This window comes from Strongylocentrotus purpuratus, unplaced genomic scaffold (assembly GCF_000002235.5).
Source record: "Strongylocentrotus purpuratus isolate Spur 01 unplaced genomic scaffold, Spur_5.0 spur5_scaffold_9, whole genome shotgun sequence".
NCBI lineage: Eukaryota > Metazoa > Echinodermata > Echinoidea > Camarodonta > Strongylocentrotidae > Strongylocentrotus > Strongylocentrotus purpuratus.
In genome coordinates, this window is record NW_022145615.1 from 29835961 (window position 1) to 29980139 (window position 144179).

The 144179-nt window shown below is 37.1% G+C and overlaps 2 protein-coding genes and 1 long non-coding RNA gene across 6 annotated transcripts; 2 read left to right on the forward strand and 1 right to left on the reverse strand.

Annotated features, from left to right (window-relative positions):
* Window positions 1–27473: 27473 nt before the first annotated feature.
* LOC578929 (SHC-transforming protein 1) lies at window positions 27474–90863 on the reverse strand. Of its 3 annotated transcripts, none has more exons than XM_030977410.1 (14): window positions 90769–90863; window positions 88083–88380; window positions 82198–82268; window positions 70114–70171; window positions 64476–64595; window positions 60938–60991; window positions 55901–55952; window positions 47107–47233; window positions 46440–46587; window positions 45560–45854; window positions 43775–44068; window positions 35381–35584; window positions 28750–29027; window positions 27474–27855 (listed from the first exon to the last, which is right to left on the reverse strand). In XM_030977410.1, exons 2-14 carry the CDS (start codon window positions 88254–88256, stop codon window positions 27676–27678), a joined length of 2055 nt encoding a protein of 684 aa, XP_030833270.1. In that variant the 5' UTR covers window positions 88257–88380; window positions 90769–90863; the 3' UTR covers window positions 27474–27675. The 3 variants fall into 3 exon arrangements, with proteins under 3 accessions (XP_030833270.1, XP_030833269.1, XP_030833271.1); XM_030977409.1 differs by having other exon boundaries at window positions 43643–44068; XM_030977411.1 differs by lacking the exon at window positions 43775–44068.
* On the forward strand, window positions 71772–76201 carry LOC115920776. Of its 2 annotated transcripts, none has more exons than XR_004062542.1 (5): window positions 71772–71786; window positions 72608–72740; window positions 73227–73536; window positions 74421–74579; window positions 75008–76201. It is a non-coding gene; the product is annotated as an uncharacterized LOC115920776 (long non-coding RNA). The 2 variants fall into 2 exon arrangements; XR_004062543.1 differs by having other exon boundaries at window positions 72613–72740.
* Window positions 90864–95112: 4249 nt separating the features above from the next.
* LOC581580 (peroxisomal multifunctional enzyme type 2) lies at window positions 95113–111752 on the forward strand. The gene is made up of 22 exons (XM_781569.5): window positions 95113–95368; window positions 96215–96268; window positions 96894–97001; window positions 97480–97539; window positions 98177–98245; window positions 98953–99102; window positions 99798–99920; window positions 100442–100558; window positions 100969–101034; window positions 101603–101668; window positions 102037–102149; window positions 102781–102859; window positions 103193–103347; window positions 104453–104576; window positions 104867–104973; window positions 105600–105735; window positions 106561–106667; window positions 107387–107473; window positions 108465–108551; window positions 108902–109043; window positions 109825–109952; window positions 111103–111752. Exons 1-22 carry the CDS (start codon window positions 95311–95313, stop codon window positions 111196–111198), a joined length of 2232 nt encoding a protein of 743 aa, XP_786662.3. The 5' UTR covers window positions 95113–95310; the 3' UTR covers window positions 111199–111752.
* Window positions 111753–144179: the final 32427 nt, after the last annotated feature.

Consider the following 144179-nt stretch of genomic DNA (forward strand, 5'->3'; position numbering starts at 1 on the left):
GAGCAGGAGTGTATTGACTTTCGGTGTTTTTTCCTCCGCTCAATTTGGGAGCGATTGAAATTCAAGTCTTCTTCACCGTACTCTATAATTCAGCCTCATGCAAAATTCAGAGCTTCCCTTCGTGTTGGCCATCCCCGGTACTACTAAGCCAGTCTTCGATCTCGACTTTTTACTATCTCATGAAGATGAGCTCGTTGGAGGAGATGGTTTGGATAGTTTTCAAAAGGTCAAGGACATACAATGTACTAAAGTTATCGACAGAGGGGCTCATGCAAAAAACGGTTCCATGACACATGCTCCGCCGACGATTGCTCCGCCGACATTTACTCCGCAAAACGCGACAATTGCTCCGCGACATTTGCTCCGCGACATTTGCTCCGACGTCAAATGCTTCGCCGACAGGTGCTCCGCCGACAGTTGCTCCGCCGACAGTTGCTCCGCCGACAATTGCTCCGCCGACAGATGCTCCGCCGACAATTGCTCCTCCGACAATTGCTCCGCCGACAATTGCTCCGCCGTCAATTGCTCCGCAAAACGCGACAATTGCTCCGCCGACATTTGCTCCGCCGACATTTGCTCCGCCTGAAGCGACACTTGCTCCGCCGACAATTGCTCCGCCTGAAGCGACAATTGCTCCGGTGACATATGCTCCGCCGACAATTGCTCCGACGACATTTGCTCCGCCGACAATTGCTCCGCCGACAATTGCTCCGTCGACAATTGCTCCGCCGACAATTGCTCCGCCTGAAGCGACAATTGCTCCGGTGACATTTGCTCCGCCGACAATTGCTCCGACGACATTTGCTCCGCCGACAATTGCTCCGCCGACAATTGCTCCGTCGACAATTGCTCCGCCGACAATTGCTCCGCCTGAAGCGACAATTGCTCCGGTGACATTTGCTCCGCCGACAATTGCTCCGACGACATTTGCTCCGCATGAAGCGACACTTGCTCCGGTGACATTTGCTCCGACGACATTTGCTCCGCCCAAAAAGTGTCCCATTAAATACAAATGCTACTAGTACTACGACAAATGCTTCGCCGACAATATTTTTTTTTCACGGGTTGTTTTTGTTTCTTTCTTTTTTTCTTCATTTTTTGAATGCATTTCATGACATTATGTAAATGAAATGAAATGAATGAATGTTGATAATGTGGGAGGAAAAAGCAGTTGCCTAAAAGTCATTTCGAATATACTGAAATAACTTTCCATCTATCACTGTACGTCCCACATAATGTACACTAAACACTCATTACATGTCATGGGAAGTTTTTTTTTTTTAAAGTAGAGCAGCAAGCCACATTCCCCAATACGCGCATACCTCCTAGTTAATTTCAAACAGCTCATCAATATGTAAGACCTGAAATTACCTCAATGAAAGAAGACTAATAACATGAGAGGAAAGAAAAGAGCAAAAAAGACAACCGTTTTTTGCTATTCCCCATAATGTTTGATTTAAAAAAATAAAAAATAAAATTATAGCTCCTTACGCAAGTTCTCCGGCGAAAGATAATTACTCCGCTCAAAATCTGTTTCATGTATTACTCATTAGCTGATCCAAAGCTCAAGGCTATCTCTCTCTCTCTCTCTCTTTCTCTCTCTCCCATGCTCCTCCTTTTCCTGTTTACACCGTTTTCTTGTCTTCTTTGCTCTTTTCTTTCCTCTCATGCTATTAGTCTTCTTTCATTTCCATCACTTCTTCTCTGCTCCCCCTCTCGAGTTCTATTTCTCTCGTGAAATTGAAACGTAAAGTAATACAATCATGTAGTACATTCTTGTTTAGAATAATATTTTCAATAATATCCAGTCAATTTTCTAAAGGTTTCTTTCCTTTAGTTAAGTGTATGTAGCTTTAATATATATATGTTAGTGTGCAAAACACTCCGTTTCATTCGAGTACTTTGTTTTCACTAAATAATTTAAGGGACTCACGAAGCCACCGGAAGAAGAGCAATTGGCTTATCATGAAGAACTAACATCAAACTGCAACAAAATGATTTGTATAAATGTGAATAAGCAGAAAGGCTGCCATCTCATTTTCCCGTCTGAATGGGTTCTCTTCCTTACGTATATAAGTGCCCTTATTTTCTAAACTTTTTTTTTTTTTATATTTGTGTGTTTATTAAATTTTCAATCATATAAAAATTACATATTTACAAGTCATTGGTAATAATTAGACAAACAAAAAAACCAATATGTATAAGAACAACTAACAATAATGAAAGGACGAGAAAGTTATAAAAAAAAAAACATTATAGTAAAAAAAAAATACACTGTACACATATAAATCATAGTTTGAACTCCAGTGCATAAAGGGGAGTGAGGGGGCACAGGAATAAAAGTTAAATCAACATGAGTATCATAAGTCAAATCGCCATTTCTTAAAATGCGAAACAAGCTTGTTCCTTTTTTTCGCTGAGAAATATTCAATATCTTTTTGTTTCTTTATAAAACTCTTAAAAAGATCAACACTTGGTAAATCCCCCTTACTTATTTTCTAAACTTCCATGATGACCTATTACATTGTATAATGCTTTACCTAGTAAGATGCATTGATCGAGGTAATTTCAGGTATTACATATTGATGAGCTACTTGAAATTAACTAGGAGGTATGCGCGTATTGGGGAATGTGGCTTGCTGCTCTACTTTTTTTTAAAACTTCCCACGACATGTAATGAGTGTTTAGTATACATTATATGGGACGTACAGTGATAGATGGAAAGTTATTTCAGTATATTCGAAATGACTTTTAGGTAACTCCTTTTTCCTCCCACTTCATCAACATTCATTCATTTCATTTCATCTACATTATTTCAAGAAATGCATTCAGAAAATGAAGAAGAAAAAAAGAAACGAAAAAATAGGTGTAAAGAAAATATTGTCGGCGAAGCATTTGTCGTAGTACTAGTAGCATTTGTAGTTTATGGGACACTTTTTGGGCGGAGCAAATGTCGGTGGAGCAAATGTCGGCGGAGCAAATGTCGGCGGAGCAATTGTCGCTTCAGGCGGAGCAATTGTCGGCGGAGCAAATGTCGGCGGAGCAATTGTCGCTTCAGGCGGAGCAAATGTCGGCGGAGCAATTGTCGCTTCATGCGGAGCAATTGTCGGCGGAGCAATTGTCGGCGGAGCAAATGTCGGCGGAGCAAGTGTCGCTTCAGGCGGAGCAAATGTCGGCGGAGCAAATGTCGGCGGAGCAATTGTCGCGTTTTGCGGAGCAATTGACGGCGGAGCAATTGTCGGCGGAGCAATTGTCGGCGGAGCAATTGTCGGCGGAGCATCTGTCGGCGGAGCAATTGTCGGCGGAGCAACTGTCGGCGGAGCAACTGTCGGCGGAGCATTTGACGTCGGAGCAAATGTCGCGGAGCAAATGTCGCGGAGCAATTGTCGCGTTTTGCGGAGTAAATGTCGGCGGAGCAATCGTCGGCGGAGCATGTGTCGGGTTACCGCAAAAAACATCTGATTTAAAAACAATGAGTAGGTATTTCCCCCTGCATCCACCTCCTCATAAATCATCACGCTAAGGAGGGGGACGTGTGGGTATGGTGTGTGCGTGTGTGTGTGTGTGTGTGCGTCATTGGGTTTTTACAGAGTGACGTGTATCAATCAATCAATCAGATATGATTATTTACGTCTGGGGACCGACATTTAACGCCACCATCCGTGAGACGTGACTCGGTCTCGAACCGGGGTCGCCTGAGTCAGTTTGTAGGCGAAGACAGAGAGCTGACCAAGTGAACGTGCCGCTAGACCAACTCAAATCTCCCTAAATGTATGGTGTAATATCGTGGATCATCGTGGAAGACACCCCAGGGCCCCGCCTTACAAAGAGTTGCGATTGATCCAAATCAATCGCAAGTCCTCCAATCAATCGCAAGTTTGCAGTCTCCTATCTCTTATGTACATAGTTGCGATTGATATCAACTCTTTGTAAGACGGGGCCAGGCATGGTAGTCGGTTATACCTGTCAGTTATCATGGTTTACTTTAAGAATCTACGGGCCTACATCATCCCCTAGAAATTCATGCTGTTAACCCAATGAATTGGTGATACCATAATCTGCTCCATTTTGGGGGTTTATTTTATTTCTAAATTTATCTCTGAGGTCAACAGGAAAGATCGTTTTTCTGAAGTGTTAACTGTAAAGTGTAAAGAATTGAGGAAAAATTCATTACTGATGAAGGAATAAACCACTTCATATTTGTGTTTAATGGATGATGTTAATTATTATTGATAATGCTGGATGGCCATCCTTAATACTAACATTTCAGACGATAAAACCGGGAATAATGCAAAGATAATCACTATACGCACATTGATATTCAATGTGATCACTCGGTTAGAAAAAGGTGACTTGTAAGTAAGACATCCCGTCCCGTCGCCATGAGCAACGTCTTCTGTTTCCCACACTTAGCAAAATACTCAATTATCTTGCATCCACATGCCTATAGGGAAATGACGTCTTGATTGAGGACGGTTGCAAATTTTTCACTCGTTTTATCCACAAAGTAAGCCTACCTTTACACCCACTTAATCAATTCCAATTTAACTATTCTAAGAAAAAACAGAATAACATAATGCAGAATAGCAAGATGGCCATACACAAAGTATCGACATCACGGCTATATATAGGTAGCCTTTCCTTACAAATTACCTTTTTGAACGTTTATTAAGCCTCCACTTGGGAAAAAAAGTTCCTGGCTAATGTAAGTCTATTTAGAAGGGCTTCCCTTCACAATAATATTCAAGTGTGTACTTCTTTGTTTGTTTGTTTGTTTTGTAAGATTGATAAGAAAGCATGTGTATGCTTGTAAGCAAGCAACCAGGAGCATCGACTGGTTTTGAACCCAGGAACCTCCGGTTACGAGACTACTGCTCTACCACTGAGTCACTGAGCCATCGCGCCTACTTCAATCATCTATACTCAAAATATAGCTATATCATATTTATATAAAATTGTGACCTGTCTGATTTCCACTTGTTCTTGTCTTGCTGACTAGTTTGTTTTTGTTCCTAAACTTAGACTTTTATGATCCCTTTTGGATCGATTCTGTCCCATCTAAGGTATCCCCAACCTCGTACTTAGACCCAGATGAACGATCGTCCTTGATGTCTGATCATCTCCAGCGTTACGTCAAGCATTGTGTATTTCAACATAACATGGATTTACTATGTTATTCATAAAAAGCCGATTCCGATGGTGATGGGATGTGGTTGCATTTCAACAGAAAAGAATTACTTTTGTTATTTATAAAAAGCCGATTCCGATGGTGATGGGATGTGGTTGCATTTCAACAGAAAAGAATTACTTTTGTTATTTATAAAAAGCCGATTCCGATGTTGATGGAGTGTGGTTTATCCTGAATATTTAAAGACATTATTATCTCCAAACGTCGTGACCGGAATTCAAGAGGTCATATTGTTAAATTCGAGGCCTCTGTTTATTACCTTCTTCAATAAAACATAATATCACCAAATCAAAATATATATCCGATAGCACTGGAATTGCTCGAAAAAGCCGAATGAACTGAATTGTACCATACAACTGTTCCTATATTGATAGAATGTCAGTTGTTTGTATTTATTTTAAGGGACTGTTATGTACACCAACATTTTTTTTTCTCTCTCTCTCTCTCTCTCCCCCCCCCCCCCCGCACCCTCACCCATCACGAATCCAGCATCCCTCAACCTGCACCGTATATGGGAATGAATGAAATATCAACAAGAAATATTTACAAGTACCATGCATAATGGTTATTCAATGCATTTCATTAAAAAAAATACTTCGTTTGTTTTTGTTGTTTAATTTAGGCAAGTCAGTCAGTTTATGACCATTATTGCAATGGGGTCTGCTTTTATTTTTAAAAATGGTTATAAAACAGGTTAAACAAAGTAATGATGGTTTACACAGTGAATGGCTCAACCTATCCATCATGAATATTCATACAAAATTGTGAATACGTAACACAGCCCTGAAAAGCATACATAACAAGGCACATCAGTGTTATATTCTCTAACTAAAAATCGACCTGTTTTATTACACAGATATAGAAGCTTCTGAATATGGGTAGTTTCAAGATCCTCTTGAAACTTCTAGGTGGACACTGTACTAACCCCATGTTGGATACGCCGGTAGCTGCGTGGAGCGTGTTTAATTTGTCAAATTATGCGCCAAGTGCATACATACGATGTTGGCACTTTGGTTAGCATTGGTCGGCGCCGAACAGTCCTTATCCATATTTAGCACCACTATACCCAACATACTTAAAGTGGAATCGGGGAGAGTTATTTTCATATTATTAATAAGCATGACAGAAAATTAAATCTTTATGCAGCTTGGGCTTTTTCATCTTGCTGTATTAACCAAAATATTTTGAGGGAGACTTGGCTGTACTCAAACCTACAAAATAATATGTTTTTTTGAAGTGGCCGAGTATTAAAGGAACAGGTGGACTGGATTAACTTTGAATTTAATTTTCATCATTGGTATTACTGATCTAATATACACTGTTGGTCATAATGGTGGAATATTTTTGTTTACCCCAATTTATGGAATGATTTTGACAATGATTTATTCCTAATAGATATAGATAATAGTATACATTCTCAGATTCTATTGAATAATAGTTTGTGAGTGTTTGTTTTGCGTGGCTGCTAAAGCATGTATGTGCTACTATGCTAATCGACTAGGGGACCTACATCCTTAAGTCATAACTGACAGTAATAAGGATTAATGCCTCATAAAAGGGCACTAATATAGCACATCGACACGGTTTTGCTCTTGGGGCTCACAGTGAAGAGGCCGTTGCTTAGCCACTGAATTATGACTGTACGCAGCGGGGGCTAGGGTAAGTCACCGCCCCCACAAATACAAAAAAAACCAAAGAAAATGCAATAAATTATCAATAATTCATTGCATTTTGCCCCCATCCCCAACAGAAAAAAAATCCTCTATGTGGGCATATACCTTAAACCATAGTGCATGGCCCTAAAGAGGAAATTTTCCTGTTGGGGACCAGGGGAAAATGCAATGAATTTTTGATAATGTATTGCTTTTTCTTTGTTTTTTGTATTTGTGGGGGCGGCGATGTACCGTAGCCCCCGCTGCGTAAAGTCATGATACAGGGGCTAAGAAATGAACTCGTTACTGTGAGGCCCCAGAATAAAAACCGTGTCGATCAGCTATATAAGTGGCCTTTTGTGAGGCATTAATCCTCATTACTGTCAGTTATGACTTAAGGGCGGAGTTCCCTAGTTGATTAGTATAGTAGCACATACATGCTTTAGCAGTCGCGCAAAACAAACACTCGCAAATTATTATTCAATAAAATCTGTGAATGTAATCTACTTTTTAGATCTATTAGGAATAAATCATTGTTAAAATCATTCCATAAATTGGGTTAAACAAAAATTATTCCACCTTTATGACCAACAGTGTATATCATATAAATAAAAACACGTTGTCATTATATTACTAGAATAATTGTTCATTTGCTTATTGTTTTGTTTTTTTCGAAAAATTGATTTCCGGGATTTTGTTTCTTAAACTTGAAATAAATCGTCACATTCGAGTATATCTTTGAATTCGTTAAATAAAACTATGATTTTTCCAATGCCATGGATATTGCCAACAGCTCGCCTACGGCAAGATATAAAGTAGAGCTCACGTGAGAATGACAAGAATGATGACTGATATTAAGTATCATTTTCTCGAGAATCGGATTACATGAGGCAGAGCATAATGAATCAGCTTTGGTGGCACGATGAAAGGTGCTTTATTACAACTTGCAAAGTAGATATGAACATCATTTTCTTTATTAATCTTGAATCTGCTCACCAAACGGCATGTTTCTGTGATTTTTTCTTGAAGCAATATTTGTTTTCCCGGGTATGTATCTGATGTTTCTGTGCCTGCCCATAATTTACCCAGTTCCTTCAGGCTCGCTCTATCTAGGGTAGTATTTGCCTTGTGGATGTGGCTGGAATCATGACTGTTTTCGTCATTTCTTTGCTTCTCCCCTTATCATGTTGATTTATTTTGTTCAATTTGTTTCGAGTCGTCTTCTCGTCGTCTACTTCTCCTTCCCCGAATATTCTTCCCTGTTCCATATTTCAAGAGTTGCGCTACGTCTTTTACATCTCTTGTAGAAGGTAGGGAACTGCAACAAAATGGCTTAAGAACAGAGCAAAATCGATATATCAAAGTTCAGGTAGTCCTACACATTATGTGCAGTAAACACTTCGTTACCCAGTTAACCGTTCACCAACTCTCGTTGCAGATGTATGCTTATTTTTTCGCTTGTACGACACATGCTTAGATGGCTATTGATGCTTCGCTGTTATGTTTCTTGGAAATGGCTCTTCGAATTGAGGTCGAAGGGAAATAACAACCCCAAAGTTGACAAGAGTGGAAGAAAATAAATCAGGGTAAAAAATATTGGATACAAAATCATATAAATCACACATAAAGTAGAGAAGCTATGAACCCTTTGAACATTTTTACTTTGATATTGAGAACAACATCCCATTTGCAAATCGGTCATGATGTGTGACGTCACAGTTGAAGTACTTCTCTGCTGATTATGTACGGATAGAACAAAATATCGCATACTTAAAATGTCCTTCGTCGGCGGATCGTTCTCTTGTACGGTATAGACATATCTGCAATCTATGTTATCAATGATACTTCATGACAAAAATTGCATGCTCTATTCTTGATGCGAAATTTGAGAAAAGGAAATTGGAAGTAATGTTGATGGATGTTACTATGATAACAAGGAGAAGTTACGTTTAGATAAAATTAGTCATTCATCAAGTTCCATGCGATATGTCAGGTAATCAATATGACCGTCTTGTTTAAAAACTGTGCTTGAGGACATCGCGAACCAACGTCAGGAAACACCAAGAGTTACGTATGAAATGAGTTCATGGAAAACGAGGAAATGTGGAAATATGGAAGCAGGGGCGGATCTGTCTTTTTGCCCAGGGGGTGGTTTGACCCAGTGGCGAATCCAGGATTTTCCGAAAATCGCGCCGTTTTATTGTTTTGCTTTTCCCCCCATTTTTTCTTCTTCTCTCCCCCCCCCCTTTTTTTTCTTCACTTGGCTGCCAAAGGGGGGAGGGGTTCAATCGCCGAACCCCCCCCCCCCTAGATCCGCCCCTGGGAAGCGAATAACCGTTTCATGACTTCCATCACACAAGTATCAATGTTGGACGCCACGAAATGAATGATTGTCGAGAGTACGGGGTTAGATGGTCGACATAAAAACGATGCTCGCTCCATCTTTATGTTCCAAATGGTTAGTTGTCAAAGACATTTGAAGACATCTTCGGATAGGAAACAAAAATGCCGGAAGGAGTAGTCTAGCAATATATTATACTCGGTTCAACAACCAGCAATATAATATTTTCACATTTTTTTTCTATTTTTCTATTTGAAGATAACCTCGGTCATAAAAAAGTCTAGACCAAAAGAAGATTGTTGATGTGTGCATCGAACATACAAGCGTTAATGAGCGAACCTCAGGATTGTCTATTTGCAATGTGTCTCTTTCTGCTCACACCAAATACGATTTGAATGCATATCCCCCCTGAAAATAAAAAAATAAAAATAAAAATCTCGCACGCTGAAAAAAAAAAATCCTGGGAGATTAATATTCGTGATTACTCGGAGCATGGCCTATAAGAAATCGGAATACATCCAGTTTGGTTCGAAAGGAGAATATATCTTGACAAAGTTGTGTCCGGTGGTAAAACGTATTAAATAAGATGTGTCAGTAATAAATCCCGAACTAAAGTTTTATAAATTTTATGCGATAGACATATTTTTCAAAAGGAAGGTTTTTCATTCTTAAGGTGTGATATTATCTTGAATGCAGTCAGAAAGCCAGTGAAATACCCAACACACATTTCTAAACCTCACACACTGGTCAGTACAGTGAGTAGGTCATCGTTCTGTCCTGGCTCTAATGAATCCCTTCTGGAACGATGGCCCCGTTTCCTCTTTCAGTTTAATGAAGGATAAGACCATCTGCGGGTAAAAGGATGAGGACAAGGAATAAAAGGAGCGGAGACGCTAGTGTGATATCTTCCACCTTACTACCCTTTCCCAATGGCTCAGAATCCAGCGGGGGTCTGTAAACTAGTTGGAATCAAGGAGGAGAGGAGGGGGGGGGTAAATTCACCCCTCTGCTGGTATTAGGAACAAGAGATTCCACATGGTATTAAATACATGTACCATTCAACCCTGCACCTTACACTAACACGAGTTTATCCAAAAATAAACTGTTAAAATCACAGGGTAAAAAAAAGCTGAATGTTAATTACTATTCTTGCTGTTATATCATCGCTCCCATGCACCAACTGCGTGCGGGCATCAATTTCCACAATGAATATTCATAAAATATGTTAATACGTGACAATGCTCTGAAAACAACATTTGGTAGCCAAGGTAAAGGCGCTTTATTGCGATAATCCAGGGCACAATCCAACGGCGTATAGGTATACATATTTTTAATTGAAAGTTAAGCCCTAAAAGCGTGAAAGGCATGGAGTGATTTTTATCAATCAAACACCAATATCAAATGTCTTCAATCGAAAGATGTTGATTAATATATTAGATTAGGAAAAAGGGGTGTCAAAGTTTCCTGTATATAAAATTGTCGAAAATATGGGTAAAAAGTAAACTCAATTCTACATTTTGATTTTTGGAAGACATCAACGTCACATCACTTACGCACAACCCCTCCCATCCTATTGTAACACCCCTGGCCCATAGACGGTGTTTATCCCTGTCTCCTCTTTTTCACACATCACACGCGAACAAGTCGGAAGCTTCATCATCACCTATCTATTCATAGACCATTGATAAACTTGCTGAAGTTGGCGGGTATTGATTCGCAAGAGGTCAGATAAACTTAACGTACAGCTGAAATAGGAATTACACATAGGCCGAGTCACACATGGCCATGCAGAATTCTCTCTCTCTCGCAAAGCGTGACATAAAGCTATATTGAAGGTTTCGTATCGATAATGCGTTTGATTTTGCAATTCCAGAGTTGATGATCAGGTCTGTTCACAAATTGGTCATAGATGAAACACATTGCTGTGTGATGTTTTTTTAAAATCACAAGTTATCAAAGTTAGTTTTGAATGTATTTATGAAACACATTAGAATCAATACACCCTTACGTTTACAACCAAATCTTTGTTAAAAGTGGTAATATTTGGCAACAATAAATCTTATCTTTAACGACTTCCATTTTAATGAAAATCTGGGCAGATCTGACCTTTGTATTTTTTTAGCCTTAAGAATTATTCTCACACTAAACTGCAGCTGAATCTAATCGAGAATGAAAAGAAAATATATGAGAAGAATCGATACTTCCGTTTATTACCAGCATAGGCCAAAAGAATAGCTTAAAGAGAAAGTTGCGTTCTATTCAAAGTGACAAATAATGTGTGAACCTTTTCTTTAATTATATATTTTCATTCCTATGTGAATGAATATTATACATGATCAGACGGTACAGATGTCCCATGAAAATAATTGCTCTTGATGTATAATTAAGTACCTGCATATTTAGAGCTTCTTATGATATTAAACAGTGTATTGATAATGCCAAGACTACACAATCTGGAATTGAGTCAGTCAAATTAGGCCTACTACTCAGAAAAGGCCATAGCTTTTAAAATGCAATTGCATCTCAACTTGGTATTGAATCTAACCGTATAAAAGCACTAAATGTCTTTCAGGAAATGATATTTGCTGGAATGGTTCAACTTCAAGTCTAGTTCATGTATTTGAAGAATCATGTTGAGGGGATTGAAAAATGTGGTTTTACAAAGGACGATACAAGTTAAGAGACATCAAACGAAAGTCGATCAGGACCCCGTCTTATAAAGAGTTGATATCAATCGCAACTATATACATAAGAGATAGGAACTGCAGACTTGCGATTGATTTGGATCAGTCGAAACTCTTTAAAAGACGGGGCCCATATCTCTATAATGATCTATTATCTATTTGTATAGGTTTTGGGGTCTAGTTTCTTGTCTGTCCAGTAGATAGATCGCCAGACTGTAGATCACAGGGTTCGCGATTCGAGTCCCACCGCGGCACTAATGTCGTTCGGCAAGACATTAATCTACGTTTGCCACTCTCCACCCAGGTGTTAAAAGGGTACCGATAGGAAGGAATTCATTGAATGCTGTGAGCCACCAAAACGGTAGCCGAGCAGAGACGGGGTAAGATTTGGAGCGCCTTGGGTACATTGCGTGGTGGATACTAACCAATTTCTTCTGCGTTCAAAATCAAATCAATAGTTTTTGTTCTATGAAAGTATTCAATTTTCCTTTGCCTTACAAATATAGTTACTATATTGGAGTGACAAAAGTTTGCTTCTGGAAAGTTTTCCGTTGTCCTATCTTAATGCTTCCCTATTGTAATCTCATAAGATATGTTTAGATATTCTTAGCCTTATTATTATCTATATTTAATTTAATTCGAGTTCTGATTCTTAACTAATCAGACCTACGGCAGGTATACTCAATACAAAAATATTCACTGGCTTAACTTTTTGCAAATTTTCTTTCATTTGCCTGTGCAAGCGGTGGTATAAGCATTTTAAATGAAGATTTGTTATCACCATACATTACCCCCAGGGCAACGTGAGATGTTCTATAAACGGTTTAAGAGTGAAATGAACAAATTTCACATGCAAGAATAATCATTAAACGACAAAAAAATTGTTAACAGAATGGGTAGTACTCTGCATGGTCAAAATCAAATTTTTATTTAATAGATTTGAAGCAAAGTCGATTATAAAATATATTTTAAAAATACCTTCTAAAAAAATTACCGAGGATCCTCCTGGTTAATAACATACAGTCAGTCACATTACTCCACCATCATACACAGATCAAACATAGTGCAAAGAAATTCTCCCTCTCTCTCTCTCTCTCTCTCTCTCTCTCTCTCTCTCTCTCTCTCTTGTGGGTGTGAGCAGTTGAAACGTGGATACAGCCGATGATTGAGTTCAAGATTTTCTTTACAACCTTTGAGCCTTATGTTACACTTCCTTAACCTATTTCTAAAAAATATAGAACATGTATACAGAGAGATTTGTGTGAAGGAAGAGACCACATTGAACTTATCATTTTTGTGACGGATTTCTTTTTTAGATTCATAGTCCTTAAAATCCAGTAGCCAACAAAGAAATGTAATAATAATGATAATAACGGTGATTAAACGTTTCGGTATAGCACATAACAGACAGGCATTATTGCATGTCTCGATGCGCTTTACAGAACAGAATATAGAAGGAGTGGAAATAATTCACTGGGTTGGGATTTTACAAAGTGCTAAATAAGTATGTTTACAAATTTTTGCTGAACTTTTTCTAATGCCCTATAATTAAAACCTTGTCTCTTTATTGTCCCTTCATCAACGTCTAAATAACATAAAACTATTCATATAAATTTCATCTCGTGGCTAAAATTTTAGTCCACATTTGGTCAACACAAGTGACCAATAGATACTTGTTAAAATTTGAAATTTTGGTAATTTCAATACTGAGACATTATAATTAGAATGTTTGCAGGATTTATTTTATATATTTATTTAGACTTTTTTAGTAGGGTGGCTCCATCAGTAGTTAAATACTATTTTTCTTGCCGATAATTAAACGAAAAACTTGAGCATAATAATACTATTAGCACATACGTCTGGTAATATCCGGAGATACTTTCGTCTAACTTAATCGCTTTCCCCCGTCTCACGCAGCTCATTGCTTCCCAGACGATTTAATCAACTTTTGCATCCCGAAAAGATTCAAACGTTCCTTCCAAAGTATACCACTTCCACAATATTATGTTTCAAAATCAATGACGAGTATCAACTTCTGTCGCTAGGGACAAACTTGCTGGTTTCACCATATTAAATCGATGAATATATAATAACAGGCGTTAATGGGCCGATTATACAAATCGAGTTATACTTTTGAACTTGTGCGGTAATACTGTCGCATTAGAGAGGTAATACCGTCGCATTAGAGAGAGAGAGAGAGAGAGAGAGAGAGTGAAAACAAACTAAATCCGAGTGAGATTTGATAACGATGCCGTGTGGGGTAATACTGTATAAACGGTAGGGAGAAATCCTACCACAAATCGTCTATGGAAAAAAAGAAAGTTTTATAAAGTAAGATTCTTATATAAAAAGCTTTCGGCAATATCAGAGTCAATTCCATGATTCTAGATGTGCCTCATCACCATAAACCCATCATTCTCGTCGTCATCAACACAATTTTCTTCATCGTCATCATCATCATCATCATCATCATCATCATCATCACAATTGCCCTCATTATATCATCATCACCACCACCACCATCATCACCATCATCGTCACCATCAACATCATCATCATCGTCATCATTATCATCGTCATGATCACAATTACCATCACCTCCCAATCATCATCATAATCATCATCGGCATCATCATCATCACCATCATCATCATCATCATCATCATCATCATCATCATCATCACCACCATCGTCATTTTTTATCATCATCCTTATCATCCTCATCATCATCATTGGGCCTGTATAGCATCGTCTTGAGAGAGAAAAAGCGAAGTTAATCACTTTTCATGTCTCTCCTCTCTGTTTAACTGACTGGCAAAGTCAGATGTACCGATACATAGGGCCTCCCCCAGTTCTTTATCGAAGAGTAAAGTGAGTTCTAAAAATGAAAATATATTGACTATCCTTCTACATGTGACCTCCGTTTAACGTCATATCCAAGGGACAGAGTGTTTTTCAAGGTTACCTAGCCTGCGTCTATATGAAACAGTGGAGGGACACGTTAACGGATGGAACAACGCAGGGTTCAGTTATTCGCCTGGGTGGGATTTGAGTATCTTATGGTTCAACAGGCTGACGATCTACAACTTGGGCAGGCGTTTTTCCTTTCCTTCTCTTCCTCCTTCTTCTCTCTTTTGTTTGTATTGTTATTTTCATGTTTGTTATTTGTTTATTTTACACGAAGGTTTGTTAAAGTGGGCTTAATTCTTCTTTTTTTTTTACCACGTCATCGTTTCTCATTTACATTCATCTCTTTTTTGTTCCTACTCACTTTTGTTCCACCATTAAGTTGCAATGTAGCATGTTTTCCTCCTATAACTGCCTCAGCCTGTATATATCTTTGATTCGTTTTCAAATGGATTAGTTGTTCTAGTTACAAATATGAAAGGTAGGCCTATACATAAGACTCTCTTGTAAAGATCTAGCCAACGGCCTTGTTACACCATTGACGTATTACAAGTATATTACGTCTTGAGATCACATGGTACATCAAATCGTTTGATACATTAAGTAAAGAAATAAAAAACAAAACTCAAAGTAAACAATTTTGCCGTTAAAAAACTGCAAAATAAAGACGAACAAACAAGGGAACTGCAACGACGATACGCTGGAAGGGGTGGGAGAGCATGAATAGTACACAAAAGTACAACAGGGCAACCATGACCATAACAGAGAGGGGAAGACATTTTTAGAATATGAAAAAGGTCAAACCTGTTGTGTGACAATCAATCTTCATAACCAATAATCAATCTACACATACATGCCAAGAATGTTTAGTAGTTCACATTAAGAAATAAGAGTGCGATTGGAGGGCAGATTTGCATCCACCTACACGTATTTGGCAGAGAGTGCTGCTATTGTAGCAAAATTACACCAGTATTTCTTAGTGTGTTGGGTGTTTTGTTTTAAATAATTATTCCAGTTGTGTATAGTGGTTCATGCCATGTAACTTTATGTCGGGCAGAGAGAGTGAAAGTAGGCCTACTGTGAATTCTTGAGACCTATTTCCCGTTTGCAAAACGGATGTTCTATTTCAGCGCTTGTTTCACATCTTATGAAGATTTTGGTGTTTAACATAACTCTTTCATCATGCCATAAGATCTATTAAAGGAAACGCTCAAATCGGTCAGGAAGTATCATGATCGAGATTTATAATACAAGGCAAAGTGTTGACTTTACCTCGCCTTAAACCGGTTGTATGCCCTTTGATAAATATTTTCTTGTTCAAGATTCTAGGCTTTGGTGTTCCAGTTACTTTGAAAGGACCGTTGCAAATCTCCCCTTTCCCTGTATTCTCGCTCTCATTCTCTCTCTCTCTCTCTCTCTCTCTCTCTCTCTCTCTCTCTCTCTCTCTCTCTTTCTAACTCTTTTTTTTTTCTCTCTCTCTCTCTCTTCATGATGCTAAATTATTGTGTAATTGTACTAATTCAGAACTGCTTTTTTTCTAAGAGAACGAGTTTTTTTGCCGCTAACACTCGAACGGGCCTTTCTGGGAGAGAAAAAAATAATAACATTAAACCTCTAGCGATTTCAATAGCCCTGTCCATTATCTATCGAGGATTGTAATGACGTATAACAAGTAAACCGAACATGATTGATACCGGACATAGGGTATTAACATAACCTTTGAGTTAAATTATTGGAGATCTATACGGTCATGATTTATAATGCATTCTCGTGAAATATTCAATGATGAGAAAATGATGGATTTAAGATTCTGTGTTCAGGACATGTAAAGTAGACATGGTTAAGGAAGAAGGAAAAAAAGGGGGAGGGGTTATGACATTCTGCATTCATATTGATATTTGTGTATAATCAACCTTTCATACAAGATTATAAAAAAGTTTAGATGGGTATCAAAGGGGGAAAATAGTGTACACTAAATAAATTACTTTTCTTTCTGAAAGCGTTACCGGTAATGATATTGAAATTGTAGCTCCCAGTTTAAATTTGTTGAGGTAGCAAGGCGTCTCAATTTTGATTGGCCATTCCACTTTATCCGCTTTCTGCGTAGACCAGATTCTGGTCGTTTTACTCGTTCCTACTCTGTTCACAGGCTGGAGGGTGTTAACTCTGTGTTATAGTACATGATTAAACACCCTTCTGGCTCCGCACAGACGCATGTTGTTCAGCTGGGCGATTAGATGTCGGAGATCATCGGTTTTCTTGGTGCACCATATCTCATGAGGTTTCTAATTGATCTGTGTTCAAATAAAAAAAAGGACAAATTTGAGACGATTCCAAAATGAGATGTAGGTAGCGATCGGATTCCGATCCACCTTAAGTTTTTGTAGACTAGATGTTTTACAGCACAACTTCAATTTTTTTTCTCTTTATATCTTATACATTTACCCCGCTTATTTTTATACCAGGGGGATGTTTCACAAAGATCCCAAGTCGAACTTTACTCTAAGTTGGACTTAAATATTATGGAGAGCCATTTGTAGCCTTAAAATAAAATATATTCAAAAATGAAAATTCAAGTATTTTAGACTTTTTATAAATTTCACATCAAGAACATGAAATCTCTTTGATAGTAGAAAATATGAATGATTTGAATCAACATTTTATGCCTTTTAAAATAACTTTAACAAAATATTTTCATAGATGCTAACAGCTTTCCATAAATTTTAAGTCCAACTTAGAGATAAGTTCAACTTAGGATCTTTGTGAAACACCCCCAGGATTATTTTCTTTATGACCTTAACTCTAACGTATTTGGAAGGGGTAAGGGGCAATTCCCCCCCCCCCCCCCCAACAAAAAACATTCCAACCAAGGAAACTAAGGAAATCAGTGGTATTGCTGTTAAAACATCATAACTCATTGACATTTACTAAAAATTAAAAAAATCCCACGCACATAATTATACACACTTTTTCAAACTTTATTCTTTCTACGTTCACAATTCAAATCGCATCCAAAATGATATAAATTGGAGGAATGAATAAAAGTTGAAAAAATTACTTGCCAAAACAGGTAATCTTATATGTCTGCTATGTAGGCTAGATTAAATAAGTTTTCTGATTAAAATAGTTTCACGACAGTAATTTTAATCAAAGCCAGGGGTTTACTTGCCAGAAGTATTTCACATCCTCAGAACCATACACGGTAGCACCAAAGTGTTATACTTTTCATTTGTATTTCTTCATGGTCAATTCCATTACAATTTGTTGTTATTATTTTTTTCCCACTACCACGGTCTAATCATCAGGAGTGCGCCTAATTTGATTTTGCCAGTGGCAAACCGGAAACCTAGGAGCAATAAAACATAAGAAATGCTGGTATGATTTAACAGATTCGAGGAATAATATCTCATCATTCGTTTAGGAAACGTGATGAAATTACTTTTCTCGACAAACATGTGTCCTTTAAACGTTAACGCAAATTTCCATCAAAAAATTACGCTTGGTGCGTGGTGACCGGTCGATTCCCAAAGCTTGGCAAAAGTGGCATTCATCCATCAATATTCTAACTACAATCTGTCGCAACAATATATTTAGTAATTTCTTCGAAGAGAATCCAAATTTTAAATTTCCTCTATAGCTCTCTCTCTCTCTCTCTCTCTCTCTCTCTCTCTCTCTCTCTCTCTCTCTCTCTGTCTCCCCGTCTCTCGTGCAATGCCTTTCTCGTATTTTCATTCATATCGGCATTTACCCTTATTTTTTTTGTTTATATCTTCCTGTTCCCTTCATAATTTGCATTTTTCATTTGGGGTTTCTCTCTCTCTCTCTCTCTCTCTCTCTCTCTCTCTCTCTCTCTTTCTCTCTCTCTCTCTCTCCCCCCTCTCTCTCTCTCTCTCTCTCTCTCTCTCTCTCTCTCTCTCTCTCTCTATATATATATATATATATCTTTCTAATCTCTAATGCCTTCCATTTTCATCAAGATAACTCGTCATATAACGAATTCCCTTAGCTTATCCAAAAATAATCCCAAAACTATATACTTCCTTTCGTAATAAGCTGAATGTGTAATACGTCTGAAAGCTTTCCGCCCCAACAGGTGCATGGATTTCTACTTTCAATATTACAAACAAACCTGGAAAAGGTAAACGTAATATTTTTGTTGAAACATTTTCGATCGGTTGCCGAAGGCTCTATTTCCCCCTTCTCTTTTTATTTAATTTCTTTCTTCGATGCACCCCCTCCTTTTCCGAACACGTTTCATGTGCATTATTGTAAACGTAATATTTTTGTTGAAACATTTTCGATCGGTTGCCGAAGGCTCTATTTCCCCCTTCTCTTTTTATTTAATTTCTTTCTTCGATGCACCCCTTCCTTTTCCGAACACGTTTCATGTGCATTATTGATGAATTTCCTATATTTAAGTTCTATTCATGGTCTCTCATGACGCATACTCTTTGTATTTTCTATTGGTTGTTTTTCTTGTTCTTTAGTTTTCGTTTGTTTGTTTCTTTTGTTGTCGTTTACTTACGATCACTGTAAAGTTGTAATATTGTAAATGGAAGTAGGGCGGTGTTTTAGGCAGTTGCGGGGGTGCAGGGGGTATATGGAATGGCAAACAAAATGAAAAGAGAAGGGGGTGTTTAGAGAAAGAGAGAAAACGGAGATAGGAGAAAGGCAAGGTGAATAAAAAAAACTATACGACCCCCTTATAAGCCTGCCCATATACACGATGGCCTCATACCTCAGTCACACCGCCAAACCGACCACAGACCTACTCCAAACCGACTGGTCTTTTGCCATGTATAGGGGTATTGTAAGTGTTTTTTCGGTCAGTTGTTGGTTTGGTGTCGATCCTGTCGGTTTGATTCAGGTATTAATTTGTCCAAATTCATTTACCAATATTTTCGACACCACCCCACCCCTGCACAAAAGCCTCCTCGGTGGCTGGATCCATGCTACGCCACTGGTTTCAGGCAATGTAATACGTCCGTTTGAGGGACAAATTAATATAATTGCCAGTTTTGTGATCATACTTGCACGATGTACTTGTCTATTGTCCATGAGGTTACTCTGCATGACTTATGAAATTATAAAAACGCAATTTGTTAATCGATATCATGTTATACAATGGGCAGCATTTTATCATGACTGTATTCGAGAAAATATCTTCAGGTACGATGAATCAGTAAAGGTTAATGATAATGGCAATGAATAATTGGAACATACTGGTGATTCATCGGTGTTTCGTTTGATGTTTATGTTTTTCCTTTTTGTTTAAGTTGCATTTTGGGGGGTAGGGCGGCTCGGCTTTGAAAATACCTCGGATAGCATCAGGTAATCATCATTAATTTGAGAGAATGGCCAAACTTGGATCAGTTGTTTTTAACGGTTCGGAGTCCTGGAGGTCGGATTAGCATGCTGTCCATGACGTGAAGATTGACGCCTCTAAATAGAACAAACTCAGGAAAAATAGCCTAAAATAGGTGGCGGCTTGAGAATAAAACAAGAGAAACGGATATACCGATGTGTAACTCCGTGGCGCCCGTTCTAGTACTCACGAGAGAAAAATGAGTGCTTAGAAAGTTGGGCGTGCATGTCGATGAGACAAGAATCTGCGGCAGTTGAGTTTCTGCAGGGGAAGGGGAGCATGTGCCCCTCCTTCCTGAATGGCGGGGGGGGGGGGCAAAGAAAGAAAAACAATGATATATAGAAATAAAGAAAAGAAGGGGAAAGGGGGACAAGAATTCATGCTACCGGAGTATTGGCTCAGTCAGTAGAGCGTCCGCCTCACAACCTGGAGGTTGTGGGTTCGAACCCCGGCCGCGTCATACCAAAAGACGTTAAAAGATGGGAGTTGTTGCTACCTTGTTTGGCGTTCATCAATAAGGGATAGAGCAACGTCGATCTGGCGCTGCTCAGTGGCTGCCGGGCTCACGTTCAATTGGGCGAAAAGAATTTCCGTTTCGGTTTAATAAAATTTGGAGTGGACTATTAGGCTATTATTATTAATAGAATATGACGAGAACTCCCCTTCCACATGCACCCTCGCCCTTATCAGAGGCTTTTTAAATTCGCATTTAATTCTCCAAATAATTACTGCGCCTCCCCCCCCTCCCCCCCCTCCCCCCCCCCCTTCTTGATGATTCGAGTCCCCCCCCCCTCATTGGATGGACTTATGCTACGTCACTGGTGTGCAGTAACCAATCCCTGTGTTATTCTCTCTTCGGAGAAGATTGTACTATTGAGAGATATCTGTGTTAGAAATTCTACCCTGTGAACGAGTCTCTGTACTTTAAGGGTAAAATTACTTTAAATGTAATAATTCCAAGAATCTTCGTGCAAACTTTACTCAGTAAACTTTATTCATCAAACTTTATGTCTACAAATAGTTAGCGAGAATACAGAAAATGAAGAGACTCATTTCACCATAATGTATCAAAATGGGCAGAACAATCATGTAGCCTCCGTTTGATAATGTTTCATGTGAACTTATTTCGTAATAATTGGATGCTCCGTTATATCCTAGACGTCTCGTCTCCCGTCATGATTTTGCTATCTCTCCGAACTGTATATTTTTCATTTCTTTATCAGCTATGCATGTGCCTCTCTGCCGCAATGAAACCTGAATGAGCATCTACTAAAGCGATAAGAGTTTGAACTTGAGCGATAATTTAAAGGCCTACTGGCGGGTTATGAAAAATGTATGCATGCGGGTTCCCAAGAGAACCTAAATTAAAATAGCTTGCTGCTCTTTAATTAGGCTTTTGCAGACGTTTATCAATGAGAATTATGTTCATAAGCGTCTGGGGACAGACGTTTAAAGTCACTATCCGAAAGACACGATTCACTTTTGAACCGGAATCGGTCAGATTTACACGTAAAGAAAGACAGCTAACCGGGCTAACCGTACCCCCAAGACCAACTAGCCTACTTTACTTATTCATTTATTTTCCACTTGTATAGGATGAAACATCCTAATCAGCACGAATTTTATGGTTCACTGGGGGGATAATCCTAGATCTGCTTCCTTAATAATGTAGCTCGATTTTAGGTTAATGCCTCATAGAGGGTCAATTTTTACTGTGTAAGTCAGTAACCTTCCGCTACCTTGCGAAATGCTCCAACAATCTGTGAAGTCCTACCATATCCAAATCTACAAAATACTAATGTTTCCTGCTATATAAATCCAAGTATATTACATGCATTTTCAATAATGGAATAAAGGAATAAAGAGGAAATTGATTTAGATTGATCATAATAATAATAATATTCCGCTTATATAGCGCTTAATACAAATATCTCTATGCGCTTTACGGATATACAGTCATGTACTATTACCCCGGTCATTGGATTCAGTGCTTGTCCGCACACACTGTGTGCACAATCTCCACTCCCTGGGGAGCATTCCAGCCGGGCTTTACTTGACACTCAAAAACTGTTTGATCAACAATGACGGTCGCATCCTACCGGGAACCCATTTAACACCTGGATGGAGAGTAGCAAGTGTAGGTTAATATCTTGCCAAAGGATATTTAGTGCCGTGTCGGGATTCGAACCCTCGGCCTCTGCAACTCCAGTCAAGCGCCTTAAATCACTCGGCCACGACACTCCCACTTACCCCGGCTATACACTGATTAATCGAACTTTTTCTTCAAGAATCACAAGTACTTTCGTGAGGAGGTCAACAAGTGCACCGGCAGTGAGAAGCTTTACAAAGCGGGTGTGGTACTTATTAGAGCGTAACCCCTCTCCCGTGATAAAGTCACGTTTAAACGTTACCCATGGGGTCCGTCTCATGCATGACGGGGCAAGGGGAGGGAGGGGGGGGGGGCTGCCGACCAGTGTTACAGGATTACCTTGCACTTTCGCGTCATTCCTTCTCTCTTTTTGACCCGGTTTCTTTTGATTCTTTTCGTTTTTTATTTTGTTTTTTTCATTCAAAATGAAATTATGTTCATTTATTGCAAAAATCGGGAGGGAAAATAATTGTGTGCGTTATACCAAATCTTGTGCTGAATGATGAGGATTTCAGGTGATTTTTTTTATAAGATTTTAAAAAGTAGTAAACTTAAGGAGAACGTTAAGACAATTGAGAAAGCAAAATCCTTCTGTACTCAAATTGAAGGTCGGTTTCCAGGTCACAGTTGATTTAAATATTAGGGAATAGCTCCTACATAAATGTATTTTTAATTTATTTTGGATGTATAAGGATGTCAAGAAATTGTGTATAACCCGAGCTGATAATGTAGCATTTCTTTATTAAAATATGTGTATTATTTATTTGTTGTTTTTAAATGTTACTCTCTTTCGTCCTTTCTTTCTTTCTAGATTTCTATCTCGCTTTCTCATCTCTCTCTCTCTCCCTCTCTCTCTCCCTCTCCCTCTCTCTCTCTCTCTCTCTTTCATTCTTTCTTTCTTTCTCCTCTCCCCCTTTTCATTCTTTCTTTCCCCCTCCCTCCCTCCCTCTCTCCCCTCTCTCTCCATTACATTTTTAAAAATCCCTTTTATCACACAAATTTTAACCAACCTTATAGACACTAACAATTATGACATTAAACATGAAACACCCAAACAAGAAACAGACACCCCTGAGTGGCGGTCATAGAATGATTTATTCATCAGACTCGAGTATCAGAGTCATTTGGAGTAAACCTGACAACAACAATCAGTAGTGATAAAAATACACAGTGTTTTATGCAACAATATATTCTGTAAAATGCTGGTTGTGTGAGTTAGAAAAAAATGGACATTCCTTACGAGTTCCACCCTAACACCGCAATAATACATGAGAATACACAACCACTGTACATGTTTGCTAAAATAGACAGCATTATCATATATATATTCAATATATTTTTCGTCAGTCGCACCAAAGAACAAGTTCATTGCATAATGCATGGTAAGGCCTAAATGTTACACATTCAGTAGTATATATACAAGCTGGAAAACAAACAATTAGAGTACTATTATATTAGATTAGTATTTTATTATCATGATAAAAAGTTTGAATATATACAAACAAGCACATAACCGTGATACCTACAAATGCAAGGGGGTTTTAAAAAATGTAAAATTCTGTCAAATGCTCATAACTACATATGTCGTAAACATTCAGGATGTGGTGAATTGATTTATCTAAAAGGCTGATTTTCCTAGCATCTAGATCAACTTTGTATTGCCCTATAGGACTGATCAAATGCAGGCTTAATGTGTAGAAATGATTTCATAAAGTATGCAGATCCTATTACCAACTGAATATAATGGCCAGCCTCGATAATGTAGCTTTGAAAAAAGTAATATAGCCATCATCACAACCACAAATTGAATTCTTTGCTTATTTAACATTCCCAAGAATGGATTGTTCTTACAATCGACCACTAAATTGGTAGATTGTTTGAGGGAAGGGGAAGGAGATTAAAGCCAAAATTCAGCCTATATGCAAATGGCAAACATCTGCCAAACTAAACTCACAACATCAGAAGAAAAAAAAAGATATTCCACTGGGTATTTTATTACTGAGAAAGGAGAAGAAGAGACAAGATATGAAATGTGATCCACATCTGACGCTCTCAAAAAAAGAATCCTTAAAAGATAAAGCGTTGATTTAGGCTACTAAACATGTAAATAAATGATCGGTAATAGTGGAGTGAGTATCTTCATATGCACACACCATCATGAAGACACACCTCAACTATTCACAAAAGTAGATATTCCCAAACGAAAATGAACAGAGTTCCTGTTGGTACAGACAGTGAGCGATTGTCTGACTTTGATATAATACAGCGATGGGATATATGGAGTCATGGGGAACATAAGCAAATCATTTAAAAACATTGATAATACTCGTAGCTAATATTATAATTAAATTTGATAACAAATCAACACCTTTTCACCATATAGTGCCATTCACTCATCAAATAGACAAGGTTTCACTCATTGTTTTTCATCAGGAATGATCGCAAACATTGGAAGCAGCATCCGAGTAGTACAGGGTATATAAGTTCTGTATATGGTTGTCGTTATTAAAGGGTAAACACAAACAAGTCATATACTGCATATTAAAAGTTACTTCACTTTAATATCAATGCACTCATAGACATGTGACTCCTAGTTAGCACAATGTACCAACTTTACTGACTTTATAAAAAAATATTTTTAAAAAATCGTGAATTTGAGAGGAATTATATAAAAAAATGTATCATTAATAAAGCACAGTACAAACTACATACTTAAAACAAAAATAACATGTCAAAGCAGGAAACTGACATTTATTGACTTCAATCTGAATTAAAATAACACAACTGGACAACAGTACAGGCTGAAGTTTAGTCTCTTATCGTAAAGACATGAATATGTGTTACCATTACAATTATTATTATTTCACCATGTAGCCTGAAGATCACACCGAGAAAATGTAAATGATGTTATTTAAATGTTTTAGATGCACTGTATGTAAATAAAAGAAATTTGGTATCAGAAGAATCAGTCTACAATTTCTTTGGCCAGCATTCGTTACATTTGGAAGATGACCTAATAATACTGCTAAATTGATTACGGTACACACTGCTGGGTAGATAAACAAATCTTCAAAGATTTGAAAAGTTTTATACGGATTACAGAAAATTGTGAAGATTAAGATTTGTGAATCAATGGTCACTACAGTTGGGCCTGTAATTAATTTTAAAAAAATGAAAATATGTATAGTTGTATACATTTATGGAGATGATCTGCAATATAATGCATCATAATTATAATAATGATAATATTATGATTATTATAATTATAATAATAAAAATAATGATCATAATAATGGTAATACTACAAACAATTACAACTATTTTTTATGAAGTGTTTACCAGTTGAAATGGACCCGACCAAATCGCTTGCAGTATTTATTACAAAAAGAAAAAAAGCCTGCAATCAACTACAATGCTATTTCAAATCAAATGGGTCATGAAAATAGAAAAAACTTGATAATATAATGACCATATACTTCTATGTACATGTAACAAAAATATATATACATTATACATTATTCATATAGCCTTGATCATCAAGCTGCTTTAATACCACATCACGGAGCTGGAGTGAATATTTTCCCAAAGTTCATGATTTTGGGGCTGGACTAAATTACAATATAACCAAAACACCTGTAAAAAATGCTAAACAAATCAATGATAATCAAAATCAAATGATGTCAAATGTTTAAACACATGTAATTTGCATTGCAGCCATAAAGAACACACTCTTTATGTATGAATAGGAAAGTGATTCACTTATCTTCTGTTGTAGGGCATTAACTCTTTGTTAAAGATAAGAATTAATACCATTATTAATACCATTATGTCTCTCAGCATATCATAGTCATAACTGTACAATGGTTTTTTACTCCATGGGAATCAAAATAATCTGATTCAATTTATTACATCTGAACATCCCTTTAGTAAACTTTCCCCGCTATTGTCTCCTTATCCCATGCTTAATACTGCATCCTCCACTCATGAAAACCTCAGAGATACGTAGCAAGTCACTGCAAGTGATTTACGATTCAAGGCTTACACAGCTACTTTAATGTGCCACTTCCCTCTTATGGCGACGACAGCATATTGTGAGCTTTACAACCCAGTAACTAGTAGAACCCTAATATTTTGTTATGAAACATTAATGTTAAGCATAAGACTCAGTCTGTAGAGTATACACTTTCATTTAGCAATGATTAGTGAATGATGTCATTGTATGATAACTGGAAGAGTTACGTGTACATTGCAATATCCTGCTTCACTTAAAATTACTGTCCAACCCCTGAATGAATCGGCATGAGCTTCGTTGGTAAACAAATACAGAATATATCATCATGAAAATGAATAAATGCTGCGACAAAAACGGAAGTTGAATATTCAATCTACATGTATATGTAGCCAAGAGTAATACAATTATTAGCCTGATGTGAGTAAAGGCCAATATCAGAGCAGGATGTCAATTACATTTCTTCATGATGTGGCAATTGAAAGGACACTAGTGCTGTAGTCAAACGTTTAACCGTCCGGTATCCGACCGCCCATGGCGGATTCCGTTTTCAATTGGACGGTTTTGTTTTCCCGTTTTTTTTTTTTTTTTTTTTTTTAATAATTTTTTTTTTTTTTTTTAATATTTTTTTTTTTTTTTTTTTTTTTTTTTTTTAAGTTTAGATTTATGCCCCTCCACCTGGCACTATGCCTGGCAATGTCTCCCAGCTCAGTAATCGGTGTGATGACTTACCACTTGAAAACTAGAACAACACTCCAATTTGTCTGTCATCTTGGTTTGAAAGTAATCTTTGTAATAGATCTCAATATATATTCATCCAAGTTTAACACATGGTGTACCACAAGGTTCTATCCTAGATCCTCTACTGTTTTTAATTTAATTTAATGATCTTACACATTATTCTAAAACGACATTTTACTATTATTTGTGACTAGTTCACAAGCACAAATCGGCGCCTTCAGTTAAATCACCTTCCTGCTTTTTCACACGGCCAAAAAAAAAAAAAAAAAAAAAAAAAAAAAACGATTTTTTTTTTTTTTTTTTTTTTTTTTTTTTTTTTTTTTTTTTTTTTTTTTTTTTTTTTTTTTAAATAAATCGTTTAACCGAAAACCGTCCGGTTTTGACAGGCGGTTAAACGGAATTGGAGATATCCGTGATGTTACAGCACTAAAGGACACCAACAAATCCTGGCATACAGCTGGTCACAATCATGTCATCACTGACTCAAGCTCTCAAGAAAAGCTCTTCCAAAGTGTTTGAGAATGTTTTAGAGATATCACCTGTGACAGCAAACATGTTCTTCTCGCGAGGTATACTTCTGGCTGATTGTGCTTTCCCAATTTACAGCGTTCACATTTCAATCCAAATATAATTAGTGTTTTAAAAAAACTCGGGATTTAACAGAAAAGGGGCCAGGAGGGGGCACCTATGTTTTGAATTTCCTGACGACGGGGTCTTCAGATGGACAGCGCTTCCAGCTGAAATGATGGGAAGTCGGTTGTTACGGTGGTAGTTGATGAGATGACTAACGCTGTCAAACTCCTTGTCCTTCGTTCTTACCTACAGCAACAGGAAAGTGAAGTAAAACAAAATTCAATATTACGGTATGTCAAGCTGAAGACAATGGATGAAAAATGTTGAAGGGAGAGGGAGCAGCAGAGGAGAGTAACATTTTGAGAACAATGAACTTGACATCAATCACATGAAAGATAAAGGCACAAACGAATGATATATGAACCTAAACTGGATGACTGTATGTTATTGAATGAATCCTAAGACCTCCTTGACCTGCATCCTACAGGAAACCTCTCATTTTCTCTTGAAACGATCCTTTATACTCCCTTTTATAAATATAAACACAAGCGATCACAGTCCCTCTCGAAATGAAGCCACTACAGAATTCACTCCTAACAACAGCGATCACTAGAAGCTCATTGAGTCTACAGCCATGGTAGAGATTGAGTGACCCCCTAGTATGACTTACTTTCCCTGTGCATCTAAATGTACAAGTAACAGGTGTGTCTGTAATCAATGCTGCATCTTTAATATTAAACGTGTACTGGTCCTTGGCTGTGACACTCTCATTTTAGTACAGATCCTTGATAAAATGATAAAGTATTAATATAGGCTGAGTAACCCTTGGATTTCAGATGAAAACTTCGGGATTATATTAGAGGTCGACAGCTGAGCTTCTTGGGTCATGTTATACGAAAGAATGGTTTAGAAAATCTTGCCCTTACTGGAAGAATGGAGGGGAGGAGGAGAAGGGGTAGAAGGAGGATTCTGTGGATGACTACCCGTAGCTTAAGGAATGGGATTTCTGAAAGGGGAATTGATCTTGAGGAGAATGAATTACTTCATAAACTATGGGACAGAGAGTTGTGGCACTACATGGTCACCAACGTCTCAGGACATGTCACGTAGAGGGAGAACCCTGCCTGAGGTATGACTTACCTTGCCCTGTGGATCCACCAGGAGCAGATGTTTAGGTGTTCCGTTCTGCATCCCGCTCAGGACATACTGGTCCTTGGCCGTCGTGCTCTCCCTCACAAGGAAATCACCGTCGTTACTAAGCAATGGCTCCCCTTCCTTCCGGCTCATGGGCCCATGGAACCATTCTTCGTTGTAGAGCGGATTTGTGGGTGGGGCAATGTCATGAGGATGGAGGCCAGAGGCACCACCTCCTGCAGAAGGGTTGGAGGGCTGTTTAGCTGCTTCAGGATTGAATGGTTCTACAAGGAAAGACAAGGAAAGAACTAGATGGAATTTTGACTGCGCGCAGTCGAAAATGATGCCTCCGCCATAGAGCAATTTAAACAAGTTTGGAGTTTAAATCTCCAGTGGTTCTTGAGATATCATGATAACAATCTCAATGTATGGAATTTCATAAGTTGACCTCTGTGACCCTTGACCTTTGACATACGTGCTCCAAAATCTAATCAGATCGTCTTCCTATGGTGATACATACTATCCTTAAGTTCGAAGTTTAAATCTCAAATGGTTCTTGAGATATCGCGCTAACAAACTCAATACAAGGAATTTCATAAGTTGACCTCTGTGACCTGTGACCTTTGACCTACGTACTCCAAAATCTAATCAGATCGTCTTCCTATGGTGATAAATACTATTCCCGAGTCTTAAGTTTAAATCTTAAATGGTTCTTGAGATATTGTGATAACGGTCAAACGGGACGGAAGTACGGACGGACGTACGGACGGACAACCCGAAAACATGATGCCTCCGGCACCACCTTCGGTGGCGGAGGCATAAAAAGGAGATGTTTAAGAAATACTACAGATACATGTCTCTCCACTTCAGTATGGGTACATTTCATTGATGAGAATGCAGTTACTGCTACTAGTATTACAATATATTTCATCTAGACTGATCTTAATAAAATATATGAAATTTACATCTTCCTCTGTCTTGCTGTCTGTCAGTCTCTTTCTCCCTCTCTATCTCTCTCTCTCTTTTTCCCTTCCTCCCTTCCTCCATCTCTCTGCCTGTCTCTGTCTCTTTGTCTACGTCTCTCTCTCTCTCAACTTATAGTGTACATGACAGAACTTGACTTGAACCATAGAAAACAATGTCCCCTACAACAATGTGCATATTCTGTGAGTGAGCCAATTTTTATTTCTACACTCTGGCACCACTTTATCACCACTTTGTCAAGGTCTTTTGAATTTAGGAGGACACTGAATGCACTAGGTAAACACATCTTGAATCATTTTAATAAAACCCAGCACCTCTTTCAACATAACTTCCCACCTTCTAACTTTTGCCCTTCTCTTCTTTCTATTTATCACCAGCCATCAAAACAAGTCGATGGGTACTTTAAAGAGCCTAACTGGACTACTTTTGGTTCAAGCAATTAACCTTTTTGGAGAGGGCTCAATCGAAATCCAATGATTCCTTCTGACAGTTGCCATCCTAAATTGGCATTCTATCTTCACATCTAATTTAGATCTAGATCCTTGAAGTACCGGTACTTCTTTCCTCAAGAACCCCTTCCTCAAGAAGTTCTATTTTCAATAACACGTAGAGCATCAAAAAGACTTCATACCACCACCATTATTGAATAGACAGTTAAGACAGTGGTCAATTGACATAATTGATTCAATTTACATGCACGTTGTTACAATTGTTATAGATAAGTGCTGCAAATTTCTAATCAAATGCAATTCCTAACCGTTTATAGAATGATTGCCATTTACATGAAGTAGCTATCTGCCACAAATTCTACTATCCAGAAAGGCAATTAATTTTCAAATTAAGCTCACCATTTCTCTTTAGATTGCGACATTTTTGAGAGAAAAATAGGTGATAGCATCTTGGTTATTCAAAGTTTAAAATACACACTTGTACTGTATTGTATTGTACAGAGTAAAATCAAAGCTACACCCAGTCCCATGCAAAAAGAATAAGGATTTACACTTTTATTGACTTTTGCTTTGCAATTTATGTCAATCATTCCCTCATTTCCTTCACTTTCATGTGAGAAATGTCAATTTGGCACATCAAAGAGAGTAATAAGTATCCACTTGAACACCATTTCTTCTTGATATTTAAAGTTTGCAACAAGACTACTTTTTAGGGCTTCAATATTACACCATATCACAGACACTGATAACACGTAGGGCCATACATCTCAGATTTAACATTGCTAAATGATGCCTTTAAGGGGTTATTTTTAATAAGCCAATTAGTGCTTTTCATGATCCCGCCATTATTATTCATATGTATTTGTTAGTGATTTGTAAATTATTTTTAAATTGGAAATAAAATTGAATTGAATTGAATTGAATCCTAATCCTATACATGTACCTATCGAATCTCTCTCTCTCTCTCTCTCTCTCTCTCTCTCTCTTTCTCTCTTTCACCCCATCTACCCCCCCCCCCCCCCCTCTCTCTCTCTCTCTCTCTGTCTCTGTCTCTCATCTCTTCATATCTCCTATATTTTCTTGAGTTCAAATAATTCTTATACAGCCCTCAAGGTAGCCATTTAAACTAATCATATCCCAGCTGGAATATCCAGTACAGAACAAAGAGCCATTGAAACCTTTGAGGAATCTGCCCAGGGGAAGCTGCATCACTCATTAGCATTCAAATCAAGTCTTTGCCAGCTTCAAAGGCAGAGGGGACTACAGTTTGGAATACATTTTGAACGATACTACCCGATGAGCGATGCTTTAACCAAATTGATTGCCTTTCCCCGATGCAAGCGAGGAAACAGCCCCAGAAAATTTTCTGAAGAGCTGTGGGCTCTTAGGAGAATTCAGCATACATTTCAATAATTGTGGTCTGAAAGTAATCATTTTATCTCGAGAAATGAAGAAAAAGTTGGCGAAAGCCTTTGATGTAACAGTCCACAAGGGGCAGTGCATCAACACACATTTCAGTGACCATAGGCTGCCTTTCTTCATTCCAATGCAACTTAACTCATCGATGACTGAATTCTCTCGTTCTCATAGGCTTATTACACAAACCATTTAGTTCTTGTAATCAATGGGTTAACTTTAAATACTAACACCAAGTCTTCTGCTGTAAATGCACGGGCAACGACTCTTGTTTTTACATCATTCTATCCGGTACTCTCGACACTGTCTTGAAAATGACAATAACAAACATAATTAAATTCATCGTTTACATGTAAAAACAACTTTTTCTAAAATCCCTCCTCCTGAATGGTAATGGGTAAAAGACTTAACAGGTATGTTTTTTATTTTTAAAGACCAAGAAATTACAAATATTGCCAACCTGTATGTACAGATATCATACATGTCTATACACATATGTACATTCGCCTTGGGAATTTGTAGTTGCCAATGATTTCCCGTTTGTCCCCCATTTGATATTTAAAATATCTCATCAGGGAAGTATCTTCTCATCTGTAATTTAAAAGGAATGTCTATACACATATGTACATCCGCTTTGGGAATTTGTAGTTGCCAATGATTTCCCATTTGTCTACCATTTGATATTTAAAATATCTGATCAGGGGAATATCTTCTCATCTGTAGTTTAAAGGGAAAGTCCACCCTGATATTAAATTGGCATTAATAGAAGCAGTAAAAGATGAGAGAAACAGGTCAGTGAGAGTTTTAGAAAAAACCTATTAAAAAATAAGAAAGTTATGAATTTTTGAAGGTTTAATCAATCAAACACAAATGTGTAATTCTGTGACATATCTTGCAAGGTCCCATTCCATTTGCCCTGTACTGAAAAACTTTTAAAATCTGCATTTTCCCATCAGAAAATTTTGACCATACATTCACTCTAAATATAATTATTGCAAATATGTTTCATACAACCCCTAAATGAAACAAATCTTTCATTAATAACTATGAAAATGAAAGTTAATGAAATTTTCTGTACAGAGCAAATTGGAGAGGCCCTCCCAAGATATGTCACAGTGTTGCTAATTTGTGTTTCACTGATGACAACTTCAAAAATTCACAAATTTCCTATACCGGTACTTAACTGGATATTGCTAAAACTTTCACTAATTCGTTTCTCTCATTTTTCTGCTTTAATTAAACCAACTTAATATCAGGGTGGCTTCCCCCTTCAAGTAAGTGTCTATGCTGCTTATAAACCATGTACAGTGCAATATACACTATGAACATGACAGACAATGAGAGCAGACAAAATATACAGTTCCTCAGGTAGACAAAGGAACATCCCTTCACTGCTATTATGTAAAAAGGTGAATATGCATGTGACACCTGTTCTATACATTTTTACATAATAGCAGTGACGGGATGTTCCTTTGTCTACCTGAGGAACTGTATATTTTGTCCGCTTTCTTTTTCAGTTATGTTCATAGTGATACTGTATGCTTGAATCGCTTGAGGTGCAGGCTACACCGAGAGTATTGGCCATCTGTAAATCTGTGTGTCATTTATAATTCAAATGATTCTTCTGGTGGCACAAGAGACAACAATATATTAAGGCTATTGGTTGAATTCTTAGATATTACCTAGCTTAGGGGGGAAATCTGTTGCTTTGCTCGTGTCCATGCATATTAATGAGACCGGTGTCCCATTCTAGGTCTAGTATATCCGGAGGGGATATTACCTAATTCATAGGCAAAACTCATCCCTCGTGTATTCAAGTGATCTAACAAATGGTCACCTTACAGAGTGATAGAAAGTCATGAACTCTTGGGTTAAAGAAAAGGCAGAATTCTGGAAAAGGTGAAATATCTTTTGTTTTAAGCTTTCCCCTTCTTTTTTTATTCAGTTTAGTTCAGTTCAGGGACCTTTTTCACAAAGCCTTTTTCAATGACAAATGACAAAAATCAGTGACAAATCTGCTGATAACCAATCAGAAGCAAGGATTTCCATAGCTTATAACAAAAAAAATCATTTGTAACTGATGACAAGTTTTGTGAAAACCCCCCCCCCCCCCCCTGATCAGTTTGTTTTATTATCATCTCGCAGCCTCAGCTGAATAACATGACAATTTACAGAATCATACATGTACATGTAGTAGCAGTATCAAATAAAAAGGATTGCTTTTGAAATGCTCTCCTATTCCAAATACAGCTAATAATAATGAAAACCTTCAAAAACGTTTTCATCTGTGCATGTAACTCCATATTCCTGTATTTGTGTGCAGTGCTTTAATCACTGTGTGTGATTTTCAGCAAGATTGAATTCATCTATCAACACTTTGATGAATCCAAAACCTCACTCTACACAAATACTCACAGGTACTAAATATTCAACAATTCCTAATAATATCTAGAAAGTTCCCTGCACAATACAATAACATGACCAGTACCCAACTTAATATCCAATGAAAAAAATACACGGGGGCTCAGGGCGAAGTACCCCCCCCCCCAAAATGCCAAAAAGAGCCCCGGAAATCAGAAAAGAGCCCCCTTAAATTTGCATAGAGTTCAATGCAAAACAAATTTTAGAATGTTATTTTCATGCAGGCAAAGTTAAAAAGTACCCCCCGAAAAATAAATACTAAATTTTTCCCTGTTAATATCTTTAAGGCAGATGTGCCAATATTAAAGATGAATTATAAATATACAAGGCACTATTTGAGATTTGGCCCTCAATTTCTTTTCGGAACGGCAATGCAGCATGCAGCAATGAATTCTTAAAAGGAAAGTCCACCCCCAAAATAAGTTTGTTTCGATAGAGGCAGAATAATAAGAAAATCAGGTGAGTGAAAGTTTGAGCAAATTCTGAATGAAAATAAGAAAGTTATGAATTATTGAAGTTGTGATCAATCAAATACAAATTGGCAACTCTGTGACTTATTATACGAGCTCTCCTTCATTTGCTTTGTGCATAATATTCCATAAAATCATGTTTTCTTCGTTATTGATGACGGAATATATATTTGTTCCTTGCAGGGGAGTATTGAAACATATTTGCAATTATTATATTTAGGGTGCATGTATGGTTGAAATTTTTCTTTTTCTCTTTTTTTAGTACTGAGCAAATGGAAGTTGAGCTCGCATGATACGTCATAGAGTTGCCAATTTTTGTTTGATTGATCACAACTTCAAAATTCCTAACTTCCTTATTTTTAATCGGAATTTGCTCAAACTTTCACTGACTTGTTTCTCTCATTTTTCTACTCCTATTAAAACTAACTTAATTTCAGGGTGGACTTCCCCTTTAATACACTGATTGCATTTTTAATAAAGGGACTTAGGTTTGCAACTTACCTATATCAAATGTATTGATTGCATGTTAATTACCAATTAATCAATTAAAGGTTTGCTTTATATTATCAAACATTTCAGCCATCAAGCAATCAGGACTTTCTTAGTATTTTGCTCCATTTTTTTTTCAAAACGATAACCATGAACAACCTCCTTTTCTTGTATTTCTACTTTTATTTTAAATTCTTTCAAAAATTCTGTTTACCCTGTTTTCCACTCCTTTATAATGATTCAAGTTGCTATAAGGGTTTGATTGCCTTTTACATGTTCTTTACAATGAGTAACACTGACTAAAACATCCTCAGTCTCCTCACAAACCTTTTAGGAACTGTTATGCAGCTCGCAACAATGATGTTTGAATACCATGAATAAATGAGAAAGAGACTATTCACCACTTACCCATATCAAATGGATCGATTGAATGTTGATCTCCGTTGCTTGTCGCCCTCTGTAGTTGCTGACCCACCTCCAAGTTGAGAGGGTGGTTCGGCAATGATGCGTTGTAGGCAGCCTCGGTCATCTTACGGTCACTAAACTTTGGACTCTGAGGATTGTCGTAATTGGCCGAGACCGGTCTTTGGTCATCGTACATCATGGATCCAACTGTCATTTATGCAAAGGAAGAGAATGGTAACGTTACTCAGATACCTATTTCAACAGGGTATATTTTTTCTATCCAAACAAAGGAAATGAATGTTTGAAATCTGAAAGTATAATCGTTTTAATACAAGGCATTGACAAAGACATCGAATAAAGAATGCAAATATTTCAATGTTGAGTTATTTTTGTTGGATCACAAAGAATCAATCACATTGCATTGAGATTTCTTTTCAAGTCTCACCTTGTAAAACGCTATGATATCGTGCAATGCAAATAGCTACACAAAGGTAAAATTATCAGTTTCATCATTGTTAAAATTAAACATGCAAATAAACTTTAGTTGTTCAGTGTCTGTTCTACTATAACTTTACCAGCTGATTAAGAAATACAAAGAAAAAATAACAACCTTACTTCTTTTTCCTGGACATAAAAAATTCTACCACCACCCCCCCCCCCCCCACCTCTTCCAAAAAAGTAATAATTGGGTATTACATGTATGACAATATCCCCCACAACAAAATGCCATAAAGTTCATTAAAGTTATTTTGGTCTATGAGAGAGCTTTGGAGGGCTTAGCGTCAATGAGCATGTCATTTTATGAGAGGATTCATCCATATATATATGTGTGCCTATGGGTTCTAGGCCAACTTAAAACTTAAAGAATAAAATAAAAATTAGTTGACTGCTCAAAGTATAAATAAATAAAGTTAGACTGCTTATGAGCCACTCAAGTTGCATTCAAAATACATTATTAAAGCAATGTATGATCTTTCAAGTCATGGAAAGTCATGCGACATGAATGAATTATGCAGCGGATTTTGATCAATACCGAGAAACATTATAGAGGTATTGGCCTAATGGGTGCTTATAATGGGCCATGGCTGAGCCCCCCCCCCCCCCCCGTAACATTGTAACCTTGGGGGATTTTCATCAATAAATCATGCTTTAATGACCATAATAACAATGAAATTGAACTTGAGACAGTTCAGGTCTAAACCCATTGGAAAGTATGCATGTTAGATGAAAATGACACTGGGCCTAGCAGGTTACACAATTTTAAAAACATTGTAACAAAATAATTGAGAAGTTATTGCAGTTCTTCTTGGTCTTGCATCACCAAACATCCTATATGAACAACATATGTAGTTCCATTATCTACAGATCTAGCTTGTCCAACAAGATGCACATTTAAAGAACTAAAGAAACATGCAGAAGCAGCAACAACAACAAATATTTGAGCAAAACAAACAAAAGAACAAAAATGAACTAAAAAAATTAAAATAAAATAGCCCATTTACGGTGATGAGTAAATAATAGTATACATGTTTGTGATATGAATGATAAGTGCAACATTATCATGTACACAAATAAGGGAACATTTGCATTTTTTACCACATTCACAAATTTAAATCATATACATTACCCTTATGTTTACAGTTGAAAAATAAATGTAGGAAGTAACAGGAAAAAAAAAGGATTTCTCCCTTACAATTTTTTTTCATGATTGTGATTGTGAAAACTTACTCAACTCATCTCCCTTTCCTTTTTTTCCACTCATCCATCAGCTTTTTATTTTTTGTTATATATTTACTTACAGTCACAGGGGTGTTTTAGGTGTTCAAACACCCCCCCCCCCCTTGGCAAAAGGGGGTGTTTTAGAATGTTAAAGACACCCTTTATCTGTATTGTATCTATGCCCCCCCCCCCCCCCCCCCCCCCCCCCCCCCCCCCCGGGGCTCCTCCCTGGATCTGCCACTGCGTGTGAGGGGAATATTGATAGTATGAGACGTAAACAGTTGTTTAGGTTAAAATAGTTAGGAGCATGAAAGACAGTTAAACTTCTCTGGTATCACCATTTTTTTTTAAAGGTGAAATTAATGTTACAATCTTTTAAAAAAACCGGGCTACCCACTGCCCACTGCCACCCCCTCCCAATGCTGCCCCTGATTCTACGTACTGTGTACATGAAGGTAATAGCATATGGTGATTAATGTCACTTGAAGCCACTTGAGTTCCAGCTTCAAACTCTCCCTCACTCTTCTAATGGATGCCATCTATAATTCATGAACCAACATCAAACTGAATGGAGGAGATGAGTTAAAGTAACCTTTCAAAAACATAAGAGAATGTCATTGGTCTTTTCGAAGAGGGTCTTGCTGCTTTTACAGAGCTACAAAGGTAAATGATGTATCATTGTCTCCATACTACATTAATTGCCTATCATTAAATGTACATACACGTAGGTACTGCCCAGATCTTAGAAATTACTTAGCACTGTTTGACCATACTAAAAAGCTGCCCAGATCTAAGAACTAGCTTGAAACGATCACTCGGGTAATCACGTTATCAAGTTTTGAATTCTATATAGAACTCGCCATCTGATCTACGAAGCATTTGGTTACGTTCAACAAGTTAGGGGGGTTACACCAAGGGCAGCACCTGAAATATGCATACATTGACTGAGTTTACCCAAGGTTGTGGTAACAGATTCTAAAGTTGCCTTGGTCTTCAGAAAGCATCTTGCATGGGCTTCTTTCGGTTAGAAATATTTAAATGCGATGATTAATACCATTCCAAGTCCTCATCCGCCTATACAAGTATCCAACATGTTGCCGTCATATCATCACAATCATGTTTGTTCTTCCCAAGTAAGGGTTCCTTAGGCACTAATATACGAGGTTCCTTATTAGACTAATTATTTTATCTGGACCAGCGTTTTTCAACCTATCTGTTAGTCACGGCACCATTTCAAAAAATACAAATTTCACATCACCCAAATTTCCCAAATTTAGAGATTCATTTTGCATCAGTCCGACACTCGTTTCTAATATTTGGTTTTCCTGGAATCGACTTTATTTCAAAATAGTTACAAATTTTAGTATATTATATGCGGCATCCCTCGAGGCATCTTGTGGCACCCCGGTTGAAAATTCGCAAATCTTGACTATAAAAAGAACCCCTAATCAAATCAGGCTTAGTTTATTTCCAAAGCTACTTCAAGTCCAACTACGTCTCATCCATTGCCTGAAGCAGTATGCTGTATTGTGCGGCCGACGTAAACCCTCACACTCGATAAAAGCCAATGTATAACATTAAAATGTATTTTTAGTTTCATTCAAAGAGACAAACACTCTTTCCTATCATTCCAGGAACAAGAACAAAACTAGAATTCTAGAACAGGTTAGAACCTAATTTTAAAGTTCTAATTTATAATGATAAAAATACTTTTATACAGCAAGGACAAAAATGCGGGTTTAGAAAAAAAGGAAAGAAAACCAATGATGACTCCTGACATTAAAATATAATATCCATGCTTTTTGACATTACAACATGTCATAGCTCAGACTTGTAGCATCCTGTAAAGATATGAGTAATTCAACTATTCCCCCAAATTCATTTTATTTCAAGAGAATTAGGAGTTGTAACCTCAATTTTTAATCTTAGATATTAGACTAAACTTGCTTCTTCAATATGGAAAAGTAATATAAAACATCAAATATTTCAGTTGTTCTCACCACAGATTTTTTCGTCAGCATTCAATTTGTTAATACTATTGATCTTTCTAAACCGATGTTTTCGACAGTTCTGCCCGTTGAAAGGTTGAAAACAATTCCCTCTTTCCCTACCATCTTGGGAGTGATTAATCAACTGGTTTAGTGATGGATGAATAAAAGGAAAATGGTTAAGTGTAAAGTAGACCAATCCCCCTTTAAGGCGTTAAAAATCAGCTCCAGGGATGCATGTAAATTAATTCCAAGTGAAAAATCCATCATTTTGCCCTCTTTGTATTCTCTTTGTTGATTTGGAGACCCTTTTCCTAGATCTTCTCGGGAGCAGCAGCACAGGGACACCTACTCAATTATGATCCTACTCAAACACTAAAAGGCACAAGAAGAATTACACTCCTTCAAATTTCTTCTGGGAAGAAAGTGAAAGCGAATATAAAGTACTTTAGTGCTTCTTTCTAAATAATGTTTCACATCACATGCCCCCCCCCCTCACTTCCAAGAAAAAGTTGGATACATTCCTTCACATTTCTTTTGGGGAAAAAGTGGAAGCGGTTAAATAATGCTTCACATGGCTCCCCCCATCCCCCCCCCACACCTCCTTGTTGATTTGGAGACCCTTTTCCTAGATCTTTTCAGGAGTAGCAGCACAGGGACACCTACTTCATTATGATCCTATTCAAACACTAAAAGCACAAGAAGAATTACATTCCTTCACATTTCTTCTGGGGAAAAAGTGGAAGCAGAAATAAAGAAGTTTAGCGCTTCTTTCTATAATACTTCACATACTGTACCCCCACCTCCAAGAAAAAGTTAGTGCATGTATCTCTGAGAGGTATGCACTTGAGATTCAACATTCAAGTTGCTCAATGATGCTGGAATTATGAGGTATCATAAGGATTCGAAAACAATTCTTGAAACTGGAAATTAATGCCTTTGCCTCTCTTATCTTGTCCTTATGTTTTCATTACTTGTTATTCTCTTCTCTCTCTTTGACTGATTGCACAGTATTCCCTGTTCACTCTAAACTGACCTAAAAATCTTCAACATTCATTTTTGAAAATCATTATTGCTTCAAAATCACTCTCTCACACAAGCATTGTCTACTTTTCACTTCAAACCACAATGGATGTACTTGGAAAATTGCACCGCAGAGGGAGTTTGACAAAGTTAAGGCAATTGTCTTCATCATTTGTCACCTGAAGATAATGTGGTAACAGAACTTGGTTTTGAAGCATAAAACTTCTTTACATCATCACTTGTTGCACCATTTTATGCCAACACATGGACTTAATATTGTCTACTTCTCTGTCTACTTTTCACTTCAAACCACAATGGATGTACTTGGAAAATTGCATCGCAGAGGGAGTTTGACAAAGTTAAGGCAATTTTCTTCATTCTTTGTCACCTGAAGATAATGTGTGTGGTATTAACAGAACTTGGATATGAAGCATAAAACTTCTTTACATCATCATTTGTTGCACCATTTCATGCCAACACATGGACTTAATATTGGATATACGTATATAGTTTTAGAAAATATTGTTATTCTCACCATCTTTTCTCAGAAAATTCTATATATTCACGTTAATTTTTGACACTTTTACCTCAATCATAATCAAAATTCGCTTTGGAATCTTACCTTTTAAAGAAACCACATGTTTAGTGTTGAATTTTAAGATTTATTTGTCACTAGTAATGTAACGGTATACTTGGGTGTTATGATGGATTCTCTGAACTGTGAAGATCTCATCGATCTTTTTCTACTGTCATAAATGACATAAAAATGTATATTCATAATCTAACACCTCCGACGTGAGTAACCAATAGGGACATGCTTTCCCCATACCAGTGCTCTGTTGAGACAATGCCGTTTAAACATTTACTCCATCGTTCACAGGGTGTGTTTTCATTAGACTAATCCTTAATATTTCCTGCTATATTACTGTTTACACTAGCCAAAGATAACCTCCAAGAATGGTTGTAGCTACATGCACCTGTGACATCTGCTCCACAGCAATTGCTCCACACTATCATACTCCCTAACTTCATCCATGGATGCAAAACTATACCTAACTCTAATCCTAACCCTAATCTTAACTTAAACCAGATTGCAATCCTAACCATTGCCCTATATCTTTGATGAAATAAAGCCTGGAACCCATGTTGCCTAAACAAATTTCCGATCGCCAGATAAAACCCTTCCAGAAGCTGCTTTGCTGAAAGATTATTAACAGTCGTATAATGACCTAGACGTAATGAGATTGGATATCCCAACAAATGTGCTATCTTTAATTACAGATAGTGGCTTAGAGTTCACAACTTCACATCCTTGAAATGAACAGTGAAATTGCTTACTTCATATTCATGGCCAATGTCCAAATCTCCTGCAATTTTTTTTCAAACAATTTCACAACTACCTCAAATCATTTTCAGTCTGAAGTATTAATGCACAAAAGTAATTAAAATGTATTCAGGAAAATCTATACAAAAAAATGAATTAAAATCTAAAATTATCACACTACGACTACACACATGGGAAGACCACACACACTTACACATTTTTTAAAAACTGAAGATTTCTCCATTAAAAACATGCTTTGAGAAGATATTTTATCATTTTGCTTTTGCCATAATAGTCGCCCTTTTCACTTGATTCCTTGAATTTTTGAGTCACATTTTGTCTGGCAATCAAAAATCAAAAATGAAGATCAGAATAGAAAAAGATAACTTTGCTTGATAAGCCAACTGTGAACAGCCATTCTGATCAGCAGACTGTTAAGTGACACCAATGATATGGTAATCAGAGCTGTCTAGTGTCTATACTGAAAGTCCAAACTTTGTTGAACCAAAATATTTTTTATTTTAACCCCAGTAAGTGGTAACACCTCCACAGTCAGACAGGTGTTGATTGTATTGAGAGCCCTGCCAGAAAAATGATGTTTGTAGCATGCTAATGATGGAGCTACAGAGGCAATCTGGATACATGAGCCATTCTAAGAAAAATGAATATTATTTCTTTTTAAAAATGTTTAATGATACGGTACTGATTATTCAGTTTCATCTAAAAAAAAAGATGATGGATGTAGCAAACTATAACCCAAAGCAACAATGCATTAAATAACAATAAAGCTATGGTGTTGATAAGATTTACATATAAATTGCTAACAGTTTACGGTTACTTACACTGAATTGAGTTAATACTGATTGATTGAAAAATGAGGTTTTCACATGTTTAATGTCTGGAAACTTAATAATTTTATTGGATATGTGACATTTTTGTAAAGTTGTTTTATATTCAATGAAAAAAAAACCTGAAACTTACAAATAAGAGTAAAAAGTTGAATATCTATTGATTTTCAATGGGGTCCAGGTGAGACTACCTATAAAGTGAAAACATTCACAGAGCAAATTTGATTTTGAATTATATTCATTTGTATCATGCAAGCATTTCATTTGTCAGTCTTTTCTACAGAGTTGTGTTACTTATTTCATTACAAACTATCAGACGCTTTGTTGTTGGGAAAAAAAAGAAGATTTTATTGTACACTAGATAATACCCCCCCCCCCTGCGAGAAATGTATGAATTGTAACTACATGTGGAACATATACATGTAGGACATGTAACTCGGTCCTTGTGAAACTAACCCCAAGGGTGACAAAAAAACACTACTTCCCAGAAATAGAGGCCTTGTAGCAAAAATTATATGCAGGCAGTTTATACATTGTATGCTATGGAACAGAATGTGTGGAGAACTAGAGAGACAGCATTTCTTTTTCTAGCATCATCAACAATGAGTTAGTATCCTCCAGAGTCCTCAGCTATGTATGTGTATTAAGACGTAAAAACTGTTACGCACTTTCACTAGAATTAGAGATTTACATGTTGATATTAAACGTGCGGAGTGATCAAGGCATGATGCAAGAATACTCCTAGATAGTTTCATGCCATGCTTCAGATTAAAATCAAATCAAACAAATAGGAAAACTCAAGATAAAAGTAAATCATAATGCTGAAAAGTGCAGTTTTTATGTGTATAGTACATTCTCTTTAGAACTGATAGTTTTTTTTAAATTTTAAATGGAAACTCAAAATCGCATATTCTAAAAAGAACTCATAGCACATTTGATAATGAGGTAGAAAAATCATAAACGAACTGAAAAGAATGTCATTGTATGTTCTGTATTCTTATTAATGCTTCTTTATCAATTGAAATGTTTACCGATAGTCAAAAATAGTTTCCTGTTCCTCTTGCTGGTTTATGTTTGAAACCGATAATGGCAATGAGTAAAGATGCAAGTGCTATTAAAATTTCATTCAAATATTTAAAATATCCTTAAATATTTGATTAATACAAAACATACAACATGAATAATATTCAGAGCATGATCAAGTACATCGGAATAGTTGCCTGCTATCCCTAAAATGAAAGAAATAAAATATGAAAGGATCAAATATGATGAAGAAATAATAAATAGTTAATAATGAAGAATCTGCAAATGAAGATGAAAAAATGAAAAGGAATTGTGAAAGCTAAAAGAGACGCGTGCATACGTGCATCATCAACCTCCTCCTCTTCTTCCTCCTCCCCATCATTCCGGTTGCCATGCTCATCATCGTCATCATCATCATCATGATCGTCATGGAAACAAGCAACATTGGCATATTCCCCTTCTTGGTCACCACCTTTATGGAGCATCACCGACTTGCTCTGCTTCCAGACGTTAAGCATCCTCAGGTTGTCATAACCGGAATCAACCAGTTTCTTCCAGTCAGGATTGGCTATAATGTTCTGGTACTGGTTCCTCTCGGCCGGTGTAAGCTGCTTGACCTTGGCCTCGACGTCCTCCTTGGTGGGCGGGTTGTCGTAGAGGGACGGGGTTCTTCGCTTGGCCTTGCGAGATGGTTTCTTGATGTTGTTGTTGTGGGTGGGACTATGTTGGGGACTTAGATGGGATGAGGAGGAACTAGTATGTCTTGCTAATGGAGATAGTGGTGGTGGTTGTAGGAGTGAGCAAAGGAGAGAAGGACAAGACGACATAGAAGAATAAGACATACAGCGACAGACATTGAAATATTCACAAGACGAACGAACAATGAGCTGATGTTCCCCTTTGAACATAAACATAATAAACCCTCATTGTTATCACCACAGAGTACATGCATAGGTAATCAAAAGCTAGTTTACGAATGCCACAAAATACAAGAGGGGGGGGGGGGTGGGGATTGATTTGGAATGCTCAAGGGTTCAACTCAGACATTTTGATCAGTGAAGCCACCAGAAAAATACAATAACACAATTATAATGGGGCTTTATACTGGCAATACAATAAATAAAGTTATGGACAAAACTTGGTATAAAAGTACAGAAGGCAAACTATAATTCAACTTGATGGAAGAGCGCATCTTTCTAACACAAATAAGTTTCTCACAATAATATACAGACTGGCTTTAAGGGGGTTACAAGACTATTATTACCCTAGCTTATTGATGTTTCTGTGATTGATAGGGCTAAAGGGAACTATGAACCTAATTGCTTGGGTAAGCCAAAGTGTGTCAATGAATTGGCAAGATTAATAGCTATGGCATCCATCTTGGTAAGTACACAAACAATTCTAAATCTGGTGTTATTTCTCTTTGCAATTGGTGGTGATGAATTGCTACAGTTGCCATGTAAGATAAATATAACATTGCATCAAATGAATCTCAAGGGCCTAGATCCTGATCGGTTAGACGACTAAATTTTGCACCCTATGGATGCTCTTGGTCACAATAAATTATGAGCCACATATCTACACAAGAAAATCGTAAACTTACTTAATTCTCATGGTTATTTTAATATTTGTGACTGGTCATGAGTATTCTCAATCGATACGGAAAAACGACTTTATCAGGATTGTTTAAAGTGTGTTGACAGGGGAGAACCCGGTTATTTTCATTCTTCCTTCAGCACGAACATTCATGATTACAAACCCAAAACAATTTTAAAGGTGGTGGATTGGTTGTTGGACACTGAAATCGAGGAATTGATGCTGGTTCAACTACCCTTCAAGGACAATTATCACCATATATTTTGTTCAAAGAAGTAGTTGTTGGGGGAGGTTGGTTGGGGAGCGAGAGGGGGGGGGGGTAGAGTTGTAAGGGGGAGAGTAGTTGTCCAGTGGCCAGGGAGTAGTTGTCCAGGGAGATTTTTTAAAAAAAAATTTTTTGGGGGGGGGGGGGGTTGGAGATAAAGTTGTAAGAATTTTTAATAAAACCCTGAAATATAGAAATCACAAAATGGTTTGAAATAGGGGAAGGATACGAGAAAGTTTATCACAAAGACACATACTTGTATCACACACTGATAACTTTGAATAGAAGAGGACATATGGAGACTCATAAAGAAAGCAATTATCTGTTTAATACAGGTGTATATATGAGACATCAAAGGAACAAACAAAGTTGGAAAACCAAACTACTGTTGCTTACATGATCTTTGGAGAGGGTTATCCAACGCAGTGGGTCCATTGTTCCTAGAGGGAGAGGCCGTGGCCCCGTAGATAGGGGGCTCACTATCTATATCAATTAACCTCCCCGTCATGGGTTGATGACCTGGCGTGGCGCCCTGCGGACCTCTGGGGTTACTCGATGCCTGGCTGCTGTTTGAAGGATGGTTGCTGTCAAAGTACGGTGGAGGGTTAGCCGTGTAGCCGGGAGGGGGACCAACGGGGGAGGAACCGCCGGATCCCTGCTGCCCAAGCAGTTCTGTGTAAGGCTGATGTCGCTGTATCGAAGAAATATTTCAGAGAAAAGGTAATATGAAAGAATTAGATCACAATACCATTTATCTACAAATACAAAGTATTACAGGAATTTACAGACAACAAAAACAAAAGTTAGGTAGGAAGAGAGAGATCAGAAAGTAAGTAACCAAAGACATATAAAAAGAAAGACTATCTAATGAAATTAACTAGGATATTCTCAATTTAGGTGGCATAACAACATTAAAATGACACAGTACAGTGTGTGCGATTCTATTCTGTTAGACAATATGATGATGAAATTCAACCACAAGATGGCGCTGTTCAGATTGAGGAAAGAGGCAATTATTGAGTTCTATCCACACAATCCAGCTGAAAATTTTAATGAATATAAATGAATTCTTATCCATAGAACTCAGTAGTTGATTGTTGTCTTTTAAAGGGCACTTAAGAACCTGCTTGTTTTCAAACCCAAGACCAGCTATTTATAAAAGACCACTTATCCCACTGCAGTGATACTAAGGGTGGCAGAGGGACCTGTCTCTCTGAAAGATTCACCCCCAGTTTACTGATGTCATACATTAATAACTGGTTGTAATGATACTAACTGTTGGACTGGTAGGCATATACTGGCCGGAGGGTGGTGGCGGGACCCCTCTATCTGGCAGGTTCACATTGAGTTTACTGATGTCATTGTAGTAATCTGGATCATCTCCCCAAGCGGACTCCCCCTCATGAAATAAGGGCTCCTCCATTCTACAAGAGAAAGAAATAATCCAAATTTACCCATTGACTCCTGGGACCGGGAGGCTTTCTGTATTAAGCCAATGGGAATTAAACAATTTAGTAGTCATAGGGTTAAATCAAATCAAATCATCCGTTCATATAGTCAAAATGTACATACTTGCCCGTACACTTTAATTGTAGTTAAATACATGTACATGTCTAGTTTTATTAAATATTGGATATGACCAGATTCATGAATAAGGTTAATTAAATGATACTCTATACACATTTTGAAGTGTTTGGGTATTGGGAATGGGAACAAATTAAGAGTTCATGACATATGAAAACGAATATGGAGTAAAAGTAGTACAGCAGTACAAATTAAACTGAGAAGCAATCTTTACAAGAGGAAACTTGCTGCTGCTGCTGTTTTTTTTTCTTCATACCTCACAATTCTTGAATATTCAAACATGAACCTTTTCCATGAGGGAGGGGGAGGGGGCAGCATTATGTTGTAGTTGGTGCACATTTAATAGGTTAAAATTGTACCTGTCAGGTGTACTGAAGACTTGGGGTGGATTGCGGAGGTAATCCTTGAACCTGATCTCAAACGCTTGACCCACTGTCGTAATGACATCTTGAGCTAAGCCTGCTAGACACTCCAGTACATGACATGCTGAAAGAAACAAAGAGATAGAAGAGAGAAAACATTATGAATGATCTGTAACTCTATCCAACAACAATAACAACAAAAAATTATTTCCTTGAATGACCTTGGATGAATATTTTCCATACTGCAAATGATATTAAAAAGCTGCTGTGAGATGTGTGCAGTGTGATTTAAAATGAGTGTAACACTGCCTTTCTATATCAATAGTCAATACTTAATTTTTTTTTTAAAGCAAAATGTTTTGTTAAACTGAATGATACTCGACTGAAGTTGCAAAGCATATTCATCTGAATAAAAAATGGTGGACATCCTCAATCAAAAACATTTGAAGCTTAAACTGTAGATGTTGGTTGAAGTGGGATGTAAACAGAGGATCAATGTAAATGTACATGTGTATTTACATTGCTTTACATGTAGCTTCTTTGTCCATGTTCACTTTTAATCTCCTCTTCCCAATACACGAAGATGCATGACAATAAACATGGCATCATCTGTTGAGAGACAGAAGGGCATTGATCCCTGAACCTTCACACAGAGTTAACAGCCTTCTGGCTCTCAACAAATAGTATCATCTTCCAATGTGGTCCTCCCATGTGACACATGTCTACCATAGGCCAAGGGCTTACAGGTATATTAAATCTATGCGTGAGGTCATGAGGAGGATGATAGAATCCTTTATGGATGATCTATTAATAGAGAAATGATTCATTATGTTCCAGACAGACACTCATCTAATGAGTACATCATGTCCACCAATGCCCTCCAGCTGTCAAGAGTCCCCCAAAGCAGAACGTCATCACGATAAGTTCACATGACAGGCCATATAATCACGTAAGTTCACATGACAGCTAGACCATATTTTTTAATGTCAGCTCATGGTTATCTTGTAATCTGATCAGGACCAGTGTGAAACACTCTTGGTTTCAAAAGCGTTCCGGTACTCAAAGTTTCCAACCAGAAGCAATCTCACGGGAAGCATGATAGCTACAAGCAGCCGAGGTCCTCACGTAAAGTAACATGCTGTGCAGACACAGTTAACATCAGCTCGAGATTGCCAAATAGCCTGCTATTTCTGATCCTGGATATTAGCCCGACCATAAAATAGCGGGCTATTTGGCAGGTGAAGGCGCAAATAGCAGGGTATTTGCTTGGGAAATCATCCCAAGATATCTTGGACTAGTTTGCAAAATATCCCGCTATTTTTCCGGTGCGCCTTCACCAACCCGAAGACTCGCTCTAAGCTCGAGCTAATTTCTTGAGATGGAGTCTCCAGCTGGAGTTTCGAGCTGATAAAGGGTATGTTTATGCTCAATTTTTTCTGGCCGGAATCAGGCATCTGTTACGCGTTTAGTTCAAAACACAACACGGTTGCGTCCTTTCTCACTTTTGTAGAATCACCGAAAAACTGCGATCACGATCGCCGATCTTAAACTCACAAAAAGGTGCGTTTATGATCGGCGATCATTTGTAAACGCGTTTAAATGGGGTCAACGTAGCATATGCGCATTGCAGGTTTGCGAATCCAGCTGAAGGCCACCCAGCGAGAATTGCCTGGAGGAGCCAGAGAAGTGAGCATAAACAGTACACCGTGGAACTGCGATTACGATGAGCGTTTACGATGAGCGTTTCACATCGCTCATTCTGCCTTCAAATTTGAGCTTAAACGCATCCCTAGATATACCTTTTGAGGTTTCACCAGGTTAATTGGTGTTGCATGGTCTGTTTGCTCAGCTTATGGTTTAGAACCTCGAGCACCCACTGCTTTACTGCTGTACGAACCCCTATCATTGTTTAGTGGAACATTGTTTAAACTTTCTGGTTTGATCAAAGTTCAAAACTTCGGCATCGCCATGCAAACATAGCTAACATGACGCTGCCTAACTCCCATGTCCCAACAGGATCAGCTAGGCTCTCTTTCACTTTCAAACTCTTTCATTGCGTCCCACACAGTTTGACCCACTTCATGATGCCCCTGTTATTGTATGTCATCCAAGGGTACATTTAAAGTAAGGAAACTTGACAATGAATGTACAATGTAGGGAATCACGATCTTGATGTCCGATCATAATCATGTAATTGTTATTTTTAAAGATAATCCATTACATAAGAAGATTTTTTTTTAAATGCGTCTTTCCGATGTCACCATAGAGGCAGTGGCATATCATTGTCTAAATATGTTTCAGTTAATAGGGAAAGTGAATTGTGAGAAATGGCTGTTATGATACATTAATTTTGTAATACATCTCATGATACAAAAGCATTAATAATTCTTATTCCCAATCATCATCATCATCATCTCCTCCTCCTCCTCCTCCTCCTCCTCCTCCTCCTCCTCCTCCTCCTCCTCCTCCTCCCCCTCCCCCTCCCCCTCCCCCTCCCCCTCCCCCTCCCCCTCCCCCTCCCCCTCCCCCTCCCCCTCCCCCTCCCCCTCCCCCTCCCCCTCCCCCTCCTCCCTCCTCCTCCTCCTCCCTCCCTCCTCCCTCCTCCCTCCTCCCTCCTCCCTCCTCCCTCCTCCCTCCTCCCTCAACATAAATGTTTCATAGACATGAACTACTTTCGAGCCTCATCAGAACATCTGCTTCTTCACATTGGGAGGTACTGCCAATTAGTCCCACTCTCACTCAGTCCACTCACATTACATGTACTACGATGCTGATTTTAATTTCATTGGTATCATGACAAGACAGTGGCCATGAAGTTGTAGGAGTTCCTATCTAAATCAATATCCAATTAAGGGGCAGACTTATGCTAATTAGTCACTTTATCCATGAATCCTGTTTTATTACCATTGCAGTGATCTACATTTCATCCTTAGAAAGACCATGGGATTGTAGGGATTCGTAACGATAGCAAAGAATCATTAGTAATTATGCCTAGGTCACATTTGATCTACGGCTAGGATACATGTTACTTTTCTTTGAATCTGTGAAATTGTTATTTTCAATTGGTACCAGAACTCAAGATTACCTTTTGAAAGGAAGAAAGAGAATTTAAAGAGCCTAGGTTCAGAGAGAAAGAACATTAATGATTGGTCTACTTCATTTATACCTTGTAAAAGTTTGACATAAAACTGTCACATTTTGTTTAAACTTTACTGGAAGTGAAGTGAAGGACAGGCCACTAACACTTCTCATTTTCCTCAACCATAACAAAACCAACTCATATGGATCCAGTCCATTCTCATTTTCCCAGGGAGACTGGGACTATAGCCATGAAACCACAATGATCACTCATATAGCAACTGATACACATCATGTGTTCTATTTCTATATGTATTAGACCATATAGAGGTCATTGCCTACCGGTAGTCCCATTCATAAGCAACCAAGTATGCAAAAACGACTTACCACAGAAACCACATCATTTCATGACTTTGATCATTTTACCAGGAAAAAGTGATTTAGGAAGGAGTGGGGCATACATATATGTACACTTTTTCCTCACTATATCCTTTCTTTCAAATAGTGACAGAATAACAAGAATTAAAAAAAGTGGTACAGAAAACGTGGGCAGGAAACAATTTAACTCCAGTACATAATATATATATGTCAATTCAGTGAAAAAATACACAGAGGCTCAGGGCGAAATAGCCCCCAAAATGCCCAAAGGAGCCCCTGTGTCAATGTGGATTTTACATTCATATTGTAATTGGATCAAACTTGTATCCATACATGTATATCCAACATGGCACAAATTAAACAAAATTATCTCCATATCAAACATGAATCCTACTGTTTTTTGTTTTTATCAAATATATAGATATGTGATCTTACCATTCCCTAAGAAAGAGATATGAATTTGAATTTGTAATTGCATACCCTTTACTACTTATGATATCTGGTAAACAATACTCTGTGTTCAATAGGGTATCTGACAAGACATTTGTACTACTGTACACAGTATTTATTATGTAATTGAAAACTCAAACGATAACCTCCTGGTTTAGTAAAGCCAGTAAGTGTAATGGAGGTTGAAACTCTCAAAACAAAATGTGATACTGCTTCAACCAAACTAGACATCATGTTTTGTGGCAGCATTCGCATTTATGAAAGTGAATTAAAGCTAAAAATGAAATATAAGAATTATCAAAACTACAAAGATATAAGTATTGAATGATGTTATCTGACATATATATATATGTGGGACCAGGGTACACGTTTAATCCATCACAATGAAGTGAAACTCAAGGAAGGGACAGTCAGGTATCCCAGGAATTTCTACCACTTATATTACCAGATATATGATACAGCTCTGGGGAATGATATTAATATTTAATAAGCTGGATGCATGTTTCGAAATGAGATATGACATTAATTACTGCAGAGTGATTTTGCAAAGGGGTATAAGATAGTAACCAGATTCTAAGGATTAATTGTTCATACAAGCAGAAACATGTGTGTCTTTCTTTTAAATTTCATACAATTATTAATACCAGATACTTAAAGTTAAATTGTTTTAAAACTTTAACAGAATTGAATTATTCTTGCTTACAAGGGTAACAAAATTATTGCTCTAAGATAATGTCTGTTCTTTCATATTCCCTCTATCCCATCCCCCCCCCCCCCAAACCCCCTCTCTCTCTCTCTCTCCTTCTCTCTCTCTCTCTCTCTCTCTCCCTTGCTTATTCCTTCTAGCATATGCATTCTCTCCAATTATAAAGATGGTATCCTTTACTACAAGATGTAAATGTATCTGAGGAAGTTGAAACCATTTTTTTCTCCTCCATGCCATTATCTTATCATCATCCAAACTCTCGCCCACACTGCATGCACTGGACATGACTGCTCACCTAGGCAAGGACACCTCAGGACATCAATGTATCACATATCGTGGGATGAAGCCACTCATCTTGTTTGAATTCATACTAGTCTATCCTTGTTCTCACCCACTCTTCACCTTCTATGATCTTCTTTATCAACACAATCATCTCCCTCCTTCTTATCTCTCCTCTATATATCTCTCCTCCATCTCTCTCTTCTTTCTCTCTCCTCCATCTCTATCTCCTCCATCTCTCTCTCCTCCAAATTGTTAAGATTTTTCTGTCAATTTGTTTAAAACTTTAACAGAATTGAATTATTCTTGCTTACAAGGGTAACAAAATTATTGCTCTAAGATAATGTTTGTTCTTACATATTCCCTCTATCCCACCTCTTTCCCCCTCTTTGTCTCTCCCTCCCTCCCTCCCCCTTGCTTATTCCTTCTAGCCTATAATATTTTCTCCAATTATGTACATGTAGATGGTATCCTTTACTACAAGATGTACATGTATCCAACATCCTCAGAGGAAGTTGATACCATTCTTTGGTATAGGATATCATTATCCCACTAATCATCCAAACTATCGCCCACACTGCACTAAACATGACTGCTCACCAAGGTAAGGACACCTTAGGACATCAATGTATCATATTTCATGAGATGAAGCCACTCATCTTGTTTATCCATACTAGTCTATCCTTGTTCTCACCTTCTTTGATCTTCTTGATCGACATGATCATCTTTATCCTTCTCTTCTCTCCGTTTTCCCCAAAATCTACATCCATCTCATCCTTTGACTTTACTATTCCTGTATTCCTACAAATAGCCTAGCTCCTGTGCGTCAAATCCATTCTCCATCTTCATCTCCATTTACACTATAGTATAATTGGATGAAGAAGGAGTAAACAGATCACCCTAAACAGTTTCTACATTTGTCCACATCATGTTTTATAAAGAATAATTTTTCTTTTGAATGGTCCATGTCCACACTTACAATCTACACAATCTGTATTCTCATACAATTTTTCCTAGAGGGAACTGTTCTCTTTACTGTTACTGTAAGAAAGACATGATGGACTAAAATCTACAAAGATCAAGAAAGCTCTCATTGGAAACTCTCTTCTCATCAAGAAAGATTAAATTTCAAGTGCCAATGTTATTTTGGCATCTCTGTTTAACACGTCCAAGTATGTGACTATATATATATACACATGGCATGTTTCCAATTTTTATCTTTGCCTGTCATTTTGTGTACATCTTGACTTTAAATTTCCTCTGGCACTGATTTCTACTGGTTCACCCAATACTTACACCTTGTCTTTGCTTCATAATCTCTATCCTCAACCAATTCATTCTAGAATGACTTGCTTAACACTTTCTATTCCATAATTATCACCAATAGAAACCTACATGTATTACTAGTACTCAGCCTAATAGTAATATCATACAGAAAAAACAAAACTACCATATATCATAAATTCTAAGGGTTTGTATACAATGAATGCATTGCCTCCCCCCTTCCCTTTACCACAATCAGGACATGTCGTATGAACGCCACTGGCCTTTTCCAAATATTCATTGGATTGCCCTTCCTTCCATTTCTTGATATTCTGATCCATGGGTGCGTTTATCGTGCCTTGCCACTCAGAATCTGCGTTTCGTACATATCGAACCCCACTACACAAACGTGATTTGCGGTATGTCACGTTTATCATCTCTTCACGATTCAAAATAAAGGCCTTGTCTCTGCGCAGCTGCTTTGCGCTGTTTGACCTGGGAAGCAGACAGTTTCTCGGAGGTCAACACGACACAGCACATGGCTTGCGCTAATTTCTACAAACTGGAAATTAGCCTGGGAAGATCCAATTTGTATGTGGGGTTCAAAACAGCTTTGCGTTTATCATCTCTCAGAAACGTTATTCTGGCTCTATGTCACATTCAAAACGCATGGCGTTTCAATACACCCATACCTAAAGGCGTTTGAAAAAGGCTTTGCGTTTATCACCTTAAAAATTTGCCTGAAACATGTTGCAAAACACTGATTCTAGGCAAAAAAATGGACGATAAATGCACTCCATCTCTCCTCCTCTCCCTTGAGTGATGTTACAACGACAACGCCGCCTGAAGACAGGAAGTATTAGCTTTCAGGTGACAATGGTAATGATACAGAGAAGAGGGTCACCTGCCTGGAGGCATGAATCATACTTCATCTCTAGGAATCCTTCTGGAGGGTCCTGTCATGTTGCGATGGTTGGCAGCCAGACAGGTACATCTGCTGGGCCTGGTGAGCACATGTCAAGCAACGCTCTCTGACTAATCACACTAGAATCTTAAAGGCACCGTTTAACCATGTTAAATCAGAGATGCATGGCCATACGTGTTATCAGTGTCTGTGATATGGTGTAATATTGAAGCCCTAAAAAATTGGGCTTCAAAATGATCATGAAGTGCCTCAAAAAAGTAAAAAGAGTCACTTTAAAGGTACTTATAAAGATGAAACAAAGGTAAATCACACCAAATAAAAGCATTATGGACCTATGGGTAGAAAGATATCAGCAAAAAGTCAAAGATATCGTCGCTTATTAATTCACTTGCCACAGTAGCAAATATTTCAAAGGAAAATCCAACTTTAAGAGCCAACTTCATGTACCATTGTTTAAAAAGAAAACAGGAACAAAAACCTGAGAAGCAGGCTGGTGATTTTTATTAATGAAATCGGACAACAAATTATGAATGTATGAATGTTTAAAAGTTGTAATCAAATCTATCACTTTTGTAGAAAGATCCTTATTGTTTAGAATGATACTACTATAACCATCATTAAACTGTTCTGTTTACAAATAAGACTAAGAGTGAGTTATACCTCTTGTTCAGATACAGTTGTAATTACATGTGCCTACTTCAGAACAAGGCCTACAAAACAAATGTACTTCAGAGTGCTGCCTACTTATAAAGAAGGGGCAGGATTTACGGGTATAATGAAAGAAAATCTTATATACAAACATTACTCATTCCCAATCTTCATAAGATTCAGGCCAGGTAAAATGTGGCTTGAAGGTAAAATGTGGCTTGAAGGTTAATGAGGGATACTGTTACAAAGCATGACTCGATCCCAATCGGTGTAGGTCAAGTAATCAAAGTCCTTTAGACTATGATTAATACATGTGTATCCTCATGCTCCGATGCTGCTTATATAACCGGGTTTCTATTTACATTTTCTATAATTAGACAGATAGGTGAGATAGGTGAAACCGATCTGGACTACCGCAATAGAGTGCGATACTCCCAGATTGATTTAGTCTCTGACAAACAGCCTTTTAAACTCAAATTTGCACTTACATGAATGTCTTCATGACTTGTGAACCCAATTTCTTTTGTTCTCTCCTATGTTCTTTTGTTCTTCTCAACTATTATTTGCTGCTTTTTAAACTGTCATTTTACATTACACTGCAGAAGTGATTGTTTATTGCATCAACAATGATACTTTGTTGACAAACAGCCCAAACAATGGAACAATGTGCATACAATGTGCATACAATCTCATCCTCAACAACTTCTACCCGATCTCTCTAGTGACATCTTGTGAATCAAATTGAAAGACAAGCAAGATAACAATGTATCAGGCAGTATAACAATAGTAAGTACTTAGTGTCCACTCAAGTCAGAAGAGCAGCACGGCTTTAATCTCTAGTTTGCAGGCATTAACCCTTGTCCTTCGTTTAGTGTAAGTGTCTGCACTTTGAGACTAGGCTAATGGCATACTGCATAAGGTCTGTACTTACAGGCCAAGTCCACTCCAATTTTCAAAAATTATAGCATGTTGTAAATAAATCAAAGGTTAAAACTGCCACATATCATGGGCGTAATTCAATCAGGTGATTTTTAAGAACGATTTTTGTTTTGTTTATTTCTTACCTCTTCCATTGACGGGGTCCTTTGCCACATACGCCACATAGTTCTGAGTCTCCTGTAGAATGAAGAGGAGAGGAAGATACAGAGGATAAGAGTATTAAACAAAATATAATCACATCGTAAATTAGGTATGGGCATAACTATCATTGTGCTATTCATTGACTACAATAATGCAATAACGGATTGTACATGAATCAAGGAGAAAACAAGGCAAAATTTCAATTTCCCTGCGGCTATCACTGTTTCACCCATTAAATGCTACGTGCACGCCCACAGGCTTGGCCTGGGGTGGAAAATATGTCTTTCACTATTAAAGCATATATTCAACAGCTTAAGACAATCATAGCAAATGGGAATGCTTAAGAGGTGTATCTTGTAGCAGTAACTGATTGGCATTGACACTACACTTTCCAGGCAATTAAAATGATACATATTTACATTTGATTGGGAGTGCCAAACAAAGGTGGGTGGTGATGCTCAGCTGTAGAACATAGACAATACATCCTCAATTACAGAGGTACACTGTGCAATTGTTTGGATAGCACTTCAGATCAACTCAATCTTTTTATTACAAAATCAATGTCAAAATCGAACTGGGGACAAGCAGACATGATCCAGTTTGTCAGCTGTAGACAATCCTAGCAAATGGGGTGTTTTTGAGGCCTATCATGTACTGGTAACTGATTGGCATTGACACTACACTTTCCAGGCAATTAAAATGATAAATATTTACATTTGATGAAAGGTAGGATATTGATGTATATATAGAACATAGGCAATGCATCCTCAATTACAGAATCACACTGTGCAATTGTTTGGATAGCCCTTCACCTCATCATAATCTTTTTATTACAAAATCAATGTCAAAATTAAACTGGTGAAAAGTAAAAGTAATACAGTATGTCACCAAATGAAGCATCTGTGTTTAATACCTCATATACTTTTACACAAGTGAGGATGGTAAACTTTGATGACCATTTTTCTCTCTCTATCTCATACGAATCTTTCATATTGGGAGACACTACTCACTGAAGTGAAATCAGAGTTTGCATTCCTAATGTACAGGTAGATATACCGGTAGATGCAATTCAAACTGCGATTGTAAAGATTGGACCTACAACTGTACATGTACAGTGCACACCAGTACAAATAATTAACTCATTACTATCAATGTGTATGACAGAATTGAGTAGCCAATGGTTGAAATATCAGATTCTGGGCATGTTGGGATACAAATTTCAATATCACTTCCCACAGCCTACATGTACAATAAGCGAGGGGTACAAATTTGCACCATACACATGTACATGTTTGTATTGCCTTATTTGCATGTCTAGGGTTGCGTTTATCGACCAGATTTTTGGCTAGAATCAGGTTTCTCAAACGTCTTTCAGGCAAATTTAGAAGGAGATAAACGCAAAGCCTTTTTCAAACGTCTTTAGATATGGGCATATCTAAAGATGCAAAAAGGTGTGTTTTGAATGTGACATACAGTCAGAATCACGTTTCTGAGAGATTGATAAACGTAAAGCTGTTTTGAACCTCACATACAAATAGGACCACCCAGGTGTTGTGTACAAGCATGTATGTGAAGTTGACCTCCGAGAAACTGTCTGCTTCCCGGGTCAAAACAGCTGGGCAGACACAAGGCCTACATGTACTTTGAATTGTGAAGGGACGATAAACGCGACATCCCGCAAATCATGATCGTATAGTGGGGTTCGATAGTGGGGTTTGATAGGGTTTGATAGGGTACGATATGTACATATCTAGTGGCAAGCCCTGATAAACGCACCCTAGTAGTAACGAGACCTATCACTTTTTCACTTTAAATCAGTTCTATATTTTTCACAAACACATGCAAATTTGAAGCGTGTCCTTTGCTTCCTCACTTGCAATCATGGTTCAAAGTCATAGAACAAGTATTCATTTATTCAATATTACACATTCATGTTATCTGGTGAGAGTCATTAGGGCATAAGGATATGAAGTAATTTCCTTCAGGTCCTTTGCAGATGTATTTTCCTGAAGCCAATTATCGACTAATATCCACTGATCTTTATTTAGAACTTTTTGTTATCTCTCTCCCTCCTTACAAGACATGACCAATGTAACAACACCCTCCTAAAGCCCACCTTGGGCTTTCTGACCAATACCGGTAGTGTCAAAGATCTTAGTGACTTAAAAAATGGAGGGATGATCTATTAATACAAGCAGGAAATCTTTTACAAAAATGTAACACCCTCCTAAACTCCACCTTGTTTCTGACCAAACAGTGTCAAAGATCTTAATGAATTTTAAAAATGGAGGGATGATCTATTAATATGAGCAGGAAATCTCTCTTTTGATGAATAAAGAACAACTGCTACTGGTTTCTTGATGACTGTACAATCACTGAAGGGCTTTGTGTACATGACATGGGCATATTGATAATTCCAGGTGTGGAGAAAAGCCACCTTAAGAACTCTGAAAAGCACCCTATGTATTCATCCTTAAAGGTACTATGTCCCTTTTGCAGCCAACCTCAAATTCTGTAGAACTTTGCAGGAATTATGAATATGTCATGTATGTCCTATCTGTGAAATTTAAACGTTAGCAGTGTCCTCATATTCAAATTATGCAAGGAAACCTGTTTACTTGCTAGATTTCACTGTCAGACACTATTGAGTATTGAGTATTCTTTGGTAATAACATACATGAAAAGAGTTGTAAAGGGTACATGAGCATAATTTGTCTACATCAATAACCCACTTCTTGTGATGGCCAAGATTAAACTGATGGAATCTTTGCGCAGCATAAAAAGTAAGACCATTCGGTACAATTGTCAGAAAATCAAGACTATCACTTTTGGGCTCTATAGCCCTAAAGTTGATTTGACAACTAATAGTCGTTATTTTCCCATTTGAAGACATTTTCAAGCCCCACTTTTTTAGGGAAGTTCTAAATTAGTATTATCTTTCAAATGCAGTTGGAATTTAACTTTTTCATTTTTTGGGCCTGCAAATGGGACATAGTACCTTTAAAATGGTGTGATGAAGTGATAAGAAAGAATACAAAGAGGACATATGCATATTAGGTTCAAGATGAAAGCAAGAAATACAACATTATAATTTGAGAAGAAACAAAAATGGCAGAGTGATAGATTCAAGAAAAAATAGAAATCAAATATCAAAATATCAATCTACATGTACAGGAATGGCAGCTTGCAAGGAATAGGGCCTTGATATATATATATTTGTATATATATATTTATTATATTAACAATATTATTTATATTATTTATTATTTATTATAAACCTTGAGCATTCATATACTGTACATGTAGCTATGGCGGTGTATTAACAATATACCAGAGGCATTGGAAATTAGAGATACAAGGAAAAATACAGAAAAGGTATAACAAGTGAAATGAAGCCATCAAAGTGAAGGAAAATTGTATAAAGAAATCAAATATGTATTGTAAAAAGACCTCCTAACGGGCATATTTCCTTGTTTTTGTGTGAAAATAAGACCCATGTCATAAATCAGAGTTAGAACAGGAAGGATTGAGAAAGTACACCAGACAACAACATGTAATTACTTTCTTTATTACTATACTCTGGTATATACGTGTAGAATTCTGTGTACCCTCTGGACAGGAAGATAACAACGCTATCCTATAACAGGATGTCCTGTTCTACTCCTAGATGTCTTCCCAAATGATAAATAAGGAAAAATTAACGACATTGTCATTATAACCTTGGTCCACCCATATTCACATTACTAGGGATATGGTTATCATACTAGGGACTAGGTATCACTATTGAGTACTTGGCGCTGTTTCAACGTACGTTCATTCTAGCAAAGTTTTAAACAACTACATGTAGAGTACATGACTATGATTATCATTATAAAATGAAGTTTGAAAATTTGTTTTAAAATCCAATATCTTTTATAATCTAAAATGTCATCTAATATTATGACAAAAAATCATAATATCCTTTGACATAACAACAAAATCTTCAGCATCATATCAATTCAGAATTCTCATGAAATTTCTCATTCTTAGTTCTTTGACTTCTATTCTAAGGATGTTGAAAATACAGTAACTTTAAGACTGACAATCACAGCATATTTCAATACTAGTCTAAGGTCACAAGAAACTATTAAAATATATGGTCTGCATGTATAATAATGTAGTTCAAAGTATGAAAATGCATCATTCCTTTCAAGCCAGATTCAGATTGATGAGGGTAGCATGAATTTAATTCAGTAACACAGTACATGGAGCAACGTGTCAATGTATGTAACATGAGCATTGCCAGCAACTTGTTCATGAAGCCCATAAAGATATGTAGGCTTATTAATCAGTTGCCATTCTAACACCTTGAAGTCCCTCTTGTGGTAACACGTGTGTTAAATTCCTCCCTGATCGAGTGAAAGACTTGGGTCCTATCCAAGACATGGCCCAGGGTTTATACATACATCAAAACGGTTTACTGGTTATCAGTAATTGCTCATGTTTTCAGATTTGAAGGGAAGGATAAGTAGGCTTCCAATGAGCATAAGAGTTTAAAATGACTAGTTTGGGCTTAGGTTATAAGATACGTTGAGATAAGAAAAACCACATGCACCTATAGTTCAGAAGATCATTAGAGACAGAAATCTTCTTGTGTTAAATCTTATTTTTTCAATAATGTTGTCTCACAAGAAAGAATACCGGTAATTAAGTTGTAATTACCTGCACTACACCAGATGTCAGGTAGTTTCAGTCTACTCTTCTCATCAAATAGTTTCAGTCTACTTTATATATGCTAATCTAATAGTTTCTATATAGCAGATCTTACCAATGAGTATTCCCATAAAGTGACTATTTTTTTAAATCGCATAGTACATAATGACATTGATTACAGAATACAGAATGATTAAATCTCAAGTACATGTACATATAAAGTTGGCTATGAAACCAATATGAATGTACTGCCATGTCACATTGATGTCAAAGAAAATGTACATGTAAGGTACAATGAAGGAAGTTAATAGAGGTATAAATGTACTTACAGCATCGCCACCTGATGCAAACGAGATGCCCTGCATCTGATGGTTGGCTATTGGCTGAAAGTCACAAAAAAATATACAAAAAGACAAGAGGAAAATCATTAGAGTACATACATGTACATGTATAAAAAAGGGGGATATGAGAGGTACATGCTGCAGCTGTAGTAAATAACTTTTGAAATTCTACAATGTTGTAACACATTTCTTCAAAACGATAGACAAAAAGACAGAGAGGAAAATAATTAGGGCACATATCAAACTGGGGATTTCATAGGTACATGTACAGCTGTGCAAGGTAAATATGTGTATTGTTTTTTTTAAAATTATTTATGAATATGCATGAATACAGTAAAACTACATAATTTAAGGAGATGAACAAGCCATAATCGAACAAAAATCAATTTCATGTACATGTATCATTATTATTTTGTCATCCACAAAATGTATCCATGTTTTGTATGCTATAGCACAATGAATGCAGTGCACCATAACAAAAAATGAAAATAAAAATGAAGTGCAGTTTGTTCTCCAGTTAAAATTCCTCTTCCAAACAGTATAATTTGCACTGTTTCCCTATCAAAAATCAATTGAATCTTCAGTATTACCCCCCCCCCCCCCAAAAAAAAAAAAAAAAAACATTCAAGAGTAAAAGGGCATACAATTAAACTAAGCCAATTTACCAGGTTTAAAAGGAACTCTATTTGTTCAAACCAATTTGAACAAAAGCCTAAAGCTCTGAATCCATGAATTTTAATAGAAAAATATAGGCCTTTGTGATATGTCCATCTAGAATTTGAATTTCTTATTTGTATATCTCTGACAAGGGGCTTTAAGTTTTGATATACTGTATTAATGGCCTTGAACCCATTTCTTTGTACTGAAACCAGAGTTAATCACAACTGCATTGAGCTGGAGATCACACACCAATGATCAGGACATCCCTGAATAAAGATGGCACAATGATTGTAGTGCGCCATAAAAACAGGAAAATGAAAATGAAGATGAAAATGAAAATGAAAATGAAAATGAAAATGAAAATGAAAATGAAAATGAAAATGAAAATGAAAATGAAAATGAAATGCACTTTGTTCTCCAGTTAAAATTCCCAATACATATAATTTACATTGTTTCCCTAAAATCAATAGAATCTACCCTATCCCCCCCCCTAAAACATTCAATAGTAAAAAGGCATACAGTCTAGGCCAATTTATCAGGTTTAAAGCTTATCTGCCGTAGTTTACAGGAGGGATTAAACCGCTCTACAAGGTCACTGGACAGGTGGTTATCTCATCAACTCAGCTCTCAGTTAACATAAGAAAAAGAGGATCATGGGGGACCAATGGTCACCGATTAGGCATTGTTTGTTATATAGAGGGCGCAAGTAGCTACCAGTAGTGCAGTGGGCCTTTAAAGGGAAATATAACCGGAATAGTAAACTACTTTAAAAGAAAGCAGTCAAAAATCAGAGAAGCAGATTATTTCTGCTCATAATTAGTACCATTACAAGTTTATAACTACATCTGTATTAAAGTATAGGGTACAGGCCTAAATGGCTGATCATATGAAATATCAAGTTGTGATAGATAGCCTACATGTACATTGTAGTAAGGGGGTCAAGTAGACTAAGGTCAAGATAGGATGTCTTATTCACTGGTCAAGGTAAGGGTTATTTCATCTCCAAAGGAGTTTAATGCATACATCCATCATGCCCTGTTCACATATGCTTACATGCCAACATTTGAAAATCAGAAATCTGTACAAATTATGCTATTTTCAAAAAAAAGAGGAACAATCCTAACTCTCCTATTCAATACTACAGACAAATTTGTACAGGAAGAGGAACACCTGCATTAAAATGATAATTATCTTCTCCCAAAAAGAGGAATGTTCCTCTTTAATCTGAACAGCTGGCATGTATGCATATGGCGCAGGAACCCCCTCCCCCCCCCCTCCCAAACAAACACACACACAAAAACAAACAAAAATTAATTTAAATTTTTTTAAAAATACCCGGTAAGGGCACCTTGAATTTCTGCAGCTTATAATACATTGTACACATACATACATACATGTATGTAGGTCCAAGTATACAAATACATACATGCACATGTATGTATGTATGAACATGTGTATTTGTATGTATGTATTGTACGTATGCTTAATATGTACATATTTATTCGGCTAAGAGATAGAAAGGTGTTAACTCTATATAAAGTGCTATAGTTTAAATACTGCCCTTCTGACTCTTGGCAAGCGATGTAGTTATTCACACTTCACAGTAAAGCTACTGATTTCCTCCCCACTTCCCATTCACATTATGTATGAACAGTTCTCTTCTTCTTTATTTTTTGATGTGGCTAACACCCATGTATGAACAGAGCTTCACCATAAACTTGGAAATGAAACTCCAGCCATGTTTTGTAATCGAGACGACTGTCATCCATCTATCTCGGAACTCAATTTACATCATTATAAACACATCTGTGGATGTCATTATCTCCCCTTCCAATGGCTCTCCAATAAGCAACTGACTTCTCATTACATCAATGCTATCTTGCAAATGAATTAGACTTACAGTGGGTGCGTGTGCATTCATAAGATACACGTACGGCAGTTGCGAAATACATGGGTTGGAATATATAAATGAGCTGGTGTTTGAAATAAAATGTCTATTGCATTGTTTGTATTTGTTAGACAACTTCATTTTACAGGGAATAATTTTCCTGGTATCGCATCGCAATTTGCTATGCATTTTTGCATGACTGTTATACAAAATATCTTTTGTGTAGCAGTTTTCTTCCATAGAAATGTACAGAATTGCATTTGAAATATTTATCCATCGGCTGAAATTGCTAATCAAAAAATTTGAGGAAAATTATTCCCTGTTTTATACATGGTACATGAATATTCTGCTTTAAGACAAAACATAGGCATAATAATTATAACAAATATTGATACAAATCATTTGAAAGACATATGGAAAGAATAGAAATAATTCAAATAAGTAAAAAAATATGCATTCCTTCAAATTAGATAAAATGCTTAGGAAATGAACGCCACATACATTGTAATTCACATTAGTCTTTTGTGTTGACAATTTACCTACTTGTGTATTGCATTGATAACATTTGATGAAAACACGATCACAATGACTTCCAAGAATTAGAGGTTGATTTCTAACTAAAATGCATTGCCTACAGAATTCATGGTTACACGGTACACCAACGTGTCATTGTCATGTTTCCCCATAATACATGTGGGCGATGGACACGGCTAATGAAATTGCCTTAGGTCGATTTTTGAAGTTTCTGCAATCGTTTTAAAATTTAAGAGACTAATTGCATTATGAGAAGCAAGATTTTTTAAATATTATTCCGATATACATGTATTCATCAAGCAGCAGATGGGCTCTTTGGACCAGCTACATAAAAACAAACTTCTTTACCAAAATTGATGAAAATCACATACACCAAAAAAGCACAAAGCACATTTGCACCTTGAGATAGCATGACAAATATGTACAGCGTAATTAGCAATTTACCTTGCCGGTTTCTTTTATTCTGATGTTAATGCTGGCTGTAGATATTGTGAGGTTGACATTAGCACCTCCAAATAGAATGTTGGGGTTCTCTCCTATAATCTTACAGATTGTCTTGCTTGCCTGGTAAGAGAAAAACGATGTGAGAAAAGATGGGAGAAAGTCATAACATACAGTTTTTTTTTTAATGAAGTGAATAACAAAAACAAGATGCAACATTAAATGTGCACATGCTTTTGGTATCCAACCTTTCAAATACAGGACTGGATACTTAAGTGTTTATCCATTTGAACCCTTATCAAAATATGAAAATGAAAATAATGGTAGGGATTAGGGATTACCTTCATGATTATTGAGCGAGTACAGAAAATCTTTATCCTGCTCCTTGAACCCCCTCCTTGAACCCCCCTCCCCCCCACACACACACACACACAATGTGTGCACCATCTCCATTCAATGAAGTACAATACATGTACGGACACATTCATTTACAAGGGCTGAGGGCATCTTCTCCTACCAGGTCCCCATTTCTCTCCTGGGTAAAGAGTGGGTAGCAAGATCAATGCCTTGACAATTACACATTGTAGCTTAAAGCTTATCTGCCATAGTTTACAGGAGGGATTAGACCACCCTACAAGGTCACTGGACAGGTGGTTATCTCATCAACTCAGCTCTCATTTAACATAAGAAAAAGAGGATCATGGGGGACCAATGGTCACCGATTAGGCATTGTTTGTTATATAGAGGGCGCAAGTAGCTACAAGTAGTGCAGTGGGCCTTTAAAACAAACCGTTAAGGCTATAATTGTACCATTAGTTTATAGTAACTTTTTTGAAGCTTCCTCACAAAAACGTGAACCCATTGACTACTAAATTGTCATTTTCCCATAGGTCTATTTTGTACAATAACCACCCAACTCTGATAGGTAATGGGTTTAGAATGGAGTGAAAGCCCTGATACGTATGTACTATAAAAGAGGAAGTGGGGCACTGGAAATAACTGCTGTGTACACGTCATTGAAGTAGGCACAAGTACACAAATGTCCAACAACCATGGATTGTATTGTAATCAGAAATAATTCACCTTGAAATGCAGTGAATACAAACAATATTTCAATCATGTGCTACATGTACAACCAAAGAGATACCAGCTTGGTATTCATAGGGAGCATACATGTCCTTGTTCTACGTGTTTACCAAGAAGTAAATGTAATTCATTTCCTTGATAGTTTGCCTTTTCCTTCCGGACACCACTACAGTGTATTTGGCATCTGATAAGAATCTGTGTTCATTTTAATTATTCATCAAAATGTTATAACTACTAGGGAATTTCCATGCAATGTGTCCCATAAGAAAAATGACATTTATCCATTTACAGGTATTTCATCTGTAAATGGAGATCTCTTGACCATTGAATAATGGTTATTACTAGTATTCATTTTTGCAAGAAACAAATGGAAATATATGTATTCAAATTTGCATTTTCTTTTCTTTTTTAAAATCTTTATATATCAATTTGAAATCCAACTACCACATAAGTCTGTGAATATTGATGTGCATCTCCTCTTTCTTTTCTCTTCTTTTTTCTGTATTTTCCCTCTTTTACCAATATTTTGTTCCTCCATATTTTTATTATTATGTATCCTTTGAGGGTAGTCATACTATCAAGCTTTGCTCATTTTGTCAACCCTCCTGTTTGATGTTCTCGATTAGTTACACCCAGCCTTACTTTATTCTACATATATTCTTTTGTCATGTGTAAATTTGCAATATTTGTTTGTTATATATTTGTAAAAATGCAAAAGAAAAAGAAAATCAAACAGAAATAAATAAATCAAATCAAATCAAATATATCATACATGTACACTCATACTAAACTCAGCGCTAAATGAATAATACTCGTCTATCTATCAGCAGACATTATAGGCTTTCCATTTATTTTGGGGAGAGAGTGGAACATACATGTACAGACCTAGGCTAAAGAGAGAGTACACTATAGATTTAGAATTTGTAAAAATGTTGTTGTTTTTTGTTAATATTAAGGCGAGGCGTCAAAAATATCGATAACAGCAGGCTGCCGCCTCACGTATTGGCGCATCGAGGCTGCAATTACGGCCGAAGCCTGGCTGGGGCAATTATTTTTCACTTATTAGCCCAGCCGGCTTGCGCCAGGCTGGGATCTGAGGCTCGGTTTCCATTCGAAAGGCGGCAGCCGGCGCATGCTTTTGTTCGGAGACCATTATGATGACATCATGAGTTAATTGAGGGTCCTACCGCCAGCGGTAGCCGGCTGAGCTAATTTTAAAAATGCAGCCAGGACGCACAAGTGCAGTTAGCTGCCGCTGGCTGGTATATTTATTTTTGACGCCTCGCCTAAGGGGGATGCAAAAATAAAATGTCCACTGTACATGTTTCACAGCTGAATATGTGCCCATTTCAAAATTACACTCTCAGTCAAATCCCTGGGCAGTAGTTAAGAGCATGTGCTTGTTGAGATTCTGTGGGGGTAGTGAGCACTATTTTATTTTTTTGCTCAACAGGGGGAGGGGGAGGGGGGGGGGAGTGGGGGGGGGGGGAGAGTGAGCAATATTTTAAAGGTGTTTTTTTCATTTCCTTTGTTTCCCAGGGGTTGGGGCCCGAGCCCCCTGCCCCCCCCCCTGCCACTGCCTATATGTGCTTGTGTAAAAATAGTATTGATGAAGCTTAAAAACTTGAGACAATTCACGAGCCCAATAGTTCCAGATAAGATAAAGCTTTGAAAATGTGGGTAAACTTTCAATGAAAGTGAAAAACTTATGCATCTCTAAGCTTCTTGAGTTTAGTACATCACGACAGACACTGCGTACCTAGATCCAGCAGCTAGGGGAAGGATATATATTTTTGTCTGTTGCCATGGGAACAGCAGGGACTGTTTGACAATGACCTTCACTTTGTCATTCAAGCGATACCTGAGTGCACATGTACATAAGTAAGTTTGTCAGCTCATAATGGAGATGGTGAATGTGGTTTGAGAGGATTACTCACTGCTGGGGTAGCACCATAGCAGAACTTTACAAGATCTTGGGAGACTGCACATGCAGTCAGACAACTGGTACTTGGTACTTGTAGGTCTGTAATCAAGACTACATGTTCAATGTTCTCATGCATCTAGCTAAAGCTCCTGTAACGAAGACCCTGTATTACATAATTTTAATCTAGGTCAATGGATACTAATAAAGGGTATGAGCTGAAAGGGCTGTACAAGACTATAGAAAAGCAGGATCCATTTCCATGTACATGTAGGGTTCTACGAGGACCCCACCCCCCCCCCAAAAAAAAACAACAACAACAACAACAACAACAACAACAACAACAACAAACAAACAAATTTTTAAAAATTATTAAAAAAACAACAACAAACAAATCCCTTGTCTCATAAACAAGCTGTGCCATATCACCCCCTTGAGGAAGTAGTGACTTGTTTAATATCTGAAGTCTGATTCTCAGATGGTTTGCTTACAAGGTTAAAACATGTTGTTGTTGTTTTTTTCATTCTTTTTCTGACACTTAAAGAATCTAATAAGTTAGAAAGAAATTAATAATGGGCCAGCACCATCTGACTTTACAAGGGGCAATTTGTAGCTTTAATTCTTTTAGGTACAGGTACATTATACACAGCAATACAATTGAACTAAAGTTCAAACTTTCAGAATATCAAATTTTGCAAATCATACTCAAAACTACCATTCAGTGGATTTGAACCCTATTACTTTTGGCAGATGCTAAAGCAGGAGACTGTTTGCAGGGATAAAGTCAGGCTGTTATTAATATCAAGTTTCATTCATTAGTCCCAGTGAGGCTATCGTGATACACGCTTAAAATGGTCGCAGATAGAAACTACCGGTAACCCCAGCTCTCACTTTGCCCGTCAGAGAGGAGTACGACACCCTTGGATCATCCATGCAAACTCTGACATTGCCCTTACAAATTTATATTGCACATTTTTTTGTTTTTAATCATTTTCTTACTTTCTATTTGGGAGTCAGAGGGGCTCTTTTGTAGTTTTTCAGACTGAATACCGGTATGAGATTTTGCGAGGGTGACTTTTTTATAAATTGTTATATTTGTTTAATAACTAAATATATTTCTATTGAAGCACTTTACATTTATAATTTCTCCTTTTCAACAATAATAATGAACTTAGGTTGAAATTTCCCTTTTTTGTTTGTTCCCCCAACTCCCAAGTATCAATTAAGCTACACCTGTGCATTCTGCATACCAGTATTGCAGAGTTTTTATGAAGTAGGTGAATACCTCTTAAAGTTAACAGTACCTTTAAACTATTAACAGTACCTTTAAACATCTAAAGTGGTACAGTAAGTTTTAGTCACTATCCAGAAAGCAAAACCATCATGGAGTGACAGGTATGAAAGGAATTTGATGCCGGTTTGCCCGTCCTAGCAGGAAGCCTACTGCATGCTATTATTTGAGATAACACGTAGCTTGCCATAAACCCTGTAAACTTTCTACATGTACACTATAGTCTCCATCAGAGGTCAGTACAAGTACAATACACGGTCATGAAATCTATATTTGGCCAACATGGTCAATATATCCTCAAGGTGGTCTCAGACAGACTAATTTATGTTTATTATTATTATTATTGATTCAAGTTCACTCCTGTGTTAAACAATTAAATAATAAGCCTACAATTGTAACAACTTAATTTTTTTATGATAAAAAAAGATCAATCATAATGGCCTGGAAGGCAAACTATCTTACACTCTCAAGTCAAGTAGGCGATAGTTTCACTTTCGCTATTAAAGCACTTGATAAAATACTATTATACCATATAAAAACAATCAAATGCTTTAGACAAAGCAATTGAATTAATCACTGTTGAGGTTTTACAGGTGCATTTAACCGTTTAGTTTCCATGAAGTTAGTGCACTGATTGATATAATCAATCATGTATACAAAATAATTGTATACAGTGTATCAACTTGACCCTCATCGGACATTAAAGATAAAGACCAGTTATGGTCATGCGATTGCATTGTGAAAGAAACGTTGTGGAATCGATCAGAAAAGGTTGATCATCTAGCATTTAAGTATTGGTGTGTACTGCAAGGTTCTGGAATCATCAAAATGATAAGAAATTTGGCCCAGTCTTGGTAAAGTTACAAGCACTGTACACAGAAAGATGTATATGGGACTATACGCACACGTGCGCGACACATGCGTTTATCTCTCACATACCAATAGATAAACTAATTTACCAAATATATCAATTAGTAGGCGGTTTCCCGGCAAAAATTTTATCATAATGTATTAGTCAAAACATATTCTTTCACATGATTGGTAATAAGAGCTTCCATTTCATTTTTTGAAATTGGGGCGTTTCCAATACTGGTCTTTACCTTTAATAGGCCTACATGTAAATCTCTCCTCACCTTCCTTAATCTCTCCTTACTGCACTACATGTACATTAACTCATGCCACAATCGTTCAACAGATATCATTGGCAATGCAATATAACTCTAATTCTATGATTCTGTGAGAATTTGTTTTCCATAAAAACTCAAGATTACCTTTAGTGGACTTTACTTGAAGTATTAATCAAACCTACATTAAAGACAATAATAAATCTTTCTTGATCCTACCTTTTTCTTTCTTGTATACTTGAATCCTGCTGCGTCACATATTCTGAAGATAGCTTCTCTGTAAAGACATAAAACAAGAAGAAGAAGAATAACATGGTTTCTTTAGGCACAGTCTTACAATAAAAAATCAGCAATTTTAGAAGTCACAGGCGCAACGCATTACTCTAACTTACATGTTTTGTTTGTTTGTCTTTTTTTTTTGGGGGGGGGGGGGTTGTGAAATGCTGCCCCAGTTCTCTTTGTCATACATTTCCCTGCATATTAGTATTACATACATACAATTTTATGAATATTTACAGGTTGTTCATTTATTTGTTATTTATTTTTTAGGATTGTTTATCACCAACAATTGCTGAAGATTCTCTCAATCTCATAAGCCATTTTTTCAGAAACAATCAATTGAACAGACATGTACATAATATGTACATTTAAGCCCTGCAGACCAGTCTTTTTGATCATGTGATATGGATCAAGCCAAAACATTTAGGTCCGTACTCTACAGTTCTACTAATTCAGTTAAACCCAGTCTCTGATCTAAAATCATGTTTAACAAAGTAAAATTTACACCCCAGACTAACGTCCTTTCTTTAACCCAATTATTGACCAAATTATTGGACAAAAAATGACGCCAAGCATAGAATTTAAATTTAATAGAATACGGGCCTTAGTCTTAGAATCCAATATTCGCAGACTCCTTCCTATCAGTTCCATACATATGTATTTTGTAATTGGTAATAATCAGGAGCGCCAGGAGTGTCAAATATGCCAGACATGGGCGCTATACAAGAACCCAATATTATTATTAGTGCTCAGTTCATTGTAGACTGCAGTACGTCCTTGCACAGACTGTCAAGAAATTCACTCATTTCTTTTCTTTGCAATTTACAAGTGCCTATTCATTTAATAGGCAGATACTCATCCCTTCCTCATCAAATAATTGGCTTGGAGAAACCACAATTGCTTGTTTTCCTGAGCGGATAATTGAATCTTTCAACAAACAATAGTACAGGTACGTTCAGGATCCTGTCACAGACAAGATGTGGTGCTCAGCTGAGGATACGTGTCACATACATTGTATGCAGAACCAAGTGCAAAAGCCAATTAAAAAGCAAAATTCTAGCACTTAAGCCATTAGCGGAGGTTGTCGGACCGGACAACCAGTCTCAATATTTGAGAAATTTCAATTTGAATCTACGAAATTCAATTAAAACTCATAGGCCCGAATTCACAAAGCAAGGTTTGAGCTCAGACCAAGGTTTATGTGCGTCATATGACGCGTTTCAGGTTTGAGTTCAGACCTTGGTCTGAAATGCATTTCACAAAGGAGGTTTGAGCTCAGACCAAGGTTTTCGTACGTCATATGACGCGTTTCAGGTTTGAGTTCAGACCTTGGTCTGAAATTACATTTCACAAAGCAAGGTTTGTCTTCAGACCAGGTTTATGTACGTCATCAGACCCGAAATTTACAGACTGCTCAGATAGGAGGTTTGTAATTTCTCAAACCTGGTTTGAGAGCTATCAACCAATCAGGATGCAGCACTGGGTGGAGATAATTTATGCTCGATTGATTTCATCCAAATAATTCACCGCCAAAACAATCTGCGATAGTATCTGGTCAGCCCGATTTTAGTGCAATTAATATCTCTCAATCTCTCGATCCTTTCCTTAAAATCGTAAGTATAAAACCTGTACATGTAGTCGAATTCATACTCTTCACGTTACTGACATTTCACTATTTGATATGCTTTATAACTTTCCATTTTCCATGAAATGTTCGGTGTTTTCATATCCGACGGCCTCTCAATTTCAGAGTTCAGGGACTGAGTCTGAGGGAGCTCGAGTCCAACGCCCAAGGCGGCGGCGGAGCTCGCACCCTCTGACCCTGGGCTGGAGTTGGGCCTAGCCGGGCCGGGCCTACAGTAGATATCTGAGTATGACTGTCATGTTTAATTTTGTCTTGTTGTCAGCAATGCCATGACACATGCCAATTAGACTAGGCCTAGACCTACACTAGTATTACAAATTCATGATAATGATAATAATACCAGGCTCTAGCTTAGGCCTGGCAATGATGTCCATCACTTGACTTGGACACTGGTACCTAAATAAATAGAAGTGGCATCAGCAATGCCAATGTTCCCCAAAATGAATCACACTGACAAGCATAGACCAAAAGCTTCAGTCTCTCTATATTGCCAGTTGTTCACTGAGACTACGTCTGGCTCCATACAAGACCTCCGATTATAGAATGTCAACAAATGTCAGTTTTATTATCTTTATTAAAGAAATGACCCATATCAGACGGTTATTTCTGTTTAGATCTATGAGTCATGACAAGCAAAGCTTTTATTAAATTTAGATCTGGTTCTAATTGTCTTAATTAACTGGCTTAGTCTCCAGAGCCAGGATCACCCACAAAGTCACAAGCACAAGTAACATTTCTTTATTTTAAAAACATTGTTTAAACATTTATTTCATTTTATCTTCACTCTAGTAAAGATGGTAGAAATGCAGCTGATTCAGCATATTGGAGGAGGAGCTGGAGCAACATATAGCAGCACAACTGGGCAGAGGCCTCTGAGATTGGGAAAACCCGCTGGATGATGAGCCTTTTGTTTTAGATTGAGGTACTTTGAATTCAAATTCTTTATTGGGAAAGTTGGCGAAAACATGGCCAAACTACTTGATGAATATTGTTAACAGAGCTATAAAAAAAGGGCTTTTGTTGTAAAATCCAACACCCTAGTGTCGTTATTAAAATCCAGAAATATTTCAATTCATGTTGACCGCCTAAATTCACTGTTCGTTTGCCCCGCTCCGCTGGTCTGCCTACGACCGTGCAAGCCCTATGAGGAAATTATTCAGATTATGTGTTGGAAACAAGTTTGTGATTTGTTGCTTAAATTTCACAAAAGGTGAAGCCGTGAAGGAGATTAGAAAAGGCATAGACAATTTTGTCTTTTACGTTAAATTGATTCACACCACATCTAGAAATCAGGATTTTTTTTTTTTTTTTAAGTGACAGTGACAGTTGGGGATGTAAAAATATAATAGCATAAACCAGCAAAAAAATGATTTATTTGAATGCTTGTTTTTTTAATTTTTTTAAAAAGGTAATTCGATCTAAAGGATGCACCATGAGGAGGCGGCATGCCGTGTCATATTCATCTGTTTGCCGAATGGAGAGTAGTGAGGGATGTTTCCGAAGCTGTTGTCAGAAGAAAGGGACAAGTCATGAAGTTTCCTACAAGTACAAGTTACAACAAGGCAAAAAGTGACTATACTATTCAGAAGCAGTTTTTCCAGTACTGCAGATTTCCAGGAGTTGCTGTTGATGGGACACATGTTTACATCAGGAGCCCTGGTGGGGCAAGAGCCAGGTACTACTTCAATAGGAAGAACAGGTACTCCATCGATGTTCAGGTGAGAATAAATGAATACATCATGACTGGATCCAGCACTGCTTTCCCTTTAGACCTTTTTTTTGTACCTTGCAAAATTTTCACATTAGATATATACACTCTCCAGTCTTGTGTGTTGTAAATCCATGCTAATTCATTGGTGACCAATGCAAGATTTCTAGTGGCCAAATGGATATTAAAGTAATATTCGCGTACAGGTACTCATTTCACTGCCTTTGTACACAGTTAAGAATATCCAATGGATAGTTAAACTTAAAAATCCTAACACTCGTAAATATTTTTTTAACGAAAGGGAAATTTGAAAAATCAAAACTTATTCCATCCTTCTATTGGCAATTCGGATATGACCTCTAGATTTCTGATATTTTGTTGATGGCCATGGCATTTGGGCCACTGTTTTTGCCATTGATCAATGAAAGAAAAAACAACAAAGAGAAGCATGTATAAAATTGATCAATGGCAATTACCACTATATATTTTAAACTATAGAAAAACAAACAGGTTCATTTCCAATAAAAATATGCGAGAGTGGGTACCCCCTCCCCCCCCCCCCCCCCACACACAAAGCATTTGTTGTTTTAGGCTCGAAATGTTTTGTTAAAAGTGAGATTATTTTTGTTTACATTGTTACAAGATAAACAATGAAAACATGAGTTAAAAATGAAGAAATACTTCATCAGTCAATAAATATAGGGTAATTAGCATTTTCTTCCAATTTTTGTTGTATAAATAGATATTGGAAAGCAATTATCACATATTCAACTGCATTTGCATTAATTACCATAAATAACAAGTGAAATTTATACATTTCACGGCCTATCTGAAGTGTGAAATGAGTGAGTTTTCATAACTAATGAATGCCAACATGTTATTTCATGCTGACAGGTTGTCTGTGATTATGCTGGGAAAATAACTAGTATCGTTGCAAGGTGGCCTGGACTGGTAGCAGCCACGATGCCAGGATCTTTTCTGAGTGTGCACTGAATTGACAGCTTCATGCTAGGGCATATGAATAACAGTTGATTCTTGGAGATAGACTATAGGGTAGGTAGATTATTTCTTTATATGAAAACATTTGTTTATTCTTTTTCTGAATCAATCTTGTTTCCTTTTTTGTATTTGGCCAACATGTGACATGTTAGGAATGTTCATTTGGTAATATAGTAACAACTCGCATTAAGTAATTAATTCAAACGAGCTCATGTGCTTTTAAATTTCAGTTCACAAATCACAATTAATGTTTTTGATATCTGGATGCAATTTGATTAGTTTGTTGTCAAGTGGAACCTCATAGTTTTTGTATTAGTGACACAGGATTGAATAATTCCTGATTATGTGTACAATACATTGTATCCTTTCTATAGTATTACCCCCCCCCCCCCTCCCCGCCCCCCTCCAAGAAAAAAAATGAACAAGTTGAAATTAAGAATATTGTTTATGATATTGTTTATTTTGTCCATTCAATTTTGCAGGTATCCATGCCTTCCCTGCCTCATCAAAAGCCATTTCTTCATTCAGAGGGTTGACCAAAGGAGGTCACTGACGGGAGGCTATCTCATCAATTCAGTTCTCCATTAACATAAGAAAAAGAGGATCATGGGGGATTAACAGGCACAGATTGGGGAGGTTTTCTATATAGAGGGAGCAAGTAGCTACAAGTAGTACAGTGGGGCTTTAACACTTCCCACACAAAAAAGGGAGATGTGAGATTGAGCGCATATTTATTAAATGCAAGGATGAGGACGTTCCATGCCTCATCAATCTAAGAGAGAAGGTCGACACTTCTTAATTATTTTTATGCTTTCCTGTTGCCCATATTGGGGAAATTCACGTTGTGCAAATATAGCATTGGTTTGGACAAGTATAGCCTAAAACAGCTTACACTGGAGCTTACTAACAAGCATTTATTGCTTTCTTAGCTGTCGAGTAAAATAACCACCACTATCTATCTATTTAGTGAGCTATACATTATTTAATTAAGGATTCCACAAAAAATTTCAATGTATACAGTAATAAGTTATAAAATACAGATTTAACTCGATTGCAACTGGAATTACCTCAAAATGTATTTCAAAATACGGCCCCTCCTTGGTGTTCCCACAATACTTCGTAGTTATGCAGCATTACATCAAGAACCTGGGTGTTGAACTGTTGATTATTTATGAATATTTTTTATGTTATGTTTAGTTGATAAGTATTTGTTGTCACTCTGACGGTATTTGTAATTAAGTGTTCTCTATAGATTAAATGCACCCGATTTAACTATAGGTAGCAGTGTATACAATGCTACTAAGTTGAGGGGTGGGTCAATATAAATTATTTGGGTGTCAGCTAGGGGAGAGTATTCGAACAAATATTATTTACTGTACTAAGCGAAGTCGGAATTAAAAAACTTTTATGTGCAAATTTGAATTTTCGTCACCAATTTTGTTGTATTTCTGATTTTCTTTCTGCTAATAGCGCTACAGTGAGACTTTTAATTGGCCTTCCAGAGCCTCTCTTAACCTCTAGTGGGCTATATTTCATATAAGCATGCTACAAAATTTACAAATGTGAACTGCATTGTTTGAACAAACGGTAGATTACTATTGTGTTGTATGCTCAATTATTTATGTAAAACATGAAAATACAAATACAATATTCTTGCTTTCATATATTTACAAAGATAACTGAAATAGATATGTTTCAGATTATCTCTCTCTCTTTCTCCCTTTTTTTTTTGGGGGGGGGGGGTTGCAGATGTGTGTGTTTGCAGTTTGCATGGTTTTGCATTATGTGTTTCATTGCAAAAAAGAAGAAGAAGAGAGAGAGAGAAAGTTGAATAGAGAGAGAGGGGACAAAGAAAAAAATTAATAGAGAGAGAAAGGGAGGGAGAGAAAGATGAATAGAGAGAGAGAGAGGGGAGAAAGAAAAAGAATTAATAGAGAGAAAAGGAGATAGAGAGAACAAAAATGGGTATAGAAAGAGAGAGGAGGGACGGGGACAGAGAAAGAGACAGGGAGGGAGAGAGAGAAAGATGAATAGAGAGAGAGGGGAGAAAGAAAAAGAATAGAGAGAGAAAGGGAGGGAGAGAAAACAAAAATGGGTAGAAAGAGAGAGGAGGGACGGGGACAGAGAAAGAGAGAGAGAAAGATGAATAGAGAGAGAGGGGGAGAAAGAAAAAGAATATATAGAGAGAGAAAGGGAGGGAGAGAGAACAAAAATGGGTAGAAAGAGAGAGGAGGGACGGGGACAGAGAAAGAGACAGGGAGGGAGAGAGAAAGAAAAGATGGCCATAGAGGAATTTTAAAAAAATTAATATTATATGGAAATCATTTACCAGTTACAATTTTGATGTGAAAAAAATAGCCAGTTGGGGAAACAAACGGGGAACTAGTTAAAATAATAATTGATTGACCATTCTAACAAAATAACTATATAGATCTATAGTAATTAACAATTGCAATCAAATGAATTAATATATTAATCACAATAAAAACTTAATTCATATTAAAATGTCGTTGACGAAGCTGTTCATGATGACCATGGCCCGACTGGAGATAATTATTATTATTATTATTAGGTGATTTTATTGATAAGAATTTTTAACCCCCAAAACAATAAGACTCTTACAGTTAATTTAAAAGAGCCCTTGACAACCTTAGATGTATTTATCTAACGAAGGTTTCCAGGTGCCGATGTCAATTTGTTCTGGGTCAGATTGAGTGCTTCACCAGCACCACACAAATGTGAGTACGTGGGGCACTTTCTGCATCGGCGCGCCAGTTTGGTTCGATTAATTCATGAAAATGCAATTCAAAAGTTTATTTCAGAGATGTTCTAACCATCATCTTTTCAAGATTGCTCATTAAGATGTCCGGATCGTACTAAGCATGCTTAGTTTAACAGTTTTTTCAATTCTTAACATTTAAACCCTAGCCCATAAAAATTATGTTAGAAACCCTATGGCTGAGACTAGTTTTACAAACCTTGGTCGGAGGTTTGGGAATTACAGACCAAGGTTTATACAAACCTTCCTTTGTGGAATGGGTTTGAAAATAAACCAGGTTTGAGCTCAGACCGAGGTTTGTACAAACCTTGGTCTGATCAAACCGGGTCTGTCCTCAGACCTCCGTTGTGAATTCGGGCCATATAGTGCATGTTCTTCAACTCGAGCAAAAACTTGCAGCAAAAAGTAATGGATTCTTAATTGATTCTTCCGTCATTCATGTCATGTAGATTTAATTTGTTTTGAACTTCAAGAATTTTTTCATTTTTTTAGAAATGAGGATATTTTATCTCATGAGGACGTTTCATTCTACACCCACATGTACAAGACTAATTTTTCAAGAAGAAAAGAGATCACTACAAATTCTAAATTGAAGTATCTAGTCATTCTAGAGCCTACACTTTTCAAAATACATTCCGGAGCTCTCTCGTTTCTACACAGCACGTTCATCATTAAATCGATTTAGGAATAATCTTATTTCCTTTCACTTCCCGAGCTCCCCCAGACTATAAAATTAAAGTGCACATAGCACAGACAGCAAAGCCAAGCAATTAGTAAAAGATTGGGGAGGGTACATTTTCAGAAGGCAAAAACTGTACAAGGGAGTATTCATTATAAGAATGCTTTTGCAAAGTACTGTACATGCACATGTACACTACATACAGGTACCGGGTACACAAGTAAATCATTTTCATTTGTTTCAGGAATTTTCAAGCTTCTACAAATGATTTCTAAAAATATTCTTATCAAGAAAGAACTATATAAAAAAAGGCAAAGCAATTTTCCTTGGGGAGAAAAATACATTAAGAAATTTTGATCAACAATGAGAAAAATTTTTGTTTTCACTACATGTACAGTACATGTAGGTAACTTATAGTGAGCATGGTTGTCTTCCTCGATATATCCTGCCCCTTCCTTGACTTCACTGCAGACTCTGTGCAGAGAGTTTATTCCCAGTAAGCCTATTAATTTAAGTGCGCTTGTAGGATAAGGTAAGATACCCAGAGTTACATCCGGCGTTAGTTCACTGGCATGTGATATGTCACATCCTTGAAGGATAGAACATGCTTACAGCCTGCCATGTGGAAGGAACGGATTGACAGGGATAGACATAATGTCATTCTAGTAATCACGACCGAGTCTGACAAAGTGAATGGAATTGTCTGTACGAGTGTGGAATTCAGAGACTTTATAATATATCAAGAATCAGCCTTCCATAAAGTAAATGCACTTTCCAGGGCTTCTTTTGAGATCAGAATATCATAATTTGCAGTATTGGCAAAGCTGTAAAGCACTATGGGTTACATTTTGCCTTCACTACACCATAGTGAAAACTGAGATCTATAATATCTTTCTGAAGGCCTACACAGTGTACAGTGTATAGGCCTATATAAAAAAAAAAAAAACTTCATGTACAAAATAAGTATATTTTTACTTCTGTTCAGTAGATTCGTTTAACACAGAGTTTGTATATTTATTAATCAATGCTACATGTAATTCAAATAAATGATTTGAATTCATGATATACAAAAATTAATATGAAAAAAAATCAACAATCCTTGTTTAAAAAAAGATAGCAATTAAAAAGTCAATAAGCAATATAAACTGATACCAGATATTAGAACTACCGGTATTAAATTAATTTCCTGGCTTACATTTTTAAATGAAGGAAATGGGTCAAGAATGTCTTGAGTCTATCTAAGAAAATTCTAAGAACTTGAATTGGAAATCTACCAGATGTTCAATTTTCGCAGAAAAGATTTGGAAATTAGCTTGTAAAGTGGCACAACACGGGGTATGCACATGCAGTCATGCACCAAGAATACAGCTGCAAGATTGACAAGAACAGGCTTGAAACACCAGGGGGGTGTTTCACAAAGATTCTAAGTCGAACTTAACTCTAAGTTGAACTTAAAAGTTATGGAGAGCCATTTGTAGCCTTAAAATAAAATATATTCAAAAGCGAAAAAACCAAGTATTTTAGACTTTCCATAAATTTCACATCATGAACATGAAATCTCCCATGATAATAGAAACTATGAATGATTTGAATCAACATTTTATGCCTTTTAAAATAACTTTTACAAAATATTTTCAAGGATACTAATGGCTTTCCATAACTTTTAAGTCCAACTTAGAGATAAGTTCGACTTAGGATCTCTGTGAAACACCTCCCAGGAATTCCTCTTTCGAAATAAAAAAAAGATTTAATAATTTTCTCACTCATCAAATCTACAGTTACATGTAGGGCTGTAAGCTGTGAGAACATATAACCCATTTTTTGTTTGCTGCAAGTAATTCTGTAAACGGTACATGTTTGTGGGCTCTTTTTTTTTTTAGTTAAAGAAAAGAGTGATCCTACCGGGGAAAAAACAGAAACCAGGAGGTACCGGCACTTACTTTGGTGTGACTTCTTTATTCCAAGCAATATTATAAGATGGGTAGAAGAATCCCTGCAATCTGATTGGTCAATTACCATGTAATTATTTTTACTGGGTGCCCGCGATCGATACCACCATCGATATCCTTTTTTTTTTTAATAATTCCCTTTTTCATTTTATTTTTTTTAATGATTTTTTGTTTTATATAATTTTATTTTTTTAATGATTTTTGTGACAATTTTTTTGTTGGTGATAATTATTTGTTTTTCGTGTTTTTTGATAATTATAATCTGTTCAAAAAAAAAAAATTCTTAAATTATTTATTTATTTTTTTTGTTCAAAGTTTACAGTTTAATGTGCACTGACAATTTTTTTTTTTTTTTTTTTTTTTTAATTTCATGGTAACTTAAAAATCATGCATCCGGTAAAAAAAAATTACCCGACGCATGATTTCGCCATGCATCCAGTAAATCTTTAAAATAACAACATTTTGTATTTTTGACAATTTTTGGGGCCCCATCTTATAAAACAGATGATGCACAGGTTTAATTCGTGGGTCGGTGGAATTGTGTGCACGCGGTACCTTTGAATTTGGTCTAAAACCAACTCGGCTGTGCCTCGTGGGTTCAAACCATTCAAAGGTACCTTGTGCACACAATCCCTACCGACGCACTCAAAACTGTGCATCATTTGTATACTGTACTTACATGTATAAACCTAAGGGGGTGTTTCCAGTAGTTTCAGAAGGCAAAACTGCCCCCAGTAAATGTACAATGTATTATGAGCCTTGTGAAGGGTTTGAGCACTGTCACATGAAGACATCTTGTCACACAGGACTCTGCGTTTGTCGTGAGAGCCAGTGGGAACGCAACTAGAGAATTTCTTCTCGCTGGGTTACCAGAGAGACTCCATGCTGTCTGGGTTTCTATGTAGGCAGGTGTGATTTTCATGCTCTAATATGATCACCGGATGGGATCCATCTTGACCTTGCTTCATACGCACGTACAGTTGATTATCCTCTCTTATTATATTACACAGCGCAATACTCAAACAGAGAATCGTGGAACTACACTAAAACCCTACCTTGACTTGTAAAACGAAAAAAATATTCCGGTAATTTGTTTTTCTTTTCTATAGATTCTATAGAACCCGGTTGAACTGTCAGTAATACATGTAGGTCCACAGCAAAAGCTTTGGAAAATTTAAGAAAGGAAGCGATGACCTAGCTGAACTTCAAATGAAAAATATACAAAAAGCACATATACCGCCGTACAATACAGTGTGTACATTCATTTTGTAGCTTAAAATATAAAATTTATTCTTAAATTACATCTCTGGTGTCATGGAATTCTTCATATTAAACCTTCTTTCCTGTATACAAATTCACATCTGTTTTCTGGCACTACAGTAGATATGTTTTGTTTTGACTACAAACTGTACATAACACAATAGATCTGTTTGCATTTTTGTCACTCATGTGATACAGATAACATGGAATATTGGCAAGGTGATTGAGGGAAGTCATAAAAAATATTCATTTCTTTATCAGATAAAATGTCATAGACATGTACATATCACATACTGTAAGTATACTGTACAGTATGTACAAGCCTGTATACAAACATATCAGTTAACCTTGTTGACGTTCACCTCACTGTTTATCACTGTCATGTCTACCACCTGCAAACAGCATGCAGTTCTGCCCAAGTTTTTCATTTCATGGTGATTTATACATGCATTCATTGTGTGGTCTTATTGCAAATGTTGGTCCATAAAAAGACATGATTTGAATTGTGTGTACCTTCATGACAATGAATCCCTCACAATTTTTGAAGGTATAAATTAGAGAAGGATGGTATGACTGAGATACTGTATTTAATATTTTGTTATTAGCACTCATCAAGTGCTTGTAATGTCTTGCCCCTTCTAGGAAAAGATATGAAATAGGTGAGTAATATAAACATTGACTCATTGAGAACATAACACTTTACTTTGAAATATATACATGTATGTACACATGTATATGTATGAAAATTTTGCTGAATATCAATATTCGAGTCTCAAACATTTGGATCTTTTTTATCACAAAACATCCGGACTACAACAGACATATTTACTATTAAAGATGTGTTGCATATTTTAGGAATGATGGAGGGAAACAGAGCTCAAATGATAGGATATGATTATTCAAATTTGCTTTACAAATGAAACTTTTGTGCAACAACAGACCAACAATGTATTTCTCCAATTGACATGGTGTACCTGTCAGCAGAAGAATTAATAAAGAACTTACTTTGTGACTTGTCCTCTCATCTCAAAGGGTAATGTCCTCATTGATTGCTTCACTTCCACACAGCCAACATACTGAAAGAGAGATGAAGAGAGATAGAGAGGGAGAGAGAGAGAATTAATATTTTTGAATGATTTCATTCTTCTAAAAAGACAGAGCACTGCATACATGTATTAGACATCTCACAATGTGGTTTTATTTATAAAATGAAGATATATACAGTATGTAAACCTGTTGGAGAAATAAAAAATGCAAAAAAAAAAATGCTTTTTACACAGTAAACATACACATATTATATTGTCAAATGCATACATGTACAATGTACATGTTCTACAAGAGGTGGAGAATAAACAATATAAGAGAAAAATCGCTGTTACAAATGTGTGAAGAAGTAAAGAAAATGCCTCATTTTGGGGGTACAATGTGTAAATTTAACTTGTTTATTTCAATACTTTTAATTTGAAAAGCGAAATATAAAAAATAGACCAGTTTGCAAGAAATGTGTCTTTAACTCTTTATACATTGTAGTTCATTGAATGTAAGATTGAGAACTACTACAGTAGTACATGAAGCCTGCTTGTACATGTACATATAGAATGTTACTCCCATACATATCCATTCATACAATTTTCAGTACAGATTGGAACTTCATTCATATATTTGTAAAATGGCTTGCCTTGTTAAACCAATTCACATTAACAAGACAAATTGAAACCAAACTACTTGATGAATCACAACGGCCTTATCTAGCCGCCATACCGCCCATTCATGAAACATGAACCGAACAATCGGGTACAATGTACAAATATTTTTTGTTAGAAGCTTTCTGAGAATGAACTAACGGTACAATTTCCCAGTACTTAATCAGTTGCATGTACGTGTATGGAGCTGAATAATGAGAAAAGAAAATGCATATATCCTGAAAATCTTGGGTTGATCAATTTTCCCCATCCGAGATGCCCAGACGGGTCCATTTAGAAATCATCTTTTGATTAAGGACTAATGGGAGAGGAGATGAGAGGCTTGCATCTCAAATTCTCAATGTTTGCCTACAGACTTACTGTCATTTCCTACAAAAGGCTGCAATGAAGGAAACCATGACAGCGATAAAATGAAGGCATTCATGACTTCATGTTGAAGTGAATAAAGAGAAGCTCTTTATTAGGCCTAGATAAATTATTGCCTACCTGTACAAGCACAGATGTGTTAATTGAATTTAGAAATGTTTTTTGTATTATTATTTAAACCTTTTAGTTCATTTAACCCATCATTCTCCAGTTAGAAAGATTGTAATAACTAGAAACTAGTGATTTAAAACAATACATTGGGGGCAGACAATTTTGCCTACCCTCCCCCCCCCCCCTCAACATGATAAGAATAAAATTGGATAAAAAAAAACTGACAGGGCTCCAAATGGGAATTTCTTTTCCCTGACAAAATATGACGCACATAAACCTAGGTTTGTCGACAAACCTCCTTTGTGAAATCGGGCCATAGGGTCTGTATGCATGATCCCTCTTTCAAAAGTTCAAAAGAATTAGTTAGAATTTGATCAGCAATGTGTCCCTGGCAACCTGGCAATGTCAAGCCCTACAGCATATCAGACCAGTATACCGGTAAGTATTTTTAAATAAAATAAATTCAATCATAATTTCCCCAAGAAACTGTCACATTTCAGTTTTCATGCTCTTTTATTGTCCAAGTTTAGAGACTACAAATTACAGGTTACCCTCCTTGTTTTATCTTGAGACTCTTATAGTACATACATGTACACTTTGTAGTGTGTAACTTGCTCTATTATTATCCAAACTCTTCCCATTGCTATGAGCAGTATTTATGCCTTATTTCTATGATGAGCATTACACTATTAAAATATAATCAGCCTTTTTTCACGACTGAATCAACAGCTACAAGTAGACAAGCAGTATGGATGATATATTGTTGATAGGGACCTTTGGTCGGCACAATACATGTGTATGATGCACCAATTCTGGTCTCAAATACATGTACACCACACATGTACAAGTTGGCCATGGACTTTAATAAGTTCATTGTTTGACCCAGTTCAAAACAGACCTCCCCTGCACACCAAAAAGGGATATATTTGGGACATAAATACACAGTTCTTATTTCAGGAACCGGTGTACTGTACATATATTTGCTCTCAAAATGGTTGCTCACACAGACAGTATTCATTGTGTTTTGAACGGTTGAAGCATCTCATGCTGGGGTTCAAGTTTGCTGTCTGAAACAAGTGGGGAGAACTTTGTTTTTCTTTGGTAGTTTCAGAGGTCAGGGTTGTGGTGAGGAGAACTGATCTGTCACAACCCTACCATCGTCATCATGCTGTCTGCTTCTCGCCCTCTGGCTGCTGGCAAGTCATGCTTTACTGTATTCCATTTCTACATTGTACAATTCACCTGTAGCTTCCATACAGGGCCACATTCTACTGTACATACAATATGTAGGCTTATGAACTTTAGTTTAGAACTACAGGGAATAATCTTTCCTTATTCTACTGCTTGGTAAAATTTTGGCAACTAAAAGTGCTTTGTATGGTAAAGGCACTGATATTATTATCATTAGTAGTAGAAGTATTAATAGTAGTAGTAGTAGTAGTAGTAGTATTAGAAGTAGTAGAAGTAGTAGAAGTAGTAGTACTAGTAGTAGTAGTACATGTACATCTACAATGTACAGTACATGTAGTTTTAGTAGTAGTCGTAGTAGTACTAATAGTAGTAGTAGTAGTAGAAGTAGAAGTAGTACTACTAGTAGTAGTAGTAGTAGTAGTAGTAGACTAGTAGTAGTACAGTAGTAGTAGTAGTAGTAGTAGTAGTAGTAGTAGTAAAAGTAGTAGAAGTACACTGTAGTAGAAGTAGTAGTAGTAGTAGTAGTAGAAGTAGTAGAAGTAGTAGAAGTAGTAGTAGAAGTAGTAGTAGAAGTAATAGTAGAAGTAAAAGTAGTAGTAGTAGTAGTAGTAGTAGTAGTAGAAGTAAAAGTAGAAGTAGTATTAGTAGTAGTAGTAGTAGTAGTAGTAGTAATAGAAGTAGCAGTAGTAGTAGTAGTAGTGGTAGTAGTCGTAGTAGTACTAATAGTAGTAGTAGTAGTAGAAGTAGAAGTAGAAGCAGTACTAGTAGTAGTAGTAGTAGTAGTAGTAGTAGACTAGTAGTAGTAGTAGTAGTAGTAGTAGTAGTAGTAGTAGTAGTAAAAGTAGTAGAAGTACACTGTAGTAGAAGTAGTAGTAGAAGTAGTAGTAGTAGTAATAGTAAAAGTAGTAAAAGTACACTGTAGTAGAAGTAGTAGTAGTAGTGGTGGTAGTAGTAGTAGTGGTGGTAGTAGTAGTAGTAGAAGTAGTAGAAGTAGTAGAAGTAGTAGTAGAAGTAGTAGTAGAAGTATTAATAGTAGTATTATTAATAGTAGTAGTACTGTATATGTAGTACTAGTAGTATAGTGGTAAAAGTAGAAGTAGTAGTAGTAGTAGTAGTAGTAGTAGAAGTAAAAGTAGAAGTAGAAGTAGTAGTAGTAGTAGTAGTAGTAGTAGTAGTAGTAGTAGTAGTAGTAGTAGTAGTAGTAATAGAACTAGCAGAAGTAGTAGTAGTAGTAGTAGTAGTAGTAGCAGTAGTAGTAGTAAAAGTAGTAGAAGTAAAAGTAGAAGTAGTAGTAATAGTAGTAGTAGTAGTAGTAGTAGTAGTAGTAGTAATAGAAGTAGCAGTAGTAGAAGTAGTAGTATTACATGTAGTAGAAGTAGAAGTACATGTAAAAGTAGTAGTACTTGAGAGTGGCTCCAAAGGGCAATAGCCCTGGGCAAAGGTTTATTTATCCCAAAATATATTATAGATGACAGTGGAGTGTACATTGTACATGTCATGTTCATATACTGTACATGTACACGTAAAATGACCTAAAATGTTTTAATCTTAAATTGTCACGAGCCATTTTTGTTCTCAATAAGAATTGCTGAGGAAAAAAGTGAGAGAGAGAGAGAAATTCAGACTTTAGGAACAGCTGTGTACAGTATGTACATGTACTTGTAAAGTAGGCTACAGTTGTAAGTGCATGTGTACTGTAATTGAATTCATGAATTTTTATGAATGCAGATTGCAGAAGAAAACCCATTCAATCAAAGCTACATGTACACCCTACATGTACCTACATGTACATGATCACGTGTTTAAGTATTAAGCTACGGGCACTGCAATTAGGGTCACAATTTAACACCTCCGCAATTGTGAGCCCCACGTGCTACTTCCTTCCTGCCATGAATGCACACTAGAAAGGTGGCTTTACCGAGAGAGAGACCGAGAGAGACCGATAGAGCAAACTGACACCTTCCAATACAATCACTGCATCTCAAAAGGCCTCTGCTTAGCATCCATCTTCAGCCGACCAAATGAGATTTTCATGGTCAGTCTGCATCGTCTGGCATCCCAACATGATTACACAGTATGGGAGCGTTCATATGTACACATGTAAATACATGTATGTATGTACAGTACATCAATTACAATGTAAGCCAAGTAGCCTACATTATTGAATAACATAAAAATCCTGACACCTTCCAAGACAATTACGACATCTAAAAAGATCTCTCGGCATCCATCTTCAGCCGACCGAAGGAGATTTTCATGGTCAGTCTGCATCGTCTGGCATCCCAACATGATTACACATGGGAGCGTACACAGTACATGTAAATGTAAATGTACATCAATTACAATGTACTGTATTAAAGCCTAGTAGCCTACATTATTGAAAGAATTTTGTTTTTAATGACACCTTCCAATACAATCACTGCATCTCAAAAGGCCTCTCGGCTCAGCATCCATCTTCAGCCGACTAAATGAGATTTTCATGGTCAGTCTGCATCATCTGGCATCCTAACATGATCTAACACATAACATGATAATGGGAGCGTACAGTGTACATACTGTACATCAATTACAATGTACAACTAAGCCCACATGTACATGTGTAGTACCCTACATGTACATTATTTAATGAAGTCATCAATGGTCTGCATTAAGTGTTTACTCCTGAAGATATTTATGATAAATATGTGTAAACCCATTATAGAATAAATATTATGTAAAAGTGTGATCAGTCATGATAACCCTCTGAATATGTGAATGGAAATCAAACTTTTGACAGTTATTGCTCTGAATAAAAGCACACAAAAAATTAGAGAAATTATCAATCGGTCAAAGTTTCAACAAAATTGGATTACGAATATAAGAAATTATGAATTACAAAGATGTAAAGATCACTCTTTAATCCAGAAATAGACATGTACATGTACAGTATGCTTTAGTATGGCTCGTATAATGATGGCTAAAACTGGCTATAGTCCACTGAAGTTCATGTATAGCCTGGGTAGAATGGGTTTCCACCATCTCAATAAATCTTTGATTTTCATCAAGTCTAAGATCCTTTCTCAATGTTGCCATTACAAGGGAGGTACTGTAAACACACAGTCAAGACTCTGTCTGTTCTGTTATACATATTTAATTAATTGAGACTTGAGAGCGTGATTGGTTTGTCCCCCTACATGTACATGTACATGTAAAAGCCAAACAACACAAGAATGAGAATTGACTCCTTCCTCGATTACAGCAATATTTACGAAAAATATTCACACCCTTATAAAGTTTTGTAATTTTTTATGTCTATGAAGAAGAAAAAAAAGTACTCAAAATTTATGTTTTTTTAGAATGTGACATACTATTAAAAGCTATAAGTATTCAACAAAGGCCATAATTCAACCAGTTACGAAAAACAAAAACAAAAAATTAAAAGGAATAATGAATAATTCAGTCATTTTTATGTGTAAAATAAAAAAATTTGCTACAGTGCCGTTACTTAATATCTTAGAACTCAATATGATTGTTACTTACCCTCACACCATAACAAACTCCTCCATGGTCTTTAAGTTCCTCTTCAATATGTAACCATCCTCTTGTTGGTTTGTTGATAAATGTTCCTGTCCTCGTCCACAGTTCTTCATTTGACCTTTGACCTACCATGTTAGGTCCTTTGTTCTTCTTAAAGTGACTCATGACCCCTGCCATAGTTTTGTTTCACTTCCAAAATGTAAACAATTTGTTATTTGTTCTTTCCCCCTCACTTGTCCAAAAGCTTGCAAACTTCTCTTTAGAATTCCCTGGCAAGTGTTAGATTCTTGAAGCCTGGAAACTGTAGAAAAAAAGACAGAAAGGATGAAATATTACAGGAACACAAGATGAATTAAATTGGCATACTGTATAACACAATTTGGAAAGGGGCAAGGGATGCTGTCCCATACCATTCACCACAAGTACTGGGGAAGCTGTATGACTATACATTCTCCCAAAGCGCTATATACATGTAGTTCTCCTTAGAACTATATGCTATTAAAGAAAGATAACAAACAGTCTTTTTCAGGACTACACATCCCCAAGAAAGACTACCGAGTCAGAGTCCTTTTCAGGACTCCTCAACCTTTTCTCTCTCTCTCACATGGTGCACCCGCAAGCCTACTGTATATTCGTAGATAAAGTGGCATTACATTTTTCCATTTTTGCTAATGTTTGGCCTGATCTGAGCTCTAGTAGGGCTACATACAATGTACCTCATGAATAGGCTCACACCATAAAATCTCACATGTGTCATGTGGTCTGTAATGTCGGTATTGCACATACATGTACTATACATGTACATGTACATATGTACATGTAAACATTGTAAAAGACACTATATTCTTCAAAAAGGTGATAAATTTATTTTAAAAACACCCGTTTATATATCAATATTGGACAAGCCACATATTATTCAGTGGGGAACTTTGACTTTCATAAAAGGATTCATAGAATCGACTGGAAATTACAGAACTCAATTATTTCGGTTATTTATAACAGTGTGATTTTTTGAGCATCTCTTTAAAATTAATTATTATAACAACAAAAATTAAATATTTTTCTCCCACTTGTTTATATACTGTACATGTGCAGGATGTGTGTGAAGAGTCTGTAGTCTGTAGCGAAAATTTGTGTATGACAATGATATCCATACATGTACCTTTATGGTTAGTCATTTAGACCTGTTGTTTTAGTTTTGATTGGCGTGTATCATTCATTAATTTTTGAATATTTACGACCATATATGCAATTGTTTGTAGGAGTGGATTCAGTCATGGTCAGACATTCTTCAATCTTGTTTGTTGTTATTCTACTTTTCCTTTTCTAAGTCTTCTCCCTCTCCTTTTTTCTTCTTCCCATTCTCCTTTTTCTCCTTCTTCTTTCTCTTCATCTTCATCATCATCATCATCTTCTCCTCCTCCTCCTCTTCCACCTCCTCCTCCTCCTCCTCCTCCTCCTCCTCCTCCTCCTCCTCCTCTTCTTCTTTTTCCTCCTCCATGTCCTCCTACTTCTACTAGTTCTCCTCCTCTTCATCTTAAGGTTATTTCATGTTTGAAGGTCATAAACTGATAAAAATTAACATCTAGAATCTAGATGCATGCAACTTCTTCTCCATCATTCCTCTTTCTCTTCATTTTCATACCTCCATTCTCACTTTCACGAATCTCAATTTAGATCTACTGTTTATGTCATGACAGTATAGAGTAAAGTACCCGGTTTTCGGCCACTTAAGACAAAATCCTATTTATTGGACTCTTTACTTCCTATTTATTATCATTTCTTGTTCAAATCATGAAGCAAATATTATTATTATTTAAACAAAAAAAGAATCCCCCAAAAAAATCACGAATTGCCATGACAATATTCATTTCAATTTTCACTGTTTTGGAGCCGGTTATCGGCCGAGCGTTTCAGTTTACGGCCGCATGTACAAAGTCAATAGGAAGCGCTCGCGCGCGCCGTGCGTTTCTGCGCTGATGTATAGCACAAGCGGGCGGAGCAGGTATCCCACGCCGGAGCTCCCGGGTGCTCGCCTGGCCGAATACAGGCACAGCGGTGATCGGAAGTTGGAATCTGAATTAGACAGACATATCGTGTGTGCGTCGCGGTGTGCGGCTGCATTGATTTAATACATGCGATGAGATACTTTTGAGCTTGCGACCAGCACAAAATCGGGCTCTATATCTGAAAAATACTTGAAATAAAGCTCATTTTATGGTACCCATATTTCTTACATACACGCGTAAGAAACTCGATTTTTCAGATTTGGGTAGCGGGACCGCCGATTACATCGCTAAAATGTGATATTTTAGGATATATTTTTCATTGCAAATGTGGTTCTTCAGTGACACTGGCATGGTATGGTATGTGTGGGATATGTGTTATGCTATTATGCGATGTATTTTAAAGTGATTTTACCATGTATCCAACCAATTGGCCGAAAACCGGAGCTGACCGATTACCGGGTACTTTACTCTATTGGTATACTTTTAAACGTAGAAATAAAATCAATCAAACAAACAAACAAACAGTAAATTGTAAATATAGCTTAGCCTACGTTGGACTTCTTCAAAATGTGACGATACATATATTGCATGTAGACTACCAATGTAGCTAGACAAGTGTATGGTAATCACGAGAACGCTTCTGGTTTCATTTATTATAAATATAATCAGAGCGTACTCACCTGCGTGCATGCATGCACCTGTCATCAAGAGTTGACTTTCGTGTTTAATAAATGTTGTTACGAATCATTACCGGCGGTAGCGTCTTCCAATTTTAATTTTTATCTTCTTCTCTGGAATTAATCCAACTCCAAGCATGACTTTGTTTCAACAGATAACTTAAGTCGTCTTTAGTCTACAGACGAGATCCTGGCCTGGAACATCATCCTGAATAAGTGTGGTTTACTTCCTTCACTATGATCACTCGTGTAAACTTGTCTACGGTCCAATGTTTACATTATATGGAGCATACGATATAATGCCGCGGTACTATTTATTGTGAGCTAGCTGCCTCGGCGGCTTCTTAGACTCGACTAGCGCTCTATAAAATCCAATTAGGAATCCGCGCGTAGTGCACAACAGGCTTGTATTGTTAACTATGTATGTAATATGCAGGAAGGAGAAAACGGACGCGTATGCGCGCGTATACATTTATGGAAAGCGAAGTGTAACTTTAAAACAAATATTATTAATTTATAATTTTATAACCCCCCAGTCTGCGTTTGGTGTATAGCAACCGCTCCTGCTCCTTGTCTAAAGCGTCCTCGCGGACCACTCATCGGATCTTTGCCTAAAAAATTGCCATGGTCCAGTCCGGCCCTGTCCATACTTTAGGGGTCAAGTTCTTGTAAAGAAGGGCGAATGCCGTAGGATTTCCAAAAAATGTTTGATTTAATTGTTGGTTTTTAGAGCCAGTAACACTTCGGTTGATTATTTTTTTAATTTCTCTCCTCACCCTCCTCCTTCTCTCTTTCTCTCTCTCTCTCTCTCTCTCTCTCTCTCTCTCTCTCTCTCTCTCTCTCTCTTTCTCTCTCTCTCTCTCCCCCCCCCAATTACTCCAGAGGCCCGCCCTCTTCCCCTCTCTGAGTAACAATTGATGAGGCTAATTAATTCCACCAGCAATAACCACATGATATAACAGGTAATACAATAAATCGCGGCACAAAAATAAAGTATAATAGAAATATATACATTCAAACAAAACAAAAAAAAATATTATCCGCCGTTTACAGAACAACTTAGGTCACAACTCTGCTCATTTATCTTCTCCAACTTTTTCCTCTCCGACTCAGTACTTTTTTTCATTTCATTTCGTTTATTTTCATTTCCAACAAAATAAATAAAGCCTGGGATTGCATTGTACATAGTAAAACAATGAAACTTAACAATATATTTGTAATTGGTCCACAGTGTACAATAGGCATATAAAACAGGTTGGTCATGGAGGGGACTGCTGAAAAGCTGGGCTTGTAGATTGCAGCCCCCTATAACTTATAGGTTCAAAAATAGTATATCAATAATAAAGGAACGCACAAATACTATACAAATTAAACATAACATAGAAGGAGTGAAAGGGACAGGGAAAGAAGGGAGACAACGAGAGAGGGCAGGGCTCTTACCTATAACACACACAACACAACACGGACCGACTGGAATACGGATGGCCAGTACAAAATGAATCAAAATATCCAAATGTATTTTATTGAGTTAAATAAATTTAAAGAGAGAGAGCTAACGCTTGATAATTACGCAAAAAAAAATAATTTGAATTTGAATTTAAAAGAATTTAAACTGGGGGCATTCTTTATGCTAACATCAAGAATGGTCCATAGCTTCGGGCCTGCGTAAGTGAATATGGATTTAGCAAGTAAAGTTGTAGTTAATGGCAGATGAAATTCGTCAGATTGGCGTGCCTATTTAGTTTTATTTTTGATGAATATTAAATTGAAGGCTGATGGTAGCGTATTATTTAACTGGTACATAAACTGACCGAGGCTATAACGATATAAATCATTTATTTTCAACACAATATTTTCAACAAATAAAACGTCAGTATGAGATCTCCAGGAATTACAAATAACACGCATAGCTTTTTTTTGTAGAAGTAGTATTCTATGAAGATAAAAATCGTATGTATTACCCCAAACAATAATACCATAATTTAAGTAGGGCAAAATTAATGTCGAGTAAAGCATTAGTAGGGAGGAGGTTGGCAGAAAAAAACTTAACCTTATTTACAGTACTATACTTAATCTTCCCCTCCTTCATAGCCTACATAATTCCAAATAGGATATAGTGAATGTCTGATTTCATTTGATGACAATATAATATAAATTTAATTCAATTCGATTAAAGGTTTTATTCCGAAACACATAGAGCACAATGATGCACATGCTGTATCTAAAAAGTTGTGTGTTTACAATGATCGAGGATACATATAAATAGAAGAAAAAAAAATCATTCACAAAACATATCTTCATTATCGTACAATGAAACCATGACAGATAAAATCCTGGTCTGGTTAAAAAAACAACTGTTTAAATATACAAATAAAAAAGATTGGGTTTGGAAAGAAAAAACTTAAAAGATAACGTAAGAATTTACAGTTACTGTTTTCCTGAACGTCTTCAATTATAACAATAAAGGATAGCACTTGGGAAATTGGAATTTAACCTGAAATATTTTGTAAGCGCCCCCCCCCCCCGATTCCGTTTCTTCAACTTTAGTTGATGACATGCATAATAAGATACTGACTATTTTAAAGCTTTTTTTTATTTACTGTCCATAGAACAGTTCCGTCGTAGGATGTAGGATGTTTCGCCCTTTTTATAAGAAAAAGTACAAGTTAAAAAAAATAAAAAATAAAAATAAAAATAAAAAAAGTAGCACCAAAGTATTTATAATGGAATTCCACAGCTCTTTCTTTTTTTTAAAAAAGGGGATGAGAAACACGTAATTTGTGTTACTTGGCCTTTAAAAAAATTTAATGATGATATATGAATAATGATAATAATGATATAGTTCCTTGGTTATAATTATGACCATTGCAGAACAGTTTAGTTGCACCTCAGATCAAAACACCAGGCGCGTAGCCAGGGGGGGGGGGGGGGCGGTGGGGGCGGTCGCCCCCCCCCCCCAAAAAAAAAACGCCGGCAAAAAAAAGAGAGAGAGAGAGGAGAAAAAAAAGAGGACGTAGGAAGAAAAAGGGAAAAGGAGTCGAGAACGGTACAACGAATCATCAAAGCTTCCGCGCTTCGCGCGGGAAGGGGGAACTGAGTTCAAATTTAGGATTAAGGGTCGGGAAAGTTACAACGAATCGTCTTCTTTCTCTTATAATTTAATGAAACGTCAAAACTTCGCACGAGAGGGGGGGGAACAGAATTCAGACAATGATTAAGAGTCGAGAAAGGTACAACGAATCGTCTTCTTTCTCTAATAATTTAATAAAACGTCAAAGCTTCGCGTGAGAGGGGGAAGGGACTATATTCAGACAAGGATTATGAGTCGAGAAAAGGACAACGAATCGTCTTCTTTCAAAGCTTCCGCGCTTCGCGCGGGAGGGGGACTGAATACAGATAAGGATTAAGAGTCGGGAAATTAGGTACAACGAATCGTCTCTTTTCTCTAATATTTTAATGAAACGTCAAAGCTTCGCGTGAGAGGGGGGAGGGACTGAATTCAGACAAGGATTATGAGTCGAGAAAGGTACAACGAATCGTCTTCTTTCAAAGCTCCCGCGCTTCGCGCGGAAGGGAGACTTAATACAGATGAGGATTAAGAGTCGGGAAATTAGGTACAACGAATCGTCACTTTTCTCTAATATTTTGATGAAACGTCAAAGCTTCGCGTGAGAGGGGGGAGGGACTGAATTCAGACAAGGATTATGAGTCGAGAAAGGTACAACGAATCGTCTTCTTTCAAAGCTTCCGCGCTTCGCGCGGGAGGGGGGGAAATTCCCCCCTACCTGCCCCCATCCCCTAGACCTGAGCGCGCTTCGCGCGCTCTTTAAGTGATTCGCACGCTTCGCGTGCTCATTACCGTCCCCCCTAAAATGAAATCCTGGCTACGCGCTTGCAAAACACCCCTTATGTCCGCTTGACTAATAACATTTCACCTAACTTAGAAGAAGTGTATTTGTTCGTCCCACTCCTTGGCCAATCAAATTTTGGCTAGAAAACATATAGCCTAATTGACGGTGTTTTTGGTTGATAATAGGGATCCTCTTGTCATGAGCCTTGTATCTCACCTTTTGGTGCTTGTAATTATCATGAAGATTATTTTTGGAGATGTGGAGTAGACGGGCAGTAGCCCTAAGTCTACGTTCTAAGGGAAATTTATGAATTTTTTTCCACTTTGTCCACCCCCCCCCCCACCCCTACCTCCAAAAAATAAAATAAATGAAAATAAAACACCACTTTTCTCTTTGTTTTGGAGGATGGGATCGGGAGGGCGGTTGAGTTCATATATTTCAAAGAGGGCTCATTTATACACAGACAACTGTATACATTTGATAGAGTTTTTCACGTTGTTTCCTTGCGATATATTTTGCGATATAGTGTACGCGTGCGTGAAGCATATCAGCAAACGACTAAAACCAGCCTACTTTTGGACTATGGCCGTGACTTATCTAATCTCAACTTGGATCTAATTATTTTCTCAAATTGATCTGTACTGAGCTGAATTACGCCTATGTTCCATTAGACCACAGAAGGAGTAAGATTAAAATGGGGGAGGAACTACGATTCGACGGTCGCGTTGCTCTTGTTACAGGGGCCGGTGGAGGTAAGATATAACAAAATTAAAAGGCTGTACATATTCGTTGCCAGTCCCACTCGCAGTAAAATATGTATCGGTAGGACTTGAGCTCATCTGGCGCCTGGGCGCTTGGCTTCGACTGTTCCTGTTAAGGAACATAATATAATATCGTTGCATTTTACGGAACAATTAATGCAATTAGATAATTTGAGAGAAACCGTCAGGAACCAGCTTAGCCTAATAGTAATACGCTTGGTGGGAGAGAGAGAGGGAGAAATAGAAAAAAAGGGGGAGGGGCCCGGGGGACGCATCATGCATGGAGCGGCAGAAAACAAGTTTGGAGATATTTGCTCATAAATATACAAGGAACAATCTAAGAATATGTATTGCACTACTAGATGTAGACCCTATAGATAGTTTTAAGATAAATTCGTAGAGATCTAGACTGCAATTTTTTTGTTTGTTAATGTTATTATTATTATTTTCCTCCTCATCCTCGTCCTCGTCCTCATCCTGATCATCATTATCATTGTCATCATCATCATCATTGTTATTCTTTTTGGTTTTGAGTTTGCAAAGAAATTTGAGCACTTCTGTTAGTTTTAATGACCTCAAATACCGAGAACGAACACAATAATAGATGTGTCAAATCACTGGTTTCTCTGGAATGACTAAAGATTGCCAATTTGATTTTGAAATCGGTTTTCCGACTTCAAAAGGTTGAACTGATTGTAATGTACTTACATTTAGGCAGGGCTCTACACACTAACTGGACATACAGTATGGGCTATAAACAAGCAAATTCAATTCCCCAAATATAAAAACTATTTCTGTTTTTTCATCATTTGCTCCTCTTTCCTTTTATAATAACAGGTCTTGGAAAGGAGTATGCCCTCCTTCTTGCAGCAAGGGGAGCCTCGGTTGTGGGTAAGTTTTAACCCATTGCCTATGGAAACCGGTCAGCTCCTGTATTAAGTCAATGGGACTGAGAGAATTCAGTAGTCAACGGGTTAAGTTACCAAGGATAACTAAATTGACTATCAAAGATTGCATTTTAGGACTAAATATGAAGAGGTAGTTATTGGTCTGTCATGACATATTTTGGTTAAAATTTTCAGCCTCATTTCTCAATTTCTGTATACAATGTTTATGTGCTGTGTCAGATCAAAGAGCTTGAGTTGAAAGCGAGTGATAGTCATAGAATACTTAAAGACTTAAATGAGAAGAAAAAAAGATGTTGGTTCATTGTTTTGTGTTATTCTTGCTTTGCAGGTATTCAAATGTGTTTTTCATAGATTGAAAGAGTAGGAATCATTATTGCTGGAGATGAGTATGACAAAATGCCTTGCTGATTTCTCTGTCACACCACCTAAGTGACTCTATACTGAATCCAATTCCAAACCAACCTTGGGTTATTTGGAGTAATGGCATTGTTTGGGTGGTCTGATATCAGGCGCTTTATTCATAAACACAATAATCTATGCGATATAAAAATGATATTTGAAAGGTCAATTTTGAACAACAATTTTTTGTATATTTAACCTTTGACCAGTGAACGACCTTGGAGGAGACAGAGCAGGTCAAGGCAAGAGCTCGATGGCTGCCGATCAGGTCGTGAATGAAATCAGATCAAAAGGAGGAAATGCTGTAGCCAACTATGGTAATTTTTTAATTCTTTGGTATCTTCATTTTCATGAAAGTTATTAAACATGTCAGGTATGCAATTTTAAAGCATTTACTCTTTGATGCCATACAGATTTTTTGATAGATGCCATTTCAATTTCAATTTCAATTTCAAAATGGCTATTATGTCAGGCACTGCATATTTCAGACCAGGAATTTAAGGTGAATTAATAACACTACTGTAACACTACTGTGATATTGAACGGATAGTATTCTGTATATATGTTTATGTAAACCTAAAATATATCCTCAATTTCATTCCAAAGTTTTAAAAAAAAAAATCATCTGGTGGAGCAGAGAAGTAAGTTGCTCTGATTTACATTTTATAATATTCAATGACCATGGCATGCTGTAAGCATCACATACAAACATGTATTGCTATCATATGACTACCCTTCAACACTTCAATTTTTATGTTGAATAATTAATAGTATCTGTGTATTCCTTTTCTGTAGATTCTGTTGAAGATGGAGATAAGCTTGTGCAAACTGCCCTCGATAACTTTGGAAGGATTGGTAAATATATATCTCTTTTTGAACTAGACTTTGTCTCTTTGAGATAAAAGCTGTAGCTCTGTGGCTACTTGACTCTAAAGTTCAATCAGCTTGTACATGTAGATCATTGTTCTTATGTTTGACCTCATTGTAAATCAGTCTTGTGTACTGCCCTTGGGTGCCATCCCACTATCCGATTACAGTTAAAAGGAAAAAAGATTGATGTGTGATTGTGGAATATGAATATGTAACAATAGACAACCTTGGCAGCCCGCTGTCTGTCTTCTTGATCAACCAAAGCAGAAAAAAGGTTATAATGTTCATAGCGACCTCCTAACAATTTATTAAACACAGGTCATTAAAGTATATAGCAAAAAGATTCTTGGATTCTGTTCTTGACATAAATATGCTCATACAAGTACATTTATAATTGAACAGCCAACGTTATTAATTTTCTGATGTTTTTTTTTTTTTGGGGGGGGGGGGGGAACATATGAGCTCTTCAGATTTACATAACTGATACTCTATTATAGATAATATGTAATTGTATTTGTTTTTTATAATCTAAATTGTTTGTGCAGGGTTTTGTGTAAGTATTTAAGACCAAGAATTTCAAGTTTTTGACCCATCTTTTCCCTTGTCCGATTTTGCTATACAGATATCGTTATCAACAATGCAGGCATTCTCAGGGACCGGTCTTTTGCCAGGATCAGTGATATGGACTGGGGTAACTATCACATATTAAAGCCTTTAGCATCATAATTGCTTTCCTTCATTCCAAATAGCCCAAACTAACCCCTACACTGTGTCTGCTTTAGCAACAAAAGTGGTTTTCACAGTGTTTTCTCCCATGATGTATCTTTTCATACAAATAAAAAGTTGTAGAATTTAACTTCTATGAATTATGCAAGCTCCACAAAGGTTCTAAAAAATTTTTAAAGAATATTTGTCTACTGATAGAGTGAGATGTAAAGCAATGTAGGCTAGAATGCCATTATCATGAAAGAGGGAACCGCTCCACGAAACACATCGGTGTGTTTTTCCCCACCATAGACTTTTTCCAGAGATTGTGTGTACCCTGAATTAGTGGTTAAGTTTAGTACACAAAAGGAATATTGCATGTAATTATCTAAGCAACTGTGACATAATAATTCATAACCAAACTGAAAATGAGAAAAAGAAAACTTTAAAAGGACCACAAGGTTCTTGTCAAGTCAGTCCTCTCTCGTTGTGCGGTATTTATGTGTCATTAAGTTAAATTGAATTATACATAATATATAGAAAATGTATATGGCAGGGAAATTATTAAGTAGTAAAACATGAAAATGTGGCAGAAAGGGGAAGAGTAGATAAAAATACCAAATAAAAAAGATAAAAGGGAGCTTCAAACAACTGAGGTATATTTCTTAATATTGATGTGATTGTCTATCTCAGATCTGGTCCACAGGGTCCATCTGCGAGGTTCATTCATGGTTACCCGAGCAGCGTGGCCGCACATGAAGAAACAGAAGTTTGGCCGCATCATCATGACATCATCGGCAGCTGGTCTCTATGGAAACTTTGGGCAGACAAACTACAGCGCAGGTTAGATTCTCCATCGACTGCTCAAAATATGTTTATGAACATTATTTACTACATATATAGTGATGGCACGTTTCAAACATTCATAACTTTGTTATTGTTGTCAGATCTTATTCAAACTTTCACAAGTCTGTTTCTATGATATTATTTTGCTTTCTTTTCAAGTAGTTTTCTATTTAGGTTGTATTTCCCTTAAACTCTTTGACTCCTGAATTTTCTTATTCCTGTAATTTTAAATACAGGGGCAACTGGTTCCCATAGGATATGGCTTAATTGAGAGGTGAATGAAATGGATGGGAGGCTGAAGTCAGAGAACATTTTGGCAATTGAGAGCCAGAAGGGTGCCTCAAGATAATGTCCATCTGGCTCTCAGCAAAAAAGGATATGCTATAGTGTGACCAATGAGAAAGAAAAGGGATTAAACTAAGAAGCTTCATCCGGCAACATTCACTTAACTTACCCGATTCTTGAAATGAATCTAGAGTGAATTATGTATTGCTTGCTGTCAGTTTTACAATACTTTGCAGAATATAATTGTAATATCTCTTTCCCTCATTCTGCTCATCTCCAATATCTGGCTCGTGTTTTTTTTACTCTTTGCAGAGATGAAAATTTTGATTCAATTGTATCTTTATTAAAATGTAAATTTTGTTATGTTATTTACAATTTTTTCCCCACTTTAATTCTCTTTTATACAGCCAAGCTTGGGTTGGTTGGAATGAGTAACACACTATCAAGAGAGGGCATCAAATATAACATCCTCTGCAACACTATAGCCCCCATGGCGGCTTCTAGACTCACTGAAGACATCATGCCACCAGGTATTGTACCATGTCTGTTTGTCTATTTGTCTATTTGTCTCCTTGTCTTTCTATTTGTCTATGTATGATGGTGTACTGGGGTAAGATAATTTACTCATGTTTTACTGTACCATGTCTGTTTGTGTCTTTGTCTATCTGTTTGTCTGTGTATGATGGTATGGGGCACGGTGCCATGCTCCTGTGTTATTGTACCATGTCTCTTTGTCTCTTTGTTTGTCTATTTGTCTGTGAATGGGGGTATAGAGAAAGCACTGTATGCCCTCATGTTACATGTCTAGAGTCTACATGTCTTTTTGTCTCTTAAAATGTATGTCTGTTTGTCTGGCTGTAATGGCATGGAACAATTTTTTCCTTCAAACTCACCTACTCATACTTTCCTGGGATAGCAAGTATTTGATTCCCAATGAAAGGATATTTGTATGTTTTGTTGACAGTGGGCTTTTCTTTCATAGGTACCTGTACATAAAGTTATAAACTGTATCTATGTTTCTTAATATATTAAACGTGTTTTTGTGTTTTAGATATATTTGAGAAGTTGAAGCCTGACTACGTTGCTCCTATGGTAGCCTATCTTAGTCATGAAGAATGCCAGTCTACAGGAGGTATCTACGAATGTGGAGCAGGATGGGCGGCCAAACGTAAGAGAAAAAAGGGGTACCCCTATTAAAAAAATGTATAAATACATCTAAGAATCTTTTTTAAATTTTCATTGAGGGACAGATTTGCAATTTTTCTTTTCAGGACATAATAGAATCTACCATTTAGAATTCATGAAAGTTTCTCGTCATTTACATGGTTACCATCAACAATTCACAAAGGTTACATACCGGTATAGGGTTGAAGAAAGAGAGAAGTTGAAGTAGTGGAATTAAGTTATGAAGGTACTATTCAACATTTCCCAGATGCAGTCCTGTGTATTACATACGAAAGCCATATGAAAGACATGCCAAAGGTTTTACTGAAAGCTTGTCATGCAGTGGATTACAGCTAGTGAGAATAGTGATTTCTTCATTCAAAATTCTCTGTATTTTTGTTTTGTGTATTACAGTGCGATGGCAGAGAACAGCTGGAGTAAATTGCCTGAAGCCAGACCAACCGTATACGGCTGAACAGAGTAAGTTCATTTTCAGTAAAAGTCTTTACTCACACAAACATATCCAAGAAATAGAATCATCATTATTAAAATTTGATTAAAATCTATGACCTTAACATCATTATTCTTTCAAGCAATGATTTTAAATGTATTTGGACTTCGTCTTTTTTTATTGATAAGTTTAACTTCACAGACAGAACTCTACATTTAGGTTCACTCTAGCAGTGTAATTACAGTACTGCATTTGAGTTAGAGTAGATGCATATCCCAAGTTCAATCATTTATGGAAGTTGTTTTCCAATTTAGCATCGTGTATGCAGTTTAGATTTCAGTCTTAGATGCAGTTTCAGATGGAAAACAAGAAGGTGTGCTTATAGAGATCTTGAAGGGAGAGTTTTGGAACCAAATGTAGACATGTATTAGGAGAAGATGTGTGGTTTAAGTATTCTTCTTGGCTATGCATGGAATATCCCTCAAAGTTCTAACTCTGCATCAGCATGCTATTTGTGAATGATTTTGACTGACTCTCGCTTTCCCTCTCCCTCTCTCTCTCTCTCTACATATTTACCTTCCTACCTACCGTACCTAGTTCGTGACAACTGGGATAAGATCTGTGATTTTGAAGGGAAAGTCAGTTATCCAGCCAGCACACAAGGTAAGATCAAGTTAATCCACTGACTTGTGGAGTAAATGAAATATATTTTTGACCTGTGGTTACCGGTATACCCATCAAAAAAGGTATTTTGTCAAAACAGTTGGGTGTCACATTTTGCTTCAATCAATATGAAAGATGGTATTTCCTTGCTCATTTTTCAAGTTTGTGAAAGATGACTCAGTCATCATTTAAGAAATTTGGAGAAAAAAATTACATTACAGTGCAGAAAACACACTTTTTGATAATCATTTGAAGGTAAGGGGTTCTGAATTAAACTCACGCTCAAAATGACTATCTACATATTGAAATGTTTATTTGTCATTACAAATTTTCAAAAAGATATTCCTTGGTGATTCCTTCTTTTCCAGATTCCATGATGTTCATGTTGGAAAGTATAAATGAAGGCTCATCTGAAGCTGATTCTTCTCCTAGTTCTAAGGGTGATACCGGTGGGGACGGTGATGATGGAGGATTTAATCCGGTTGGTATCTAATTTTATAATGAGGTTACTTGGAAGTACTGTGATAATATTTTTACCGCACTTGTGATATGAAGGAGTGTGAGAGAATCTTGCACTGACAAGAAAGCTTGGTAGTATGAGGAGTACTGAGGAAGAAGAAGAAACAAGTTTATTTGGTGGATAGTTTGATGGAAAAAAAATAGCTAGAGGAAAGACGGAAAAAATGGCATGAGGCTGGAACGAATGGAGAATACCTGAGAGAAAGATGTTGAACAGCGTAGTTGCTGAAGTAAAAAGATACATGATAAATATGATGCTTGTAGCTAGATGTAGATAGATAGATAGATTGATAAAAAGAGAGAGAGAGACACACACACACACACACACACACCTACATAGCATCAGTCAATTTATCATGCATGTCGGCTGATGTCCTTTGTTAAAAGTCTTTGGTTATTTGTAATATTGTTAACATTGTAGATTGAATGTTTGTCAACTTAGCAAGTTGTTGTATGTGATAGATTGCCTAGGAATAAAGGCTTTGATATATGCAGTATCACTCATTAAATTCATTTTGTAACAAATATGGTTACTTGCAACTTAAAAAAGTAATGGCCATTTTATGATTCTCATTCCATTACTACCATGACAGTCCAAGGCCATCGGGGTTGAGATGGGAGCCAAGGATTTTCAATACACTTCTAGAGAAGCGATTCTTTATGCTCTTGGAGGTAAGTTTATGTTGTGATTTAAACCCATTAACTGATAACTTTTTTTTTCTCTCTTTCTCTCTCTCTCTCTCTCTCCCTCCCCCTCTCTCTCTCTCTCTCCCCTCCCCCTCCCCTCTCTCTCTCTCTCTCTCTCTCTCTCTCTCTCTCTCTCTCTCTCTCTCTCTCTCTCTCTCCCTCTCTCTCTCTCCCTCTACCTCTCCCTCTCTCTTCTGTTCTCGTCTCTTTCACTCTCATCAATTTATCTGTTATATTTAAATATTTTAATGCTCCATTAGGTGAATACGTAAATTACAAAGCCATCATTATGGTTCTATTTTTTCTTTGTTCTTCCAGTTGGTGTATCGACCACCCAGCCAGACCATCTCAAGTTCCTATTTGAGCTGAATGAAGATTTCTGTGTCCTGCCTACGTTTGGAGTAATCCCATCATTCGCTGCACTACAAAACCTTACCTCTGTCCCAGGATTAGAATCAATTGATGTTACAAGGGTAAATGGTCATTATTCATGATATATCGCTTCCCAATCGTAAAGCTAGTCTTAAAGCCCCACTGCATTACTTGTAGCTACTTGCGCCCTCTATATAGCAAACAGTGCCTAATCGGTGCCTGTTGGTCCCCCATGATCCTCTTTTTCTCATGTTTATTGCGAGCTGATTTGACGAGATAACCACCTGCTAGTGACCTTGCAGGGAGGTCTAATCCCCTTGGCCAAACTCGTACAGACAGGCATTAAAGGGCCTCAAGTTGATACTGTAACATTATGTTTTGTGAAAAAAAGACAATACGAAAGTAAGGCAAGTTAAGATAAGTAATAATTTGATAAGGCATGTAAGAGAATCAGTCCTTAGATGAAAAGAAAATAAGCCATGAGGAACCAGCAAGAACTTGTTCCTGAATGGCTGGTCTGTATTTTAGAACAGCATTTTGCGTTTAAAGAAGAAAGATTGGACTGATGCTCCAAAACCCCTAGGCAAACCTCTACATCAGGGAGCTACTTCATCTTATCGGTGATCCAACCTCTGCTCTTTCGACAATCGCTCCGATCAGGCTTTATTATGTTTGTTTGTTTGTTTGAGGATATTCATTACCAGAGTGCCTTTAGCGCATCGGCTTTGTTTCGAACCCTGAAACTCCCGGTTACGAGACCACTGAGAGACCACTGCACTACCACTGAGCCATCGCGCCTCTGAAGGTATAGAGTACCGAAGCTGTGACGTCATAAAAATCTATTTTTTGAATTTTTGAATTTTTTCTTCATTTTCCAAAAGAGCATCAAAAATAATGTCCAAATGTCAAAAACCAATTGAATATGTGAAGTTTTGGCTGAGAAATGACCATCTGAATGAATATATTTCCTTTAGGAACTCAGTGTATTATGCTCTGGCTCCAAATTGTTAGGAGCCAGAGCATATAACACTTAGTCACACTTCACCACTCTATAGGGTTAGTCTTGGGTTTAGGTATGGCTTTTGGACCAGGGTTGAAGTTAGGAATTTGTTCAGTATAGAAAAATCAACCATGGGGCAATCATTACAGGAGCATGTGTAGGACAACTTCCTCATCTCCTTTTAAATTCTTCCATACTCTTCATAGATCCTCCACGGTGAACAATATCTGGAACTCAAGAAGCCTCTGGACACATCAGCGAAGCTCACCAACAAACCGATGGTTGTGGACATCGTGGACAAGAAATCTGGAGCCGTTATCATCATTAATGGTATGTATTTGAGCGGCATTAGTTCTGACTTGTATGTACAACAAACAGAAAACTTGATGGGCTGTTAAGATGACCTTTTTTGTGGCATGAATCTGTCATGAATTGCATAAACTTTAGCATGCGTAAGGAAGTTTTATTTTGTTCATGACATGAAACTTTCATGAGTGCTAGAAGGCTACTGGCTAAAAAGCTGATTTACAGTCATCATCTGAAAATGAATCAAGCATGTGTTTTTCTGTTTGATAACAGGTATAATACATGTGGTTGTACACCACTCTTCTTTTTTTTAGCGAACTCCTACGATGAAAACAATGAACTGGTCATTGTCAATCAGAATGTGGTATTCCTCGTTGGAGCAGGAGGTTTCGGAGGCAAGCGATCATCTCCCCACCTCAAGGTATATCAAGTTTTTCATGCTTCATATCGAACTCTTGGTATCTGAAAATACGAAATTGCAATTGTTTCTGCACATGTTATAATCATAAACTTAGGGGATCAACTTTGTGATGTGAGACCCACCCTGTGTTATGTATGAGGATACATATTTCCATTTGATAACTAAATGTGTGTTATCGTTCTGAGCAGGATATAAGAATGTAATGAGGATGTGAAGTTATTCTTACAGTATTAAAGGCATAGTGTTCTGAAAATCGTTTGGCCAATATAAAATTTGGTTTCGATTTTCAATCATAAATATCTTGATAATCAGACAGGCGATCGGCTTGTAAAAGTTATGGGGTTCCTGACTGACCTAAGGTTTATAATTATCATTGCAGCATGAGCTAAATCCAGGATTTTGTTTTTAGAATCTGAGACAAAATTACTGGATCCCTTTAATCAAAGGGACTATTCCTGTTTGTGTGTTTATTTGGTCTTTTTGCTTGTGAGAGGTTTGTCTCTTTATTCATATTTCCTGTCTCATCTATTGCAATGGTTCCGAGCGGTTTGAAATGAAGGCAACCGTAATGTAATCTAATGTTGAATTTCAGTTGCAAATCTGATCTTTTTCGTACCATATGACAGGAAACAGCGAAAGCACCATCCCGCGCACCTGATGCCTCTCTGCAGGAGAAGACGTCTCTAGATCAGGCTGCGCTCTACAGGCTCAGTGGAGACTACAATCCTCTTCACATTGATCCGTCCTTTGCTGCCATGGGAGGTGAGTCGGTCGGCCTGTCCTCATCAGCTCAAGTTTTTCAATTAACCCGCTATTTTCAGACTGGGATATTATCCCAAAGCCCGAAATTGCGTCCTCACCAGACCGATACGCTCATAACAAACTAGCTCGGTCGGGCGCAAATCAGCTGCTATTTCCACAATAGCAGGATATTTTGGAAACAAGGCCAATATTTCTTGGGATATTTTCTTGACAAAATATCCCACTAATTGCAACTGCGGGCTGATGGAGACGCAAATTAAGTGGCTAATTTGCGATCGGGATAGTTAAAATAGCGGGTTATTTGGCAAACTTGAGCTGATGAGGACAGGCCTCGTGTGCTAGGCTTGTAGTCATAAAAGTAGACTAACTTTAGACCCAGGATAAAGATGGTGGATATAGTTAAATAGTTTGACGACCAAGTCAATATCCTCATCCTGTATCAAAGCTTCCTTTGGCAAGACATTAAATCTACATTAACCACTCTCGAGCCAGTTAGTATATGTGCTCAATATTGATATTCTTGCTTCAGGTCCCCTGCAATACCCACTAATATATAATTATTTGCGGCCATTGGAGCCCAGTCTTCGCAAGGCCAATTGCCTCTGCTGGCTCCTCCATATTTTTTGTATTGTTTAAATTGTTTCATATATGTATAATATTTTGTTTGATGCATTTTTTTAACGAGAATTGAAAGTAAAATGAATGAATGAATGTATGTGATTTAACAAAGAAAGATGAAAGAAGTAATACATCATTCAGAAATGTTCTATCTCTGACTAGTCTACTAGAATGTCGATTCTAATTATCTGTTCTGATTATCTTTAGGATTTGCCCAGCCAATTCTTCATGGACTCTGTTCCTTTGGCTTTGCCTCTAGACATGTTTTGAAGCAGTACGCCAACAACGATGTCTCCAAGTTCAAAGCTATCAAGGTAAGAACCTGCCTGGAATGTTCAAAGAATTTTCATTTTTTATGGTTTCTTGGAGGTGAATAGAGAATGTTGTTTAGAGATAGAGCACAGATAATGCTGAATAAGTGTAGGTATTTTTACAAACCTAATTTTTAAACAAAAAATGATACCCACCTATATTTGTTGGATGCATTTTGTCAAATCTGTCTATATGAACTTTTAATACTTAATGTAATCAGTATTTCTACCTGGTCAGATTATCCAAGACTGATTTTTTGTTGTTGAGAGCAATACGATCAACTTCTATCAATATTCTCCTTATTCTTCCTTCCTTTTTTGTTCATTCTTTCTTTCTTTTTCTTCTTCTTCTTCTTCTTCTTCTTCTTCTTCTTCTTCTTCTTCTTCTTCTTCTTCATCTATTTCTTCTTCTTCTTCTTCTCTTCCCCTCCTTCCTCTTCTCCCTCCTCACCCTCTTCCTCCTTCTCCCTCCTCCTCATCATCCACTTCCTCCTCCCCCTCCTCATTCTCTTCCCCCTCCTCATCCTCCCCCTCCTCCCCCTCCTCGTTCTTCCTTCTCCTCCTCCTCATTCTTGTCTTCCCCTCTTCCTCTTCCCCCCTCCTCCTCCCCTCCCCTTCCTCAACCCCCTCTCCATCTTCCTCCTACTCCTCTTCCTCCTACTCCTCATCCTCCCCACCCTCCTCTTCTTCCCCCTCCTCTTCCTCCTTGTCCATCCTAACAGGTGCGTTTCTCCAAGCCTGTTCTCCCTGGTCAGACCATACAGACTGACATGTGGCAGGAAGGTACCAGAATCCATTTCCAGAGTAAGGTAGGTCACCTCAAAACAATTTCTCTTGTACTTTTTTTTAAATGTTAAATGCTAATTCATACGATCATTCTGACTAAAGGCTCGTTCAGATATGATGCAGTTTTTTATATTTATGACGACGTAAAATGTGATACGCCTCACATTTCTGTACCTTATGACACAGAGCTCAATGAATACGCGCAGTTCCCCTTCCCCGCCCCCATGTCATGTGAGGACACAATTAACTTGAAGGTGTCCCCAGCTTGTTATTGCAATGACTGCCTGTTCGTCTTGTAGTTGAAAACCTCAAGCAGTTGTTTCAACGATTTGTGAACCCATATTGTCAGTCTGTCAATGTGTAAACTGAAAGATTTTATTTAAAAACTTGAAGTTAAAACAACAACAGTGCAATGCATGTTGTCTTTCATCGTGGATACTTTTAGATATAATCTAACAATAATAGATTATGCTTTTATAACACATAATATAGGATTGTCTTTTTTTAAATGATAGACATACTTCAGGTTTTCAGCTTGCCCTCCTGAAAGCAAACTCCTAAAAGACAAACTTAGTCAGTGCAAACTCCATAAAAGTAATGTTTTTGTGATTAGTTTAAGTTCAAGTACAAGTTCATTTATTTGTACTCGTCAATAAAAATACAGAATATATACAATAGTCACATTCACAAATACAGAATAAACATACATAAATATCATACATCCAAACAAAAATGTATCATAATGAGAGTGAAGGGATGAGCTAAAAAGAAATATAGTCCTTATGCAAGAGTCCATCCCTCATATGTAATATTAATAATATTTGACTTAAATGTTGTTTGCTCTGATGAGTGCAAGTGGAACAGCTGGTATGTCTCTCTTCAATGCGTTTCTTTGACTTAGCTGTTCCAATCATCTGCTTAAATCAGATAAATGGCGCAGTACAAGTGCTGTGGATCATCATTATCATCATCATCTGTTAGTTAACTCAAATGTCCATTTGTTGTATGTACCAGGTTGTTGAGACTGGAGCTGTGTGTATATCTGGAGCTTACGTTGATCTGCATGGAGTAGCAGAGCAGAAGAACGCTGCTCCAAGTCAGGTAAGATTGAGAAAGGAAGACGGATGATCATTGATCGATTGATTTGTTTTAACATAATATGATGTGATAAAATGACTTTGGAAGGAACACCCTACTCAGTACTCATCTACGCCTTTACAACACAGTTGTTCTACCGAGGGGCCTAACCTGAAGACAATTCTGTTTTTGAAAGAATGCAGTATGTGAATGTAATTATAAACACATTTTGTATTATCCTGTAGTCAATTTGAATTTCTTCCTAACTTTCTAATAGTTTTACCAGATAGATGGTGCAATGTAAGTGCATTATATTAGGATTATTATTATTAAGTAAATCCAAAGTGGTATGTCATTTCTAATTCCCTTTGCAGCCATCATCATCTGGTCTCAAGTCTGAGGCGATCTTCTCTGCTGCCAGTGGGATGGTCAGCGGCGCTCCTGTTCTTGTTAAGAAGGTCAATGGTGTCATCCAGTACAACATCACATCTGATGGAAAGGTGGCAGGAGTATGGAGTAAGTCATTTTATGGTGCAGTGCATCAACGTATAGATGTCAGTCTACACGGCTAATCTAAATTGTATGCATGCTATAACTCTTAGCTCACTCTCTCTTTCTACCTTTTCTTCTCTGGTCTACCCAGCTCCTCTGCCTACCTTTGGTCCTCCTCTACTCTCTCACTCTGTCAGCATCCTTGTCGTATAAAATTGATTTCGTGTAACCTACCCACTTAAGCTGTTGTGACTTTAGTTTCCATTATAAATGTCCGATATTGCTGTAATTGTCTATGACAATGATTTTTGTTTATGTGTGAATTGATTTGTAAAACTAATACCAGTGAAAAACAAATTCAAAATTATCTTCATCAACTCTGTCAAGAACATTGTTGAACAAAACATGTAGGATTGTCATATTTCTAACATTTCACACCGAATTGAACAAACACAAATATCACTGGTGGATTGCAATAAGTGATATATCGATGTAGGCTAAAGCCAACAGTCACTTGTATAGCAAAAATTGAGAAATATGATTGATAGACGTGCCAAAAGTAAGTTTTTCAGGGCCCCGTCTTACAAAGAGTTACGATTGATCCAAATCAATCTTAAGTCCTCCAATCAATCGCAAGTTTGCAGTCTCCTATCTCTTATGTACATAGTTGCGATTGATATCAATTGCAAATACTGTTGCGATTGATATCAACTGTTTGTAAGACGGGGCCCAGGTCTCCTTTTGGCTGCTAGGAGTGCTATACAAGAATGGATTGTGAGAAGGTGTCTTGTTTGCTTGTTTCCAGCTATTGATCTGAAGGGTCAGGGTGCAGTCTATGTAGGAGAGCCCAAGTCTGGCAAGGCCGATGTTACCGTCACCATATCGGATGAGGACTTTGTTGCGTTGGCTTCTGGATCTCTGAAGCCACAGACGGTATGTTGATAAAACATTGATAAACTGTACTCTCTTCTATTCTTGTTTCTTATACTTCCCATTGCCTATAGCTCTCTGATTCCCAACACTTGGGGCACTAAATATATTATTTATTTATTTATTTATTTTTTTTTTTTTTAATTTATTTATTTATTTATTTATTATTTATTTATTTATTTATTTATTTATTTATTTTATTTTTTATTTTTTTTTATTATTTATTTATTTATTTATTTATTTATTTATTTTTTTATTTTTATTTTTTTTTGGGGGGGGGGGGGGGGGATGCAAATCCTCCAATTGATGGGGCAGGTACATCTGGGGGGGGGGGAGGGGTGTTTCACAAAGATCCTTAGTCGAACTTAACATTAAGTTGGACTTAAAATTACGGAGAGCCATTTGTAGCCTTAAAATAAAATATATTCAAGAGCAAAAATCCAAGTAATTTAGAGTTTTCATAAATTCCACACCAAGAACATGAAATCTCCTTGATAATAGAAAATATGAATTATTTGAATCAACTTTTTATGCCTTTTGAAATAACTTTTCTAAAATATTTTCAAAGATGCTAATGGCTTTCCATAATTGTTAAGTCCAACTTAGGATTTTGTGAAACATCCCCAGGTGTAATTTCCCAGGTACCGGTATGCCTTTGATAATGATCACCATTGACAATATATTGATAAACAGATTCATCATAGCAAAAAGAAAGTCTTTCAAATGATGCATGGTTAATATTCAAAACTTGCCATAAAGCCATAATTGTTGATAATGACCTTTTCAACACTATAAACTGAGAGGCCAAAATGGATAAAAGGATTAATAATAGTTGTTTGTTACAGACACATTACCAATACTAAGAGTGCAACAATCACTGATTTTGTCATTTTCAATTTCAATAAATTGTGTATGTTTTTATAAGTACAACATGTATCAGTCTGTACTTGATATGCTTAAAGAAAAAAAATATAAAGAAAGATTTTGTTGTTTTTGTTGTTGATTATTGTACTTTTTATCCTCATGATTTGTCATTTTCATTTTATAATTTGTCTTTTTGTTCCCTTCATGGTCACTTCCCAATCCTTCTCTCTTTCTTTCAAACTTGTCTTATTTTGCTCTTCCTTCTTTCCTCCCCCGACCAATCATACAGGCGTTCTTGTCGGGCAAGATCAAGGTCAAAGGTCAGATCATGCTTCTCCAGAAGGTGCTTCCGATGTTTGAGAGCTTCATGAAGGGCAAGCTCTAAAGCCTCCTCCACATATGGCATGGTTATTCGCTGGGGGTAAAATATGCTTAACCCTTTTAGGACTGGAATTATTTCTCAGCTAAATTGATCACATATTGCCCTTCAAATTGGCAACAATTATATTTTTCTTTTATTGCTACATTGTTTTAATAAGATGCAATGTCTCTAAAGGAATGATGTTGAAAAGTTGAAAATTGCCAATTTGGTCAAAATACAATGATTTGGAATTTCACAATGTGTTGCCAAACTAAGGATTTTAAAGATTATTTTCCTTTTATAATTCCTGAAATCAAATGCAAGATAGTCATAACATTAAAAAATGGGTTGCAGTATGTTCGAAATTCTTGCCCTTTCTACTCGTGCATCTGGCATATTTTTAGGGCTATGAATCAGAAGTTATTGAGCCAAACTGTGGAATGATTTTTGCGAAAGGGTTAGTGACCTTTACATTTCTAAATTTGATATCAATCGGATAATTGAGTATGCATAGGAGGAGCTTTGTTGCTCGCAGCTACTTCTTACTCATCCCACTTGCCGTTCACTTATGCAACAAACAAAACAAAACACCTCCTATGTGAATGAGTGTTAAGGAAATCCTTGGTTGTTGTTATCATCATTCCTGATCACAAAGGGTGCATGGACCAGATATATGTAGCCTATTTCACACTTGAGTTGGAAGCCTTCTTATAAGGAAAAAAGGATTAATAAAAAAATAAACCACTACCTCTAAATAAACTAACATAGGCACGGTGCACTCCACATATCTGTAATGTATAGCACACAGATAAATTAGTATGCCTAGGGAACTTCTCTTTTATTCCACTTGTGCCATTCATTCAGGCTTTAAATGATTACATTTTGCCCTTTTTTTTGGGGGGGGGGGGCGGTTTATTGCATCATGTGTGAAAAGGCCTATGTGAGCTCTATTTTTCTATGATTTTATTGAATATAACTATAAGTGTGGTGGATAAAGGAATTCATTGTGATTTAGAGCATGAACATTGGACTTGAAATTGCCTTTAAACTTCATAATTACTCAGCACAATATTGTTATCACAAGATAAGGAATCTGAAAATAATCATGGCATTATGTAAAAAGGGATAATATGATTTAACTTGTAGTAATGCAGTTAGTGAGTTTTCATTTCAAGTGTACCTTATTTTACATACTTTGCTTTCATTTATCAGCTTGATTTTGATACCAAGACTTTGGTAAATACATTGTCAATGCATCATTAAATTGTATTCATGAAGAGTGTTATTCACATAGTGTGAATAAATTTAATGGCATGAGACATTGCTAGAGTAAGCTGCGACAGCTCCATGTGAAGAATGAAATTTTTATGAAATAATTTCTGATAAAGACATGTTGTACTGTGCTACATGTGCTAAGAAGAAAGAAAAATTTGTAAAGATTTTAAAGCTATCTTGCAACAGAAACTTGTAGAATCAGTGAACTGCAAATTTTGTGTAATTTGCCAGTCATATTGTCGTAAAGATGACCTTGGGGGGGGGGGGGGGGGGGGGGGGTTAAAGTCTGCAAAGTACTGCAATTTACACTTTGCATTAAAGACATGGATTTTAATAGGGTCCTGATGCAAACAACAAAATCATCTGTTCAGAGCCATAAGGGCATTAACTTTGTGTTGAATTACATCAGCTAACACCCTTCTGGTTCCAAACAGACAAACTATTCCATCTGAATATTTGAACTTTAATGAATAATTCTTGTTACGGTATGATGTTATATATTGTCATATACGTTGATAAAAATATGTATTTGTTAAACAGATAAAATTTATCCCTTGTAATTGTTATATGTAATGTGTACCATACTATAAATCTGGCACTGTATTTTAAGAATGATTAAGCATACCAGTACTCTTATGCAATGGTGTTCATGGTCTTCCAAAACCATTCACACTAAAGTGTGAAAGTACAGGGTGTCAACAAAAAATAAACAAGATTTTGATGGGCAATATCTTAACAAATTTTTAATTATCCTCACTGAAATTTGATGGACAGCGTCAAAATAGTATCCCCTAATTTCTGTGTGAATTTAACAAGGATTTAACCTAACACTGCAAAGTTATGGTTGTTTTGTATCGGACATGCCGGCCTATTCTGCATTTCAAGACAAACTTTTCCATTGAAATTTTTCCAACTGGTAATTTCTTGGTGAAATCACCACCGACACAATGAAAATTGAGACACACTGTATTTTAAAAGTTCCAGAAAAGAATCTTCAGGCCCCCTCTAGACCGATGCCAGGTATTGATAAATTATCATATTTTGTAATGACTTGCCATAAATTGGTTGCAGACGTATTAATCGCTTGACATTTGAGAGAAATTTACGGAGGAGTTTGGAGGATGTTCGATCCATTTGGGACGTTGATGAAAACTTCCTGTTGTGTCTCATGAACTATTATTAATGACTTCTCCTTGATAATAATATGCGGTATGGCCAATCACTGGAACCAGGTGGTCCCTGTATCAAGCCTATGGGAAGGAAATAATTTGGTAGCCAATGGGTTAATGTGGCTCTTGTCTGTTTCTACTGTTATATGGTTTGTATAGATTTTTTTATTGATATATTATGAATTAATAATGAAATAAACTGTGAATGATACCAATGAAAGCATGTGTGTAAGTTGGATTTTTGTTTGTTTATTGTTTTTCCTTGCTAGTCTACTAGGATATTTTTAAAAGTTTATTTAATGAGAATTATATGTTATGTATGGATGCATATAGTACTTGGAGATATTATGGGAAATGGTTGAATCAATGAAAATGTTTTGCATCAAGTACCAGTGGCGTACCAGGGGTCAAGCTATTGAAGGGGGAGGGTACTGGTGTAATTGGGTGAGGGACTTGGGGGAATTCTAGGTACTCATAGGTGAAACGCGGAAGAACTAGGCTTTAGAATAACGGGGTGTGAGGGGGATTGTATCAACTTCTTTTCATGTTGCCTTTTTCCTCTCCCTTCCTTTCTTTTAATTTAGATCTCTCCTTTTTTCACCTTGATTTTAGGGGTGGAGCAGAGTCCCAAAGCTTTCGTGCCCCCTTATCTACACCACTGTTTGTTATCATAACTTTTTTGAAAATGAATGAGAAAATTGGTAATGTGGCCGCATGTTAAATAATATAAGAGTATTACAATCAAACAAAAGTGCACACCCAAAACGTCATTCATAGACTTTAATGACGTCCTCAACCTCATTACGAACGCGTTAAAGCTATTTTTCACGCCTGCAAATCGATATGCAAACCCATATTCCACCGTAAGATCAAATTTTAGTACGAGCTATATTTACTTAATCTGGCGAGTGCGAGTTAACAAATAAAAGAATAATTGTAAAATCCGAGATTCGATCTTAAAGTTATAATCCATGCCGCGCCATTTTAATTTCCTTTGATAAGGATACAATCATCAGTAAACTGCGATGTAAATAAGGCAGACTAATTGAGGCGAGAATGAGTCACTGACGTTTTGTATCCTACCAATGATTTGTTTATCAAATTCTCCATTTATTTAATTCAGGTGTGACATACTTTTTAAAGCAAGATTTTTGTAGCAACAGTTTTCAAAACGCGCTCATTGATGGCTAGTCAGAGGGGAAAGCCATTTCAGTTGTGGATCTAGGGGCATGGGCGGATCTACCTTTTTCCAAGGGGGGGGGGGGGTTGACCCAGTGGCGGATCCAGGATTTTCCAAAAATCGCGCCGTTTAACTTTTTGTTCTTCACTTGGACGCCCAAGGGGGGGGTTAAACCGTCGAAACTCCCCCTAGATCCGCCCCTGAGGGGAAGGGAGAACAGAGAAAGTGGGCACCTCCCCCCCCCCCCCCACCCCTCTCGGCTTATCACTCTAAGGACAAACCTTTTTTTATATTTTAAAACAAGTAACATTGTTTTCGAAAACAAATTAGAACGTTCTTGTTGTTGCTGTCGTTTTTCTTGTTACTTTCGTTGCTTGTCAGCACCCCCCCCCTCCTTGTTCAGAGAATCAAGGGTGGTTACTGAGAATGGTAGACTAAATGTGCATAATTTAGTTCAACATTATTTAGACAGTTTGCATGACTAGAATCATTTCTTCAATTTCTGCTAGAAAATATGTAACAATAACTATCACTATTTATGCCAATTGTCTAAATGTGGAACTAAATATGCTTAAGTTAGAATTGTATACCCCGCATCACCCCCTACCCGCCCACACCCCTTCAAATTCATATTCTCATTTCGGAGCTTGAAACGAGAGAGAGAGAAAGAGAGAGAGAGAGAGAGAGAGATGCAGAACCATATATCCCCGGGGTTTCACTTTATCGGCAAAACATATCTCAATTTGGAGTGAAAATAAACGGAGTGTATTAATGCAAGCATGTCGTGCCTGTCGCAAAGAACCTCAAATCAAACGTATTGAGGTAGTTTGTGATTTAATTGACTATGGACAAAAGTTTAGATCGAATTTCCCTGACCGTTATCACATGTAATGGAGGGAAGTAATCTGTTCAACAAAATATTGTGCAAGCCCGCGATAGCACTGTAGTGTTGATATTCATGAGAATAGGATTTCTTTAAGCGGATATGAGGATTCCGCCGTACCACAGGTATCATTTTGTCACGCGAGCATAACCTCTATAAAATAACAAACAGTGAGAATTTACATCGTACATGTAGGCCTACAGTTTTGCTCATAAAGTTGAAATATATTTTTTAACCTCTTTTCATGAATGGATTGTGACAATATGGCTTATTCTTGATAGATGAAATTAATATCTCCTCGAAACCATATTGATAAATCTCTTTGACTCTTTAGATTGATCTATAAAGTTCTGAGAAATATAAACTTTATCAAGAATAAATCATTTCGTCAGAATCAGCCAATGAAAAGTGTGACAGCGTGTTTCCCCCTATTTGGGACAAAACTTTTCTAACAAAATTATGCGAGGAGAGGCGTTTTCGGGTCTTTAAAAAGCTGATCAAAACCTGGACCACACGCCGTTAAAAAACACGAAAATAGCAAAATGGGATTACAAAATAGTAAAATAAATATGGCTAGTCATGTCCGGCCCTAGCATTAAAAGCTGCCAACGTTAGTGAAATTTGTTATTCTATGTATATATCATATAAAATATGATTCAAACAAGTCTTAAGCATTACTTAAAATATTTATGCCATATATTTGATTTACGACATTATTAGTATAAGAACGATAGGATATCATCTATAAATAGGCATAAACAAGTGATAAGTAAAAGTGGGTCGTCAAACAAAAATCATGAATAATTATTTTTCAACAAATGTTAGTGGCAGTCGTAGTAGTAGTAGTAGTAGTAGTAGTAGTAATAGTAGTAGTAGTAGTAGTAGTAGTAGTAGTAGTAGAAGTAGTAGCGGTAGTAGTAGTAGCGGTAATAGTAGTAGTAGTAGTAGTCGTAGTAGTAGTAGTAGTAGTAGTAGTAGTAGTAGTGGTAGTAATAGTAGTAGTAGTAGTAGTAGTAGTAGTAGCGGTAGTAGTAGTAGTAGTAGTAATAGTAGTAGTAGTAGTAGTAGTAGTAGTAGTAGTAGTAGTAGTAGTAGAAGTAGTAGTAGTAGTAGTGGTAGTAATAGTAGTAGTAGTAGTAGTAGTAGTATTAGAAAAAGTAGTAGTAGTAGTAGCAGTAGTAGCAGGCGCGTACGCAGGATTTTTTCAAGGGGGGTTTTAACATATTTAAATCGGGCCGAAAATTTCGCATCGACTCAGCCAGCCGCTGAATAAGCGGGGGGGGGGGGGGGGGGGGGGGGGGGGGAAGAGGACACTTTTTTTTGGGGGGGGGGTCTCGAAATTTGAAAATTTGACATTTTGCTCCGTTGGGGGGGGGGGGGGTAAGGTCACCTTTTTTAGGTCAGCCATGGGAGTAATTTTTTTTTATTTTTTTTTTATTAAAAAAACAACAAAAAAAACAAAGGGGGGGGGGGTTTGAGTTTTTTTAGGGGGGTTTATACACATAAAATACCAAAGGGGGGTTTAACCCCCAAACACCCCCCCCCCCTGCGTACGCGCCTGAGTAGTAGTAGTAGTAGTAGTAGTAGTAGTAGTAGTAGCGGTAGTAGTAGTAGTAGTAGCGGTAGTAGTAGTAGTAGTAGTAGTAGCGGTAGTAGTAGTAGTAGTAATAGTAGTAGTATAGTAGTAGTAGTAGTTGCGGTAGTAATAGTAGTAGTAGTAGTAGTAGTAGTTTCCGGGGGGACGATTCCCCCCTCCCCGTCCCCTGGAATCGCCTTCCCTGGTAGTAGTATAGTAGTAGTAGTATCGTCGTTATTTTCACCATCATGATCATTACTTTCATTGTACTTAAAGCAGTAAATAAACAAGTAAAATATTACCCACTCGGAGCAAAATTAAACATTTTTATTTGAATATTCTTTTAAGAAGTTGTTTTTGAGATGTCAACAAATTCAAGATCTGCGCTGATGAATGCTCAGTCTCATGAGAGCTGACCTCTACAAATCTGTGAATAGGTAGTTTATTGGCAGTTGATAGTGAATACGTGACTTAATTCGAAAGACTTTGCCCCGTAGCCAGCCTCCTGTCTAGTTAAACGAATATTGTGGGGCGGATATCTGTCTCCATGGTGATGGATCGTATTCAAAAATAATATGGTTAGAATATGATCTTACATTTTTCCCCAAAGGTTACATGGAAATTAAGATGCAGTCGTTTCCAGAAAAAGATCACATGGCACTCTCTTTGGAAATAGGCGATGGAACGCTTTAGATAAGGACGTTGAAGTTTCAAAGTCGACCAGCATGTAGAGGCGTTACATGTATATTCATATATATATTGATGCGCATTTGGAAGTGCGCACAAAGTCAGTGCATGGAAGAGTATAAACACAACGAAAACAATGGTAAAATTCTTGTAAATTTGCGTTATATTCTCATATTTTGAGTGGTTGTTTTTGTTTGTTATGCGTGGGAAACGATCATGTAAATCATGTACGACCTTCTGTCCTAATAATGGGCCTACACCTAACACTTACCATAGGGTGATACTTACTGAATAATTGATAAGCTTGACATGCTATTTGAAATATACTTAATCAGCTTAGTCATGGCCAAAACATATGTATATATATATATATATATATATATATATATATATATATATATATATATAGAAGGAAAAAAATGTATATATATATATATATATATAGAAATGTTGTTATACTTGATTCTCTCGATATACATACATATTATAGAGAGGATCTCTTATCAGTCAGTCGATGACAGACATCTTGCACTGACACAAATCACAACACCAGGCCCACTTCCGAGTTCCATTAGTACAATAAGATACCTGGGTGTTTACGCTTAACAACTTCCGCATGTACTTTTGCACTTATCCCTATATGGGTCAAATCGACACTATTTACATTTCTTCTGTCAAAAGTATATATGCAACGACCAATTCAATGAGTAATGCTTCCTTATGTTATAAGATTATATAAGTCATGGTTGAGGAAGGTATGTAAGTATAAGTACCCTCCTCAAATATATATACATACATTTGCTATGCTTTTATATATATATATATATATATATATATATATATATATATATATATATATATATATATATGTATAATATATATTATATAATATATATATGTATATGTTTTTTAATGCTTTTTTATAAGATTGTATGTTTGATGTAAACATGCATTTTTAGCCTTTGGACTTTTTGACAAGTCTTGAATAAACCATAACTTGAATTGAATTGAATTAAAAATATATATGTATATATTATATGAAATACGAATTGCCATACGTGATTACTTATTGTAAAGTGTTTTTCTTTTCAATAATCATTCTTTCCCCTTTTCTCTTATTGTATACCAACGCAAAGAAAGTGCAGATTTATTTGATTTACACTCTTAATTAAAAAAATACCGACGATCTTAATTTGTCATTGTTAGTCTTTAGAATATGAAATTTCACTCATATGGTTGAGAATTTGTCAACAAGATTTAGAAAATACATCGAACATTTCAAGCAAAATCATAGCATCTGTGTGTTGAAAGAGGATTTTCTTCTTCTCCTGTTCTGTTCTTTGTTATGTTTTTATTTTATGATTTCTTTTCTTTTGTTCTTACAAAAAAAAGTTGTCTTGGATATTCTATCAACATTCCTTCATTACGGGAAATATTTTGAACATGCATTTATTTCCTGAGTTCACGTCGAACATTAACGGAGATTGATTCTGTGTCTCAGCATTATAACTTCATAATTTGTTAAACTTAACAGATGCGAATGCCTATCTGACGTGTATTGTGCTCCCCTTTTGATGAAGGTAATTGAAGTATTATCCTGACTACTGAGAGTGGAAAGAAGGTATTGCCAAGAGAGATCATTATCTACTCCTCTTGCAGACGATATACGACATTGCAGAGCATTGACCCAAATATGGCTTCCGAAAGATATAGCACCAGTTTCTCTCTGAACTATATATAAATACGGAATCGTGGCCAAAAATCGATGAATAAATCCATGACTTCGGGGTTCGCTGTCCCACGCCTGAGGAAATTCCCCGGGAAATTCCTACATGAATGCCTCATTTCCGCGTATCCCCTCTTTAAGTGCATCTCTCTTTTGACCACTTTGCCTGAATGCCCCCTCCGCCCCCCCCCTCTTTCTCTCTCTTTCTTTCTTTCTCTCTCTCTCTCTTTCTCTTACCTTCTCAGATGTCTTACTATCACAATATAAACCTTCTGTTTATTTTTGCTGAATGTCAACAGGCATTACTTTTTTCTCTGTTGTTCTCTCTCTCTCTCTCTCTCTCCCTCTCTTTCCCTTTCTCTCTCTATCCTTTTCTCTTTTTTTCTTCTCTCTCTCTCTCTCTCTCTCTCTCTCTCTCCCTCTCTCTCTCTCTCTCTTTGTGGATCCGGTGTAGTAATGATGCAGCAGTGCATTCTGAACGTATCCGCTCAAAACCCGAACTCAGGATAAAGCGATACAGGGGGCGGTCCAGTGGGAGAATCGAGGGGGCGGGGGAGGGTTATATTGGGTATAACCCTCCCCCGCCCCCTCGATTCTATAAACAATGACATGTAGTTTTTGCAACTTCTAATAAAAGAAAATAATATGAGTTCTCAATTGCTAAACAAGATCTCTTCTATCCTCCTATTCTGCCCTGGTAGGGAGAAAAGCACGCTTTATTGTAAGGGAGAAAAATGACAGCAGCCCCTGGCCCCTTGTCTCCCTTAATGAAAACCACATGATGCATTGCCAAGTTTAACATTCAGACGTACAGACTGATTGGACAGGCAAGCGGCCCCACGCAAGTCGCAAAAACTCCAGACTTCTTAGATCCTGCGATAAAATGTTTTGATGTGAAAGTTTCAAATGATTAATTTCCGCGTTTGAAAAAAGGACGTGTTATCTAAACCGACGGCGAATTTTCATGCTGTGCACGAAAGGTGCGTTGGAAAATAAATTAGTCCTGCTAAGTTTATTTTTGCAATACCTCTGAAAATGTCAGTGGAGTGTTTTCATCTGAATATTATAACACTTGGCCGAGTTGCAGAAAACAAGAATTTTTCGTCTCTCAATAATGTTTCAGAAGAATGGAATCGAGCTTTCATGTTGATTGTTTAGTTAGTTTGGTTTGCCTACCTTGGATGAAGAAGAATTGTGTGTCATGCTAAGATTGAAGTCTAACATTGCATAACTGAGGACGAACAACGTCATCATACGTTGTAAAATAAGTAAACAGTTTGACGACATTACCAAAATATGGTCCTGGACATGGATATAGAATGGCACTGAACTTTTTAAGCTGTAGGCCAACAGTTGATTACAGTCATGATACTTACTTTGACACAACGTGTTATTGCCGAATCAACGTTTTGTTTGTTTAATGATTCATTGTTTTATAGAAAGAACTTAGAGTGATTGACGGGAAGTGCAAATGAAGCTTATTGTCGTTTTTGTCAATTGAGTCAATCCAAAACCTAACGGATGTCGCTGGTATCAATACGGAGTTCAATAAGGCATCATTACATTTATGAAGTGAGTAGAAACAAGTGTTACTATCCGAGGCTGGGCATTCACAACAGACAGATATAAGTTATTAGGATACATTGGACTACAACTCGTCAACTATGGCCCGTTTAAAAGACGTTCTTCTTTTCGTTTGTTCTGTCATCGTTTTCTCTCATCTGAGAGCAACAGAAGGCATCCGTATCGAACGAGGACCAGCAAATGCTACAGTTACCATCGGTGCGTCAACAGCCCTGATTTGTGATGTCACAGACCAGAGTGTCAACACAATACTATGGTATCATGCGAGTACGAACGTCTTCATAAGCGAAGGAAGTCATGTCTATAACAACGATGAACTGCCGAATAACTACAATGTTCGGGTCGATGAAGGAGTTAGAACATTCAATTTGCATATCACCAACGCAGAGATCGGAAATACAGGATGGTATGAATGCGGTTACCTCAATTCAAAGAATATCTATAAAAAGTTAGGAAACCCTGCTTATGTTATGGTTCGGGTGCGACATAGTCCACCGGAGATGCTCTTGTCACCGCCAGTGTGTATGGTTACTCAGCTACCAAGGCTCCGTGGTCAGGAGGTTGAAATCGACGTCGATTGTTCATGGACCAATGGGGGTCAAACTATGCAACCTTCTCTATTTTACAATGGTGCGCCCGTCGATTTTAACGTTACCTTTGCAAATCAAATCAAGAGCAGGATTTTGTCACCGTCACAGGGCGTCAACGGCTTCGCCTGTGGTCTATTTCGTGAGGATTCGACCGTAGCGATCAACTCGACGTGCGATGTTATATATGGTCGGATAGCACGTATTCGTATGGACCCACTTATAAATGATGTCTATGAAGGAAATGTGGCGAATTTCACCTGCAGTATCGATGGTCATGGACTCAATCCGATTGACCTGTCAATTACTAAGGATGGAAAGAATCTAGGTAGATCAAAGTCCGTTGACACCCTGAACGTGCAGTTTACACCGGCTCTACAAGACAATAATACCCTCATAGAATGCATCGCATCAGATCTACCAGGCACCATGATCAAGGTTGAGTCTTATCTCCGTATTCTACCAGCTATCACGACTACCTTTGATACCAGCACTTCGACATTGGCCAACACCACCGCCACGAATACTCTCACGCCGACCTTCGCTTCATCGATGAAAACTAGGACTCTGTACATGATTGTCATCATTGTTGCGACATTGATAACGATTCTCTGTTGCGTCCTCGTGGTGGTTGGGGTGTGTGTACGTCGGAAGCGAAGGAAAGTTGCGCTTCTTCAAGCTACCTATACATCTGAACCCTCCGTTGAATTTGTGGAAACCACATTGATATTGGATGATACTGACGAACAAGAGGTCAGTAAGAGTACCGATGACTTCTCCGCTTATGCCGTAGCACCGCTTACGACGTCCAGTACTCCCGCAAGACGATCATCTTTACCCGATCAAATCATCCACTACCAGAGTCTCGAAGACAGCATCACCACATTGGGTTTCCGAGATAGGAAACAGTCGGAACCATTTGTCGTTTACGCTAAGCCGCATGAAATGAATCTTCGAAAATGGGCATCGCAGGGCATTACTTCTTCTACAGCCGATGAACAAAACGGTAGTGTTAAAGAGGCCGATGGCATTTCTGTGACCTACGCCAAACCAGACAAGCCTAAAATTAGAAAATGGGCTTCGCAGGGAGCTGGAGCTTTTGAGGGAAATAGTCGTACAGACAAAGAGCGGGATCTGTTTTGTCGAAAAGCATCACAACCTTGGCCATTGTATGCGAAGCCAGACAAATCTACAACTTCTCTACATGGACTACCAAGCCCGGAAGTGTTGCCTCATTACACAAAACCTAACAAGAAGAAAGAGCGAAGATACGTAACGCAAAAAGCTGGAAAGTATTCTGTTTCCATGCACAAGACTAGGAAATGGATGTCAATGTCTAAAGAACGCGTCGACATTAATAGTTTCCCTAAAATATCTCCCTACTCCGAGGTCCCAGGCTTGTCACATAGCGAAGAGAACAATATTATTCAAATCGAAGAGTCATCAAATACTCCAAGAGAGTCAGCAACCAAGACAAGTCCTGACGTACCATTTACCAAATCACGTTCTTCACCACTCTATGCAGACCCTGATGAATTCACATCCCCTATATCGCTTAGACACGGTGGATATGACAAGGTTGATATAATACAATCTTCCCTAATCGCCGAAGTCAAGGAACGGTTATCAAAGAGTCCTCACTATGAAAGCATACCCGGAGAGAAAGATCTCACAAATGACACGACAGGAGAACTGTCTTCGACCGACACCATCGATGAATCACGTACCACATCAATGTACGAAACAGAGGCAGAGGGAATGACTGATAGCAATGAAGTTTCCCTAGAAGATACCTACGAGATTCTTGACAAGGGCTCTTTAGACTCTCTGCTGACTGACGATGACGATGACTTCGAGACGGTGATTGATTCGGAGAGTGACACAGAAATGATGGTGAATTCACACTATCAAATGTCCACGTTAAAACAGATATTGTAATCAAAATGGTGTCCAATCAATTTACTCTCCTTATAGTCATTCAAAGCGAAATGACTAAAAACAACTTTAAACCACTTACATTGTCGATAAATTTAATATCATGTTTATAATATCGGAAAGCCTTTGAAAATTGTCGTTAATGGCTTCAATATTATCATTAGTTTTATTCTGTATTTTTATGTCTATCGAAACACAACTTTAATCTTAATATACATGTATTTATTAGAAATAATTTAATGTTGTAAAATGCACTTGTATTTATATATACATACTTGTAATGTAAAATATAAGCTTACGATAACTACTTCTATATCCACATTCAATGTTTAGCCATCATGCAAAATTTGCATGAGTTTTAATTTTCATTTGTTTTGATCAATTTCACAAAGTCCTGATATTTACATTTGTTTAATTGTGAGTGTAAGACAGTGACTTTTTTTAAATATATTCTTTTTAACAGGAATTTAAGTGATGTTGGTTGATTATAGTGACATGTAAATGTGTCAGATAAATTTCTTCCAGAACTCAGAATCGAAATACATCTTGAACAAACTTGAAATTACCGGAGTGGGAAGGAGTGTGAGCATAATTATATGTGTTATACATTAATGATGATGTTATAATGGTCGAATGTATATATTCAAGTCGTAAATATTTCATATGAGATTATATTAAGGTCTTAGGTTTGTTGTTAATAGGAAGTCAGGAATTCCTTGAATTATGTGAGCGACGGACAGCTTGTCTGAACATTGTTGAAGTCAAGGTGATATTATGACGGTCTTAATCACCTTGCGTAGTTCCTATAAAGGTTCGTTCAGATATCACGCAGACAAACCGAGGCAGTTTTATTATGATGACGTGATGTGTAATACACCTCACATTTCTGTATCTACAGAGCCCAGTCAAGTCCATGGCTTTGTGTTTATATCTTGAAAGTTTTAACGGGATATGAAATTATGACATACGGCCTCCCGTACACCATTAGGCCTAGGCGACCAGTTAAACTGTCCCAGACAGCTTCATGAACTAGTAAATGTGGGCAATCCACCGTATTTCATGCATTGACTTGTTATCATGTTGTTGTACGGATATAAATACTATACTTTACTATGCTATACTAAACATGAATTTTTTGTATACTCTACACAATATTTTGTATTAGCAATAGAGTCACCTTGTACAGAAAGATATGATGTGTGATTGGCTTGTCACTGCCAAGTATTCCTAATAAGTTGACTTTCGTTTGATGTATAACGTATTGCATGTAAAACAGATAATAATCGTCAACTATTTGACTATGTAAATACAAAAGATATAAATTTATATTGATCATTTAAACATTTCAAAATTAAATACTCATTTAAGTATGGCCATTTCGTGTAAAATCATTTATTAGGAGTGGTAAAATTATCTGAATATACGAAAGAAAACTATTCAAAGGGTCGCTCGGCCATAATGGACTGCAATCATCATGATCATCATCTCATGATAAATTAAATGGATTTACTTATAGACATTCTTATACAACACAATTAGAGAAGGAGGGCGGAAGAGTGAGTAATATAGTGAGAGAGAAAGGGAGATATGGCAGCTAGATGGGAGATGGAAGGGAAATACCGTGTGAGTCAAAAAAAAGTTTACACCTAGAAAATTGCTAATTATTTCAAAAATCATCTATACATCTTATGAAAGAGTGTTTTATCTCAAATCATTTGGTATCATTTTTGTGTGGTATGTGTTCACGCTTGGATGAACAGGAGGCATTGTTTGCGAGAGCGCAAAAATCGACTTGCGCCAAAGTGATGCCTACAGTATGTATTATGTTGGGATTAGCGGAGTGAGAGAATGAATTGAATGTATCAAATGAACTGCATTGCATATGCTTCTTGAAGAAGAAAAATCACACACACGAACACGCGCACAAATGTTCGTTGATGTTTTATATTCGATATTTGATATGTGTGGCCTGATTTATTTTGTTAGGGATGTTATTTGGATCTGCAAAGACCGAATTAATACCCAAATCCCAATTGTTTTATTCAAACGTCACATAACAACTTTGGCGCAAGTCGGTTTTTGCACTCTCGCAAACAATGACTGCTGTTCATCCAAGCGTGAACACATACCACACAAAATGATACTAAATGATTCGTGATATAACACTCTTTCGTAAGATGTATAATAATTTACTTTTCTTAGATGATTTTTAAAACAATGAGCAATTTTCTAGGTGTAATTTTTTTTTTTACTCACTCTGTAGAGCAAGGATAGAGAGAGAGATAGACTGAGATATATAGAGAGAGAGAGAGGGGGAAGAGAGAGAGAGAAGAGTTATTCTTAGAGCCCCGGAGTAACCTTAGAACATTCTTAAATGAATTAATAGTTGCAAAAGCAAAAGTCAGATCTATTTTTAGTTGATCTTCAAAGCCCCAAACATAAAGAATCTTACAGATGTTTCGGAAGTGAATTTGACGGCACGATAATTTGACCGTCCTACTCTTATTCTCTCGCAAGCAATGATCTGATAAGTCGGGGAATATATTTCTCTCCCTGGTGTAATTCAAAAATACGCATTTTACCTGGTATTCGAATCTGCGATGACTTCCCCCACAGATGTTATCTTCACACCGTTTCTGCAGGACCTTAAATAGACTACCTTCATAGTATACAGGCTATTTCACACAGGGAAGCATGCGGTCAAGTCTGTCTATCGAACGTAGGAAACTGGTCAGGGCTGACATTCAGTTTCGCTTAATTATGTGATCAATAACATCTGTTTAACCAAGAATTTGAAAAGAAAATCAAATTTAACTCATTGTTTACGGGAGCCGGTGGTCCTGTGTTAAATATATGAGAATGAGGGCATTCAGTTGTCCATGGGTTGATATAATCCAGACTCACTATAAACAGACTGGTGACAGAGTCAATGAAATCGGACAAAACGTAATAAAGTTATTAATAATAATAATAATAATAATAATCTTTTTAAGTCCACTCCCAATTTTATAAAGTTAAACAAAAAATGGAAATTCTTTTTGCCCAATTGATCGTGAGCCCGGCAGCCACTGAGCAGCGCCAGAGTGTCTAACGTCTTCAATGTTGTAATCACTATACGTATATTGTTCCTGCAAATTGGCTGAATCGGTAACGTCATCGTGACGTAGTGCCGGATAACTTTTCAATTTGTTTAAACACACATAAATTCGTGAATTCATATTTCAAACATTTTTAACTGTCTTATATGATTGATCAAACTTTCGCCAATATTATGTTTCCCTTATTTTTCTTCTGTCATATAATGAACTATATAACAAGGGTAGGATGACCCTTTAACTCCTTGGTCTAACCACTGGCGTAAGGCAGTGTAGCATGCTTTTATGTGCAGGTACTCTACTTTTTTATTAAATTAATATTTAATAGTTTTTACAGGAAATAGCATTCCGTAAGACAAAAAGATTTGCTCGGCATGGTTCGGACATAAAGATGACAATTTTCCTGAATCTTAATTATTTAGTTAGAAGTAGACCTTTTTGTTTCGTGATTTGGAAGCTCAGAAATTATGCTTTTTAAGCACGTTAATAAATATCATAAATACAAAATACTATATAAATTATTTCAGTATGAAATTTTTAGAGTCCTGTCCTGAATCGCAAGTCAATTGGTTTTGGTTTAGTTTTGACGCTCGTATAAAAATATATGTATACATATAAACATAGAAAATAATGATAACTATCAACACGAATACTGCTTGTCTACTCTGTTCAGAGCCATTATTCAAATGGCTCTATTCCTAGAGGTCCAGAAAGAAAGAAAGAAAGAAAGTAAGAAAGAAATTAAAAGAATTAAATTAAATTCTCAGAGCAGAAAAGTGATATTTTTCTTCTTAAATTTGGTGAGGGGATGACATTATCATAAACTTTTCATCTGACTTTCACTTTTGAAAACTGCCCGGATTTGCGCTTCAATCTTCGTGCAGTGTATTATCAGTAATGCTTTGGCAAACATGAATCGTTTCTATGTAAACCCGTTATTAGTATTTGATACAATTAAGTGAGTTCGTGACTTGCATGATCTGTAATTTTCTCATACGCTCATCACTTGTCAACAATCAGCTTCTTAATTGCAAGTGTATACCGATGTGTACTCTGTTCTGTAATACACGTGTTGTATTTGGTTACTATGAAAATGACAGGACCACAATGTGCGGTGCAAATTGGACTGTGTCGTATTAGAAACCCTTTTTTGTTTTCATCGCTGAAAGCTGAACGCTTGAATGAAAGCAGCACTTAATGTGCAGATGACAAGAAGCTAGCTCATTTCTAAATTGATTATTTTAAACGAACGTGCACAGGTGAGATCGCAGAGCCCGGTTGGAACCTATCGAGCAATGAACAGTTAGTTCTCCAGGCTGTACCTTGTCATCCTGAGCATTTCAAATGAATCTAATTCCTTTCTCTCTGCCTTCCATGGCTTTAAAGGTATAGACCAGTTCTGGTCATGCGATTGCATTGTGAAAGAAACGTTGTGGAATCGATCAGAAAAGGTTGATCAAGTATTGGTGTGTACTGCAAGGTTCTGGAGTCATCAAAATGATAAGAAATTTGGCCGAGTCTTGGTAAACTTACAAGCACTGTACCGGAAAGATGTATAGGGGACTACCCTATATCGATCCAGTCCGGATATATATAATAATTTACCAAATATATCAATTAGTAAGCGGTTTCATGGCAAAATTTGTAACATCATGTATTAGTCAAAACATATTCTTTCACATGACTGGTAAAAAGAACTTCCATTTCATTTTTCAGAGAGGGGCGTTTCCAAAACTGGGCTTTACATTTAAACTTGCCAGCATTGGTTTTATTTCGAAACTGTACATGACACGGAAATGCAGTTCTAAAAATTCCCATTATTTTACATGGAAGATGAAGGCATATCTCTCCCTAAACAATTTTTTATAATGTATAGTGCATTTTGTCGTGCCCCCTGACTTTAACAAAAGTTGAGCATTTTCTACAAGGTCAGATTTTAAAAATTATTTTCCAGTCAATTGAAAAAAATGTTGTTTGATGATATCATTTTCCTCGTCAAAACTATAGGCTGCTTTAAGATTCCTTTTATTTTTAAAATATTTAATATATAAATCTCAAGGTACATAACGTAAATTTGACGGTGGATTAACTTTTGTACGAGGACTCACAATCGCACAATTCGTCAAAGAGATTATTATGGCAAAATAGACGCAGTGGCGTAGATGCGGTGGAGGGCACGGGGCACATGGGCATTTAAAATGAAGGTGAAGGGAGATAGAGAAAGCGATGGAGAGGTAGGAAAGGGGCTGTAGAGGGGAACGCAACGTCACTAAATGAGATGATAGAAACTCCTCCCATCCGCTTCTCATTACCGTTGGGCTTGGTAAAATCATAGAGTAACAACCTCACCCTTACCCTCACTGGCTATACCCACGCTACACCACTCCAATGACGTACAACTAACCTGGTGCTATAGAGAAAACACAGTTTTTCTTACCAGCTCAACCCTTCAAAACTTTTGGCTTATTGTGCCACTGCTTGTCACCATATTGTGAGTGTCATCATTGTTACACACAAACAAAGAGAACAAATAAGAGAGTGAGTCTTCTGATCAATAAAGCATCAAACTGTTGACAAATTATTGTTTGATAATATCTTTTTCCTCGCCATAATTAAGCTGCTTAAAGGATTCCTCTCATCTTTTGAATATTTGATATATAAAACCCACGGTACAACACGTAAATTTGATGGTGGATTAACTTTTGTAAGAAGAGGATCGCAAAATTCGTCAAAGAGAGCCTATGTGGCAAAAGAGACGCGGTGGCGTTGATGAATTGCATTGAGTTTGGGTTTATTCATTTCAAATGCTTGACTATAAACAAAAACAAACAATATATAAACATTGCAATATAGTGTAGTAATGATATTGACATTAAAACAAATTGACAATATGACTATTTATATGTGACATGTGAGAATGAGAGGCTTGTAATAGTTAGCCCCTTTTAAAACTTAAGTAAGTCTTAATATGTGTTGGTTGAGTAATTATTTATAATCGTCAATAAAGTATGAAGATGACTGGGTGGAAACGAGATGAGTGTCATCATTGAACACACCAGGCATGCGCACTAATTCTCATTATCGCATGCGCAGATCATTTAGTGCGTTTTATCTAAATCTCTGATCTTGAGCTGTGATCAGATTCAAACCCGATCACGTAGGATTGAATTTGAGAAGCACCGTGAAATCTTTATTTGAAGAAATACAGAACTGGTCCAATCCTCCGTATAGAATCAGAGATCGGATAGGATAGCAAAAGGAAAATTTTCAGTTGTAAGGTAAGAACATACACTGACTTACATTTAATTCGTTTAAAACCAACTTAAAAGCTGTTTTACGTTTCCCTTTAATTTATAGCATTTATGTACTGTACATGCACACTATGCTAATACTATTTGATGTACCATTTTGGGGCAAGATAGGTAATTTTTTAAATTTTAAATAAGATTGCAAAATATTTTGATTGCTTTGGCCCTCGAATGCATATTAACAAGAGTAAACTTATGTTGAACAATGTCAATGTAAATCAACACAAGCTGATCGGTATCTGAATATCAACTTTATTTAAGGTCGGTGGATTTTCAAAAGACTGTGACAAAGTGGATTTTCAAAACTTGAAAACGTTCAGACAATTATGATAGATTTAAACAAAATGAAGGAATCTGTAATTAGCGTATCAAATTCGAATGATTTAAAAAAATATAAATTCGTTGTTTACATTGCTTTGTTTTTGTTATAATTTTGATTAGGTCTGTTTACTCTAGCAAATCCAATCTACATTTTACAAAACAGAATATCTCTGAATCTACCAATGTCTGAATATTCCTCGAATGCCAGATCGCCTTATCAGGTCCGCTCGATTAATAACGGGCTAATAAAAGTACAGCGCTTATAATACTAGTACAGAGCTTAGAAATATTCGTTATCAAGCGCTCTAATGTTACTTTTATCATTATCATTGTCATTATTAGTAGTATTATTCTTGTCATTACATATTTATCTGACACCATTGGAAACACGCTAATCATGCACTGTCAGCGTTAATCATAATTATAAAGGGATAATTCCTTTTCAATATTACACATCTCTTATGTGCTGTGATGCACTATAAGCATGTATTGTAAATAACTATATTAGTAATGTTTGAAAATGAACTTTAGTTTAGAAATCAAAGCAAATCAAATAACTTTTTTTTAGTAAATGAAATACAAGAAAACGAAAGGCAAAACCAAGATATATGCCGTCCTCCTTACTGTATTAAAAAAGGAAAGAGGTGAAAATAATTATAATTACGAATGGCACCATTGCATTGCCAATTTTGTTACATTCAGTCGACATTCGCCAAAATGTCCAATCTTGCTGAAACATGATTAAAGATGCAGCTTTCATAGAGTACCATCTCTCAAAGCACTTGCACATTTTAAGGAATAAAATTAAAGAATTCGAAATCATGAACAGTTTACTCCATTTCGAGGCACAATTGTTGATGAAACAAAATCAGTTATATAAATCTTCCTCCATGTCTATTCTCAGTATAAATTTATGTTTTTCCTTTTTCCCTTTTCCGATAACAATTATTTTCTTCGAAACATAACTTGTATAATGAACTACATGTAATTTTGTTACACGATGTATGGTATACTGATCAGATCTTTGTTAAACTCCTTTTCCTATGAATAATAATAACAATAATAATAAGAGGTGTATAGTTGTTGTACGTGGTCGAGTGGATACGTCGACGGACTGTCGATCTCAAGGTCTGTGATTCGAGTGCCGCCGCGGCACTAATGTCCTTTGGCAAGACATTGATCTACATTTACCACACTCAACCCAGGTGATGGAAATGAGTACCTGGCAAGAATTAATTCCTTGAAATGCTAGAGCGCCGTAATGACCGCCTTGCTAAAGCCAGGGTGATAAACGGGGCAGCGCCAGGAGCGTCACAATGCCACAGACATGTGCGCTATACAGTGCGTCCCAGAAAAAACGAAACCGAGAATTATCGATGTTTTATCATAACTTAATCACAATTATAATTAATAAATGACACATATTTGGAAAGCTTAGATCCTCTTCTTTCATTTGATGCAACTCATATGATGCCGTAGCAACAAACGGAATTAAGAAAAGACTTAACTCCGTTTCGTTGACAATCAGCCGTAGACGAAAGACTTCATGCATTTTCAAAACTTGAAAACGTTCAGACAATTATGATAGATTTAAACAAAATGAAGGAATCTGTAATTAGCGTATCAAATTCGAATGATTTAAAAAAATATAAATTCGTTGTTTACATTGCTTTGTTTTTGTTATAATTTTGATTAGGTCTGTTTACTCTAGCAAATCCAATCTACATTTTACAAAACAGAATATCTCTGAATCTACCAATGTCTGAATATTCCTCGAATGCCAGATCGCCTTATCAGGTCCGCTCGATTAATAACGGGCTAATAAAAGTACAGCGCTTATAATACTAGTACAGAGCTTAGAAATATTCGTTATCAAGCGCTCTAATGTTACTTTTATCATTATCATTGTCATTATTAGTAGTATTATTCTTGTCATTACATATTTATCTGACACCATTGGAAACACGCTAATCATGCACTGTCAGCGTTAATCATAATTATAAAGGGATAATTCCTTTTCAATATTACACATCTCTTATGTGCTGTGATGCACTATAAGCATGTATTGTAAATAACTATATTAGTAATGTTTGAAAATGAACTTTAGTTTAGAAATCAAAGCAAATCAAATAACTTTTTTTTAGTAAATGAAATACAAGAAAACGAAAGGCAAAACCAAGATATATGCCGTCCTCCTTACTGTATTAAAAAAGGAAAGAGGTGAAAATAATTATAATTACGAATGGCACCATTGCATTGCCAATTTTGTTACATTCAGTCGACATTCGCCAAAATGTCCAATCTTGCTGAAACATGATTAAAGATGCAGCTTTCATAGAGTACCATCTCTCAAAGCACTTGCACATTTTAAGGAATAAAATTAAAGAATTCGAAATCATGAACAGTTTACTCCATTTCGAGGCACAATTGTTGATGAAACAAAATCAGTTATATAAATCTTCCTCCATGTCTATTCTCAGTATAAATTTATGTTTTTCCTTTTTCCCTTTTCCGATAACAATTATTTTCTTCGAAACATAACTTGTATAATGAACTACATGTAATTTTGTTACACGATGTATGGTATACTGATCAGATCTTTGTTAAACTCCTTTTCCTATGAATAATAATAACAATAATAATAAGAGGTGTATAGTTGTTGTACGTGGTCGAGTGGATACGTCGACGGACTGTCGATCTCAAGGTCTGTGATTCGAGTGCCGCCGCGGCACTAATGTCCTTTGGCAAGACATTGATCTACATTTACCACACTCAACCCAGGTGATGGAAATGAGTACCTGGCAAGAATTAATTCCTTGAAATGCTAGAGCGCCGTAATGACCGCCTTGCTAAAGCCAGGGTGATAAACGGGGCAGCGCCAGGAGCGTCACAATGCCACAGACATGTGCGCTATACAGTGCGTCCCAGAAAAAACGAAACCGAGAATTATCGATGTTTTATCATAACTTAATCACAATTATAATTAATAAATGACACATATTTGGAAAGCTTAGATCCTCTTCTTTCATTTGATGCAACTCATATGATGCCGTAGCAACAAACGGAATTAAGAAAAGACTTAACTCCGTTTCGTTGACAATCAGCCGTAGACGAAAGACTTCATGCATGGCTGATTGTCAACGAAACGGAGTTAAGTCTTTTGTCAAGTCTGCTTTTTGCTACAGCAGGCAGCCAGTGAAAACGAGTTCGTTTGATAAAATTATGGAATTGCAAGCATTACTGTAAACATACAGAATTTCCGGTCTTCCTGTTTGATAATAAAGGATGAAACTGTATGACACTGTGCCACGGGAAAGGGCTATATTTCTATAGGCTATACACTTAACGACTTAATATTCCAAGGATACCTACTTTAACTTTTGCACCTCGATGTTGTCATAGCAACTGCTCTGTAGGACAGGAATATGACATTGAAATCCCTTATTTTTATTGAAACCCATCGGAGGGTTTGACAATTATTGTTGTGTTTAATAGACATTTATTTAATGGCTTTTAAGGATCTATAGATACAGAAATAATATATCTGCCATGGCAAGGACCATATTTTGGCCATAAATAAACAAAAGCTTAATTCTATATAAGTGACTTTGAAATACCAAGATTTTCATTAGTCAAATCTTGAGCGTGAAACTGATAGCCTTAAACATTTATATTATGTTTTTATGTTGTTTCATTAAAATTTAAATCTTTTTCCTTTTTAAACTGCCACCCTTTCCGTTAAAAATTGCTTAATCTTCGAAGAATGCCGTTCTTCAAAAACAGAAATGTATCACTGGTTTCAGCATCAAGGATGGTACTTCAATATATGCTTTCCAGTATCTAGAAATCTTCTAGGTTGTCCATTAACTTGTCTTTTGATGCTCATAGATTAATATCGATTAAAAGGATGAATGATGTAGACTAGTTGCCATGGAAATTTGAATAGTAATGGTATACCTTTTCATTAGCTATGCACAAGACTTGAATCATTCTTGGTCAGGAATTTCTAAGCAATCTAAAGTTCACAATAACATGAAATTAATACACGCTATAAGTTTCTATATGGCATTGACGGATGGTATCAACGTGGACTCTATGCTTTGAAATGACTGTCGAAGAATAGTCTCGTGAATAGCTAACGTTAAAGATAAAACCATTCTTCTTTTAGAAGATGGAAATTCCTCTAGCTGATCAAAGATAGGAGCACCTTTGACCGAGAGAATAGGCCTCGGCGGCTTTTCAAAATTCGGGATACTGTACAGTGCGTCCCAGAAAAAACGAAACCGAGAATTATCGATGTTTTATCATAACTTAATCACATTTATAATTAATAAATGACACATACTTAGAAAGCTTAGATCCTCTTCTTTCATTTGATGTAAGTCATATGATACATATTTTACGCATGAGTGAGTAAAATGAATTTGAAGAGAGGAAACCAAAAAGTCATTTGGCGGATGGTATCTGAATTTCAAAGAGAAAATCACATTTCTAGAAAGTTAAGTTTCTGCCCTTTCATATGACACATCAATCAAGAAAAATGAGCAAGGAATAACAGAGTTCTAATTGTTTGAAGTAGTGCTTGTATTTCCATAATTGTATCAAACGAATTCCTTTTTTACTGGCTGCCTGCCATAACAACAAACAGAGTGGACAAAAGACTTAACTCCATTTCGTTGACAATCAGCCATGCATGAAGTCTTTCGTCTACGCTGGAAATGCTAGAGCGCCGTAATGACCGCCTTGCTAAAGCCATGCATGAAGTCTTTCGTCTACGGCTGATTGTCAACGAAATGGAGTTAAGTCTTTTGTCAACTCTGTTTGATGTTATGGCAGGCACCCAGTGAAAACGAATTCGTTTGATACAACTATGGAAATGCAAGCACTACTTTAAACAAACAGAACTTTGTTATTCCTTGCTCATTTTTCTTGATTGAGGTGTCATATGAAAGGGCAGAAACTCAACTTTCTAGAAATGTGATTTTCTCTTTGAAATTCAGATACCGTCCGCCAAATGACTTTTTGGTTTCCTCTCTTCAAATTGTCTTCAAATATGTGTCATTTATTAATTATAAATGTGATTAAGTTATGATAAAACATCGATAATTCTCGGTTTTGTTTTTTCTGGGACGCACTGTACAGTATCCCGAATTTTGAAAAGCCGCTGAGGCCTATTCTCTTGGTCAAAGGTGCTCCTATCTTTGATCAGCTAGAGGAATTTCCATCTTCTAAAAGAAGAATGGTTTTATCTTTAACGTTAGCTATTCACGAGACTATTCTTCGACAGTCATTCCAAAGCATAGAGTCATCATTGATACCATCCTTCAATGCCATATTGAAACTTATCAGTTGGTTATTTATCCCAATTAAGATCAATTCAGTCACTTAAGGCTCATTTAAAGTGTTGGGAGCCCCAAATTCGCCGAAAATTTGATGGCAAATTTTTACTACAACTGTATCATAATTTTAAAGAAAATGTCATTTAAGACACATTCCTGCAGAACCCCCCCCCCCCCCCCCCCCACCAAAAAAAAAAAAAAAAAAAAAAAAATGTGTTTGAAGACAAATATTGGTAAAAGAATACCTAATTTGGGTTTTCTGTTGCACGCAGAAAATCTACATTTTATTACCCTTTTATGGTGCAGTCTCACAATAAAAGTAAAGAAAAATGAATGGTTTCAGGAAGCAAATGAATGAAATTCCCCTTCTATTTTGCAAAAGAAGATAACCAAGAGAGATAAAATTAGTTGAATACTGGAGGAATTTTGTTCAGTCATGGCATTAGCATAATTATAGTACCGTATATAATAAGCATCCAAATAAAACTGTACAGCCAATATTAAGGATTGGAAAGCGACACCGCACCCATTAACAGTACTTAACGGTATTAATGACAATAATATGCATTTACGTATATGGAGCGAATTACATATCTTTTATAATTACATTTAACATTTACATTCAACACTGTTAAATGTATATTGATGTCTTGACAGTCGAACAAACTCTTTTGGGAAGAAGGGTAGTGAGCGCTATTTTTATTTTTATTTTTTTGCTCCCGAAAATTTGAAAATCGCGCCTTCCGAAAAGTCGCTCAGTGGGGGGGGGGGGGGGGGGTAGTGAACATATTTTATTTTTGTTGGGTCCTTGAGCGCCAGGGGGAGGGGGAATCCCCCAAACAAGCTAAGAATCACGTGTTTTTACATCTTTTTTCCCAGGGGGGGGGGGGGCCGGGCCCCCGGGTCCCCCCCCCCCCTCCCCTGGATCCGCCACTGGACACAAGTGATATGATCACTGACTTTAACAAAATAATTCAGGTGCTTTTCACGTGATAATCCCTCGTTTGTAAATTTCTCTTTCTTTCAGATCGAAACTATGGCAAGCTTCGTGTCCATTTGTTTCATTGGCCTCGTGATAGCAACCGTCGAATTGCGACAATACGGCGCTCAGCTAACGAAGGAACCTCTCGATGTCTCAGGAAATGGTTCTTTAAGTTTGTCGTCTGCACCTGTTACAGAAATCAACCTGTCATATGATACCAGCCCCTATACCAGTCAAACCAGCGATGAGATTTTTACCATGGACCTTGAGAATGAGGATGGACCTACTGAGGAATCATCTTCTTCAGGATATGTCGATGATACTCAAGAGCTGTGGATTGCCCATCGGATCGTCTGGCCTTGGTGGAGGATCATCCAGCTGGTGTCAGCCATTGCTGGTATCATCGGAAATCTCCTGGTCATGCTCGTTGTTTTCAGACGTCAGAAAGCTCGTCGTTCGACGGACACGCTCCTTGGTGTCTTGGCCGTTGCCGATTTCCTGACGTCGGTGTTCCTCATTCCCATTCCGGATGTATCTAACATCCCTTACACGTGGTTGGGTGGTTTATACTGCAAGGTGATCTACACCTCTCGGTGCATGTGGATCTCAGTCAGTGCCTCTATCTTCACGCTGACAGCAATATCAGTCGAACGTTACGTCGCTATCACGTATCCCTTCAAGCTCCGCATTTTGTTTAGTACCGCCAGGACAAGGCTCGTCGTAATCATGGTCTGGATCATGGCTTTTATCCTCAATAGCTTCGCTTTCTTTGTGTTTTTTGTCGATCGTGAGAGTCAGTCTTGCGCCCTCCAATTTCCCACGGCGAATGGTGCAGAGGTTCTGGGCATTACTTCCTTCATCATCGTGCTGGTGCTACCCATGGCCGTCATGTTGGTGACGCAATCTCTCACTGCTTTATCCCTTCACCGTCAGTCCTTACTTTTTAAGAAATCCGGTAGTAGTACCACTCAACCCGGTGAGCGTCATCTGATTGCCAAGCGTCGTGTCATCCAGCTCATCCTCGTCATCAACGTTATTTTCGTCATTAGTTGGGGTCCTAACCAATCGGCCTACCTGGCATTCAATCTCGGATTCCTTCCACTATCCTATCTCTATGGTCCCTTGGATCGTGCCCTCGTCGTTCTAGCGTTCTTCAACAGCTGTGCCAATCCTATTATCTACACGCTACAGTATCCCAAATTTCGTAAGGCCGTCCTTCATCTATTCTCTAGGTCCAAGACCGAGGGGGCTACTATTTTTGATCAGCCAGAAAAATCATCATCTTAAAATCAGACCGAGTAGCCAAACACCAGTTACCCTGGTATACAAAAAAAAACAGTCCAATAATTATTCTCACAATCCTACATGGGCAGAGGGTGCTCCCGAATCTTAATTGCTAGTTATCCATCTTCAATTCCTACAGAATAGCCATACATTATATATGTTAGATGCCTTGACCAACAACTCACCCACAAACACTCTTAGAATGAGAATGAAAAACGAATAAAAAAGGGTGGTCCAACCACTATATTTCTTGCTCTATTATCTTTGTATTATTCTACTGCCTAGCTCCTCTTTCTAATCTACTAACCCCTTTTTCTCTCTCTCTTTTTGCAACCAACCTTATATCATTTTGCTAAACATATCCAAAGCATCAACTACATCGTCCCGAGTCGGACCCCGAACCTTGTAGTTATGATATTATATATATTATTATATTATTATATATATTATTATAGATTATATATATTATTATAGATTATATATATTATTATAGATTATATATATTATTATAGATTATATATATTATTATATGTATTATATATATTATATTATTATATATGTTATGTCTTGATAGAGCTGTTTTGACCTAGTGGATACGTCACCGGACCGTGTATCACATGGTTCGCGGTTCGAGTGCCGCTGCAGCACTACTATCCTTTGACAAGAAATTGGTCTACATTCTCTAACCATGGGTAGTAAGTGGGCACCTGGTATTAAAAAAAACACCAGTATCCCTGGTTTAAAAAACAGATTTAAGATTATTTTGCATTTAGAGTGGTTTTATTTATCTGTTACGTCGTATAAACCTTGCACAGTATTATTTTATTTTCGTCGTTTCATATAGCTCCGTTTAGTCTCATTGGACAACACCCCCTATCGTCAGAGTCCAGCAGCCTAACATGTTAGCCCATGGACTTTTACCCCCCCAAAAAATCGTTAAAAATTCATTTTCTGTTTAAACGAAAAGCACGTCCACCCCGACGTACGTTGACACTAGCTCTTTCATGGGAACCCTCATGTCCGATTGACTTTTGAAAGTTCACCCACCGTGACTGTCCACCGTCCACCGTGACTCCTCATTACTGTCATTTATGACTTAAGGGCGTAGGTCCCCTATTTGATAGGCATAATAACATGCACATGCTTTAGCAGTCACGAAAAACACATATTGTCAAATTATTATTCAATACAATCTGAGAATGTATACTATTATCTTAATCTATTATTTTTAAATTATTTTTAAAATAATTCCATAAATTGGGGTAAAACAAAGATATTCCAACTATATGAGCGACAGTGTAGGTCGCCAGCTCGCCATTGCCTATATAACACATGTGCAACAAGTCGAACTTTGGAAGCAATTTGCCACGCGATTGTAAGGCTATAGGTCAAGCACACGAAGGATAACAAGCATGAATTATCATAGATCAGTTCTGATTGGTTCATTATGTCCATTTCGGCCAACCCCCCCTCCCCCTCCCCCCCCTACCGTAATTTTCCGTTTAGTATTTGTCAACATGTTGCCGAAGGAAGCAAAAACATGAATATTCATGAACGCCGTGGATTATTCGATTATTTGCAGAGGGGTGCAATTGTGCACCACATCAAACTCCTCTACTTTCAATCAAGGATTTCATTGTATTATGGAGTTTGGTAGGTTTATTTTACTTACTGTTTAATTATCAGATATCAATGATAGTTTAAAGATATGGAAAAGGTTATTGTACTTTATATTTAGCAAAGCAATCTCACATACAAAATCTCTATTAAGTGTCGTCTGATCCGCCGACTACCGTCTGCTATATACGTTCAAGGCACATTTATCTGTGGACTGTGATGTAGACAGTTTACTCGTCATTGTAGATGTATGATTAGCCATCTGTTATTTATTAGTCTTTAAATGTTGACACACATACACTTACCACACATATGAACACTCTCACTTCCCCTCCGGCAACACACCATTTCCGCACACCCGGTTCACACATCATACCCAATGGTATATACATCCTGCAACATAGTGGAACATTCTAGTTTGGTAGTGACGTCGAACTATCTACGTTTGTGCTAGCAATGGTCCAGTGAGCGAAAATGAGACAACCGGAGCAATTTGTTATGTAATATATATTTTAGGACTTTATTTTAATTGGTGATAATGTGTTTTACGATCTTATAAATTTATATTTGTAATAATAGTGGGTAAATTGTGGTTTATGATGTACACTAGTAACCTGTAAAGCAATCGGCCTACATGCGGTTAAGTGGAGGAGTATTAAACATGTTGAATATTTAACTTATCCACCGATGTGTCTTTAGACTTAGATATACGGTTTGGGAAAACGCCGTTATATGAAGTATTTAATGCTGAATTTTCTTTAAGCATCTACTAATTTACAAAAAATGAACCCTGGACGGATAGAAGATGGAATATTTGTAATTACCATTGTTTAATTCAAAGAGGAGCTTCGGGAACAGTCCAAACAATAATGAAGACCAAATGTATGGAGCGCCAAAGGGCCAATATCAACAGTCACAAAAACAAACAAAGATGCATACAAACAAACAAAGGACAGAGCAAAATAGACAAAGTACCCAGAAGAAAGGACCAATTAACAAAGAATAAATCAAAGGTCAGAGCAAAATAGACAAAGTACAGGTCAGAAGAAACAGAGGGCGTTTTGGTTTACGGTAAGCAAATAGACATCAGGCACGAAAACGAGAAAGGACAAACTCAAAAGGACATCACCTCAACTACGAAGTGACCCTCAAAGGACAACAGAGGGCGTTTTGGTTTACGGTAAGCAAATAGACATCAAGCACGAAAACGAGAAAGGACAAACTCAAAAGGACATCAGCTCAGCTACGAAGTGACCCTCAAAGGACAACAGAGGGCGTTTTGGTTTACGGTAAGCAAATAGACATCAAGCACGAAAACGAGAAAGGACAAACTCAAAAGGACATCAGCTCAGCTACGAAGTGACCCTCAAAGGACAACAGAGGGCGTTTTGGTTTACGGTAAGCAAATAGACATCAGGCACGAAAACGAGAAAGGACAAACTCAAAAGGACATCACCTCAGCTACGAAGTGACCCTCAAAGGACAACAGAGGGCGTTTTGGTTTACGGTAAGCAAATAGACATCAAGCACGAAAACGAGAAAGGACAAACTCAAAAGGACATCAGCTCAGCTACGAAGTGACCCTCAAAGGACAACAGAGGGCGTTTTGGTTTACGGTAAGCAAATAGACATCAAGCACGAAAACGAGAAAGGACAAACTCAAAAGGACATCAGCTCAGCTACGAAGTGACCCTCAAAGGACAACAGAGGGCGTTTTGGTTTACGGTAAGCAAATAGACATCAAGCACGAAAACGAGAAAGGACAAACTCAAAAGGACATCAGCTCAGCTACGAACTGACCCTCAAAGGACAACAGAGGGCGTCCTCGAGGTTTTTTTCTTTTTAATCTAGGGCCTACTCCAATATAATACGCTGTAGGTCAATACAACAAATATGGGCTTTCATCGAAAGGGTGCGGTGCGGTGCGGCGCTGTGTGGTGTGCTCAACGCACCCATTCGATAAAAGAGGGGGGCCTTTTCTCGAAAGGGTGCGTTGAGAGCGGAGTACCATTTTAACACACCCTTTCGATGAAAGCGGGGGGGGGGGGGGGGGGGGGGGGGGGGGGGGGGGCTTTTCTCGAAAGGGTGCGTCGACTAGTCTTTCGCATCAGTCGTTTAAAATGAGGATCTCGGACAGAAGGTAATAGTTGCCAATTTAAGTATATCGAAAATGTATTAAGTGAAATGGAATGGTCTTGATTACAGAGTGGTCTCTTTGATGGGGGAGACAGAGAGAAGGAAAAAAGGGAAAGGGAAGATAAAAGGAAAGAAAGAAGAGGAAGAAGAAGAAGAAAAGAGGGAAACGGGGGCGAAAGGCTCTTGCCTCCCCCCCCCCGCCAAAAAATAAATAAGAGAGAAAGAGAGAAGGGAAGGGAAAGGGAAAGAGAATAAAAAAGGAAAGGAAGAAGAATATGAAGAAAAGAGGGGCTCTTGCCTCCTCCCCCCGCCAAAAGATAAGTAAGAGAGAGAAGGGAAAGGGAAAGGGAAAGAGAAGATAAAAGGAAAGAAAGAAGAGGAAAAAGAAGGAAACGGAGGCGAAGGGCTCTTGCCTCCTAGCCCTTCTTCCCCTCCTCCCCCCCCCCCCCCGCCAAAAAAAATAAATAAGAGAGAGAGAGAAGGGAAAGGGAAAGAGAAGATAAAAGGAAAGAAAGAAGAGGAAGAAGAAGAAAAGAGGGTAACGGGGGCAAAGGGCTCTTGCCTCCTTTCTTTCCTATTCTCCCGCTTTTTTGTTTTTCTCTTTCTTTCTTTTCTTTCTTCTCTTTTCTTTCCTTTCTTTTCTTTTTTTCTTTTCTTTTTCTTTTTTTCTTTTCTTTCCCTTTTACTCTCTTTTTCCCCCTCCCCCTTTTCTCTTTTTCCCGACGGCAGCGCAATTTTACCGACAATATCCTGACAGGTGGGGGGGGGGGGGGTGTCGAACCCCCACACCCCCTTTAGAGACGCCCCTGCCTTCGCCACTGTTGGCGACCACAAGGCTATCAATACAAACTAGACTTTAATTCGTCACTTAGACGAATTAGGTGATACGTATGATAATGGTTTACATAACGAATAATGCATTACACGATATATTATGTTATAAAATGCTTCTCCCATTTATATGCTTCTCCCATTATGATCTATCAATATGTGAAGATTAAATTGTGTCTCCTTGATCATCATGGATCTAGGGAAGATAGATTGAAACAATACATGACCTTTGCCCCTGTGCAGTAACCAGTTACACATTTGACTCTAATTTACATCATGAAGAACACCTTTTGACGATTTTATCTTATTCAAAGAAATGAAAATGTAATTGATAAATGATTATCATCATTATGATAATGATGATCATGATGATAATGATCCTGATCATGATCATGAGCGCAATCCTGACATCTTATTGCTAAAATAAGGGTTGATTTAGAAAGCATATAGTCTCAGCTACAATATACTCAAAAATAACCAAAATCCAAGCAGAAATAACGGCGATATTGCTCGCAAAAGACAGGAATGTAGTATCCAGATTTGAGAAAAAGTCATCTCCAATAGGGATTACAGGCAAAAAGTAATGGATTAAGTGAAAATAGGGTTATTTATTACATTATTTGCGATTCTACGTGTTTAAATACTCAAAGGAGATGGTACAGTGAAAGGTCAAACAATAAAATGAAGACAAATATTATTGCAGACACTCGGACTCGAACCATGGATCTCGAGGATGGAAGTCAAGTGCGTTACCGATATACCAAAACATCTCCCATAGCGATTACACGTAAACGGGAAATGGAATTCAGAAATCCTACTTTGCAAGTGAAATATGAGCATGATCCCGGCATCTAATCGAAAAATAAAAGGCACACTTTTGATAGCTCATTGTCTCAGCTACAACATATCCAAAGCTCAGCGAAAACAAAGCTAAAACAACGGAGATTTTGCTCGCGAAAGACAGGAGTGTAGAATCCAGTTTTGAGAAAAAGTCATGTCCCTTAGAGAATACACGCAAAATGCGAAAAATTGACATGCCTCCTTTAATCGCAAAAATACACCATGATACTTTTGTCAAAAATAAAAATTGTGAATACTACATTTGTAGAAAATTGTCTCAGCTAGAACATATCAAAATTCGAAAGAAAATTGATCTATATTTTTACAGAGATACAATCAATTTTCCAAAAATATGCTGACGTCATAATATGCAAATTGAAATTTTGAGTTATGAGGCCATTATGATGACGTCATGAGTTAATTGAGGATAAAATGAGACATGAAATCATATTTCCGACTCATAATCTATCCACATATGAAAAAATACTAGGAGTTTCTATCTATTCTAAAGAGTTACAATGAATTTTATATAGGCATGTTTTTGCCAATGTATTGTGGATAAAGATAACGCAAATCCGCGCGTGCTGTCAACTTTGACGGACGCTCATTGCGTTAATAAAAGGTGAACAAATTATCAAAATGCTTGGAAA

Coding starts and splice junctions, on each gene's coding strand:
- LOC578929 (XM_030977409.1), bottom strand. CDS start 88,256: ATGGCAGGGGTCATGAGTCACTTTAAGAAGAACAAAGGACCTAACATG. Junction 55,953..60,937: donor TTGCATCAGGTGGCGATGCT/GTAAGTACATTT, acceptor TTCATTCTACAG/GAGACTCAGAACTATGTGGC. Junction 35,585..43,642: donor GGAGGAGGTTGATGATGCAC/GTATGCACGCGT, acceptor CATAAATGACAG/TTGGATCCATGATGTACGAT.
- LOC581580 (XM_781569.5), top strand. CDS start 95,311: ATGGGGGAGGAACTACGATTCGACGGTCGCGTTGCTCTTGTTACAGGG. Junction 102,150..102,780: donor ATGATGGAGGATTTAATCCG/GTTGGTATCTAA, acceptor CTACCATGACAG/TCCAAGGCCATCGGGGTTGA. Junction 109,953..111,102: donor GATCTCTGAAGCCACAGACG/GTATGTTGATAA, acceptor CCAATCATACAG/GCGTTCTTGTCGGGCAAGAT.